General features: G+C 39.4%; 7 protein-coding genes across 11 annotated transcripts in view; 3 read left to right on the forward strand and 4 right to left on the reverse strand.

Moving 5' to 3' along the window:
* Positions 1 to 8,655: 8,655 nt before the first annotated feature.
* On the forward strand, positions 8,656 to 31,129 carry LOC108275795 (cadherin-like protein 26). The gene is made up of 16 exons (XM_053686240.1): positions 8,656 to 8,816; positions 10,493 to 10,606; positions 13,217 to 13,366; positions 14,246 to 14,387; positions 16,467 to 16,639; positions 18,319 to 18,450; positions 18,926 to 19,108; positions 21,536 to 21,840; positions 22,688 to 22,830; positions 23,416 to 23,646; positions 23,994 to 24,212; positions 24,803 to 24,921; positions 25,264 to 25,353; positions 25,502 to 25,549; positions 26,277 to 26,354; positions 27,012 to 31,129. Exons 1-16 carry the CDS (start codon positions 8,775 to 8,777, stop codon positions 27,240 to 27,242), a joined length of 2,400 nt encoding a protein of 799 aa, XP_053542215.1. The 5' UTR covers positions 8,656 to 8,774; the 3' UTR covers positions 27,243 to 31,129.
* Positions 31,130 to 33,744: 2,615 nt separating this feature from the next.
* LOC128635117 (cadherin-like protein 26) lies at positions 33,745 to 51,645 on the forward strand. Of its 3 annotated transcripts, XM_053686248.1 has the most exons (17): positions 33,753 to 33,981; positions 36,530 to 36,637; positions 37,473 to 37,619; positions 38,241 to 38,373; positions 38,916 to 39,064; positions 39,246 to 39,377; positions 40,332 to 40,514; positions 40,708 to 41,012; positions 42,199 to 42,347; positions 42,986 to 43,201; positions 43,936 to 44,139; positions 44,250 to 44,380; positions 45,421 to 45,474; positions 45,939 to 45,989; positions 46,298 to 46,351; positions 48,319 to 48,399; positions 49,002 to 51,645. In XM_053686248.1, exons 1-17 carry the CDS (start codon positions 33,937 to 33,939, stop codon positions 49,281 to 49,283), a joined length of 2,424 nt encoding a protein of 807 aa, XP_053542223.1. In that variant the 5' UTR covers positions 33,753 to 33,936; the 3' UTR covers positions 49,284 to 51,645. The 3 variants fall into 3 exon arrangements, with proteins under 3 accessions (XP_053542224.1, XP_053542223.1, XP_053542225.1); XM_053686250.1 differs by lacking the exons at positions 33,753 to 33,981; positions 36,530 to 36,637; positions 37,473 to 37,619 and adding an exon at positions 38,550 to 38,659 and having other exon boundaries at positions 38,355 to 38,373; XM_053686249.1 differs by lacking the exons at positions 45,939 to 45,989; positions 46,298 to 46,351; positions 48,319 to 48,399; positions 49,002 to 51,645 and adding an exon at positions 45,827 to 45,881 and having other exon boundaries at positions 33,745 to 33,981.
* Positions 51,646 to 54,034: 2,389 nt separating this feature from the next.
* Positions 54,035 to 63,629, reverse strand: mtg2 (mitochondrial ribosome-associated GTPase 2). Of its 2 annotated transcripts, XM_017486329.3 has the most exons (7): positions 63,553 to 63,629; positions 61,918 to 62,110; positions 60,665 to 60,812; positions 59,184 to 59,299; positions 58,412 to 58,630; positions 56,380 to 56,518; positions 54,035 to 55,135 (listed from the first exon to the last, which is right to left on the reverse strand). In XM_017486329.3, exons 2-7 carry the CDS (start codon positions 62,107 to 62,109, stop codon positions 54,759 to 54,761), a joined length of 1,191 nt encoding a protein of 396 aa, XP_017341818.1. In that variant the 5' UTR covers position 62,110; positions 63,553 to 63,629; the 3' UTR covers positions 54,035 to 54,758. The 2 variants fall into 2 exon arrangements, with proteins under 2 accessions (XP_017341818.1, XP_017341819.1); XM_017486330.3 differs by lacking the exon at positions 58,412 to 58,630.
* A 1,308-nt stretch (positions 63,630 to 64,937) lies between these two features.
* Positions 64,938 to 80,602, reverse strand: LOC108275586 (SS18L1 subunit of BAF chromatin remodeling complex). Of its 2 annotated transcripts, XM_017486493.3 has the most exons (12): positions 80,179 to 80,602; positions 78,344 to 78,420; positions 77,871 to 77,955; positions 77,506 to 77,638; positions 76,519 to 76,683; positions 74,629 to 74,700; positions 74,175 to 74,333; positions 71,934 to 72,029; positions 70,820 to 70,912; positions 70,617 to 70,736; positions 68,905 to 69,032; positions 64,938 to 68,225 (listed from the first exon to the last, which is right to left on the reverse strand). In XM_017486493.3, the coding sequence occupies exons 1-12, from the start codon at positions 80,245 to 80,247 to the stop codon at positions 68,199 to 68,201; spliced, it is 1,224 nt and encodes a 407-aa protein (XP_017341982.1). In that variant the 5' UTR covers positions 80,248 to 80,602; the 3' UTR covers positions 64,938 to 68,198. The 2 variants fall into 2 exon arrangements, with proteins under 2 accessions (XP_017341982.1, XP_017341983.1); XM_017486494.3 differs by lacking the exon at positions 74,629 to 74,700.
* A 1,676-nt stretch (positions 80,603 to 82,278) lies between these two features.
* Positions 82,279 to 86,950, forward strand: LOC108276447 (proteasome 20S subunit alpha 7). Its single transcript, XM_017488123.3, has 7 exons — positions 82,279 to 82,479; positions 83,820 to 83,946; positions 84,185 to 84,309; positions 84,390 to 84,512; positions 85,852 to 85,971; positions 86,405 to 86,467; positions 86,551 to 86,950. Exons 1-7 carry the CDS (start codon positions 82,384 to 82,386, stop codon positions 86,650 to 86,652), a joined length of 756 nt encoding a protein of 251 aa, XP_017343612.1. The 5' UTR covers positions 82,279 to 82,383; the 3' UTR covers positions 86,653 to 86,950.
* lsm14b (LSM family member 14B) lies at positions 86,716 to 93,404 on the reverse strand. The gene is made up of 9 exons (XM_017488122.3): positions 93,165 to 93,404; positions 91,774 to 91,937; positions 91,558 to 91,693; positions 90,425 to 90,604; positions 88,769 to 88,843; positions 88,350 to 88,517; positions 88,115 to 88,259; positions 87,473 to 87,644; positions 86,716 to 87,243 (listed from the first exon to the last, which is right to left on the reverse strand). The coding sequence occupies exons 1-8, from the start codon at positions 93,349 to 93,351 to the stop codon at positions 87,479 to 87,481; spliced, it is 1,221 nt and encodes a 406-aa protein (XP_017343611.1). The 5' UTR covers positions 93,352 to 93,404; the 3' UTR covers positions 86,716 to 87,243; positions 87,473 to 87,478.
* Positions 93,405 to 107,862: 14,458 nt separating this feature from the next.
* Positions 107,863 to 144,179, reverse strand: part of LOC108276271 (cadherin-4) — a 367,096-nt gene continuing 330,779 nt past the window's right edge. The window contains exons 8-17 of the mRNA XM_053686058.1: positions 141,844 to 142,016; positions 140,895 to 141,032; positions 135,854 to 136,039; positions 133,960 to 134,213; positions 127,953 to 128,095; positions 122,443 to 122,676; positions 121,506 to 121,739; positions 118,369 to 118,508; positions 117,758 to 117,922; positions 107,863 to 116,378 (exon numbers count right to left, since the gene is read on the reverse strand). Of these exons, the coding sequence (XP_053542033.1) occupies positions 116,175 to 116,378; positions 117,758 to 117,922; positions 118,369 to 118,508; positions 121,506 to 121,739; positions 122,443 to 122,676; positions 127,953 to 128,095; positions 133,960 to 134,213; positions 135,854 to 136,039; positions 140,895 to 141,032; positions 141,844 to 142,016 (1,871 nt within the window). The 3' untranslated portion in view covers positions 107,863 to 116,174. The remainder of the gene's footprint in view (positions 116,379 to 117,757; positions 117,923 to 118,368; positions 118,509 to 121,505; positions 121,740 to 122,442; positions 122,677 to 127,952; positions 128,096 to 133,959; positions 134,214 to 135,853; positions 136,040 to 140,894; positions 141,033 to 141,843; positions 142,017 to 144,179) is intronic.

The raw sequence follows: 144,179 nt of genomic DNA on the forward strand, positions 1-144,179 counted from the left end.
TGGTAGCTTGGCAGTACTGGGGCTTGAAATCCTGACCTTCTGATCAGTAACCCAGAGTCTTTAACGACTGAGCCAACTGGAGTTGGATTGGATTCTGTCACACTTGTAAACTGTTTAGGATATACGTGTCTACAAAATAAATAAATGCTTTGGATATTAAATCAAGTCTTTGACTGTTGACATATACTGTGTGTTCTGTTGCACTAAATGTCACTTTCTACACCAGGGGTCAGGAACCGATGGCTCGTGAGCCACACGTGGCTCTTTGACAACAATTATGTGGTTCGCCTGGTGTCTCACCCTTTACCATGTGATCATTAAAAAGGCAATAAAGGGGAATACAATATGACAAATAACATAACACCGGTGTTTTCATTCGGCCCACTGTACGTATTACTCAGCAGTACCACACTGTCTAGAATTCATGCTAGACCCGAAGCCCACATTCACATTCCTCATTCACCACTGTACAGCGTGTGTGGACTTGAACCTCACAGCGCTGGAATGCTCTTAAAACAAATGCCAATCTGCTATAACGCAAGTAATTCAGGAAATGCACTGGGTGATGACTTTTAGTGTGAACCAATGATTGACTCCAAATCTCAAAATCTATCTCCTAGTAGGAGAAACCTACAGATAGGTTGAAAAAAAGAAAGGCTCATGGAGTGCAAAAGCAAGAGAAATAAGGTTGTTTCTGCTTTAGGAGGAAATGGCAACAGCAAGAACAAACACGGAGGTGTCACGGTTTTCAGCAGTTACACTGGTGCCAAAGTGTATGTTGACATTTAAAAAAATTGAGGAAATACATGCAGGTTGGTGGGTGTGTTACTATGAACCGTACAAACTGGAGAGAAGGTTAGCGGTGACTAAAATACCTATTGGTACATACTGGAGCAAAAGCTATAATGTTGATATTGTTTAAATTATTTAAATTCAACTCGAATTATCTAATTATTTAAACATTAAGCACTTAAACAAATACTTTCAATCATATTCATCTGCTATGAGACTTTTATTCTTGATCCTATAGAACGTAAACCAGTTATACTGCTTTTAAAAGTTCTAAATCATTTTTGTAAACAACATTTAGCTATATAGGTTACATTTTGGTTCACCATACACGAGCTAACAGTCGGTACGTTAACATGGACAGCGATAATCCGATATGAACCCGATTAAGACGATACTCTGATTAAGAAACTAGCATGTAAACCGCGATTATTGGGGACCTTAATCCGATTAAAGTCATACTCGAAGTAAACACAGACGGAATTAAGACGTGTGGAGTATTTCCTGTTTTAGTCGCGTTATCGACGTGCGTTACAGACGTGTACACACCTTAATCACACCGTTAACGTCGTGTGGGAGTTTTCACCGCATTGTGAGGCAGGACACGTACACACGGCAGCGCTCGACTGTTTTATGACAAACAAGAGAGCACGGCTGCGTCCCAAACCGCGTACTTACCTGCTGTATAGTAGGAGGTACATGTATATCTCTATATACTATACAGTAGGTAAGTACGCGGTTTGGGACGCAGTCCACGGCTTCAAGCAGTCGTCTATTTGCACGTACAGCACGACAAATAATTAATTAGTAAGCTAGCTGTTATTTAGCCTACTTACTGTACAAGCTACACTTAAGCCAAATAATAGTTCTGATTCAACTCAATTCCAATCAAGCCTTGAGCCATGCCAAAAAAAAATCTGATGAGTAAATACCAAAAAAAAAATCATTCATTTAAATCATCAAATTATCAGTTGACAAATGTGTTTGTTCATTCACCAATAACTACTTCTGGATAAAGATATACTAATGTCAGCTCATTAGTTATTATTTATAATATCAATGGTATGTACAGTATTACGATAATGCCGTGATTACAAAATACAATAAAGTACATGCTTTTCAATACACTCGAAAAAGAAAAAGGCTTGGGATTCAGATTCAGCATACTTAATAAACTCAGTGTACGTTCACTACTTAGTCAGTGTGTCTACATTTTACATTTCTAATTGTACTGCTTGAATACCAATACGAACATATGCAGATAAGGATAAAAAGCAATACATGACACTACATACGACAGGAATGTAACCCTGTGTGATAAAATGATAAGCCGTGACCAGGTGTGTGTTTTTGTGTAGAACTATTTTTCCAACTAAACGAGTGGGTGTGTGTGTGTCTTAACCCGACCTTAATCCGCTGTTATTTGAATAAGTGTTACAGCCATAATAAATGTGAGGCAGGCTTGGAAAACAGTTCACATGGTGACATTTGATATTTTCTGCTATATAACTTTTGAAATCTGCAGGTTCTCTTGAACTACCTTTCTCTTTTGGGCATATCGCAATCGCAAGTATCTCAATCACAAGTCATTCAAGTGGGAAAAAGAAAACAAAAAACACCTCCCGTTGTGCCATTATCGGAAAATAATCTACAACATGCTGTGATGTGCCACTATTACCACCCCAAAGTTGATCATTCTGCAATAACAGCACGTCCCGACGCGTTTTATTCCTCTCATACAGCACCACAGCAACTTGACAACGATTATAGAGTGCAGTAAGAATGAAGTTATCCAGAAGTTAGCATCACCTTGGTTCCTTCTATAAAAAGTCAATAGGATTTTTTTTTTTTGATTGGCTTTTGGATTATTGTAGAAAATAAGCTCTGAGACCAACAAAAGTTTATTCTTCTTACACGTTTTGTTCATCGAAATAATCATCACACACCTTTCATGAATTTTGAAGCCTAAATACAATCGCCAGAAGTAAAAAAAAAAAAAAAAAAAGCTAAAGGTAGACTACAAACGGACTACGTCACGGTCACATGACTTCAACATCATCACCACTAAGCTTTTGAAGAAAAAAAAAAAAAAACCTGCAATTAGAAAATACTATAAATTGATAAATCTAAAAGTTGGAAAGTTTGAGTTGGAATAGAGTAGAAACACAACGAGGCTGTAGTAGATTCGTTTTTCTTCGTTGTTCGGCGTGATGACATTTAAGGTCCCCGACAACTTCTATAGTCCCATTTAGCCACTTGTTAGCATCTGCCTTTTTCAAGACACGTCAAAGCTTAAAAAATTAAGAGTAGGGTATTACTGATGTATTTTATGTCATATAATAAAATATGAAAAAATATCTCGAGCTTGTGTTAACCGCAGACTTTATTTCGGGGATTTAACCAAAAACCCATACAAAAAAACCCATTAACTTCTGAACCGGAAGTGCTAAAATGCCGACTCATCACCAGGTTTTAGGACTCTTTTTTACTGCACTCTATATGGTTATATATAAACACAGAGACACTATATTTACATTTACATTTATTCATTTATCGGACGCTTTCATCCGAAGCGACTTACAAATGAGGAAATACAAGCAAAGCGATATATCAAGCAGAGAAGTAGTGCTACTGTACAAGATCTATTCATTGAGTTCCAGAAGAAGAAAAGTGCGCAGAGTAGAGGTGTAAGTGCAATTTTTTTTATTTATTATTATTTTATTTTTTTATGGGTTGGTTAGGTGTTCACGGAAGACGTGGGTCTTCAGCTGTTTTTTGAAGATGGTGAGAGATTCTGCGGTCCGGATTGAGGTTGGAAGTTCATTCCACCACTGAGGAACAGTTAGTGTGAAGGTTCTGGAAAGGGACCTTGAGCCACGCTGAGTAGGAACTACTAAGCATTGGTCGTTGATTGATCGCAGATTGCGAGAGGGAACGTAAACCTTCAGGAGAGAGTTGAGGTAGGAGGGTGCTATTCCAGACAAGGTCTTGTAGGTGAGCATCAAGGCCTTGAATTTGATACAGGCGGCTACAGGTAGCCAGTGGAGGGAGATGAAGAGGGGTGTGACATGGGTTCTCTTGGGCTGGTTGAAGACGAGGTGTGCTACAGCATTCTGAATCATCTGAAGGGGTTTGATGGGGTTGGCTTGGAGGACCGAGAGTAGTGCGTTGCAGTAGTCCAGCTTTGAGATAACGAAAGCCTGGACTAGTATCTGTGTAGCCTGTTCGGTGAGGTAGGGTCTGATTTTCTTGATGTTGTACAGGATGAACCGACAGGACCGTGCAGTTGTTGAGATGTGGTCTGTAAAGGTCAAGCTGTCATCAAGAATCACCCCAAGGTTCCTGGCCGTCTTGGTTGGCTTAAGTGTGGTTGTGCTGAGCTGTACAGTAAGGTTGTGGTTGATTATATAACACCAAATACACTATCTAAAATGCGAAGGATACACAGTGCAGGTGCCAAGGTATCCATGCCATCACAAAGGAAGGAAAACACTGTCCAGAATGAACCCACAGAAAGCTGCAGGTCCCAACAAAATACCTGGTTTGCAGATGTCCTAACATACATCTTCAACATCTCCCTGACCCAAGCAGTTGTCTCTGTTTTGCTCTAAGATGACCGTCATCCCTGTGCCAAAGAAATCATTGATGTCCTGCCTGAATAACTACTGACCTGCCACACTCACTTCTATCATCATGAAGTGCTTCAAGCGGCTAGTCATGAAAGACATTATGAGCAGTCTTCCCACCATGCTGGACCCATTCCAGTATGGCTACCTTCTTAAGAACTCAACAGAGGACACTATATATGCTACCATCCCCCTGTCACTGAACCACCTGAACAAAAAGGACAATTAAGTGAGTGTGCTGTTCATTGCATTCAACACACAGCAACTAAGAGAAAAGTTGAGCCTGCTGGGCTTGACCACCACCTTCTGCAACAGGATCCTGGTCTTCCTGACTGGGAGACCTAAACAGCTTTGACTCTTCGAAGCCTGGACACCACAAGACCTTTGAAGGTGTGCTGTGCTATCTGGCACCAAGACATTAGCAACAGATCCTTTAAGTGCTGTAAGTTGTGGCGCCTCCATGGATCGGACTTTTGTCCCGCACATCCCACATTGAGATCAGGGGGATTGGTAGGCCACGTCAACACCTTGAACACTTTGTCATGTTCCTCAAAGCTTGTCATTAATGCTTTCTCTTGTCCTAGAGTCAAAACTCCTGACGACTTCATCCACCGCTACAACGTGGTGTTGGAAAAGATTAAAAAGGAATGCATGAGCAAAGCCGAAGCTTATACAAGCCTTGGGGTAGATCTCAATCTTATTGTGTCTCAGGCTCCGATTACTGAACTTGCAACGACTAACCCAGATCTGTTCATTACACTGAGGTCCACTTTTTAAAGAACGGATAGCCTGAAAAGGTTTGCTGAAATTTGCAGGGTTTTTGTTGTTGTTGTTGTTGTTGTTGTTGTTTTTAACAGGAGCTTACAGCTTCAGCTGTCCTAAAGAAAAAAGATGATGGATCCTTACTGGATATTTACAAGACCTAAACAAGTAGTTTGTATATGTACTGCCATGTGTTTGTGCCATTTATTTGTTTAGTTTTGAGTCCACATCAGGAGCTGTTTACATTAAAAGGTAGTTCCGTACCGTAAAAGACACCAAGCTGTTTGTGAAAGCTTTTTTTTTTTTTTTCATCTTTTAGCTTTTTTAAAAGATGCTTTAACAGCTTTATGGTTTTGAAAAGAGTTTTCAGGTACACAGGCACATAAAGTTCATGGTAAATGTACTGACTTCCTTCTCAGCTCTTCCCAGGCATTGCTGTGGAATTTAACTGACTTATACTGTTTAAGAATGAAGCAGTAAAGTTAAGATCAAAGTCCGTTTGTGTCCACAGTACATTGTGTGTACAGGCTTTCACGTCCATATCCGTGTCATTTCACAATTATGCCATCATTAATAACACATTGTTCATTAATGTTTCACCACTTTAGTTGAGGGGCCACACACATGATGAAGTCATGACAAGCTAATGCTTAGTTAATGATGACTGCTGTATTTGGATGTCAACAGAATTGGTGTACCATGCGCTGTGATTGGCTAATTCTGGGGTCTGTCCATTTACCTGCAGGCTGCTATGAAGAAGACATGAACATGCTTGATGACTCAGATCATAAATAATGAAAAACATTAGTTCTCACATTAATTGATATACTCTTCTAGCCTGTATGCATGCATGCATGAGGTAATGTGGATTTTTGTATGTTCCTTTAATAATTCAAGTAGTCTTACATGCATGAATTAATGCTTTTTTTTTTTCTTATGCATGAATTCATGATGATTTACATACTCTGACCGTAGCTTTATCCACAATGGAAAGTAAAGACCAATTACACCATGATCATGCGTAATAAATCATAATTCATGATGATGCACTCATTTTAGTTAATGTTTTAATTAAGGTGCTGTTCATCCATGACGTCATGAATGAAAGACTTGGAACTCGTGTTAGTTCCTGATGATTCATGAGATATTAATGCATGCAGGTAATGCGTAATTCATGCATGAATTTATGATCATTCATGTGCCCTTACTGTAAAGTGTTACCATAATAATAATAATAATAATAATAATAATAATAATAATAATAATATTCTACCTGACTAACAGTCAAAATGTTGGATGTACCTATTCTTTCATTTTGCACATTTTAAAATAACAGCAATAAGTTTAAATCCATATAAAACCTGTGGTGTGAACTGAAGAGGAGAGTTGACCAGCGTTTGAAGGATCGGGAGATGTTCTATATGGAGGAACGGTCTCAGATCCCTTGCCATGTATTCTCCAACCTCATCAGGCATTATAGGAAAAGACTCAGATCTTTCACCGTAGCAAAGGCAGGTAGCAGTGTATTGACAAAAAGGGTGCCGATAATTTCTGCTCACCTATATTTAACAAATATATATTTTTTGGATAAACCTGTGTTGTTTTTGATAGAGCATTTTTGTGATTTTTATTATGTTTTTTTTTTTTTTTTAACAATAAAGACAATTTTTCACAGCCTTCTTTGCTCATATTTACCAAGAGTGCCAATATTATACAGTGGAGGGCACTGTATGTTTACCTTCAACCGAAGGTGAGTAAAAAATATCAGCTCTTACCCAGTGTGTTCTTTATGAGCAGTGACTATTGGTCTAATGAGGGATTCCGATGCAATAAAAACATAAATGTTCCTTACTTACAGCTGTACAGAAGTATTTTTCCAAACTGAAACAAAACCTGCCCTTTTCCAATGCGACCTTACTCGATTCAACATGTATGCTTTTCATGGCCCACTAAGGAAGAATGAACAGAGATAAATATCATGTTCCACATTTCCCTTTATTGTGCAGTAGGTGAGGGGTCCTTTTTTGTTGTTGTTGCATCTAGGTTATTTAAACAATGAAATCTCACAATTATTGGTTGGATTAAGTAATAAGCCCCCCGGGTCAGTGTGCAGGTCATCTGGGATATGTCTCTATCAGTTTTACAAATCTGGAGCCTGATATTATTGCCCATTCTTTTGTGGAAAAGCTGCTCATCCTCTGTCAGATTGGGTTGAGTTCATTGGTGAACAGTAATATTCAAATCTTGCCACAGATCGGATTGAAATACTGTACAGAATTCACTTTCTGTTATATATGGGTAATAAGAATTGTGAATTTATTTGAAATTGCTTACAAAGGTCATGAACTTTTATATAGTAGGTAAGTAGGCGGTTTCGGTTTGGGACTCAGCTCGTGGCTTCAAGCAGTCGTCTATTTGCATGTACAGCACGATAAATAATTAACTGCACTCGAAGTGTTCGTAAAACTTAAAAATAAAAACACCCAAAACTGTATACGGTCCCATAACGAAGACCAACTGTATGTCGATACGTGAAATTCTGGAGGGACGTCGGACGGCGTGGCGCGGGGAAGTAATGACGTGTGACGTTAATCCATCTACGTTCTATAACATGTAAAAGGAACATGAAAGGAGTATTCTAAAAGCGACTCATGTAAACACCTTAATCAGAATATTGTCTTATTCAGAATAAGGTCAATAATTAGATTACTGCTGTCCATGTAAACGTAGTCAATGTAACCACTGCAACTCTACCACTGAGGTCTCACTAGTACACGTTAACTAGCCAATAATAATTATCATTATCATTATTATTAATGTCCAACGTTGCATCAAGTTATGGCACGGAAGAGGCAGCTTTGGCTTTGGAAACACAAATATTGAGAGGAATGCTTATTTATCTGGACAGCACTTGTTACACCACTGTACGAGGAGGACGTTTGCCTTCCGACGGCAGAAAATCAAGAGAATTTGAATTTGAATCTGATCGTATACCGATGAATGTCTCAAATAATAAACAAGCTGTTGAGGTAAATAATTCGTTCATGTTTCTCTGAGTTTTTTCGCGTATTACTTTTCTCAAATTATGGAAGCGTGCTACTGTAACAACAATAAAAAATAAATAAAAATCAGCCATATCCCATATGTGCAAAACATGCACTGGTGGTAAAGGAATAAACAACAACAATGACAACAACAACAAACAAAATCAACAACAAAAAAAAAAAAGTCCAGAGTGAAAGTTGTTTGAGTAAAAAACTGATTGTAAAGCTGATAGTAAACGGGATAACATGACAGGTTTGAAGACTTTTCAACTGACTGCTGAAAAAATGGTTAATGATATATAATGACACTGAAACTGAAACCCAATGCCATGGGTCAGTTGTTATGGTGTTATCAAAGATAACGTCTGCTGGATTTCAAGAGAAATTCATCTGAATTCTCCTCCCACTATAACCGGCAGGGAACTGATAAGACACAAACACACACACACACACACACACACACACACACACAAATACAAGAAGAGAAAACTTTAATCCACATTCTACTTATTTAGCTACGCTCAGATTAGAGAAGGAATACGATGAAGACAGCATGAGGACGATAATAACAACGATGATCATTTTCTTCATGACGGTAAGTTGGTTTTTTTTTTTCTTTTCTTTAAAGGCCTGTATTATTTATTTATTTATTTATTTATTTATTTATTTATTTATTTACTGTTATGTTTAACTGATTAAATTACCTTTACATGCATCCTAAATATTGTTTATATTTTGTAGCTTGACATGAATGCAGTAGAGGCAAAAACGTTCTACATAACTAACCGTCAAAACAGCGGACACATACTGTACTGTTTAATTATTCTGTTTCATTTTATTTCATGCATTTATTTATTTATATGCATTTTTGAATAGCAGTGATTAAATTCATGTTTTAGTAGGCTATAATCAATTCGGAATGACGCAGGAACCACTAAAAAAAATATAATGCACAACTAAAAACTGTTGCCTCAGGCGCTCAATGAAAACGATCGATTTCAGGGACATGAATAAAACATATTATCCGACATACTTACTTTACTCAGAACTACATTCAAAGCATTTAGGTCTTTAGATCAGCATATTTTTTTTTAAAACAGGGTGTGGAGAAAGTTGATCAGGTATGCTACAAAACTATTTATCTAAAGTTGAATGTCATTTCAAAATGAAAGCTGAAACTGGATCCAAATAAAATGTGATTGGTCTATATTTCCTGTCATCTCCAAATAGACTTGGGTGCTTTTATCACCTAATGTACACTGACAATCCAAAGAAGTGTTACAACACTTTACACTACTGTTCAGTTACTCATAGGTAACTGTTCAGGGACTAAGTAGGAACAAATTAGTAGTACTATATTAACAACCACAACAGTGCTACTAACTACTAATGAGTACTTGGTAATTAGTAAGCAATAATAAAGCAATGATTTGGTAGTTCATTATGAAATAAGCAGCAATTACTGATGCTTGTATATCTCTTGACTGCTGCTCTAAATTTGTTTATTGTTTTCCATTGTAATTGTAAAAAACAAAAAAAACAAAAAAAAAAACCTTTTAGTAATAGATATTTAATTATCGCTTTATATACGTGTGTAAAATGTAAATAAATTTAAATAAAAACAGAAACATAGAACATAGAAAACATATAAAATGTTTAAACTGAGTAAGCGTACCATTAAATGGAATAACATGATGATTCCCAGTCATGTTACTGACCTGTTGCCAAGTAACCTAATTAACTGCAAAATATTCCTCCAGCTGTTTCTTTTTAGTAACACTTCCTTTCCCAGCCTTTTTTTTGCCCTCGTCCCAACTTTTTTGAGACGTGTTGTCGCCATCAAATTCAAAATGACCTTATTTTTTTCCTATAATGGTACATTTACTCAGTTTAAACATTTGATATGTTTTCTATGCTCCGTTGTGAATAATATATGGGTTTATGAGATTTGCAAATCACTGCGTTCTGTTTTTATTGACATTCATGCGTGTGTGTGTATATATATATATATATATAATCTTAAGCAGACTTTGTTATGTGATTACTGATATTGACCTTTGGGTTTTATCCCAATGCAAGCACAATTTGCAAGATAAAGCCAAAATGTTGATATTATCATCATCACAAGCCAATTCTTTCCACTTTGCTTTTCTTATTTGATGTTAAATGTAGGCTTTCAAAGTGCAGGCGCATTTCTTTTTCCCCACAACACTTTTATTTAAAATGTTAACTAAATACAACCATTATCTCGGCTTTCTTTTTCTCACTCAGTGTGTTGTCATGGTGTCCGCCCAGAGCAAATTCAGGCAGAAGAGAGCGTGGATCATTGACTCATTCACTATAGAGGAAGAAAGTCTCGGCCCTTTCCCATACATACTTGGCACGGTGAGTATTGCACTATTTTGTCATAGTAAACTGTTTAAATTTGTATAAAACCTGTACAAGCTGAGAAGAAACCGTGAAAAAGAAATCACTATAGAATCAGTATATACAGTAGTACTGTACTATGTATGAAGCAAATACTAAACAAAAACGGAGATATATAATTAATGTAAATTCTTTCTGTCACTGTAATCTTTACAATTGAAAACTAATGCTATTGTGCTGATCTTATCAACACCCTGTCCCTCCACAAATATATATATATATATATATATATATATATATATATATATATATATATATATATATATATATATATATATATATATATATATATATAGCACTTTCTAGATGATGTGCATCTTATTTAAAACCATTCAACAAACCTGAGCAGAGCAGAGTGTTTGTGTGCCATGATTCTCCTCGTATACCAACATGGCAAGCAGAACACACGTCAACATACCTGTCCTGTTGTCTCGTGTTTTTATGAACCGTTTTCTCATGGCCGTTAGATCACTATGGATAAAGTAAGCTTAGATCAAGATGAATGAGATCTCAAGAGCAAACAAGTCTCAGCAATATGAGCTCTTCTTCATGCAAAAACATTTAGCTCCACATTTAGTGCTACGGTGGAGCGTGTAGCAGGTTTCCATGTTGTGTTCTTATATTCGATGATATGACTTACTGACAAACATCTACAGTATAAAGGAAACATATGAGTGTGATTAGTAAACCCGAGAGTTCGCTCTGTGAGGCTGAGACGCGGTGTGGTTATTGGCGGGAGGTTTCGGTAGCTCTCGAACTACACTTACTCTATTAATTATTGAACATTGAACAGTTTATCGTGATCCCGATTCTCCTGAAGTGACCCTAGTGTTAATCAGAAGTTAAGCTAAACAACTCCATTGCAGAAATCATAGTCTCAAACACAATGCCTGAAAGACCCAGGAACCCTAAATCAGCCAGTCATACTCTCACCAATGAGAAGGTTGGTGTCGGTGTGATCATAACTGTTGCTAAGCTATTGTTTATGGGTTTCTATGTAGCCATCTCAGATTTCAGTCAGCGTCAGTGCGGGACACACGGAAATAAATCAAATTGTCATTCAACTGCGTTGAGTGTTTTGTTGAGTGCGACACAGGGCACATAAATTGAGTGTTCATATTCAATTGTTTCAAAAAGTTCGATTCAAGCATTTTTCAAGCACTTCAAGGACCTGTGTAGCTATGTATAGCTTCTAAGTTAGTGTGAAAATTTGTTGATTTACCTGTTACATGCTAGTTTTGTTTTTTTTTTTCTTTTGGCAGATTAGGAAAGCAATCTAAATGTACAGGCTTCCCACACTTTTTTGTCCATTTTTAAGCAAGAGTAAAGGGGAACTAACGGTAGGAACTAAACTTGTGATCGCATGCACTATAGGACTGGTCCAAGGAATCCTTCGAGCGAATGCTTCATCATAACAAATTTGCATGGAATTAAGAAAAGCTCAATTCAAATACAAATCCTTGCTTCATAATGAAGGATAAGAGTGCAAGTCATCATGACTAACCCTAGTCATAACTCTAGCCCTAACCCGGTGGTATGAAAACACAGTTCTGTGACGTCAGTTCACCAAAAAACAAACAAACAAAAAAAAGTGTGGCAAGGACATCATGACCTCATGCCAAATGACAATAAAACACCTATCTGAATTCTCACTCATGATCACTAATCAGCGATCAAATTTTATTTGAAAACATAATTGTCATTGCTGATTTTTTTTATGGGGACTACTATCGTGCCAATTTGAGATACTGAGATAAATCGAAGACAGTAAAACGGCAATAAAACATCAGTAGAAGTCACTTCATTATCAAGTCCATAATCAGCACCAACATCCTAGATGCACATCTAATTACAGAGAATGCCAGTCATTCTCCGCTAATACACAACAACATAATACTGCAAAGCATTTGCAATCAAAGTAACCAAGTAAATGGAAAATGGTCTGCACTTATATAGCGCTTTTATCCAAAGCGCTTTACACTGTGTCTCATTCATCCATTTACACACACACTTACACACCAATGGTAGCAGAGCTGACATGCAAGGCGCTAACTTGCCATTGGGAGCAACTTGGGGTTCAGTGTCTTGCTCAAAGACACCTCGGCATGTGGAGTCACATGGGCCCGGAATCGAACCGCTAACCCTATGATTAGTGGACGACCTGCTCTACCACCTGAGTCACAGCCTACTACTCAAAAAAACTACTATTATTAATAGCAACAATAATAATAATCCATCCATCTTCAGGGTCACGGAGAACCTGGAGCCTATCCCAGGGAGCATGGGGCGCAAGGAGGGGTACACCTTGGACAGAGTGCAAATCCATCACAGGGCACAATCAAATACACACTCACACACCCATTCATACACTACAGACACTTTCGAAGTACCCAGAGGAAACCCCCACAGTACGGGGAGAACATGCAAACTCCACACGCACAGGGCCATGGTGGGAATCGAACCCCTGACCCTGGAGGTGTGAGGCGAACGTGCTAACCACTAAGCCACCGTGCGCCCCAATAATAATAATAATAATATCCTTTCTTTTTGTATGTGCTTTTGTTTTAGATAAACGTGGAGCGAGACTATTTGGTAAGGTACTTTCTCAAAGGGAGGGGTATTGATGAGGACCCTAAGGACGTTCTGAGTATCAACTTCAGAACTGGTGAAGTACTCGTGCATAAGAAGGTCGACTACGAGACCAACCGAAATCTCACGGTACATTTTACCTACCGTAGCTGTTCCATTTATCATTAAACATATTCAAAATGTATACCACAGCACTGCTGAATTCTCGATTCTAACTGGTCAGAAGATGTTCATAAATATTCTATAATGGCAGCTTTTCTGAGCTAACGCAAATCACTTGTTTATATTAACGCACTCATTCTAATACAATATCGTCACCATAGTAACCACTAATTGTATAGTAGACACTCTTCTAAACCAGATGTAAATAGTGTGTTATTGTTGATAGGATGCCGCTTACTGTAACATTTATGTAAGAAGTCGCCAGTAACAGGTTTGTAACAATAAAGTTCAGCAATAAAATAAAGCTGAAGAGCTGCACGATAAGCTGTATTTATGTTTTTTGTCTTATTAACTTCCAGACACAGGAAAGCTGCTATAATGCAAGTGAGAACTGGAATTAAGCTTATTTGAAGTCGGCACACAAAATTAAATGCAACTTAAAACAGCTACAAATTATGATATGTTGCTCTGTAATAAATGAACATTGCGAGTGTTTGCAGATCGCTGTGGTACAACAAAACAATCTGGGACATGCCGTTATAGGAAAAGAATCACCTTTGGAGTGGTAACAGAGTGATAGCAGCTTTATCACACCACCACACTGTTGATTATTTTCCTACAATAGCACACCCTAAGAATAAGATTCATTTCTGATACCTGTTTAAAAAAAAGTTAAATAAAAATAGACATGTATGATAAGAAATCAAACATAAGACAGTAGCTCACTCTGAACCTTTATGTCACTTTTTTTTTTAAACAGATTTTTTAAAAACAAATTCCATATCTATGTAGATCATTTAGCAGTTACTCCAGTGATCCAACACTATATTCATGTCTCTGTTGCAGTTCAAATTCGAAGCAAGGGATGAAGATTACATTCTGGACACGAACCTCAGAGTGGTGATTAATATCCTGGATATTAATGATAACGCTCCTCTTTTTACTCTTCCTTACTATGAAACAACACTCGAGGAGTCGCACCTTCAAGGTGACTTAACACTATACGATGCATTCATATAATTCGTTTAGCTACTATGTTACAAAATAAATACGATTATTAATATCAACACAATCGAACATTTTAAAATACATAATGTTAGGACTTTAAACGACATAAAAATTCGTTTATTATGTGCTGTTCAGGTTTACTCAGTTTAAATCTAATACGTTGGTATATACCGGTGTGGACTATTTTTAATCTCAACAATCACAAAATATTTTTACTTGCTTCTTTTTAGAAGTTTAAGTGTTTTGGTGAAAACAATAACAACAACAACAACAACAACAATAATAATAATAATAATAATAATAATAATAATAATAATAATTTATAATTGTCTACACTATATACTGTCATTCGCTTGGCTCAGGATTTGATCGCTGCTTTCTAAGTATGAAACATTATTACAGTGCCGTGAAAAAGTATTGATTTCTTCTGTTTTTGTGTATATATCATGCATAGTTTTAGATCTTCAAATGAAATACAACATAAAACAAAGGCCACCTAAATAAATACACAATAGAGTTTCTAATACCAACTGGACCTGTGTAAAAATGTATTTTTCTTATTTACTTATTCCCCAAATCTATGAAACTGCATTGACAATGGTGTTCAGCCGGACTAGACACACCCAGGCCTGATTACTGCAAACCCTGTTCAATCACGTCAACACTTACACAGAACTTTTTCAACAGCATGAAGTTGGTTAAAAGGTCTTACTCAGTAACACACTATGCTAAAGATGAAAGAAAATCCAGAAATGATGAGGAAGAAGGTGATTGAAATACATCAGTCTGGGAAGGGTTATAAAGCTATTTCAAAGGCTCTGGGACTCCAAAGAACCACAATGAGAGCCGTTATCTCCAAATGGAAAAACTCGGCACTGTCCTGAACCTTCCCAGAAGTGGCCGACCTTCCAAAACTCCTCCAAGAGCACAGCGGCGACTCATCCAGGAAGTCACAAAAGAGCCAAGGACAACATCAAAGGACGTACAGGCCTCTCTTGCATCAATACAGGTCACTGCTCCACTATCAGGAGGACACTGAGCAAAAATGGCATCCATGAAAGGGTGGTGAGGCGAAAACCACTGCTAACCCAGAAGATCAGTAAGGCTTGTCTAAATTTTGCCGGAGCACACCTTGATGATCCTCAGACCTTTTGGGAGAATGTTCTGTGGACTGATGAGTCAACAGTGGAACAGTTTGGAAGACAGGAGTCCCGTTACATCTGGCGTAAACCAAACACCGAATTCCACAAAAAGAACATCATACCTACAGTCAAGCATGGTGGAGGGAGTGTGATAGTGTGGGGATGCTTTACTGCTTCACGGCCTGGGCAACATGCAATAATTGAAGGACACATGAATTCTGCTCTCTACTAGAAAATCCTAAAGGAGAATGTCCGCTCTTCACTCCATAAGTTGAAACTCAAGTGCAACTGGATAATGCAGCAAGACATTGATAGAAAGTGTAGGAGTAAATCCATCTCTGAATGGCTCAAAAAAAGCTAGATGAAAGTTTTGAGAGTTGGCTGGTAGGAGGAATTGGCAGGTGACCAATATGGTGAGAAAATGGGGGGAAATCAATCAGTAAGTCAGTAAGAATCAATACAATTGCGATGCCATTTCTTATAAAACATGTTGCCACTTTTCATCACAAGGCTGTGCATCATACTGCACTGTATTTTAAGTAAGATTTAATGCAGAAACTGTGCACATCAGTATTCTGACCTCAGATGTAACTATAGATTTAAGGACATATTTCACAGCTGACCAAGAGTGATACATACAGGGCGGAGTTTACCAAAAACAGAGGTATTTCTCAGTTACAGGTAAAATAGGACAAGGATCATGCATCATGAAACCATTGCTGCAATTGATTCTTAAAGAAATGTAAATGAAGCTAATGTGGTTTTATATGTATGAAGTTTGTAAGAAAAGTTAGGAAAATCAACCCCCTAACCTTAACCATAACTAGCCTGGAATTTTCATGCAATCTGACTAGTGTGAATTAGAGAATGACACCATGTTCATTTGTTTGTTATTAACACTGAAAATTTCTCAACAGGTGAACTGGTTACCACAGTCTCCGCTTCAGATAACGACGACCCAACCACACTCAACGGCATTTTCGAATTCGCACTCGTCTCGGTCACCCCCAAAACAGATAATGTCGAATTCTACATCACTCAAAGCAACACCACGGGAAATATTTACTTCAAAGGCTGCTTGGACTATGAGGTAAAAACAACTCAGTGCTCTGTTATATGTAGTGTTTTATTGCTAAGCTACAGTGGATATAAGATGTCTACACATACCTGTTTTTTTTTGTGGGAAAAAAAAAAACACAACAAAAATGGCACCAAGATAAATCATGTCGGATCTTTTTTTCCATTATATAATGTGATGTAGCAACCAATAAAATCTAAGTAAAAAAAACAAAAGGAAATATTTTAAAGGGGAAAAAACCCCACAATAACCTGGGTGCATAATTGTGCACACCCTTTTATAATGGAGTATGGGACTGTGCTCAAAATTAACCAATCCCATTCAAACTCATGTTCAAAACTAATCGTCATACTGATACACCTGCCATACATAAAGTGATTCTAATTCAACTCAAATAAACATCAGTTGTTCTGTAGGATTTCCTTGACATCACATTGGTTTCATCCAACAGCTGAAGTCATGGTCCAGAAAGAACTTTGTCGAAATTGTCAAAAGGTATCATAAAGAGACAGGTACATAAGGATTTCCAAAAGAGTCAATGCACCATCGAACACCATGAAGGCCATCATCAACGAGTTGAGAAAATGGGGCAACACTCTGACAGTGTCGTCTGGGCTGTCACGTGTCTTGGTTGAGGAGTCGGATGGTTACAAAATAAACATCCAAGCCCGCTTAATTCACCCCAAACCATGTAGCAAAATGTCTTATGGTCTGATGAGAGCTAGGTAGAACTGTTTTCGGCATTATTCTATGAGATATGTTTGGCGCAAAACACGACAGCTTATCACCCAAAGAATGCCATACCATACAGTATGGTGGTGGTAGTGTCATGCTGTGGGGCTGCTTCTCTTCAGCTGGGACTGGGGCTCTAGTCAAGATAGAGGGAATCATGGATAGCTCCAAATATCTGTTTATTTTGGCACATAACCTGCAGGCTTCTTTTCGACAACTGATGACAACATAAATTTCACTTTCCAGCATGATAACCACCCAAAGCACAAATTCAAATCGAAGAAGATCAATGTTTTAGAATGGCCCAGTCAGTGTCCAGATCTAAATCCTATCAAAAACCTGTGGAATAACTTGATCCCCTCAGAATTTGATAGATGTGGGGCATTTTTGCAAGAAAGAGTGCAATAAACTTGCTCAATCAAATTGCGCTGATCAAAAAGTTAGTAGACTCTTACCCAAAATGTCTGAGTGCTGTATTACAAGCAAAAGGTGATTCAACAAGTACTGCATACGTGTGCGCACTTTTGCAACCGGTAATTTATGGTTTGTAAAACATTTATTTGTGTCTTTTTGGTTGCTATATCAATTTAAAGGTGGTGTTTTTTTGCTGATGTTGACATCACAAAAAAAAAAACCAACAATTTTAACAGAGGTGTGTAGACTTTTTAATTCCCTTTTTTTTTTCACATAGCAGTGCTTTTGTCAAAATTGAATGCTGGGCTTTTATTTAATCTGAAGTATTCCCAAATGTATACATCTCTCTCTCTTTCAGTTACAACACATAAATACTCAAACTAGGAAGTGTAGCTCGATTGTAAAGTGCATACATTTTCAATGGCTATATCGGTTTTATCATTTATTCAAAACGGATCTAGTCTTGTTAATTGATGTGGCAGTATTGTTGACCGTTGGGCCAATTTTCCAAATCTGTATTAAAGTTAAAAATTGTATATTTCCAGAAAGCACAGAAATATACTCTCCTGATCAAAGCCACAGACAGTGGAGAAAAAGTGCAGCTGTCCAGCACGAGCACAGTGGTCCTGAACATCATCGACAAAAACAATCACCTCCCTGAAATCACAGGTCACACAGTGAGTACTGTTTAAACTATTAGAGAAATTCTATATTAAGCAAAATAACATATCAATCTGCTCATGACGTGTATAATGATTTTTTTTTTTTTAATGAATTACCAGGTAGAAATTCAGAAAGGTGTCAAATTTGTGCATCAAGTTAAATGCTACATCTTTAAAAACGATTGTATTAAATCGGAGCAAACGCTAGCCTATATGTGTTAGCTACATTCGCTACATCAGCCTGGTGCTTGCATTAAATTTCTATGGATACAAAAATCTACATTAAATGAATAAATGTAAATGTATTATGTTTTTCATGCGAATCAACTGAGTAGTTTTTTTTTTTTTTTTTTTTTAGTTCTTAGATCTTGAGATTCCGGACAGTTATATGATAACAAGCCATACAATAATGTATCATTAGAATTATAAATGTTACGTTAAATGTCCAGTGTTTATTGACAGCATATTATTATATCTTTGCGCCCTTCAGGGTCCTGGAAAGATAGAAGAACGAGAGAGCGGAGTGGAAGTTCTGCGCTTGCAGGTCAGCGACAAAGACAGTCGAGGTTCACCAGCATGGAAAGCTAAATTCACTCTTCATGGAGATCCGGAGAACTATTTTAAAATCCACACAGACCCCAAAACCAATGAAGGAATCCTGACTGTTATAAAGGTACTTGTGTGGTTTTTTGAAGAAATATGCAAGTTGTAAAACTGTCAACCTAAGATCTTTTTTTTAAAATGTTTTCTGTTATACTGTGTAGGGGTGTTACGGTGTGAAATTTTCATGGTATAACATTTTCTAAAAAAAATAATAATAATTATGACGTTGTCATGGTATTAAGTGACTTTTTTGAAACAAAAACCACTGATAAAAAGTGAAGTGAAGGAAAACGTTATTTGACATCTTTGTACGAAATCGTTTGGCACACTGTAGCATGAACTGGAAAGAGTCCAGAGAGAAGGAGTTACAAAATCTACCTTACATTTTTGGCATGTCGCAGCTGGACACAAAAGGGATGAGAACCACTGAATTACGGAACTCGATCAGATTCAATGAGAATTGATAAAAATGCTAGATAACCATCTCCTCATACACAATGACTAACCTTGGAACCATGACACTGCGACAACAATAACTGTTTAAGTTGTTTAAATCTTTATTAAATTACTAAAATGTAAAATTGCACTTCTATTAGGCTTGAGAAGACTAACAACAGATTCGAGGCTCGCCAGTCGATTCGAACAATAGCAATATCTATCGAGTTTAACAGTTGACACGTCTGTCGGAAAACGTGCCACCTGCAGCTTCAAGATCGAATCCCGTAATATTTTCATGCTCTGTGTCCTATACAAATATCCTGCTGTCTAACTTCAGAGCAGAGCAACAAAACATCTTTGTCGAAAGGCACCTGGGCTTCCCAAAAAGATAAAGCCGTGCATGTCTTCACTCGAAAAAACATTAATGGGGGTATCAATTAAAAAAGTAAAAACAATGAGTTGTGTATCAGGGCTACTTCACTGTACAAGAATTCAGTAAGTATCTCTGCTGCTGTTCAACAAAGAGCACATAGTCTATATTATTTTATTTAAATTCGATTTAAGTTTAGTCACAGCTTATAGCTGGTTAGTGCAAGCATTGAGATTCTTAATAGGTTTTTTTGTTTTTTTTGTTTTTTAAACTGAATAAATGCTAATGCTACCACCTATCAGCTACAGCCAGCTTTCAGTATCTCACAAAAGTGAGTACACCCCTCACATTGTAGTAAATATTTGATGATATGTTTTCATGTGACGACACTGAAGAAATGACACTGTGCTACAGTGTAAAGTAGTGAGTGTACAGCTTGTGTAACAGTGTAAATTTGCCGTCCCCTCAAAATAACTCAACACACAGACGTTAATGTCTAAACCGCTGCCAACAAAAGTGAGTACACCCCTAAGTGAAAATGTCCAAATTGGGCCCAATTAGCCATTTTCCCTCCCCGGTGACATGTGACTTGTTAGTGCTACAAGGTCTCAGGTGTGAATGGGAGCAGGTGTGTTAAATTTGGTGTCATCGCTCTCACACTCCCTCATACTGGTCACTGGAAGTTCAACATGGCACCTCATGGTAAAGAACTCTCTGAGGATCTGAAACAAAGAATTGTTGCTCTACATAAAGATGTGAGGGGTGTACTCACTTTTGTGAGATACTGTATATCTATCGTTTGTTTTTTCAGGGGTGGGGTTTTTTAAAAATTTATGAAACGCTTACATCAAAGTAAGTGGTATGATATTGGATGTTTTATGCAACTACGAGTTGACTGCGATACTGTGTTACTGTACTTCTTTTTCTCCATCTTGTTAAACGTGATTCGTTTTCTTTCCTCCTAACGTCACATTTACGAGCTGATATGAGTGACAGAGGGTGCTCCTAACACTCATGAGTGTTATGAATGTAAACACTTTAGTATGAACGAATTAAAATCACGCATTTGGCTGGCATATGGACTTCACAAATAAGAATCTGTATTGGAATCCGGCTAAGAAGTAGATACCGTAAGTACACCTGATGAAAGATAAGATGGCAGGTGGAGACATTTGGGCCAATTCTTTATGATCATAGCTACTTTTTATCGGAACATGGAATCGAATGATCGGTTAATCTGTATAAAAAATGATTATGGAGCCCCATACCGACCAAACGAATGATCTTAACGCCCTCAAACTAAAGTGTTAATCACAGGAATGACATTTAGAGAGTACTATGTGTACCTTCTTCAGCATTCTCACTGTGCTAATAACTTCCAGCCGAAAATATGGATAAAGAAGTACAATAACACTGTATCTCAGTCAGTCAACTCACAACGACAATCGATGGCTGTTGTTTTCCCTTCCATGTAAAGACAAAGTTGCATCAACATTACATACATAACTTACAATAACATCATACATGCTTTGATATAAGCTTTTCATGAATCCTCCAGCATCGGTAGTCTATTCATTTGTACAAGCTTATGAATGTGTTATAAATGAACTATGTAGGCATGCTTTAAATGAAGTGTTACCCAAACGTTTTTTTTTCTTTTTTTCTTGTTTTACTACTGTAAATACACAGGCAATGGATCACGAGGAGCAAACGACAAGAAAAATGTTGGTTAGTGTGGAAAATGAGCTGCCTTACTTCCTCTGTAAGGTGAAAACTCGTACACCGTTGCACCTATGGGACGTAGAGTCGAACACGAGTGTGCCTGTCCTCGTTAAGCCTTTTCCAGTCACTATCACTGTTGACGACGTCAACGACCCTCCAGAATTTGTACCACCTGTTAAAATAAGATTGATCACGGAGAATGCAAAAATCGGAACGCTCCTGGAAACTTTCACAGTCATAGACCCGGATAAGACACATGGAAACTCATTTCAGTAAGTGAAGCTTACCCTTTATTCGAAAAGAAATATATTATGTTTAACTGTGCTTAACCGTTAGAATTTGATCGTTATGATTACAGAGATTGAGAGAAGTGCATCGCTGGTGAGTGTGTGAGGTAATTTCTGGGTCTGCTTATGTACGAACTGTCGGAAAAAAATGACATCTAAGGATCTCATTTGATTTTCTGCCCCGGTAAACGTGCATCGACGAGCATAAGAAATACACGGCACAGTGCAAAAGCGTTCACAGTGCTGTACGGTAGAACGCGAAATAAATGTTATTTTGCACCAATATGTAAACATGTGGGGAAAATAATCACTCGTTAATTACACAAAAATCTTTAAGTTGATAAATCAATTTCTTTAAGCCAAATACTCTTAAATATAACGCACAGTTTAACTCAAACTTATGTTTAAGTGTATTTGGCTTAAAGAAATTGATTTATCAACTTAAAAAAAAAAATTAGGTAATTAGTTTCTTCAGATTTTTTGAGTTAAATGAACTGATCCGGTTTTACAGTGTACACTTGTTAAACGCTCCTTAAGCAATGTGATCTTTGCAGACCTTTGACACCAAGGCAATGTTAGGCAAGGCATGCCCATCACTTTGGTTAAACATATCTATATTTGCTCAAAGCACAATACAATTTTCTTCAAAGCCAGTGGCTGTTTTCCAGAATGTAATGACTGTGACATCTGACAGGTTTTCTCCGAACATTACACATAGACTATACAGTATGTGTATATTTACCTTTGACCAAGAACTGGAATTGGATCATGATGAAAGTCTCTCTCTCTCTCTCTCTCTCTCTCTCTCTCTCTCTCTCTCTCTCCCATCTAGCTTTGTTAAAGTTGTAGATGAAGAGAACTGGGTAACTGTTGATTCATTAACTGGTCAGGTTTCTGTGGCCAAAGTTATGGACAGAGAATCACCATCAGTGAACCACAGTAGATATGGTGTCATCGTGCATGCTGTGAATAAAGGTAAGACACAGTGCGTGTGATGCTTTATAACAGGCGTCTTCAATCCTATCTGCAAAGCTCTGTTGTGGCTGCCAGCCTTCATTCCAGCCAAACAGGAGGCGCATTTGATAAGTGACTGGAACCCAAGAGGTCTGATTACACAAGTGGAAGCAGGTGTAACTCCTGACTGGTCGGAATGAAATCCGGCAGCCGCACCGCTCCCTTGTGGACAAAACTGAAAACTGCTGCTTTATAATAACTTTTCATTCATTTATTTATTTTAATCTTCAGTTATGTCACGTATTAAGCCATGTAAGTCAGGATGACTTTGACTTTTTTTATTTATTTTTAATACAAATGGATGAGTTTAGGTTTAGGTTACATTCCATTAGTTTGTTAGTTGTTTCAGTAATTAGTTCCATTAATTAGTTCCATTTTTATTATTAATTTCAGACCACCAATTAAAAAACACCTCTCCTTGCTTCCGTCTGATTAAGCATATCGACTTTCTCACAGTTCTCTGCAAGAACGTTCAAATGAGGCACTTATTATTATTATTATTACATTTTTCAAAAAGCTTTCATTCTTCTCTCCCCTGACCTACAGCTCAGCCTCCACAGACCAGCACTGGGACTCTGATCATCCAGTTTATAGACGAGAACGATAACGTACCAAAGTTAGCGGTGGATACAGTGAGTATGTGTTTATCAGATGAGAAAACCATGACTACAATCTCTGCTGTAGATCCAGACCTTCCACCATACAGTGCACCATTTCAATACGAGCTAATGGAAGACGACGGAATGGAAGGAAAATGGAAGCTTGAGCCAATCAATGGTACAGTTCCTGAAAAGCAATCATCACTGAATGTTTCATTTACCATTTGTCACCTAAAAAGCAGATGAAAATGAATATATCTAACAGTATGGTCACATGGTTGGAGATTTAAGAATCCCCATGATTAGATGCTTCATAATTATATACTTATATACTGTGGACACATGAGCGTTGGTCTATAAGAGTTGGCACAAGAGCACGCTTGGAAGAAATTCATGCAGAAAGACAGTGAATTGATATAATGCCATTTTTTGTTTGTGACTATGAGAGGAGCAAACACTTATTAAAATAATAATAATAATAATAATAATAATAATAATAATAATAATAATCTGATCTCACTGCAGAGACGACTGTGAACCTGGTCAAAGAGAACACAGTCTATGCAGGCCATTACAGGATTAGGATCAAGATATCAGACAATCAACGCTACGGTTCGGTCCAAAACCTGTCCGTCACTGTGTGTGACTGCACCGGCAATTTCAACTGCAGCGTTCGCAGTTTCAGAGTCCAGCCGAGTCTTAGAGCTATTGGAGTAATCATCTTCACTTTCCTGCTTCTGTTAGGTAAGACTGAGATGCAGGACCTATACAGTATACTGATGGATACAACTTCAATATAAAATACGCTGCAAAATTCAAGCTTTATGAGGTTGTTTTGGTGGATAAAGGTAAAAGATTACCGTTCAGTCTTTGATTTCATAGTGAAAGGAGCAGGAGAGAGAGGGGGGTTGTTATCATATTTATTTATTTATTTATTTATTTATTTAATTAATTCTCAGGGTTCCATGAGCCTCGTTACTAGTGTTTCTGTTCGACTGTACCGTTGAATGCGTTCATATATGTTTCTACTTATTAATTTCTGTAGTTATTTTCTAATTTGTCTGTACCTAAGATTAGGCAATACGAATATTAATATTTGTCTTGCCAATAAAGCAACCTTTTGACTTGACTTTGACTTTGAGAGCGAGAGAGAGAGAGAGAGAGAGAGAGAGAAAGACCCGAGAGCCTATACTGTATATAATCACTGTGTATAAAGTTGGTGTAGCTTCCACTTATAATTTACAAATTGACAAATTACAAAAAACACGTTGTAACACTGTAAAAATATGACTCTAACGAGTAAAACAACTTAAGAATGTATTTTTGTTTGACAGCGATGCTTATGATGGCTCTTATGTTCTGCAAAACGCCAGTGAAAACCATGATCCTGCATGATGATGCTCCTGGGAATCTCATTCAGTCCAACATTGAGATGCCAGGCACAGACTGCAAGGTAATCAAATATACCTCATATATATATATATATATATATATATATATATATATATATATATATATATATATATATATATATAAAGGATTAAGAGCTCATCAAAGCTCATCAAAATCCTATTTTGATAGGATTACTTTTTTTTTCAGTGTTCTCAGATGTCGCTGTGTTCCATTTAACCAGTTAACTATGATCAATTTTGTGTAACAAAGGTCATGATTCATAATGAGCGGTGTTTGTGTGGCATGTTTTGTTTCTCTATATGACATTACCAATACAAGCTACAAGGGTTAAACAACTTTCAACTACACGTGTTGATCAAGTTTCTTATTCTTTTTCATAAAGCTCCCATTTGAAATATACCAGTTACTCATGAGCCAGAGAAGTGTGATGATGTCCAATGGCTTTTCCAAACAGAATTCTATGCTTCATAATGTATGTAGTTTCATTCACCATTACAAAATACAGTTTATATATATATATATATATATATATATATATATATATATATATATATATATATATATATATATAATGGCTGTCCTGTCTAATGTGACGAGGCTCCTGTATTTTTTACTTTCAGGGTTCTACAAGATACTCATATCGTCAGATCCAAAATGATAACATGACGGTAATACACTAAAGCATGGGTTCCCAAACTTTTCCAGGGCAAGGCCCCCCAAATGGCTTTAACATTTGACCGAGGCCCCCCTTTTGCAAGATGTCTTTAAAACACATTAAAAATACATACATCTGAATATATCCCCTTTTTTTATTATTAATAATTACATCTTACATCTTCACATTACATTAGAAATTGATTGTGTGTGTGTGTGTGTGTGTGTGTGTGTGTGTGTGTGTGTGTGTGAGAGAGAGAGAGAGAGAGAGAGAGAGAGAGAGAGAGAGAAAACTTACCAGTGGGAGGGATGGGCTTGGTGGCTCCGACCAAATTGTTGAGCTCCCCCGGGCGCCCCCTGGCGGCCCCCGCTTTGAAAACCACTGCACTAAAGCATTGACGTCTTTTATTTAATTATTATATTATAGTTTCTAACATTACAATTACATGACAACATGGCATTTTTGATCAAATAAAACGTCAGTGTGATTTTGCATGAGCCAAAATGATCATGCCAATAAACTCCTTTTCGAAATTAGTTCAAATGAGCAATTTCAGATATTTTAGAAATGTGTTTCTTGTTCAGAAAGGTTTTGTCCTCAGGGCAATCTTTTAAGTTATCTGGTTTAAACCTCATATTTGGTATATTACTTTATTAAATCATTTAGATGTTATGACTTATTCTGATGCTGATGCCTGGAAACATCTATGTTGATTTTCTTTTGTCTTTTCTTTCAAATAGACATCAGTGGGCAAAAACGGCCGTGCTTACTACACAGATGACTTTTATAAACAGGTCCTGTCAAATCAACTTGATAAGGTAATGCTGTGCTATTTTAAATTTTTTATCACCTTTTATGAGACCTTCTGACCCAGTGTCACAGATTTTATAGGCTAGAATGAATTTCATATGAAAGACGCAAAACAAATCATAAACCTACCATGAAATCTAGTAAATAGCCAATGAGCAACAGTAATTATAGTCCGGTGAATTAAAGAGCGATATGTACATAGAGAATACAGGAATGCTAAACACACAGCCTCTTGCTCTATAATAGAGCCACTTGGCAAATTTTGCTCTTTAACTTATGTTAAATAATTATGTGAGTGTAAACAGACTCATAATTTGAAGACATTTCTCAGTGATAAAGCTGAAGCATTCTTTCAGTGCGTTGTACGGTTGCCTTCACGCTTGACATGGACTTTTTTTTTTTTCACACATGCACTTGAACACCAGTAATGATGTTTATACCTTACAATATAATTGTAAGTAATTGTGCTTTAACCAACCTGATCTTATAGATGCAAACAGAAATCATGTTGAGACATACCGATGAATTCATGATTAGGAATCCTTCTTTCAGTAAGATTAAATAAAAGACTGACGGATAAATCCTACTCGATTTTACGTTGCACAAGTCGATGAGTTTTATATCAAGCGATATATAGTGCTGAAGTTTTAATTTGCTCACTACAGAGCCTCCTCCTGCTCCAGGCTCAAGAACAGGAGATCAGCGATTACGAGCCACACCGCTATGCGTATGAAGAAGAACTAGATGAAAATCTCGATCCGGACCTCGATCCCCTCACCATTCCTGAGACCGATTTACAGCAGGACATCCTCACAAACCTAGATTCGCGCTTTAGCAACCTGGCAGCTGTGTGCAGGCCTGATTTAATGTCATCTTCCCAGAAAATATTAGGCTAATGTGTGTCTACAGTATGTGTGAATTTTCTGGATTTGGAATCAGGGAACAAATCGACCTTACGCGAGAACTTCCGAGCAGATCCATGGAATAGAACATTGTGAAGTCTTGTTTTTAAGGTGCAGTCAGACCAACTGCAAATAAAATTCGCTTGGCGATTGTAGAGGGGGGGAAAAAAGAGCAGAAACATACACGCAGATAAAAATTTTGATCCGCTATGAATTTTTTAACCGTAGGAACCGGAGTCAATCCAAAAAAATAAAAATTATAATAATACATTTGTCAAAAACCTTTGTCAACGTCAACCAGATCCTTACATTTGCCCATTTTTCCTGTTTCCAACACGTCAACTTCCAGAACTGACTGTTCACTTGCTGCCTAATACAGGGGTTCCCAAACTTTTCCAGGGCAAGGCCCCCCAAATGGCATTAACATTTGACCGAGGCCCACCTTTTGCAAGATGTCTTTAAAACACATTAAAAATACAGACTTCTGAATATATCCAGCTTTTTTTAAAATTATTATTAATAATTACATCTTAACATTACATTACATTAGGAATTGATTGTGTGTGTGCAAGATGTTAACTTGCCATTGGGAGCAACTTGGGGGTCAGTGTCTTGCCCAAGGAAGCTTCAGCATGTGGAGTCACGTGGGCCGGGAATCGAACCGCCAACCCTACGATTAGTGGACAACCCGCTCTACCACCTGAGACAAGAAGTGAAAAGAAAAGAAATGCTCTTCTCGCATTTCAAAAGTCCATGCACGCATACTGGCTTCGGTTGAATTTTTCCTTTACCACGTCACTGTGTTCGAATGACTTTTTCCGATTTCAAATGAATGTACTGTCATGTGATTACAGTTATCGATGTCAGTGCAATTCCGTTACGTGCATCACAAATGTATCGTTAAGAAAACTTTAACGTTTTTGAGTGAAAATGCATTTTTAAAAGGAATCACATTTTGCGCGGCTGCAAAATACGTTGAGGCGGCGCTGAAATGTCTGCTAAAAGAACTACGAGTTTCACTTTGTAGTGTATTTTTGGAAATTTTGATAGGTTTGGAAAGTACCGTGAACGTAAAGTCATTAGCAATCTGATTACGTTACTGATTACTGCATGTGTAAAGTAATCGGATCACTAATTATGTGCAATCGACTTCGTTAGCATTTTTAACCCCTAAGGTTTAGTACCTGCTAACTACGTTGCAACATGTTTCGACTCTTATTATGAAGTGTGGAACCAGCTATGTTGTTTAACAGATCAATGCATTGATGCTGCAAAATCTTCTGCAGAAGACTGAACTCTTTATTGCTCGTTATGCTCCTTTTTATACATTGTGGAAATGTAAAATAGTTGTAGAAATACTTTAAATGAAAGAGTTCATTTGGATTGGCTGGGAAAATTAATGACAGTCAACACAGTACATACACAGGCTTGCAAAAATGAGATGTCAGATTGGTATACTGTAGACTTTTGATATATTTTGGTTGTTAGTAATTTATTGTATGTTAAGTATTTACTGTGTTATGTGAGTCTAATGTTCTGAACTGGTCATGTCATGGTTATCCAAGATGAATTTCCCAGAAATGGGACAATAAAGTATATTCTATTCTAAATGCCTGCTGTGCAACAAGCAATGATTTTTTTTGTCCTATTAAAACAGCGAGTACACAAACAGCTAACAGACACTAATTGATGCACCAGCTTTGATAGCAGTGTATTAGCACTGTGTTGGGGGCTTCATATCAGATTTTCACACAGGTTACACTGACTACGTTTACATAGACAACAATAATCTAATTATTGACCTTATTCTGAATAAGACGATATTCTGATTAAGGTGTTTACATGAGTCGCTTTTAGAATATTCCTTTCATGTTCCTGTTTTACATGTTATAGAACACAGATGGATTAACGGCACACGTCATTACGTCCCCGCGCCGCGCCGTCCGACGTTCCCTCCAGAATTTCACGTATCGACATGCAGTTGGTCTTCGTTATGGGACCGTATACAGTTTTGGGTGTTTTTATTTTTAATTTTACGAAAGCTTCAAGTGCGGTTAATTGTTTATCATGCTGTACGTGCGAATAGATGACTGCTTGAAGCCGTAGGCTGCGTCCCAAACCGCCTACTTACCTACTACATAGTAGCTGAGATGCATGTATATCTCCTACTATATACATTTATTTCGCCTACTATATAGCAGGTAAGTACGCGGTTTGGGACGCAGCCGTGCTCTCTTATTTACCGTAAAACGGTCGAGCGCTGCCGTGTGTGTACGTGTCCTGTCTCACAATGCGGTGAAAACTCCCAGACGACGTTAACAGTGTGATTAAGGTGTGTACACGTCTGTAACGCACGTCCATAACGCGACTAAAACAGGAAATACTCCACACGTCTTAATTCCATTTGTGTTTACGTCGAGTATGACTTTAATCGGATTAAGGTCCTCAATAATCTCTGTTCACATGCTAGTTTCTTAATCAGAGTATCGTCTTAATCGGGTTCATATCGAATTATCCTTGTCCATGTAAACGTACTGACTGTCTACCGAATAATGGGTTTGAGTTTAGTGAACAAACAGTAAAGTAAAAGTATTTTTAATGTAAATATGATCGCTTCACACAGAAAAAGCAATCCCAGAGAAACCCCAGGAATTATTACATTAATCCCAACTTCCCATGTACAGGAAATATATCATGACATTTTCATAACACTGTCTGTATTTATGTGTTGTCATTATAAGAACAAAGAGAGAAAGACAAAGTGGTTGCAAGGAAGGATGGCACATTGAGGTAACCTTCTGAGGTAACCATGACTACGATTTCCCTCAAACAGTGTTAAACAAAGGAAGAAGAAGAAAAAAAAAGACCTAAAAAAGATTTTGTCAAAAAGCTTAAAGGACAGAACAGACTGGCTTTTCTAGGTAGATGTCTATCTCACATTCTTGAGAAAGCAGACACTCCTGTACAAGAAATGTGAGACATGCTGAATACTTGTTTAAATTTCCGGTTATGTGAGCAATGACAAGACAAACACCTGGCATAAATCTGATCAAACACCATATTTGCTCGACCCAGATGACCAAATATCCAGAGACTGTATTACCCCAAAATTCCGGACACAGATTTGAATGTACTATTTGACTTAAATAAATAAACCAAAAGCACACTGTCCACTATCACAATGTTTACTGCGATGAAATCATTGCAGTAAAGAAATTCTTTATTGCTGGCAAATCACCAAATGATGCAATATTTGAGTATGATCAAGAAAAACTACCTCACAGTTCCAGACAGTTACAGTTTGTGATTACAGAAAATGAAATGGAGCGATTTCATTTCATCAATTACCATGCAACTGAATATATGTAATTTGTTGTAGTTAATACTACTTACATTATGCATATATATGTGTGTGTGTGTGATAAAGGTCAACATGATCTGTGGTTAACATGGAATTGGAGTTTTCTAAGAGTTGAGCCTAAAAGGAGATTTGTCTCATTGGGCTCAGGTCCTGATCTGGATTTTTATATTTAGCTTTCTGTCATGTTACACTCTTCTTTAGTGTGAAAAGCCCTCTCTTATAATGTCTGAAATAGGCCTGGACTGATGATAACCCTAACCCTGTATCTCAGGTCGTAGAGTGGGTTGTCCACCAATCGTAGGGTTGGTGGTTTGATTCCTGGCCCATGTGACCCCACATGGGCAAGACACTGAACCCTGAGTTGCTCCCGATGGCAAGTTAGCACTTTACCTAGCAGCTCTGCTACCATGGGTGAATGAGACACAGTGTATAGCGCTTTGGATAAAAGCGTTATATAAGTGCATTAACCATTTATATACTCTGCCTTTCTTTGAATAAATGAGAGATCTTGCCTTGAGAACTTTGTGTGTCTGTGTCATTTGGTAAACTCTCCCAAGCGCTTGGTGTGAGAAGTGTGTCGCGAGGCGAGGGCGCCGTCATTCATTTCGCTTTCTCTCTTCTTAAGAATCGTAACCCAGAGATCCTCTCGTTTCGAAATCCTAACAACTGACAAAAAGCCACTGAAAGGCCTGTGAGTCCTCAGGGTTTTAACTGTGCGCTAGGATTGAAGCTGTTTTGGATCAAAGTATCTGCTCAATATGAAAACCCAGGAGGTTTTTACATACAGGTTCTGTTACGCTAATCCGAACAGATTGCAAGAGAAACACTGCCGATCACACAGAGTAATCGCACACTGTCCAGCCAATAACATGACAAAGCAAACATCGCTAGCAAGTCAAGGCTAGCAGCTGTTGCTGTTTGGGTTTCAGTGTATGCTGACTCATTTAAATGTAAAAGACCAAGTATGTGAGTGGTGAAATGCAACCAGCATGGATAGTACAGACTTCAGTTGGCGTTCAAGCATGTTTTGGCATGTACGTGCCAATTTTTTTTTTTTTTTATCACTGAACTCTACTTAAGTTATAGGCTATACTATCTTACAAGTTTAGTAATGTTTTGTATCATACAATGGACAGCGAACACTTATTAAATGTGCAGTTATTCCTGTTTATTAGTAGCTTTTAGATTTGAAAAATGCACAATTGTGTAACTTCATTGTAATTTGTTCATTTAGTTTTTAAAACAAGTAAACACAAATGACCCATTAATTGGGCTGTTAATGACTAAATACTAATAACAATAACAACAATGCCACCAGTCCATGTCAGCCATTTTCCTTTATGGTGCTGACTTTTGTTGCATTCTCAATTTTAATTGGCTGTTGACAAGATCTGATCAGATAGAAACCATTCACCAATGTACAGTTTAAACTTCATTTATTTATTTATTTATTTATTTATTTATTTATTTCTGTTGTTAGACAGTGGAACGAATATGAAACAGTCCATTAAGACTACATGTTAACAAGCAGTCACTTCCAAGCCATTTCCAAATTTTGGAATAAAAGCATCTGCTAAATGAATGAATGTAAATGTAAATGTAAAGAGAGGTGTGTCCGGGGTGGGAAAGCAAGACCTCGTGCTCTCGGTGCGGTACTGCTGACCCTCTTCAACGGAAGGTAGCTAAGGTTTGCCCAAAAAGTTTGCTAGCTTTGTCTCTAGGTGCTTTTTTTTCTCTGTCAAAGTGAATGAGTGAATAGCAGGAGGAGGGGGAGGGGGAAGAGGTGCAGTAGGGGTGTCATATTCTGAGTGAAAGGATTGTATTCCTATTCTATCAAAAATCAACACTTTAAAGTTATTTAGTGATTTCTTATTTATGGACTTATATATATATATATATATATATATATATATATATATATATATATATATATATATATATATATATATATATATATATTCAATTCAAGCACTTTTGAAGCAGCACTAGATTAAAAAACTTTCAATTTTGGCTATTTTCAAGGTTTTCCTGTACTTAAAATTCAAAAAGCCAAATTCAAGTTCTTCAAGCACAGTTCTCAAGCTCCGATGAGATAGAGATTGTAAGAGAGAATATTTTTGTAAGGTTCTAAGAACACGCCCTACTTGTCTTGTAGAATATTTGCACTGGCACGCCCTGCTTTCCTTGGAAACCTTTCCCTTTTTTATTAACCACTCAATGTCTACAGTATGTAGACAGAAATGCACAGAAGTGATGAGCCGGAGGGGGTTTGGGGGGGGGTACTTTTAATTTTGTTTTTCTTTGTTAGTATAAAAAGAAAAAAAAACAGTGAATATTTACTGCTGTGTATTGCTCAATTTGTTTTTTTGTTTTTTGTTTTTTCTTCTCAATGGAATATTTGCTAAAGGGAGGGGAGGAGAGAAAAAAAAAGGTGATGTTCAGCAGACATGTTTGGTAGACTTGTTCAGCAGAAATGTCCAGCAGAAATGTTTAGTTCAGCAGAAATGTCCAGCAGAAATGTTCAATAAAAATGAAACTGGGGTCCGGGGTTCGATTCCCACCGGGGCCAAGTGTGTGTGGAGTTTCCTCCCCCAGTCCAAAGACATGCATGGTAGGCTGATTGGCATGTCTAAAGTGTCTATAGTGTATGAATGGGTGAGTGTGTGTGTGAGTGTTCTAGCACAAAATTAAATGTTACAGAAAACGGTTTGTATGTCAGTAAGGAAAGTGGCATATTAAGTGGTAAATTCCTGTAAATGTGTGCAAGAGTTTTTCGGTTAAATGTTTTGAACCTGTCCATGATATAGGAAAGGTCTGTGCATGCAACAACGTGCAAATTTGATAATATCTGCAAGAACATCCAAACTGAGTTGATATCACTGTCAGGGTGCTTGCATTTATATTAAATATTCTACTAATGTGCAAATATTTATTTTGAGAGCAAGAGTGAGAGAGAGTTCGTTCAAGGTAAAAGGTAGTTATTTCAATGGAAAATTTTAATTATTTAGTGTGTATTTATTTAATAGTCAGTGTTGCCAAATTCTCAACCCTATTTATTTCTCAACAGTGGCTGACATAATCTAGGGTGGGGTATTTTTGACTTGTCAAAAACTGGTTCAAGGGGAATAACGCAATAGGTGCTTGAAAAGAAAAGAAAACAAAAAAAACAAAAACAAAACTACCACTACCGAATGAAGAAATTACGATTGTTCTGCAATATTTCAAATGAATTTTGTCAAAGTTCTCCTCCCACTAAAACTTTAAAAGGTTAGAAACTGGTGAGACTCATACACACAACAGAGCGAGTACACCAACGCAACAGACAGCATGAGGACAATAATGGCTATAACGATTATTCTCTTTGTAATGACAGTAAGTAACAGGCGCATTCTATAAATATTTGTTAAATAATAATAATAATAATAATAATAATAATTATTATTATTATTATAATAATAATAAAGAATACACTATATTATGGGTATGTTTTAAAAACAAGCTATTATTATTATTATTAAAAGATAATAATAATGATAATAATAATAATACATAATTTAAACATTTGTGAATTTTTACAAAATGCTTTAAAAATGCGATTCAGATTAAAATACAAAAGAACATACTAAATGCATTGATTCGGTGATGTACTGTTTTTTGTGTACACATTCAAATGAACACAATACCTGTACTACATTGGAGATTGTTTAAGTTAACTAAGTTGTGCCATTCATTTTTCTCTCCGATAAAGAAAATGTGACCACATTTAATGAACCATTTAACCAGGTAGCCATCGATTCGATTTTTAGCTGGCTTTACAGTAAGTGGGTCGGGTTCATAAATCTCAGTTTTCAATTTTATCGATTTTATTTGTCTAGCACTTTTAACAACGGACATTGTCCCAACGCAGCTTTACAGAAACATATAAACACAGGATACAGATTTTAAGTGTGTGCATTTATCCCTAGTCTTGTCATATATTTGTCATCGGAGTAATATATAGGATGCCGTATTTTTTTTACACTACTGTAACATTTTTTTAAAATTATTATTTTGTAAACAACACTACTTTCCTGAGCATACAAATTCTTCCTCTTTGCTCACGTTCCCGACACTGAAAAGCGCCTTGCTTAAAAATGATTGTTAATCTTTCATACGTATTTAGACGGTTTTAAAATGATGTTTGTTTGTTTTTGTGTATAAATTAAGGGTTGTGTAGACTCTTTGTCAAACTAGTGAAGTTTGACGTAGATGTTAGAACGTAGAACGTATTGGTCTAATCACTGACTATGTTTACATGGACAGCAATAATATAATTATTGACCTTAATCTGAGTAAGGTAATAATGGGATTACGGTGTGTACATGAGTCGCTTTTAGAATACTCTTGTCATGTTCCCGGTTTTACATGTTTTAGAACATAATTAGATTAACAGCCCGCGTCATTACGTCCCTGCGCCACGCCGTCCGACGTCCCTCCAGAATTTCACGTATCAACATACAGTTCGTCCTCGTTATGGGACCGTATACACTTTTGCGTGTTTTTATTTAAATTTTTTACGAACGCTTCAAGTGCGGTTAATTATTAGTCATGCTATACGTGCAAATAGACGACTGCTTGAAGCCGTGGGCTGCGTCTCAAATCGCATACTTATCTACTGTATAGTAGCCGAGATGCATGTATTTTCCCCCACTACCGGCCCATAGTAGGCAAGTATGCAGTTTGGGACACAGCCGAACTCTCTTGTTCGCCGTAAAGCATAAAACTGCCGTGTGTGATCGTCACACAGGAAGCGAGTTCAAAAAACGCATGCAGGTGGTTTAAAAAGCATCTACATTTAATATGTAAACGCCATATAAATGAAATAAGCCAACTCAATTCTGGGAAAAGTTCATTAAATGACACATTATTTTGTCTATTTATTATTGGGTGTCACGAATCGTGACGGAGCAGAGATAGGACGGATGCGAGTGCTGGATGAACAGTTGTTTATTAGAAAGAGAGACAGGCAGACAAATCCAAAACGTGATCCAAAACGTAACCCACAAACATGCAAGAGGTCAGGCGACTGGCAAACAGGCATACACGGGGCAAGGCAGGAATCTAGGGCGATAAACAAAACAAGAAACGAACTATGACGAGGGACCGGAAGCGGATAATCCAGCGCGAACTAACTCTAAACATGGACCGTGACTATGACCCATATGACTATGACCCATATGACTATAACCCATATGACTATGACCCATATGACTATGACCCTAAAGTATTACTCTTCCGCGTTGTGTGCTGGGAGGCGCGCGCGGTATTACTCTTCCGCGTTGTGTGCTGGGAGGCGCGCGCGGTATTACTCTTCCGCGTTGTGTGCTGGGAGGCGCGCGCGGTATTACTCTTCCGCGTTGTGTGCTGGGAGGCGCGCGGTATATATGCGGACATGATCAGCGTCTAAACTGCCAGCAACTGAGAGCAATTCAGACCCACGTGAAATCCCAGCCAATGACAGAACAGGGAGGAGTCAGAAACATAAACAAAACACACGTGTCCAGATGTCATTATAGTCAACAACGGAAAAGCAGGTGCTCGCGCATTCGCGCTTAGAGCACGCTGCTTCAAGGGGGAATCGTGACATTGGGCGTGCACAGCATCCATCATACAAGTCCCTGTGAACTGGCTGTTGATGTAGAAGCGATAACTTATAACGAGCATGTTAATATAAATATATTATTTGCAGCTGCACTATTATCAGAGCGGATGTTATAGGAAATGAATCAACACCTTCCAACCAATCGGATTCAGCAGCACTGCGGAATCATAGAAAATACAAACTCAGTGAAACATTAAATGATCATGATAATTTTTCACACGCAATGGAACATATAATTCTGTGTGATGTATTAACTGGCGTGTAATATTTCTGCCGCAGGTTGGGGCTCAGGAGATTGGCTCTTCGGTAAGCAAGATACGCCAAAAACGAAACTGGGTAGTGGACATTTTTACTATGAAAAGAGGCTTCAACGGAACCGTTGGATATGTATGTACTGTATACCTTGGATATGTATTTTTTATATATATATATATAAAACAATATTAACACTTAAATAACAATAATAACACTTAAAGTGCACCTATTATGATATTGAAACGTGCCTAATTTTGTTTTAAAGCTCTCATACGATAGATTTACACGCATCCGAGGTGAAGAAACATGTGAACGTGCTCATAATTTAAACTGCAGCGTAGCTTTTTCCCCCCAGTGTCACAAACGGCTCGATAAATGATCCGTTCTAAAGGATTCGTTCTAAACAACTCCTTTCAGAGAGCATACTCTGCTCTGATTGGTCAGATGTCCCAGTCTGTTGTGATTGGTCGATTGTTGTCAGTGAGCAGCTGATGAAGACCAGAGGAGGGTTTTTTTTTTGTTATAAACCTAAGTAGGTTAGTACAGGAAGTAAAGTCTGGAATCACTAACGAGTCGTTTCAGCTGTTCAGAATCGGTTCATTCTTCTGGGAGTCGATAACTCCGTTTGTCGTGCGCTTCAATTTGTGAAACTTTGCAGACGTTTTTGCATTCACAAACAGCTACGTACATAACCCACTACATGAAAGGTCATATTTGAAACAACCATAATAGGTGCACTTTAAATCTGTTAGGCTTCATCAGTTGAACTGAATAGTACGGATGGCATACGCAGTCGTTCGTTCTAGAACCATCTAACACGTGATAAAGTGGTTCGCACGTTAGTGTCACACCAGTCTCATGACAGGTAAAGCTATTCAGTGCAACTGTTGCAGAACCTGAGATGAATGAAGATACACATTTAAGATTATCACACAACTGCAATCGCAATGATCTTGGTGTTTCACAGGTGTCCATTTTTGGAGATATCGAAGACTGCGATATCTATGGCCCTGGTGTGAATGAAAACCCAAAGGGCATTTTCCTGATTAACAAGAAAACCAAGGAAATGACTGCAAATGGGAGTGTGTACTATGAGAGCAGAAAAAATTTCACGGTACCCATTTTATTTACTCGCACTGCAATCAAAAATACCATGTTTTCTAAGCTACTCTGTAAAGATTTTTGGCCAAATTGTATGTCGTGACCCTAACCCTACGTAACTACAGTTCAGACAAACAAGAAGAAGAGAAAACTTCCCAAATTTCAAGTTTCTTGTGTTTAAAACACATTCCTTATCAAATTCCTTCTGTAATATAAATGAGTTGTTATTGTAATAGGGAGCAATCAGATTCGCCATGTGATTGTTGATTAATTTACAGGAATAAATCGTGCTTTTCTGTGGCCCTGTTCGTATCATATGAATTATTATTATTATTATTTTTATTATTATTTTCATTGTATCATCTACTATTTTGCAAATAAATTAAATTATTCCAAAAAAATAATTCATAATAATTAAAAAAAAAAAAAAAACCTCAGTCAATCTGGTCTCCTTGTGGATTCTAATCAAAATCCCAACCCTTCTGCTATATATATATATATATATATATATATATATATATATATATATATATATATATATATATATATATATATATAAAATATGGCTGAAAGTATGTTTTAAATGAATTCATACATGCATATATAAATCGTAGTATCTTCTGTCTGCTTGCAGCTTATATTTGAATGTGCTCACCTGCAACACGTGTACGAAAGACTTGCAGTGGACGTTCTGATAGAGGAGTGCCATGAGCCATATTTCAGTAAAAATACTTACATTATCAGCGCAGAAGAATCGATGCTGCAAGGTAAATCAGAACAGACAAAATCTGCACAACTGACCGTAAAGTGATCACTTGACTCATTTTGTGAAATATCACAAGCATTATTTAAAACGCTTTGTGTCTTCTTCTTCTTCTTTTTTTTTTTTTTTTTGCAATTTCCCCCTTTTCTGCTTCAACCTGGTATTACTCTTCTCCTAAAGAGCCAAACGTTATTCTCGGCAAGCCATTTTTCATCGAAAAGTAAAAAAAAATCATTCTTAGAGCACTCGTCGGTCACTTTGTCAGCTACACTCGCCATACAGGATTCTCAGTAAGAGCACATTTACTGACTGTAGGTCATTCTCTTGCTGATGGTTCCTTTCTAAATATAGATAAATAGACCTGCTTATAGGAAAACTTCCTAAATGTATATACAATATGGGTATACATTGAACATTGTATGCATATTACATATATATATATATATATATATATATATATATATATATATATATATATAGTATGTACTGTATATGCATAAAGTGTATATACAGTTTATATGTTCTCTTCTGCTTGTGTTTCTGCAGGTACAAATTTATTATCAATGGTTGTACCCAATAGCGTACAAAATGAAACTTTAACCTTCACTGTTAAAGTGAACCCAACCCCCCATTATGCTATGTTTGTTGTAAGTGAAAAGCTGGAAATGTCTTTCAGAGGATGTCTGGACTATGAGGTATGAAACATTGGTGTTCTCCACATCTCTTTACTTGGCTTCATGTGTTGACGGTGCTATGTGCGGTATTTTTGTTTGTATTTTGGCTTCATTGACAATGTTAATAATGAATGTCTGGATGCACCAATCAACAGCAATGGGTTTGAGAGAATTCATACTGTATTCACACACTTTCGTTTAGGAACATAGGAAACACACTGTAGTGGTTGAAGCAAAGGATAATAGACTTTTAACCCCACATTCCAGCACAGCTACAGTGATAATCAACGTTATTGACAAAAATGACCATAAACCTGTAATTACAGGCAAAACGGTGAGTGTAATTTTCAATGTTATTATCAATAATATTATTTTATATTTAATGAACCTATATGTATGTGTTTAAACTAAGCATGAAGTCACTTGCTGTTTCCAGTTGGTACATGATCTTGATTCAACTGTGGCTTACCCATATATATATATATATATATATATATATATATATATATATAAAAAAAAACCTGTCGTCAATTAATCCTATATATAGAGTTTGCATATAGTCCACAAGACACAATAATGGCTGAATTTATAAAAACTACCCCGTTCAAAAGTTTACACACCCTTGATTCATAATACCGTGTGTAGTTCCCTGGAGGATCGACGGCTGTTTTTATGTTCTGTGAGAGTTCTTCACGAGTCGCTTGTTTGTCCTGAGAAGTTAAACTGCCCACTGTTCTTCAGAAAAATCCTCCAGGTCCTGCACTTTCTGTACTTTTCCAGCATCTTCTGCAGATTTGACCCCTTTCCAACAGCGACTATATGATGCTGAGATCCATCTTTTCACACTGAGGACGACTGAGGGACTCGTACACGACTATTACATAAGGTGCAAACGTTCACCGAAGCTCAAGAAGGCAACACGATGCATTAAGAACCAAGGGGATGTAAAGTTTTGAACAAGATGATCAGTGTAAATCGTTATTATTTTGTTTAAAGAAAGTTACATGTCTCCCAGACACACGAACAAAATACTAAGAGTTTACAGACTTAGCAGATGCTGCAAGGGGTATGCAAACTTTTCATATATATATATATATATATATATATATATATATATATATATATATATATAGGGATAATTGACGATGAGTCATTTGGTCAGTTGGTTTTTTTATTAACTGAAGGTTTAAAACTATACAGTGGTGTCACTGAAATCACACTTCAATCATGTCCCTGTGTTTTGTATTGTTTTGGGTTTTTTTTTTTTCCTCCTGTAAATAAATAACAGGGCAGTGGACATATAAAAGAAAGACAGATCGGAGCTGAAGTTTACAGAATACAAGTGTTGGATAAAGACAGTCCAGGCTCTCCAGGCTGGAAGGCCAATTTCACACTTCATGGTGAAAAAGCAGAGAACTTTAAGATTGAAGCAAACCTTAAAACCAATGAGGGCGTCTTATCAGTCGTAAAGGTAAAAACATTTTACTTAATATCTTCTTTGAGACAACGAAATGAATGAATTCACAGCACCCGGCTGTGAAACACAAAAATTGAAAGTCTTGTGGTTGTACAAGATCTTCCTTGTTTTGAAGACTCGTGTAAGTCTTCAGTCATTCTCAGATCTTCCACTAGCATCCTGTGCTCTCTCGCAATCTTTTATTTAGCCACTAGACTATGAAGAGACCCAGGTGCTGAACCTGACGGTTCAAGTGGAGAATGAAGAGCCATTCTTTTCCTGTTCAGTTCGGAAGATGTACTACGATGGAAAAATGTGTGACATCGACTATTCGAGTGACGGCTCCAGCTCTACGGTGCTTTCCTTCCCGATCATTGTGGAAGATGTTAACGACCCGCCGGAGTTCACGGATACCGTTAAACACGTCACCGTCATGGAAAACACACCATCTGGATACAGTCTGTGGACATTCACTGTAACGGATCAGGACCGGAATCCACCAAACACACACAAGTAAGATATACAAATTTTACAATACTACAATTTTTCCCTTGAATTTTCGCCTGAATTGAAACGTTGGTCAGTAAAAGGCATTCCTACTGTAATCGGACTTCACTGCTGGTTTTCAAAGGTTTCTCAGGTAGCTATTATCAAACTTCTTCACAGTGTGATCTTTTTGTGAAGATTCAGGCACTGCATTAAGAGTGTGAATACTTGTGTAAATGTAAAATTTCACCTTTTTCTAAAATTCATATACAAATCTGGAGTTGTTATTGTTTTTTTTTTTTTTACAAATTAATGAGAAAAAAAATTATTTACACCATTTTAGAATTGTAACAACAAAGAAGAAAAATTAAGGAAGTCTGAATCCTTTCTAATTGAACTATATTTTGAACAGTCACCTATACTTACTGTATCATGTGGTGGATCTGTGTCAACTCGCTGTAGTTAACGTACCGTGTCATGTGGTGGATATGTGTACACTTGCTGTAATTAACGTACCGTGTCATGTGGTGGATCTGTGTGAACTCGCTGTAGTTAACGTACCGTGTCATGTGGAGGATCTGTGTGAACTCGCTGTAGTTAACGTACCGTGTCATGTGGTGGATCTGTGTCAACTTGCTGTAGTTAACTTACTGTATCATGTGGTGGATATGTGTCCACTTGCTGTAATTAACGTACCGTGTCATGTGGTGGATCTGTGTGAACTCGCTGTAGTTAACGTACCGTGTCATGTGGTGGATCTGTGTGAACTCGCTGTAGTTAACGCACCGTCTCATGTGGTGGATCTCTGTCAACTTGCTGTAGTTAATTTACCGTACCATGTGGCCGTTGTGTTAAATTACCACAGAATCTGCTAGGGTGACATGGTGTGTAAACATGGTGTGTATCAACTACAAAACTCCTTAATTATGTCTTATATTATGAAGCAAACAAATACAAGTACAAATCTAGTAGCCAGTCTATGCACCTTCCTACACATGGCTGTGTTTTTGTTCATTCTTCAGAGCATTAAAATCGGCTGCAATTTTGTCATTTACGTCTTATGGAAGTGTATTTACGGCAGATCAGCAGGAAATGAACGTGTTTCACTTTCTATCATGTCACATTATTTAGATTCGTTTTGTTTATACAAATCATGTCTCATGTATACTTCACTATGCTACATGTATCTCTGTCTCCCTCTTTCTTTCCTCAGGTTCATTAAAGGAAAAGATATAGATAACTGGGTAACAATTGAACCAATGACAGGAAAGGTTTCCACAGCCAAAGTTTTGGACAGGGAATCACCGTTTGTACAGCCGTTTAACAGCACTTACACGGTCATCCTCCATGTTGTGGATGATGGTAAGTTATTTAACAGTGCTAATGTTTATGGTAAAGTCACACACACACACACACAGATATATATATATCTCCAGTAGTAAATGAGTATGTAGGAAGTGATCACTTACCTCGAAGAAACGTGTGTACTTCAACACATTAAACACGCATTATACAATATAATACATTCAACGTGATTCCACATTCAATTCATAACAATTCTAGCAAGTGAGCGTGGTTTTCTTGAATGTGTATAAATGGAATTCTAATGATAAATAAAAATGACAGTAAAGGACATGTAATTAAGGCTACAAGTGCTAACCTTGCCCGTATCCTACAGTATGCAGAGAAAAGACTAAAAGGTTGAGGGTGGAGCACCTGCGCCCTAAAATATTTATTTGATTTGTTTTTAAGACCGTTAGAGCTATATAGTACAACTTTAAAAGTGAACTATATTTACTACTATTTTTTTTTAAAGTTTTTAATAAAACATTCAGCTTAGTTCAATTGCTCTTTCTATGTCTCTACCTGACCATCTACTTACCCGACTAACAGCTCCAGCTACAAAGTAACCACTCACTTCTGCTACTAATATGAACGTTTCCGCCTTCACTTTACACACCAGATTGCATCGATGTGTCTTTTATTTACCTGACCTACAGGTATACCTCCGAAGACAGGTACAGGAACGCTGATCATCCATGTGTTAGATCAGAACGATAACGCTCCACTCTTGAAGTACAATGAGGTGACTATTTGTTCACCGAAATCCACGACCAACATCACCGCTGTAGATCCGGACCTTCCACCATTCAGCATGCCCTTCACCTACAAGCTCCAAGATGACCAGGGAAAATGGAAGCTTGAACCATCCAAAGGTACATCAAAAGAATTAGACAGATGTACCTAATTGCAGACCTGCCATAAACACTAACATACTACACCGTATATTTTCAATATAGTCCAGCGTTTCTTTTTAATTACCTAGACTTTGACGGCCCGCCGCGATCTAATTATGTTCACAAAATCCTGTGGGAAACAGCTCGCTTGATTAATGTCCATCATAAGCCCTATAAGGACAGGATAATATTTACATAGGGTCCTGGGGTCCGGTCGTATTTTACAGGTGCTCCTCTGTGATTTTATTTCCATCTGGATCAGACATGCCGGTGTTTATTTCTATCCTCCTCTGAGATGGATTAGTACAGGCCTACTGATTTTCACCAAATGGTACAAAAACAGCTTTAATTTTACTTTGTATATGCCTTGGCTCGGCGTTTTAGGTTAATATTTACTGAAACTTCATGGGGTTAAATCAACTCTTTGAATCGAATCTTTAAGTCGGTTCTTTAACGTGAACGACGGGAGTCGACTCGTCGAGCCGAAGAGCCGTTCTAACGGATATCGGCATTTATTTTCAAAGTGTAGTGAAGTAAAACGGAAACACAAACATTTATTCTCGAGTATAATAAACACGAAAATGAATCAGTTAAAATGAATAAATATCTCCACAACGCTCCAGAGTTGGTTCTAGAAATTTCTAGACGCAGTCATTAGTGTGGCGAGGAGGCTACGGTTGTACTTTCATGTCATTCTCTTTCTCTCTGTACAGGAGAAACTGTAAATCTGGTCAAAGACAGCAGCGTGTACTCGGGCAGCTACAAGCTCATTCTGAATATAACCGACTGTGGAGGGTTTTCCTCAATACAAAAACTGTCAGTCACTGTACGTAACTGCTCAGGTGATGGCAGACACCTGAGACGGACTGGAGCCCCCGGCATCTTCATCATCTTTATATGCCTTCTCTTGATACTATGTAAGCAAATCTTTTCCAGGTTTTGTTGTTGTTGTTGTTGTTGTTGTTAACCGCTAAATTTTAAAACCTCGTATTTAATTTCGCTTTATATGTGTGATTCAAAACAAAAGGTGTCCTACTCATGGCGTTCAAGTGTTCATGGTGTTCCGACCAAGCAGAGAAAATACCATTTCCTGAGATTGGAGATTCGAAAACTCTTTTGCGTTGTTATAATGAAGAAGGACCAGGAAATGATGTTCAGGTACCATGCCATGTTTTTATTTATTTATTTATTTTTTTTTTTTTTTTTAAGTGATCAAAACAATTTACGGGCACATTTCGTTTCACGTATAAATCAGGACCAAGTTTTCATTCCACGACTTATCAAAAAAGTAACACTCTGACTTACCGTATTATACGTATTATTCAAAATACAGCGCTTCAAATGATACAAATGAAGAATGAAATAACCATGAAGTCAGTGAACTGGTATACTTATAGCAGAGAGTGTTAAATTGTTGTGGCTGCTATTATTTCTACTGATTGAAACCCCTTTAATGGGGAATGAAACCTCATTTGAGATCATTTATAGCAGAATGTGCATATAATAAAAAGACAGGAAGGAAGGAAGAATGAAAGAAAGGGAAAAACAAAAAAAAATGAAAGAGATAAACAAACTAACAAACAAAAATGTATAGTAGATATGTAAACAAAGAAAGAAGGATAGAAATAAGTAAGTAAATACATAAATTAATAAAATGTTCCACTGTGTTTTTTTTGTTTGTTTGTTTGTTTTGTTTGTTTTTGGCTATGCACATTCTGAAATCCAGTTTAATTTTTGGGTAGGAATTTTTCTTCATTTCCTGTCATCCAAAATATGGAAAGTTGATCATTAAAGGTTTTTTTTGTTTGTTTGGGTTTTTTTTTTAGATATGCGACACATTTAGCAAAGAGTTGTCATACACTATGAAACCGGATCAGTTCGTTTAACTCAAAAAAATTTGAGGAAACTGATCACCTCAAAAATTTGAAGTTGATAAATCAATTTCTTTAAGCCGAATACACTTTAAAAAAAAAAAATAACAAAAATTTAGCTCAAACTTGTTATATTTAAGTGTATTTGGCTTAAAGAAATTGATTTATCAACTTAAAAATTTTGAGGTAATTGCGGTAGTTTCCTCAAATTTTTTGAGTTAAATGAACTTGTCCGGTTTTACACTGTAACAGAATAGTGAAAGTTTAAATGGATGCATCTGGTGATACTTTGCAAGAAGATGAACCGGTTGATGTTTGTTTCCGCAGATACAAAAAATCTTTGTTCACCCTCCAGATGATGACTTGGATGTTCCTGCAAAGGTATGCTGCCTCGTTTTAGTACATTGGAAACCATAAAGTTTATCATAAAAGATCCAAGGAAACCTTAGTTGTGTGTGAGAGAGAAATAATTGTTGAACACTTCATCTTCACCTACCAATGATTGATCACAAGCCATTTTATTTTGTTCTGATTGGTCAGAAGGAGTTCAAATTTTATATTGTTAACATTTTCTGACAGAAGTTCCTGCTACGAGACAAAGGACAGGTTTTTACTAGTGCGTTCTTTCATATATGCTATCATTTCTATAGTAACACCTTACACAGGGACTTGAATATCACATGCACCACCTGCACATATTTTTAAAAACGTGTCATTGTCGATATGTTGATAGGGAAGAAACGATGGGAAGTTATGAACGGAGGCAAGCTAGGGGAAAAAAAAAAGAAGAGAATTTAAGGAGATTAAAATAAAAACTCACATGGATTGAATGGTGTCTGTTTCAGCAAAAAGACATCATTATTATTATTGAGAAGAACGGGAAAATTTATCGAAAGGTATGTTGCCTCATATTTTGCTAGCATACAAGCTGCTTTCACAACTTAGAAATGCAATTGGTTAGACATTTTGGATTAAATAATGCTGTGTGTTTGGGGGGGGGGGGGGGGGGGTTGGGGGGGGGTTGGTAGGAAATGAAGCTAGAAACTTAAAATTGTGGAGATATGGGAAAAGGGGAATCTGCTACCTAGGAAGCAAGGAAGCTACACAGCTTTTGTGTTTTAGAGCAGGACCTTAAATGTTGTAACTAACGGCTTTCAAACACCTTGCTGTGAGATGAACTGACTGATGTTATTGTATGCCACAGCAACGATGGAGGAAACGGAAACATTTTCAGAAAAGCGGGGAAATAACTGAAAAGGTACACTACCTTGTTTTCTTAATTTAGAGAGAGAGAGAGAGAGAGAGAGAGAGACAGAGACAGACAGAGAGAGAGAAATAAACAGAGAGAGATAGAGAGAGACCAAGAGACAGACACAGAGAGAGAGAGAGAGACAGAGAGAGAGACAGACAGAGAGAAAGAGACAGACAGAGAGAGAGAGACAGACAGAGGGAGAGAGTCAGAGACAGAGAGAGAGAGAGAGAGAGAGAGAGATAGACAGGGAGAGAGAAAGAGACAAACAGAGAGAGAGAGACAGAGACAGTCAGACAGCAGACAGAGAGAGACAGAGAGAGAAACAAACAGAGAGAGAGAGAGACAGAGAGAGAGAGAGAGAGACACAGAGAGAGAGAGAGAGAGAGAGAGAGAGAGAGAGAGAAACAAACAGAGAACAGAGAGAGACAGGGGAGACAGAGAGAGAGAGAGACTAACAGAAAAAGAGATAGACAGACAGAGAGAGACAGACAGAGGGAGACAGACAGAGAGAGAGACAGAGTCAGAGACAGAGAGAGGGAGAGACAGAGAGACAGAGAGAGAGACAGAAAGAGACAGAAAGAGACAGAGAGATAGAGAGAGAGAGACAGAGAGAGAGAGAGAGAGAGAGAGACAGACAGAGAGAGAGACAGAGAGAGTCAGAGACAGAGAGAGACAGAAAAAGAGAGAGAGAGAGAGAGAGAGAGAAATCACTATCAAGCATTTCATCTTAATGTTATCAGTGTTCATAGCCGGAGCATTTCACAACCAGGTTCATTAATAGCACAATACCAACTAGGAAAGCCTGAAACGTAACCACAAACCTAGGGCTCTAGTAAAAAAATCTATCCATGAAACAGGAGAAATAGAAAGCTACAGTAGGAAAATACTGAAGCAAATAATGTAAAGGAAGAAAGGGAACAAGAAAAGGAGGACAACAAAGGAATCAAGCACAGCTGGGAAAGAAGGCAGACTAGGAAACAAGGGGAACAACTGAATTTAGGAAAACCGGGGAAGTTGAGAAACATGGAACGCTGGGGTAGACAGAAAGCAAGCGAAGCAAAGGAACGATACTAGTTAGTCCAAGGGAATCTCAGAAACACGAGACTACACAAATGCAGTTGAGACACCTAGGTAGGATGTAACAGGAAACCCCAACCCCAACAAAACAAAAGGGAAAAACACTAGAACATTTAGAACATTCTCCATGAATCAAGTTCCTAAAAAGTATTCATGCAAAAATGCACTTACCGCCCACTTTATTAGGAACACCTGTACACTTGCACAGTCATGCAGTTATCTAATCAGCCAATCATGTGGTGGCAGCACAATGCAAACAATCAAGCAGATACAGGCCAAGAGCTATCCTGGACACATTCACCAAAACTGGACAGTTTAAGAACAAGGAAAAAAATCCAATTTGTTTTTCGCACCATTTTACTGTTTGTTAAATTCCCAGAAGATCAGCAGTTTATGAAATACTCAAACCAGCACATCTGGTACAAACATCCACGCTGCAATCAAGGTCACACAGATCCCGATTTTTCTTCATTCTGATGTTTGATGTGAACATTAACTAAAGCTGATTAGATAACGGCGTGTGAATGTGCAGGTGTGTTCTTAATGACATGGACACCGAGTGCATATCGATCGTTTTCATATCACAGAGTGGTTGAATTCTCGAATCTGATTGGTCAGAAGGTGTAGATATATGACACTAGTTCCAGCTAGGTTTGGCATTCGTTTTTTTTATACATCACTGTTCCTATAGTAACAGGCCATACGTAGGGTAAAAAAAAAAAGAAAGTAGAGAATTCATCATTTGTGCTCATTTTTCTCGAGTATGTCAAGAATCAGACACAGACACAAATCTACACTAATTTCTATGCAATCTTGATGAATAAGGTCCAATGTGTATTCAGAGATATCCAGATTTTCCTCTAATTTCATTTCCCTTTCCTGTGTTGTTTACGTAGGAGGATTTGAACAGGAAATACACAATTAGTGATGACTCGCTGGCTCAGATTGGGATAATGATGAACTTTATGATTGAGAAGGTAATTACAGTATGCATCACCTTACACATCAATAGTGTCCAATTACAAAATCGTGATGTCAGATTTAAGGCTTAATTAACGGTGTATTGGGGATTCCGGACGTCAGAAATTTGTCATGACCTTGAACACGTATCGGCCGGGACACGGTTCACTCGAATCACTAAATGCTATTTAGCCAAACTTCTAAAAACTGTCCGCAATAGCAAAATCATGTGTAAACAGTGCCAAAATAATAAAGGCTAAGCTATTAAACTTTAGGAAGCTAAGAACCCATGCTGATTGAAAAAAAAAATAAAATAAAATAAAAAAATAAATAAATTTTTCTAAGACTGTATAAAATAATCACATTCGAATGTTTCCTTTTGAAGGGAACTTGGACGTTGCGTTTAGCATAACGCTGCGGGAGGCGCTCCCATAGTGTTGTGCTAAACGCAACGTCGAAGTTCCCTTCTCAGGCAACAGGGTTACATACGTAACCCAGACGTTTCTAAACCGATTCCTGTCGCATGAAAGGTTTAGGTGTAGTTGCGATAACTAAGAATATCGGTGTTAATAAAATCACTGATGACTTTATTAACTGTGAGTTGTTGGTTTGGTTTCAGAAACTGTCCAGTCTTCATGACCAGGGGATGGAGCTGTGCGATTACAAGCCACACCCATATAATAATGAGGGTGAGCCTGGGGACCCGGCCGAGCTGGACAGCATTTCTTTGGCAGACAGTCAATTCAGTTTAGGAGAGCTCGAAAACCTGGACTCCAAATTTCACCAACTGGCAGAACTGTGCAGGCCAGACCTCATCCAGCAGAGCTACATGAGCCAAGCGTCATTCTCATCTCACCATTATCAGCATCATCACCATCACCATAGTCATCATCATCTATAAACCAGGGAGGGAGAAATTTGCATCGCTTTCGGTGCCATTTTTATTATAGCCTCTGTTATACATTTGACATATTTATACAGTCAGCGCTGTAGCGTGTTATTGGCATCCTTCGTGAAAAATGGGTGCAAATTTCTTTAACCGTCCATGTGGTTATTCAGCTACATCGCAACTGAAAATATGACAAAAATCCAACCTCTATGTTTAGTAGAGTAGATTTAATCATTTAAATGTAGTTGATAATGATTATTATTATTAACTAAAACTAGGGCTCTAGTAAAAAAAATCTATCCATGAAACAGGAGAAATAGAAATTATTATTAATTATTTATTATTATTATTATTATTATTATTATTATTATTAGCGGTCAAAGACCCCTATTGTTTTCATTAGTTTTATTATTATTATTATGTTTCTTCTTCTTCTTTCCGCTTCTTCTTCCGCTCTTTAGTCTATGGCAGCCCACAGAACTGCTTGTGGTAAAGTTATGAAATTTGGCAGACAGATAGAGGACAGTCTGAACTGCTAATAGAGCAAATTTGGATTCTCCATCTCAATCCCCCTAGCGCCACCAACTGTCCAAACTTACACTCGCAGTTATGTTAATAATTTTTGAAACGTGAGTCCTAGAAACAAAAGTATATTTTCCTCTGATTCCTTGGCTCGAGTCGATTCGAGTGAAGTCACGAATGAAGCCGTCTTCCATCATGAAAATTGTTCCGCCATTTCGAAATTTCTGAAACACGTAGCCTTTCGAACTCGTCCGAGGCCGTTTGTCCGATTTGCACAAAAATTGGCCTGCATCCAAGAGCATGCCAAAATGGACATGAGGGTAGATCTCCGTAACGCTTTTGCGTATTCATACCAAACTCGTTAATTTGTCATAGGAATCATGACTCGAGGGTGCCCGCTCAGTTTCGGAACAGTGCCACTTAGTGGTCATGAGATATGAAAAAACACATTTTTGCTTATAAACTCTGAAGAGTTTGTCATAAAATCATCAAATTGGTCTCAATGGCGTCATCTAGAGGCACTCAAGACAAAAAGTTATTCACAGGATTTTGATTTGATCGTACTGTTTTCGAATGGTGGTTCAACGAATTTGAAGAACGCACAAAATTTAATATGAAACTGTATCTCCGAAACGTTTTGAGGGATTGTGATGAAACTTGGAACATATCAAACATTCAGCCCTGAGGTTACATGCAGTTTTGGCACACTGCCCCCTAATGGTCAAGAGATAGCAAAGAACGGCTTATTTTTGGCTTATAACTTTTGAACTCTTTCCTGCATGATAACCATCGTGCCCAGTTGAGCAGTTTCAGAACAGCACCACATACTGGACAAAAATTCTAAGTAGCAGCTATTTTTAGTTATTTTTTTAAATAAATGTTGTTGTGTTTTTTTTTGTTTGTTTTTGTTTTTTTGGCTTGACCCCAATATTGCTGCTTGCTATATTTATTGTTTTTATTATTATTATTATCATCATTATTTCTAAAATGTATAGATTTTTCTTCACATTACCTTCCAAAACATGTAACTATGTTACATACAGTATACAGAATAGCACGCAGGGAAAACACAGTACACTAATTATAAAGAAAACCACAACGCAACACAAATACACAAATGTCCTTATCTGCTGTTCATCAGAATCACCTACCAGTGCACATTTATTCTTTTAAAGAATCTAGAAACATGAAAAAGTTTTATTTCCCAAATAACAATGGGATTTCTTTCTGCATGTTCGTTTCCTGGAGCTAACAGAACAAACCTGACTGTTATCCGTTATGTTTGATTTGGTTGGAAAGTTTCTGCTATTTAACACCATTGTAACTAAATTGCACTAAAGATAACAATATCCTCCTGTGACATCAGCACAGCACACAACCACTACCGTCTCACAGAAATAATAAAAATACCAAGTACCAACCAACAAGTTAACACTAGAATCACTAAACACGTCACAGATATTTCAATATAAACATATTTTTTATTTTTTACGTTTTTATATGTTTCAGGCTGGAACTTTCCTTTAATTTTCAGTTATTTTGTCTGAAGAAATGTCGAGGTACACATTTAATGCAGATTTGCAGTGCTATAGCGGTGCAGAAATGTACGTCCCAGCCTGATCGACGTTTGTAAGATCTGATTATGTGTATTTACTTTTGTTCTTTTTTTTTTTTTTTTTAAATTGCTATTTGTAACTGCTGTAACGGTCGTGCCAGTAAAGCACACGGGATTAACTTGAACTGAGTTGAAATGATCCTGGAAGCTCAATTTGTCATACATCTGCAGCCAGAAACATAACAAACTGTATCGATTTGTCTCGACAAATAAAATTAGTCTTGAAATAAAATTGTGCGCTTGGTTGTCGCTGTAAGTTTTTGATGATGATGACAATAATAATAATCCATCTTCTATACCGCTTATCCTACTGGGTCACGGGGAACCTGGAGTCTATCCAAGGGAGCATGGGGAACAAAGGCGGTGTACACCCCGGACGGGGTACCAATCCATCAATCACATACACATCCACACACCCATTCATACACTATGGACACTTTGGACATGCCAGTCAGTATACCGTGCATTCTTTGGACTGGGGGAGGAAACCGGAGTACCCGGAGGAAACCCCCGCAGCACGGGGAGAACATCCAAACTGAATCAAACGGAATCAAACCGCCAACCCTGGAGCCACCGTACACTCATAACAGCGTATCCTTGTGTGTTTTACTCCTGTTGTAACTCAGCGACTTTCGTACATTTGCTCCATTCATCGTTATGTTGCGAAATGTCCCTGAAACAAGTTAGCTGCTCTTATGGTTTATATTATAGCAGCAATAAAACAGCCTGTTAAACAGGCATTCCCTCATTACGTCTTTAAACCAAGAGAGAAATTGCAGCTTGTTACCGGGTAAAAAAAAAACAAAAACTTAAAAGCATAAAACTCCTCAAACAACGTTACAGCTTTAACTCGGACGCTTATAAAGCGCTGACACTGGAGACTCCTTCCATAAAAGTTAAATAAACGTTACAGAAAACGACCAAATCAACAATATGTTTTTCTTCTGGTTAAATCACAACATGTTCCAAAAGTGGCGACATGACAAGATACAAAGATGTTTGCTCGTCCGTGAACTTGGCTTAAGACAGTGGTTTTCTCCCTTAGTCATTCCTCTCATTTCTGGGCGGTCTTGCCCCTCATTTCTGGGCGGTCTTTCCCATCATTTCTGGGCGGTCTTTCCCATCATTTCTGGGAGGTCTTTCCCATCATTTCTGGGAGGTCTTGCCCCTCATTTCTGGGCGGTCTTTCCCATCATTTCTGGGAGGTCTTGCCCCTCATTTCTGGGCGGTCTTTCCCATCATTTCTGGGAGGAAACCATAATATGCATTGTATTTTTCTCCTCCAAGACACGTACAATTGTCTCATGCACATCATACAGTAATTACCTGAGTGGTAGCTCAGTGGTTAAGACGTTGGGCTACCGATCAGAAGGTCGAGCTCAAACCCCATCACCACCAAGCTACCACTGCTGGGCCCTTGAGCAAGGCCCTTAACCCTCAACTGCTCAGATGTATAAATGACATAAATGTAAGTCGCTCTGGATAAGAGCGTCTGCTAAATGCCATAAATGGAAAGAGGAATAACTGATGAAGCTGGTGGTAGCTACGGTATGGTCAATGACAAAAAATTGAACCATCATTACACATGCTGTAAACCAGGCGTGTTCGACTTTATCCGCAAAGGGCTGGCGGTGGTGCAGGTCTTCATTCCAACCAAGCAGGAGCCACACCTGATTCCAGCTGTTTAATCAGTAGAGCTTGGCTTTCAACAGACTCAGGCATGACTTCTGCTTGCTTGGAATGAAAACATGCACCCACGCTGGCCCTTTGCAGATACGACTCGACACCCCTGCTGTAAACAAACTAATTAACCTTTACGCCGCATTTCTATTAAAGGTGACATTCAAGGAAGAATGTTTCCAATTCTTTTCTTATCAGGGTCCAAATTCGTGTCCGTGGTAAACACACTTACACCGCAGATAACGTAGATAGAGAAGCGGAGTTTTATTTCTGAAGGACACGCGCCCCAAAAAACAGCTAAAATCGTGTTGTTCGAATGATTTTACACCAGACTGCTTTGTGAACGAGGGTCAATACAAAGCGGGATTTGCCGAGAAGTTGATTCGCAAGCATGGATCAGTTCCAACTGTCCGTGATCCGGCTTCGTACCCGGAAGACGCACGTATCGCACTTTATATTCCGTGGATGGTTGCAAATCGCCCTTCCGAATGAGCTCGTTAGCAAATGTCGCCGTAGTACGCGAAGCACGAGCTGTAAAGGCACGGTGCTCTTCCGGAAAGGGGCGGGGACCAGCAGCAGCTCATTTGCATATTTAAAGAGACACACACGAAAACGATGTATTTTGACTTCTACATAACAAAGGGCATTTACAGCATGTTATAATAAATGATCTATGGGGTAATTCGAGCTGGAACTTCACCGACACATTCTGGGGTACACCTGAGACTTATATGACTGTACGTCTTGGAAAAAGGGACATAATAGGTCTGCTTTAAAGGTCATGTTTTTGCCAAGACTGACAAGGTGTCATACGCTGATAATGCCTGGTCACAACACAGCGCAGAAACAACCTATTGTAATAAACATTTAGCAACATATTTATTTAGAAACGCATTTAATAAATAGATCACAAAAACAAATAAATAAATAAACAAAAACAAATAAATTCATTTTACATTCCTGCTCACTAGGTTTATTTTCTCCAAATGCTTTGGATGTTTTCAGTGTCAAAGAGAACAGTTATTATTATTATTATTATTATTATTATTATTGTCTTTTACATTTCTCTTTACCATTTGCTCTTACAAGTCAGTAGTTTCTCTGCTGAATCAACACCGAAGAATTCAAGACCACTAAATACTGTCTTCATATTAAAAATGTGAAGTTAGTTCCTCGTTTGGCGTTTCAGTTTTCCAGGAATGGCCGGTTTTTCTCTCCATGCCGACCCTCGCGGAGCTAGAATGCTAGGTTTGATTGTGAATTTCTCTGGATGAATCGGTGAATCAAAACTGATATTTGGGTGAACACATCTTTCAGAAGAAACGTTTCATAAATGGTGGTTTTTGCTAGCCAGAGCATTTGTTTTGTCTTGACATGGGACAAGGCTGTTTCTTTGCTGTAGTTCAGAAGTTGTTCCTCATCCTGTCCATCATAGCGCCCGAATCTACAGTCGATCAGCCATAACTTATGGCGTCTGACATTTGCTTCTTGAGCTTTCTTCTAGTGAAGCTACGACGCAAATATAGCCAACGACTAAGAGACGCTTTAAATAAACATAAACCGCACGCATAAATCATCACACGCACACTTTCATCTCTTTAGAACATGAAACATGATCTCTGATCTGATCCAGATCTACAAAAAGTGACGTATTCGACAACTCCTCATGTCTACCAGCTGAACATTGCCTGTCCTGCATGGTCGTCATAGAGCTCCCTCAGGTGGATGATCAGCTCCTCGGTGTTATTTCCGGTGAGAGCGGAGAGAGGAATGATGCGCTGGTCCACTCGTCTCCTCAGCTCCTCCAGTTTCTCCTTTGTGCCGCTCAGGTCCATTTTGTTGGCCACGATGGCATGAGGACGCTGAGAGAGACCCGCTTCGTACTGATCTAGTTCAAAGCGCAGACAATGCAGCTCATCCCATGGCTCCGGGGACGACATGTCCAACACGAAGAGCAGGAAGCGACAGCGCTCGATGTGACGCAGGAAAGACAAACCCAGGCCACGGTTCAGGTGAGCGCCGCGGATTATGCCAGGGATATCAGCCACTGAACCAAAACAGAGAGAGAGAGGGAGGGAGAGAGAGCGAGAGAGAGAGGGAGAGAGAGCAAGAAAGAGAGAGTGAGCAAGAGAGGGAGAGAGAGTGAGCAAGAGTGAGCGCAAGAGAGAGAGAGAAAGCAAGAGAGAGCAAGAAAGAGAGAGAGCAAGAGAGAGAGTGCAAGAGAGAGAGAGAGAGAGCAAGAGAGAGAGAGAGCAAGAGAGAGAGAGCAAGAGAGAGAGAGCAAGAGAGAGTGAGCAAGAGAGAGTGAGCAAGAGAGAGAGAGAGAGAGCAAGAGAGAGAGAGCAAGAGAGAGTGAGCAAGAGAGCACAAGAGAGAGAGAAAGAGAGAAAGCAAGAGAGAGAGTGAGCAAGAGAGAGAGAGAGAGAGAAAGAAAGCAAGAGAGAGAGTGAGCAAGAGAGGGAGTGAGCAAGAGAGAGAGAGAGAGAGAGAGAGAGAGAGAGAGAGAGAGAAAGCAAGAGAGAGAGCAAGCAATAGAGATCGAGAGAGAGAGAAAGCAAGAGCGAGCGAGAAGGAGAGCGAGCGAGAAAAAACATATGTAGACGCATACATTAAAGCTATCAAAATAGCTCTTTCATATTATTTTATTATACAGTATTATAATGCTAATGTATATAATCGAATCTAACATAGAAAAAACATAAAACATAATTTAACATACTACAGTATTAAATATAATGTCCTATAATATTACGTATAATACTGTAATAAAATATTAATTATATTTTTTTACTATCGTATTTTTAAATGACTGAATATGAAAACAACAACTCTCCAAAATCGATATTTTCACGTATATAATGTTTCATATTATTCTTGACTTATTTAAAAGTCCAGCAGAGACAGGTGGAAACCGGAATGTCGAACACTATACACTACACTATAATATAACGGGGTCACAGTGCACTATACACCCTTCACAACAGCATTTGAGCTTCAACCGGTTTGCTTCTTGCAAATTATGAGCAATAGAGATCACCCACTCGCGTAAAAAAGCTGTTTTAAAAGGCTTAACTTAACTTAAGATTAAACACACTTGAGTGTGGATTTTACGTTAAAGTGCTTTAAAAGCTGAGCTCTTGCTCGTGCGATATTGCTTAGTTAAAGAAAAATCCCGTTCGCATTACAATACAGACTTTAAAAAAAATAAAAAATAAATAAATCATAATATAAATCACAATTAGTTGTTAGATTAATAAATGCGAATTACTGTGATGTTGACGAGCGGAATACCTGCCAGTTGCTCGTGGTCTCTGTACTTAACGACGCCCACGTGTGGATTCAGCGTGGTGAAGGGATAAGCTGCTACGGCAGGACGGGCGTTAGAGATCGCTCTCAGCAACGACGACTTCCCTGCGTTAGGAAACCCCACCTGGGAGCGGGAGCAGGAGCAGGCGCACACACACACACACACACACACACACACACACACACACACACACACACACACACACACACACACAATCAGGTACATTCGTCCTATTCCAGGTTTCATCATTACTGAAGGTTTTCTAGCACCTGGTCACAAGTACATTCTGAATCACAGACCTATGTTAATATAATTAAAATGACCAAAACATGACATCACAAATTACAATATAATTTATATACAATATATACAAATTACAATAGTGGTACATAACCAACTTCCTAACATTGTATTCGACAGTAAAACGTATGAAATCGCATACGATCGGTATCACACTACAAATCACACGACGTACGGTTCCGCTTCCAAACTTTAGGCCACGCCTCCTATACAGTCTTTGGTGACAAATCGTGCGCTGAGCAAGAAAGGGTTTTCAGCTTCACCAATGAAACTACGCCTGTTTTTAGTAGCGATGGGCGAAAAGAAAGCCTCATTAAGACTCTGAAATGCGTTCGAAGGTTATTATTTCCAAACCCAAAACACTTCGACACCCGTCTCACTGGTGACATCTTCTGGCCATACGTATTAAAACACTACATCCTGACGGTCGTACTTATAACCGTATAATCAATGTAAAAACCATGTCATGTGATGTGATGGCACTCGTCATGACAATAAATGAGATAATTATATCTCCAAATATTGAGGTAGCTGAATAAGGGGGCTGTATATCTAAGGAGTCCGAATTTTATCCTCTATTAAATCTCTTGGTCAAATTTATGCTCGTTTTGTGTAGTAGACTATAAATGATAAAGTCTGTGGAGAGACTGGTCTAAACATTTCAGCGATCGTGAATGTGATTATGTGACGGGAAGATCGGTTACAAATACAGGAAGAAGATTCAATCGTTCGTTTTCGATACGTTGTATCTAAGAAGAGGATTTTACGCGCCGTGCTGAGACGAGTGCGACTTCTCTTCCTGCTCGCCAGACCAGAAATAAATAAGTGAATGAATTCACGGGATGCGTCCGAACCGCTTTTAAACATCCTCGGAGTTTGTGGACAAGACTGTCGTTTTGACATCAAAAAGTGTCCCAGCGCTAGTTTTTTTTTTTTAGCTTTGTAATGTCTTCTTGTTCGTTTTATAAACAGAAACCGCATAAACAAATCTGCAAAGCGGACGCTAGGCGTTTCTCTCTAGTACAAAACTAAAAGAAGCAAAGCATGTATTAGCTCATGTACTACATTTGGGTACATGTAAAGGGATCATTTTTGGCTAAATTATCGCTTTAAGTCCTTTTCAGGTGTATGTTTTGACCTCTAAGTGACACTCGGTACGTTTACATGGACAGCGATAATCCGATATGAACCCGATTAAGACGATACTCTGATTGAGAAACTAGCATGTAAACAGAGATTATCGAGGACCTTAATCCGATTAAAGTCATACTCGAAGTAAACACAGACGGAATTAAGACGTGTGGAGTATTCCTGTTTTAGTCGCGTTATCGACGTGCGTTACAGACACGTACACACTATTAACGTCGTGTGAGAGTTTTCACCGCATTGTGAGACAGGACACGTACACACACGGCAGCGCTCGACCGTTTTACGGTGAACAAGAGCACGACTGCGTCCCAAACCGCGTGTTTACCTGCTATATAGCAGGCGAAATACATGTATTTCGGTTACTATATAGTATGTAAGTACGTGGTTTGGGACGCGGCCCACGGCTTCAAGCAGTGTTGCTTTACATGTAAACGTACTGACTGAAAGCGTAAATCCACAGCGGCGTTCCTGTTTTATCATCCGTTTGTCTCAAAAGACTACTGCTCCGTTAAGATTGACGAATCTGTTACACGACATCTGTCGGTACTACATCTGTACCCCCCTCACCAATCCAGCATGTGCCATCGTCCGCAGTTCCAGGTGGAGCACTCGTTCTTCTCCTTGTTCTCCGGCCGTGGTCGCCACCGGTGCTCTGTTTTCGTTGGAAAGAAAGAAGCGATTGCCTTTTCCTCCTGCTCCGCCGTGTACAGCAACGTATTCCTGCCCGTGATGAGCAAGATCGGCTACTGTTCTGCCCTGCTCCTTCACCACAGTGCCTATGGGCACCTACATACACAATTTTTTAAAAAAAAATTTTTTTTTACATACACAACTATTCATAAATTCGACGAGTAATACCGATAAGTGCCAATGTCAAAGCGAGACGTGTCTGTTATCATAAATTTTTTTTTTTAAACCGCCACCACGATCGCACCCACGATTCGAGAAGTATTGTAAGCAATATATAAAACTTTCTTTTTTTTTTTCCTGACTATTACGGCCACTCCCAAAAGTAAGGGAAGGAGGGAATGAACGAATAAAAATGATACGTAGTTTGCGGGTTTGAAATTCCACTCGTCAGCTGCGGCGTTGCTGTTACCATGGTTACCGTGTGGGAGATGCGAGAGGTTTTAAACTTGCCTTGTATATCTTATATAGCTGCGACTATATAATTCATACAGGAAGCGAAGAACGATTAGTCACCTGCTGTAAACACGGCCTTTCAATGTTGCAGATGACTCGCTTCCTGGCATCGAAATGGTCAGATTTTAACAGGTTTAACCATGATATATTCCACCATGAAGTTCAGTATTAGTGTGTACTTAAAAATCAGACTTACCAGTATGTATTTTGGGCCAGCATTGCGTCCATAGCAGTTCTTACTCCTCCCAGATTCGCCGTTTTCTCCTCGATATGAAGCCGATATGAGAGACAACGACTTTATCTGCTTGTTCACTGCAGAGGAAAAATAAAACAAAAAACAGTAATGACATTTTTTTTAAAAACTATACTAAAATAGAAAGCTACTCTACCAAATAAGGAAACGCACCACAATAAAGCTGCAGTTTTGTATAATTACTGGGCCGCCGTATTAATTTTTGCTATAATTACGCATTAGCGCACGAACACGAGTGCGGTTATACGGAACATCGGCACGGCTGTGGACGTGAGATTTTTTTTTTTAATGCTTTTATACAAAAGTTCTATAAACAAGAAATTAATATCGGGTACTAACTGGACTTTTCGGACACGACGTGGCCAAACGTTTTGTTTGTTTCTGTTCTGGAAATAGATCCCCAAGTAGCCACGCTACTTCGGGTCGGCTAGCCGGCTCATGTTGATTTGTAAATTACCGTTAAAGGTGTTTCTAGTGAAATTGGCTTCTCTTCTTCCTTTTCATCTTCATCCGACGAGCGTCCATGTTTCATAATTCGAAAGCTACGGCGGGGGAAATACGTATCGAACGCGTCAACATTTCTTTTTTCAGTGAATATATTTCCAGTGAGGTTATTCACATGAATTTTTCACCAGACGTCAGTATTAACCCAAGAAATCTGGAAATATAAAGTATTCACAACATTAAAGTCCATAAATGAAGTTATGTGTAATAAAGTGGAATGACACGGGGAAAAAAAGTACTGAACACGCTAAGAAAAAGCAGTTCTCCAAAGCAAGGTAAGCCAAGGAACCAGCTGAAATCCGTAAGTAATTATACCCCCTAACTGTGCAAATTAATATCAACTGGGTTACACATAACTTTATTTATGGTCTTTACTGTTGTGAATTCTTTATACGTGTGGATTTCTTGAGTTAATACTGATGTCTGGCGAAAATTTCATGTCAATAACTTCGCTGGAAATATATTTACTGGAATAAACGTTGACGCGTTCGATACTAAATTCCCCCCACTGTATATACTCGTGAAATGTACCGTCTGCCCTGTCCGCCGATGATGTCACGAACTCTTCTGTAGTAAACGTTTCGAACTAGGACGTGGAATTTCATGTGGCGAACAAGACAACAAGCGGGTCACTCAGACAAGCGGAGTGATATACGTCGCAGTGCAGTTAAAGGAAATAGAGTGAGTTTTGAAACACCGTTCGACCAATCAAATTAGTGGGCTGGGACTTTGTTGTACAATGGGAAATAAGAAATAGGAATATTAGGATATTTCATATATTTTACAACTGTGTTAAATATAATAAATACTACTTTATCTGAAATTTTTGCGTAAAAATTTGTCTTCTTTTCTAAACTGCATCAGGCAAGCAACCGTGACTGATATTCGTAATTAAATAATGTAGTCTTCAATAGCGCTACCTTTTATGATGATGTCGCCTCCGTTACCCCCGTCTCCCCCGTCCGGGCCGCCCCACTCTTTGCGAGGTTCGCTGTGGAAGCTGCAGGCTCCGTCTCCTCCTGACCCGGCCTGGAACTTCACCCTGCGCTGGTCCACGAAATAACGTGTCTGAACAGGAGGAGGAAAATAAGACAAAAAAAAAAAAAAGAGAGCAGGGAAAATATGATTTTATTTTATCATCACTTAGAAGCACATCCGCTTTTCAGGAGCTGAGGTTCACGGCTCAGGAAGCGAATATGACCTTGTTTGTATTAGGAGGTGAAACATCACTGATTTGTCTCTGTGGGCTGAAAACGTCCAGCTTTCTGGAAAAACCCGAAAAATATTTAGGTGAAACTCTAAGGCTGCTTAAAGATTTGGCTTTTTTGTTTCTCAACTGTTTTATATATACACATACATATACACACATATATTTATTCACACACACACACACACATATATATATAAATCCTATGGAAGGCTTTAAAAAGTGCTGCCATTAGCACTTTTTTAATTTATTTATTTTTGTCACAGCAGAGTTTCCGACTTTGAAATCGAATAGCTCAACCCTTCAGAAAAGACCCGGGTGACAAAGTGTCACAAACCTGACCTTTTTTGGACCAATCAGGTCGCACGATGGAGGGAAATGAGGAAAAACGAACATGCAGAACAGACCGATGGCGACTGGAAAGTTGTCTATGAAATAAGATGTCTATTTTTGGGACGCAATGTGACATCACACTTTTTATTTATTTATTTATTTTTTACTTCATCTGCATTACTGACGATGATAAACCGAATCTAGACAGCTTCATCATCCTTGTTGTTTATAATCATTTTAACACGCCTTCTATTCGTTGTCTGTGGTTAAAATGAAACGCTTGACTCCTTTTATCCAGGGAACCAATAGGTGTAAAAGTACATATACGTCATTTTGCGTCGATTATAGCACGACAGCATAAGTTCTACACGTTTTCTCAGCCTCGGCGTCATGTTTTGTGCGGATTTTGCTCAGCATACTGTGTTCAGATCAACATTTCTGCTCAGTATATTCCGATTGGTTCCAGGCTTTTCAGACCCCCTGTACTGATGCCAGAAAATAGTGAGAGTCTCAGATACTTTAACACTATGCCATGATTCGGATGCCATGAAGACTGAAAACCTCAGAACTCTTTTTTTTTAATTTATATTTTTTATTCCTACCAACCATAGGACAAACACATGCTCTACATACCAGCTTCTTCTCAGAAAGCTCTTTCTTCTTGGACTGTCCCGGAGTTTTTCCACACAGCTGGCAGCTCAGCGACAGGTTTCTGAAGATTACGGTGCGGCTTCCACACAAGCGCAGGTGTTTCCCCTGAGCAACCGGATTCCCAGAGCGCACCGCCAGAGCCTCGCTCAGAATCCTCCAGATCACCCGCTTCATCCTGGGGGATATCCACATTTAACGTTATCGATAGAAAATGGTATCGTGCAAAGAGTCCGATACCCATATGACTGGGCAGGGGGTGGGAATCCAACAACCTATATTCCTGTCGTCATGACCGTCTTCACCAAACTATCCTTGGGTCACATTTTTACATACTATTATACGCAGCATTCTGATGCTTCTAATAATTCACTGCTTTCAGGAAAACTCTCAGCAAAAAAAACAAAAAACAACTCTTCTTGTAGGTACAAACACCAAGAGAGAACGAATAATGGAGAAATGAGGGAGATTTAGGGTGTAATTGTTATCTCGACGCTGCATATCGACAGTATTAATCAATCAGCAAGAATAAAGCATTTTGTGCTGTGCGGTTCTAAGAAGAACAATAAGCGGGTGGTGTAATGAAGTGTAGTTACTGTTACAACCCCAAAGCTGATTTTTTTATTTTTACTAAAAGCCCATTTTTCCTGCTTCCAACACAAACTTTTAGAACTGACTGACTGACATTATATGTATGTATATATATATCCATCCCACTCCTTGACAGGAGCCAGTTTAACAAGAGGTTGTAATGTTATGACTGATCTATGCATCTATCTATCTATCTATCCATCTATCTGTCTGTCTATCAGTCCATCTATCTATCTATCCGTCTATCTATCTATCTGTCCGTCTATCTATCAATCTGTCTGTCCGTCTATCTACCGATCTATCTCTCTATCTATCTGTCTGTCCATCTATCTGGCTGTCCGTCTATCTATCTGTCCGTCTATCTACCGATCTATCTCTCTATCTATCTGTCTGTCTGTCCATCTATCTATCTGTCCGTCTATCTATCTGTCTGTCTGTCTATCTATCTGTTTGTCTGTTTGTCTGTCCATCTATCTATCTGGCTGCCCATCCATCCATCCATCCATCTATCCGACTATCTATCTATCTATCCGTCTGTCCGTCTATCTATCTGGACAGACACCCTGTATGGAAAGGATGGAAATTAGCTGTCAGTTTATTAATGCAGTTTATTTTATATTTATTTACTTTGATCCTAAGGTATTATCCAAAACTCTATCCCTTAGCTACCATACTTCTCCTATACACTTTATGGGCGGGAATAAGTTGTGCTAATGAAAACATACGGGGAAATATGAATACAGGATCAAAGCAGAAACCACTCACGAGCGTGCTTAGAATATGAAATAATAAAGCAGCAACCTAAACGTGTTGCCATAGTAACAAAACCTGTAGAAAAAGGAGCTAGCCCGCACCGCTAGCCGAATGCATTAGCCGTTATGCTAATAGTTTTACCAAATATCTGGCTATTTATAAAACTTTAAATATCTGTTTCAGCTTTGTTAAATAGAGAATCCACACTCAATTCTTTCTTCAATATAATTCCATCTCTTTTTTCGAATTATTTAGGGTGAAAAGCAGAGCAGTCACCTTGATTGCTAGCCAGCATGGTCAATACTGAGGCGACACCGGCTGATGGGCGGAGCTAAAACTACGGCAGCCGCAAGGGTTCCAACAACGTAAAGTGATTTTTCATCTTGAGTTTTTTTTTTCATGCATCCCGCATTTGTATTTATTGTTATCGAGATATTTATTGATGTATCTTAACTCTAATATATATTTTTAAAAAAAAAAACCCGTATAGAAATGATATGTGCATATTTGTATATAATTTCAACTATTTTCTTTAAATTATTTAAAAAAAAAAAAAAAGATTTTCTTTATTTACTTTGTCCACTTCAACTTCCACTCAAACAATTAGATATTTAGAACAAAACTATATCTAAATGTATCAGCATTATTATTTATTATAAGTTCTTATTAGTGTTATTATTTTTTTTTTAATCACCATATAAAAAGTATTTGGACACCTCACCTTAACACCCGTATGAGGGTTTTCTCAAACTGTTGCCACAAAGTTGGAAAAACAATCGTATAGAGCCATGTCTCCCTGCAGTTCTTGCCTTTGTTCCCGCTGAATCTAAGCAAGGTTGGGCCTGGTCAGAATCTGGATGGGAGACTGGGAAAAACGAGGCCGGCAGGGGGCGCTCACCCTGTGGTCTGTGGGGGGCCTATTGCCCCAGTATAGTGATGGATACACCCTGCTGTATAAACAGAGGTTTTGGTCATTAAACATCCCAGGACACTTCTTGTAAAGAGTAGGGGTATAACTGGGGTGTCCTGGTGAAATTCCCCCAATGGCCCTTATCTACTACAGATCTGGCTACATCACTGTCCTCTCCACAAATGTGGTGGGTGTACTATGGCTGCAGTCACATCATCCAGGTGGATGCTACACACTAGTGATGGTTGAGGAGACCCCGCCCCCCTCCCCAATAATGTGTAAAGCGCTTTGAGTGTCTAGAACAGCATTATGTAACTGTAACTAACTACAGTTAGTTACACTTACATATATATGTGTGTAGCATTAAGATTTCCCTTCACTGGAACTAAAAGACCCAAACCTGCATGACAACGCCCCTGTGCACAAAGCGAGCTCCATGAAGACATGGTTTGCCAAGGTTAGAGTGGAAGAATGCACGTGTCCTGCACAGAGCCCTGACCTCAACCCCGCTGAACACCTTTGGGATGAACTGGAACACCAACTTCATGCCAGGCCTTCTTGGCATGAGAAGGCATCACCAGGCATCACCAGGCATCAGTGACCAACCTCTTGTGGCTGAACGGACAAATCGCCACAGCCACAGTCCAAACTCTAGTTCAAAACCTTCCCAGAAGAGTGGAGGATTTTACAGCAGGAAAGGGGGGACCAAAACAATATTATCTGGAACAGTATGTTCAGCGATCAGGTTTATTTTGTTTTTCTACCAAACCGTAACGAAAGGAAACCATACGTATATTACAAGTAATGGAGAAGAAGTTAGTTGTTAAAATGTATTTCATCAAATGTTATATTCATATCTCTGAAACAAAACTTTTCAAACGTGGAAATAAATTCATATGTAACCTGCAATTATCCCTGCATTAGTAATATAATGACATTCTGACTCCATATGCAATATTAATATGAAACTGTTGTTACAGGAAATGTAAATCAAACGGCTATATAACTAAATAAATGCCTACAAATATTATTTTGGACCAGTGGAAAAACTAATAAAAATCATAATTCCATGGAAACAAATCATTCCATGTCCAACAGTAAGGAAATTAACACAACTAAAGAAGCAAAGAACTAAAAAATAGATATTAAATCTTTAAAACAAACACTAGTCTCCCTTATATAACAAAGACTCGGTCCGTCTGCAAAGCTGGACGAAAATAAATCTAATCCCCACTCTGAACCTATATATAAAATAAGCATTACATTCATAAAATGAAATTACATTGAAAAAGAATGTTTAATTCAAAATATATATAAAATATAAAACATACAGGTTGTAAGCTTTGGCTATAATTGGTCACAGATTTAATCTTCTGTGTTCTTGGAATCCTGTAAAAATAACAACAACAACAACAACAACAACTGTATTTGTAAAAAAAATAAAAAAATAAAAAATAAATAAATAAAAATACAGTTAAAATGTCAAAATATACGGATAAAAACAAATTTAAAAAACTGCAACAAATGAGTAAAATACAGCTATTAAGACTTATCATATGAGGTCGTGCTAAACCAGACAATGAATATCTAGTTTTGATAAATATGTTCATTCTACTTCTGGAAAAGAAAAAAAAAAAAAAAAAAAAAAAAAAGTAAAAATAATATGAAGATTTTTTCATAAACAGACAAAATTACTTATCTGGTTGCAGGTGGCTATGTGCTGATAAGTAAAAAAAAAAAAATAAAACACTTGGGGACATGTTATAGGAGCATAATCAACAACGGTGGTTGAGTTCCAGTTACCACCACAACGTTGATTCTTTTCCAAAAGATGCATGTTCCAAAGCGTTTTATTTCTCCTAAAGCACAGCAATTCGCCAGTGCTAACGATTTTTATTTATTAAAGGATGACATGTCATAATGTTATCCATTTCTAGTAACATTTATGTTGTGGAACGTCCACGAAACCCGAAGTTATGCTATAGCAGCTATAAACAGTAGTTTCCTCTGCACTGAAGACTTTTCCCATGTCCGAAAACTAAAAAGATACATCTTTCCCTCTGACCGTAATACAAAGTGCTGACACTGGAGACTCCTTCCAAAAATACTTGACAGAAAACTTTACCATATCATCTGTTTATGTGGCACGTCCACTATACAAGTCCCTGGGCATGTTGTTACTATAGAAACGTTAACGCGTTAGAATGATTACTGTGATTATAATTTTTTTTTATATATATATATATAGGCACACGCCTAGTTATGGGCTATTATGTTGAGTGAATACTTTGTATAAAATATGAACCATTCACAAAAGAACAGGAAATGAGCAATAATGTACATATAAAGCACATATATGAGCGAGTAATCGAGTGATAAATCAATTTAACCATGATATCATTTTTCCATATTTTCACACTTCTTCACAGTTTATGTACAGATGGAGCAGAGACAATAAAATTCAAACTTAGTGTGCGTAATATAGCAAATATATCAGAACAAATCAGGTACAAACATTACAGAATTTCACACCGGGTATATAGATAACCTGAATTATAATTTTTTTTTTTTTTTTTTTTTCAAATGCCAACAAATAAACTGTTGTGTAATCGTGTTGCTCTTGTGAGGGATGGAAAGTTAATGTATGTTGGTGAATTGTTGGTGTTTAATGAATAATGTTGGTGTTTTTACAGTGTTGGATATTGGTGTTTGATTTGAAATATTGGTGAATAGTGTTGTTTAATGGTGTTATATGGTGAATGCCTCTGTTTAATGGTGTTTAGGGTGGTGACTTGGTGTTTAATGAAGAGTGTTGATGTTTAATGAAGATTGTTGGTGTTTAATGAAGAGTGTTGGTGTTTAATGAAGAGTGTTGATGTTTAATGAAGATTGTTGGTGTTTAATGAAGAGTGTTGGTGTTTAATGAAGAGTGTTGGTGTTTAATGAAGAGTGTTGGTGTTTGATAAATATTGTTGACTTGTCGGTGTTTAATGAAGAATGTTGACTTGTCGGTGTTTAATGAAGAATGTTGGTGTTTAATGAAGAATGTTGGTGTTTAATGAGGTTGGATGGTAAATGTTGGTGTGATTAATATTGGTGAATTGTTGGTGTTTAATGAATATTGGGGAATTGTTGGTGTATAATGAAGAATGTTGGTATTTAATGAATACTGGTGAATTGTAGGTGTTTAATGAAGAATGTTGGTGTTTAATGGTGTTAAATGGCAAATGTTGGTGTTTGATAAATATTGGTGACTTCTCGGTGTTTAATGAAGAACGTTGGTGTTTAATGAAGAACGTTGGTGTTTGATGAATATTGTCGAATTGGTGCTGTTTAATGGTATTGGATGGTGAATGGCGGTGCTTGTTGGAGAACACCGGTGTTAAGTGGAGGCTGGTGTGTGATTGTTGCAATTGGTCGGAGAATGTTGGGTTCGGTGCACATTCTTAAACTGCTTCTTTTGAAAATTGTAAAAACAGCTATAAAAATAGAAAGAATTAAATAGAGAAAAATTGGGGGGGGGGGGGGGGGGGACCCCTTACTGAGGTGTTGGTAACAGTACACGAAACTAGCAAACTCCTGCACCTTTAACACGTGACACGTAACTCCATCTGATGGACACTAGGAATGTTAACACACACTTATTTTTACACACTTTATATAAACAGATGCTGAACATATTCAGTAGAATTTGTACCGTTAGTCTGTTTTGTTTTGTCTCATATATACCTTATCTCTGTACAGAGACATAAGCTCTAAATCCCTCTGAGAAATAAAGAGGAGGTAGGTGAAAGAAAGTAGCCAGGATATTAAATTGTTAAATAGACAGACAGTGAGAGTGGTTTCCGATCTCAGTCTGCATAAGAAGATGGAAGCTGAATTATTATTATTTTTTTTTTTGGACAAGCCTAGTTTCTCATTGGTCATCACGACACAATGGTCAGCTTAACACAGTATATGCGATCCTGTTCATTTGATTGGTTTGCCGAATGGTCGACTTGTAGAAGTATCATTACTGCTGGTAGTTTCCATACTGACCCTGTAAAGAAAAAAATAAAATAAAACATTCATTGTTTATAATTCAAAAATGCGCACTGATGAATGTTTTATAGACGTATGTTTAGAGTTAAGACAACATAAACGTTTCCTTAAGTACTGTTCGACTCGGGATAAGTCTCGGGATAAATTTCTAGACATATGGCTGTTAAGAAATGTTGCCAGAGGATGTCTGTAGTAATTATGATCGATTTACATGGGATGCTAGTCTCCCAGTTTTCTGGCATTCTATCACATTCTAGCACATTTTAGTCTCTGATTTTCCTTTCTCACGCTATCCTTATATCTTCAGTTTTTTGGTCTACATAGTGTTGTAGTTTTTCCAGTCTTCAAATCGCCAAATTCTATACTTCCAAGTCTTTTAGTCTCCTTAGTTTACTAGTTTCATTATTACCCCAGGCTCCAAGTTTCTCCATGGCTCCCGGTCTCATAGTTTCTTTGTTTCAGTGTTCCCCTGTTTCAATTAATGTTGTCTGGTGCCTACCACAGCTAGTCCGTTTGTATTATAATGATTGATTTTCCTACATTAACCCCGTCTGCAGGTACTCTGACCCAACATATGGATTTTCAAAGATTTTTGGTCTCAGTAATTGTAAATAATCTGACTCTCAAGTGTTACAGACTCGATTTGTGTGCGAGTATGTACTGTGTGCGTGTTCTACCTGTTCGTACGTGTACGACCTCTGCGTTTGAGAGCCAGGGGTAGATTGTGTGGATCGATATGAGGAATACTGCTGACTCTGACCCTGCTGATACTGAGAGTACTGAGATGGAGCTCCCTGTCCTGGACCTGAAAAAAAGAAGGGAGATGTATGAGTGTGCATGAGTGTAAATGTGGGTATCACAGTTTTTATGAATGCTCTTGCATTAACAGAACCCTGTGTTGTTGTTTTTTTCCTCTGGGGCCACCTGACTTCTGGGCAGCCTGAACACACCATTCTTCACCAAACAACAACGTACTTCACCAAACACCAAAACATACAAGCATTTTCCATGAAACACTAACATTCGCCAGAAAATACCAACATAATTCATTAAACCCAAACATCAGCGTTCTAAAACAACTACCCACGTTCTCCAAACATAATTTTCTATCAAACACCAATGTACCTCACCAGACACCAACATTCTCCAAACATCACCATTATTCTCCAAACACCAACATTCTCACCAAACACCAACATTCTCCACCAAACCCAAACATCCTCCAAACACCAACACACTTCACCAAACACCAAAACACATGATGTCACTATCAAATGCCACCATTCTCTATCAAATGCATAAAGCCCAACATTCCCAACACCTGCATTCTCCACCAAGCAATGACTTACCAAAACACATGAATAATCACCAACAAACACCACCGTTCTCAGTCCCACCTGACATCCTCGAACAAAATATTTTTCAGCAAACACCGACGTTCTCCACTAAAAACCAACGCTCTCCAACACTGTCCATAAAACACCAACATCGTCCACCAACACTCTTCATACTCCACCAAACATCACGAATTTCCACCACTCACCAACATACATACTTTCCAACATGTACGGTACACAACACTAACACATTTCACCCAACATCATCACTGTCAACCAAAAACCAACACAACTGACCAAACATCCAAAACATATGAACATTTTCCAGCAAACACCACCAATGTTCCTCAAACACCCCAATCATGGCATTACTAATGTGATCATCAACAATCAAAGATTTGGCTCTCGTGCTTATTAAGATTCTATGACTTCCAGATACTGGGTGGTAAAACATAAGTATAAGGTACGTCGTAATGAACTTTGCATAGAAACGTTCTTCTTCTATAGGATCTATCATTACAAATTGTTTCGACAATTTATGCTGCTGAGGTAAGTAGCAAAAATCTCAAATAGTGACACCAATTTGAATCAGTTCATACTCATTATTCAAAGCACATGATTTACAACTTTATTTACAAACGGTTTGGGAAATCCTTGTAGGAAACTGCAGTCTGTCCGAACATCATTTTCTGTGACAGCATGTCTTTTATTCTGACAGGACTATGAGTGTTTAACCCTCCTATTATGTTATGGGTCAATTTGACCCCATTTCCACATTTGAGACTGGTCAATTTCTCTTTTTCTCTTTGAAATTTTTTGACTTTTCTCAGTTAGGGTCATGAACTTGTATGCAACTATTTCTTCTTATAGCTTGTCTTGGACAAGCCATAATAAAAGGTTTACTGTTTTAAGCTGCAACTTTACAGCTTTTACTGTACTTTTTTTTTTTTTTTAACTTTGCTAAATTGTTTTGACCCATAACATAATGGATGCAACTTATTTTCTCTAATATAATAGTTGTGTTAAGGTTGCGTGCGTGTTTGTGTTCTTACCGTAACCCTGTCCTTGGCTGCTGTATCCTGGCTGTGATTGGTACTGTTGTTGGTTGAATGGCTGCTGCTGACCTGAGCTCTGCTGATATTGTGACTGCTGTTGGCTATACTGAGGGTTTCCTACAACACCACCAAAATAGATTATATTCGCGGCATTCACGTAAAGCGTCTCGATATGTTCCACGTTATGTTTTTCTACCCACCGCCTTCATAATAGTGTTGTGATGACTCTTCAAACGATCTCTCGTAACTCTGCTCGCCATAAGAAGACTGCTGATACGAGTATTCACTGTGACCTATAGGGTGCAAAATATATTGTTGAAATGATCATTTGCTTGTACATAAGTAACACTAGCTTGTTCTGATTTCAAGTGACAGACATCCCTGGGTCAACAGGCAGCAAGAATAGAGCCTAAGTGTAATATGAGCCAATCGCAAATTTCACCGTACATCAATGAAATAGTTCAGCTTCTGGTTTCAATTATGTCGTAGTAGCCTAACAATTGATAGCTTGTAGGGAAACTTTTTATTTATATAATAAAGTTCGGCTAACGTGACCTAGCTTGCTACCAAATTCACACAAGCCAGACTTCTAGCTAAGGTGCAAATAGCCAATGAGTTTGGAACTAGCAAAAGTACAGCTAGAGTAGTAATCTGGCTAATATCACTGTGATTATGGGTAGTCTGGGTAATCTGGGTAGATTAGCTAAATGATTTTCTGCGAAAAGATGATGTCTGCGTTTGGCCGATTAAATTGAGAGCTGCAGGCAAATACAGTAATGTACCACCTATCGTTATAGGGGGTTGGAGATGTACCGTGTTATTAATTTTGTATACATCGTTCCAGCATTCATTCAATTCCCAATAATGAAAGACAAAGAACCTACACTTCTTGTCCAGTCAGATGCACATACAGTACGTACTGCACACATCTCTATACCTAATTCCATACACAAATAAATACAAAAAAAAAAAAGGTACCAGATCTGAAATTTCGGCACACCAAAGGCGCTCACGGTTAAATAAAAAAAAAAAAAAATCTGTTCTGAGACTTGGCTTAAAAATCGATAATATAAAAAGACAAAATTCATCTAAAACCAGAAAAACACATCTGACCTTGGAATTAATGAACTGCCAATGTGTGTGAACACGTAAAAAAATAAAAAAATAAAACAAAATACACCAAAAAAAAAAAAAAAAAAACAGGGAAGAGAAAAAGTAAGTGAGGCAGAAGTAGAAGGTGTGGAAGATGTTTTAGGGAGGTGGATAAGCATGTAATTTGCTTGTATGAATGTGTGTGAGGGTCCGTGTGATTACCATCAGGGTAATACTGCTGGTTTATAGGCTCGCTGGAGCTCGGAGTGTGTCCGTACTGCTCTCCGTAGAACTCCTCCTGACCCATGTACTGCGATCCTGAAACACAGGGCGACACCACGGTTGGTTAATCAGATCTGATCTGATCGAGTGGCCCAAGTCCTCCAATGCAGAAGAAGCGGACGGGCGAATAAGTGGCTTCAAGGGCATAAAAGTGGATCTACGACGAATATACTAAGGTGGGCTCGTACCGAGGGAGTCTGTGTCGTTTAGGATGCCTTCCATATCTTCATTAAAAGATTAGATAGAATTGAATTATTGGCTAGATTTGTGAGAATGAATAGACTATTGCCTATAATGCACTTATAGTAGGAAAGGCTCAGGATGTAGTAATCTCATTATGAGGGAACAATTTATGTAAAGATGGATGGATCAGCTTATATGCAGCATGAAGTGTTGCTCCTAATTTGGAACAGAGTTAGGAAAAAAAAAACAACAAAAAAAAAAACGTAGGGTCTAAATTAGAGAAGAAAAATGGCATAAAGAAATGGGATTAGCGAAGTATGTACGTGCAAGAAAAGAGATGCAAATGAAATTCCAGCAATGCTGAAAATGAAAAAAAAAAAAGAAAAAAAAAAAAAGATAGTTTTAGTTCTGGTGTGCAGAAACTCCAGATATTACTATGTCCTTTCAAATCTTCAGAAGAATGTTACTAAGAAAAAGAAAAAAAAAAAACCCAAGTGCAATAAATCCAACCGAACGATAAAGCACACCAAAGAAACGACGACGGCTCCACCGTTCTCATCCAAATCTCGCAGAAGATTTCACACTGCCTTTCTGATTTCCTAGACGAGAGACCCATCATCTGAAACTAAATTACAAAGCAGAACTGACTTTTGGACCCCACTGTACCTACTGGATAAGCACTCCTTTGTGCTCACATGACATCGACCAACTGACGCTTGGGATTTCTTCACCAGAAGAATACAAAATTTCTTCACTACGGAAACATCTTAAATTCGCATACAAGCTCTAGTCATATCCAGACTGCAACCTTTATCCTTTATATGCAATATCAGAACATCCTGGCAAGATCTAATCAGGCACGTAAGGCTCCTCACTGCTGCGACGAGCCTCCACCAGCTCGATCCATCGACCCGACGGGCCTCGTTTATTATCTTCGAATAAAGCTGTGCCTTCATGTTTAATAGATCAAACCGAACTCGGACAGATTTCTAAAATTTCAATAACGTCGATTTTCTACATACTCGCACGCATATGTTTATAAAAACGCCAATCACCCATAAATTACCAAGCACCTTCATGGCTTGGTTTACATTTAGTGGAAGCCCAAAAATCTACATAAAAGGCAAGGTTCAAATAAAGCTGAACGTGACAAGATGATGCCTAATAGACGGACGAGCTCAGCCGCTGTAGCGCTTCGGAAGACTTGGGCGCTCGCTGTCCGAGCCTACTTTTATAGCGTGCCATTACTTTCTTCCTAACTGAATCTTATTTGTCTTAATGAATAGATTTCTCTCGGATTGCTAATACGAACACGATATTTTCACAATATTTTTCATTAAATTCACGTGATATCGAAGTGATTTAAACTTGACGGCATCATTCAGATATAATACTAACTCACAACAATTATATGATTTGATTTGAAGCTGATTGATCAAGGTTTAGTGAATTAGTGAGTCTCCTTATACATAAATTAATACAAACTCGGGAGCTCTTGGACTAATTGATACTTATTTTATTTATTTATTTATTTTTTTCAATTGAACTGGATTTTCAAGAAAATATTATTTCCAAATAAACCAGTTTGTATCCGGCTTGATAATCCAATGAGATCCAATGTCTACATTTGTTTTCCAGGTAGGTCTTGAGACCTTTTAAGACAATATCCAGAAACACGGTTCTATGTGTTTCTTTGTATTAGAATTTATTACTAACTCTAACTCTACCCCTACCCCTACCCCCTCACAAACATATGATGGAGTCTTCTATCATATGTTTGTCCACCAGAATCAGTCTTTCAGGTTATAAATCCTTACACTTGTATATCGCACCTTACGTTCAGGATAAGAGTATTAACCAAATGGATAAATATAAACGTGAAGGGCTTTCTCACGCGTCAACCATCACATTGCATTTAAGCGATCAGAACTGGAACTAAACACTTCCATCTAACCGAACCGATTCCACCGGGACGTACAGGAATTACATCAGACTTACCCTGCTGAGCAGGACGATAGCTTCCGACAGGCCTTTGTGGGACCATACTGTTGCCTTGATTACTTTGTCCCATCATGCCTATGGTCTGCTGCCCCTGATAGTGCTGACCTCCAGAAGAGGAGTAATGGGGTCCTGAACCTTGCTGATGCATCATAGAGACTGAGGAAAATCACACGTTACTGTAACACTGATTATATCTAAATAAATAAAAAATAAAAACATCATGGAGGTCGAAGAGAAGCATCGGAAACAGCCAGAGAAAACTGCAAAACTAGTAGGGAAGAACTTGTAAAGGGAAACTCGTAGGGAGAAATTAACTGTGAAATAAATAGCAGAAGCCAAGCTAGGGTAAGTGCTTGCATGGAGAGACAATGTTGATTAAGCTCATTTGACAGGGGACAAAAGTTAGGGGGCGGGGGCGGGGGATTATTAAAGGAGGAGGGTAAATAATCACCATGATGAACTGAATGTGTTTGTCTTTGGCTGTCTTCTGCTTTCTTATTCAAGCACAGGAACTTTGGAACCCCTAATAATAATAATAATAATAATAATAATAATAATAATAATAATAATAATATAGTATTTTGGACACCCTGGAACATTAAACATCAAGCAAAACAACAACAAAAAAACAAAACAAGATAGAAATGTAATAAAACTCTTCAAACACCAATTGAACCAGTTGAGCCCCAGACCCACCTAAGACCTTCGTAATAGGTGCAGCCTAATGTTCTAAAGCAAACTCTTCGGGCGGTGACTGCCAGCCTGCTACGCCACACAGATGCAACTAAACACAACGGCACAAGCATCGAGTATCTGAACTGTTCAACACCGCATGCACTAAATGTCCCAATTATAGAGCTAGCAAGGTCGCAGAGTTAGCTATGTTTGGTAGGTTAGCATTTATACACTGGTTTATTTTTGCCCCCCCCTTTTTTTTTTTTTTTTTTTTTAAAGCTTGCTAGTTGCTATTTAGCTTTCATTTGCTAACTTACTTTCACTATCTAAATTAGCTTTTTCTTGCTAGATTAGCTAGACTTTCTGTTTAACACGCTTGTGATGGCCAACACGTCCCGCTAATCAGTGAGAGCAGAGCTTATACAAGATTTAGGCGGGATTTACTGCCTGTGTGTCTTTGACATTCTCCCATTAATATATTAATAAAGATATTGAAATGTCAATGGTTATTCACAATTTGTACTACCCACAAAACCAACATCTTTTAAGACGTCGGATTAAGATGGGGTTAGAGCCTACGATTAAGCGTAGTTAGGCCTAGTTTATACTTGATGTGGGATTTTGCGTGCACATGCAGGAACACCGGCAATGTGAGTGGCGCAGGTCACGCGCACGTCTGCGGATCTTTCGTACATCGGGGGGGGGTAATAAAAGCGACGTCCGCTATTCGGCACGTCGCAGCCGAAACGTCCCTGTTCGCAAGGTTTCCGAGTGGAACTGTAAAATGTGAGGGTTTTCATGCGAACTGATGCTTGATGAGCTCCGTCTCTCTTTGAAACATCCTGCTGTCGTCGTGATTGTCGTCATGAGCTCTGACCTTACGTTCAAAAGTATTTACGAATCTAGAAGATTCAGAAGACTTTCTTTTCGGTAGGTTACACGTGAGTTTTTAAAAATTCAGTAATAGGAAAATCTGTTTGTGTTAGTACTGAATATCTGTCTAGAATAGTAACATAACTAGCGAAAAAAAAGTTTGTTTAATCGGTTGTGCTATACTGCCCCCTACTACTTACACTGGTATTGCACCAAGCGAACACTTTCCAGTTTCTAAGGGCGTGCACAAGCTTCCAATGACCGTATATGTCCAGCAGCCACCTTGCGTACACGTACATACGAGCAAGTATGATCCAGGCTTTACTGTTACGACCCCAAGTCGATTATTTTCCAATAACAGCACATTCCTCCCACCTTATTTAATTCATTTATATATCCTATACACATTAAATGTCGTGAAAGATCCCTGAACCAACTAAGTTCCTTTTATCACTTATTTTCACAGCCGCTATAAACAGTCATTCCCTCACCAGCCTCTGGTTCAATCTCTCTCTTGGAGTTAATATGAAAAGAAAACGCAACTCGTCATGTTCCCGAGACACCGGGAAGCATAAAATCCTCTGTCCTAGAGACGTTCCTATGTCAGAAAGCTTAAAGGTACAGCTTTACCTCTGACCGTGAGAAAGCTCTGACACTAAGGACTACGGTTTCTCGGTGTTAATCCTGACGTATACACTTAACTAATTCTAAAAATCTCCGTTCGCCCCTCTCCCGTACAATCGGATTGTCTGGTTGAGTTGTGATTGACAGGGCGAGCGCTCTCTGGGCTCACCTTGGCTGGACTGTATGTTGAGGTTGGTGCGGGAGGATGGGTACAGTGCTGTGCCCAGTGACGATGAGGATGAGGGCACTGAGTGAGTGAAGCTCGACCCGGAGCTCATGGACGAGGTGGAAGGGCCGGACTGCTGCTGCTGCTGCATGGGGGTGTGACTCGGGCCTGATAACACACACTCGCAGTCAAATGTGCAACCAGGATCAATGGCACGAGATACACACACACACACACACACACACACACACACACACACACACACATTCAGTTCATCAGCAGAAAAGGATAGGAAACAAAGTAATAAAGGAAGACAAGGATTGAGTAGAGGGATTATATAGTCGCAGGGAATCAAAGTGACTGAAGTGGATGATGAAGTCTGAAGCTTGAAGAGCTTCCTTAAATCGTTTTCGTTTAATTTAATTTAAGCGTGTCGCGCTTTTCATTTCATACTCTATCACCGGGAAGGACGGAAGGAATGGAAGAAATACAGAAAGTCAGAAGGATCAAAGAGAAAGAAAGATCAGAGATACGAAGGGAAGGAAAGAAGTAGGAAGGAGAGAAGAACTATGGAAAAAAACAGAAATCTGTCCTAAATGAGAAACAAAAGTGTATTTACCCCCCTCCCTCCCCAATTACACATATTGTCTACGTATCTTTATTGTTTATTTATTACACTATTAAATTATCCATTATACTATCCTAAATAATATGCCATCAAATGTTGGGGATGATTTGAAGGTCATCTGACCCTCGGTCAGTTTTACTGCTAAACCCTTTTTGTTCTGTTTGGTCAAAAACTGGCATTTTAAACATAGTACGATACCGTCTGCATACATCTAAATACATCTAAAATAAAATAAAAATCATACTTTTTGGTGTAGGGAAAAGCAGGCGGAGCACAAACACAAAAGCACTGTCAATGAGACAGTCATGCAGGGAGACAGGAAGTGCGGCAAGACAGCCGTGTGCAGGTGTGGACAGACTCACCGTTACTCATCTGACTCTGCATTAGTGAGGAAGGAGCCATGCTGTCATTAAGATTACTCTGAGAGTGTAGAGACCCTGCTGCACTGCTCCCTCCCATCCCGCCTCCACCCATACTCATCCCGGGGTTCGGAGGCTGGTCGAGAGAGAGAGAGAGAGAGAGAGAGAGAGAGAGATTTAAATTCTAGGTTGTCTTAGTTACGCACAGCTAATATGCCATTTTGAGTAAATATATGAAAGGAAGGAAGAAATACAGGAAGAAAAAAAATGGATTTAAGAGAAACAGAGACATAAAGAGAAGAAGGAAGGAAGGAGAGTCTGGAAGAAAAGCGAGACATGGAAGGAATGTAGGAAGAAAGGAAGATTACCGCGGGTAAGAGGGACTGCATGTTTTGGTTGGAGTCTGCGATCGTGGCCAAGTAAACCAGGTTTCTGTGTAAAATCTGCTGATACCTAAACACAATTATAATGGAATAATAATAATAATAATAATAATAATAATAATAATAATAATAATAATATGAGTAACATCATTCAAGAGGCTTTAAATCAACTTAACCTAAGTTTAGCCCCGCCCACATTGTATAGAAAAGTAAACAGTTCGGATAAAGTTAACGTGGACGATGTGAGTCGGACGCCGTACTGTTGATTTAGGAAACATTAGAAAGAAGTCATGTATTTTAGATGAATGGGAATTTAATAGAGAGCAGTACAGAGATTCGGGTTGTATTCATGTCCATAAGGTTAGATTGTGACTTCAAATCAAATCCTGTGACAGCCAGAGAGTCAGCCTCAACTGCGCTGCGCATCAGGTTTTGAATAAATAACGCAAATTACTTACTGTGTGCACTCCGCAGTCTTTCCTTTGCTCTGATAGTCCATAATGCACTGAATCAGATAGTGATTTTCATCCAGCATCTTGCGGGAAAGAGAAAAACACACAGAAGACGTGATAAAAACCCAGTTTCGTGTTGTTCCAGGAAAATAATCAACAATATCGTTGTGTGATGAAGGTACCACCCTGAAGTGAATTATTTTCCTATAACACCACATCCAGAAGCGTTTGATTCCTCTTACACCACAGCAATTTTGAACAATTACAGTATGTAATTAGACATTTTATTATTTAATAAGACAAACACCCCCTGTAACATGTGCAGCGTAATCTCCTCTGTCCTTAAAGTGCACCTATTATGGTTTCTCAAATATGACCTTTCACGTAGCGTGTTATATACGTAGCTGTTTGTGAATGTAAAAAAACTCTGCAAAGTTTCGAAAATCAAAGCGCATGACAAACGTCGTTATCGACTCCCAAAAGAATGAACCGATTCTGAACAGCTGAATCGACTCGTTAGGGATTCCAGACTTTACTTCCTGTACGAACCTACGTAAGTTTATAACAAAAAACCCCGCCTCTGGTCTTCATCGGCTGCTCGCTGACAGCGGTAGACCAATCACGACAGACTGGGACGTCTGACCAATCAGAGCAGAGTATGCTCTCTGAAAGGAGTCGTTTAGAACGAATCCTTTAGAACGAATCATTTAACGAGTCGTTTGTGACACTGGTGGAAAAAGGTAACGCTGCAGTTTAAATTATGAGCACGTTAAAGTGTTTTTTGACCTCGGATGCATGTAAATCTATCGTATGAGACCTCGTAAACAACATTAGGCACGTTTCAAAACCATAATAGGTGCGCTTTAATGACTGTTACAAAGTGCTGATACTGGAGACTCCTTCCATAAATGTTAAATAAACCTCTCCTTAAGGAAAACGGTACCATATCAACAATGAGGCTATGTTTCTATTGTTAAATAAATGTGTTTAATTGTGTTACTCCAGAATATAAAATAATGTTACTAGAGCATTCGGTAAACCAGTCCAGTGTAAAACTGAAGACTCCAAACATGTCCTACTACATTGTGACTGCAGCATTATGTACGTTTCACTTTTACTTGAATGTTTACTTCAAGGAAGAAGAAGACAACAACAAAAAAAGCGCTATAAAAGTGCATCATTTTGGAATTGTGTCACCTCTTCGATTGGAAATAATGTGAGGGAACAGGTAACGCGGTTGAAGACAAACAGCCTGTCGTCCATTAAAGTGACACTGAAGTGACAACAGCACATCCATCACCTTCCAGTGCAAACAAAGGTGTGGAGAGAAGGCTAACACTTTGTTTGTGTGTGTGTATGTGTGTTTTCACCAACTCCAAGGCTTTATCCATTCATATATGGGAATTACTATTATATAATTAGAAAACAATGAATTTTATATATATATATATATATATATATATATATATATATATATATATATATATATATATATATATAACCAGTGAAAAGGCATACTCCTCATCCCACTACATATAGCTATAATATATCATGAAGATCTAAACAAATGTATTGTTATTTCTACATTGTTATATAAAAGCAAAATTAGATTATACAAAAAGCAATCGTGAAAGATACCTGAATTAGGTTTGAGAATTATGTTTAGGTTTATAAGCATAAGGTGTAAACACAAATATGTGCTTTTGTTTAGGATCAGTGTGGAGCGGTTGCCATTCACTTCTCCACTTTCACACCAATAAACAGAAAGCATCCTTTAAAAACAACAACAACAACAACAACAACAAAAAGGATTTTCATCGTCCTAAAAACATCACATTTACCTTCTGTATCGTCTGTTGGGTCACTTCACCTTTCCCTCTCGGCCGTGTTGATGAAAATGTGACTGACATTGTTTTTAATCGCAAGGGGGGTAAAAAAAAATCTGAATATGAGAATGATATTATTCAAATATTTATTCTCTGGCTTTCAAAGCGCCTGTCACATAGACAGGTCACTAGTAATTATGATTAAGAAAATAGGGGTGTCTTTACTCGAATATGTCTCCTTATCACACACAAAACGACGTCTAATGGAAATACACAAAAAAAACTGAAAATATAGAATTGTAAATAAAAACAGGCAGGGCGGTAATGACGGTGTCGGAGATGGAGATGCTGAAACCGCCCCGCGGTCTACATGAAGGAAACACCTGCTCTTGGTACGCTCCACCCAGCTCTCAGCCGACCGCGTCTCTCCTTACGCTTCAACTACAGCTCATTCACCAACGTCACTACGCACAGTTCTGTACGTAACACGCCTTGTGCGCTGCAGCATCACGTAAACAATGGCAGCTCGTGTTTTCTCCGATAGAGCTCAGGCGTAGCCACGCCCACGGCGAACCTGCTCCGCTGTGATTGGACAGTGATGGTCCGCGCGCTCTTGAAGGCTCTGACGCTACTAATAATAATAAAAAATACTACTACTACTACCACTACTTCTACTACTTCTAATAATAATACCACGTTATTACAAGTAAGAAATAATGATGACAGTAAATTAGGTTAAAAAGTTTAAATAATGATAATCATACTCGTAATACCAATTTATTACAAGTAGAAAAATAATGATGACTGTATTTATTATTAAAATATTACAATAAAATCTAGGAAAATTAGGTTAAAAAGTTCAAATACTACTACTACTACTACTACTACTACTAATAATAATAATAATAATAATAATAATCATCATCATCATCATCATATTTATGAGCTCTTTTCATGGAACCTAAGGACAGTGTACAGTTACAAGAAAAAAAAGTCATAGTAGTAAGTTAAACATATTTAAAATTTGAATTTAGGATATAACAATAATAAAGGTAAACAGAGGGGAATGAGAATAAAAGGGGGGAAACCCTCACATAAAACTATGCTGTAACTTAGCAGATTAAACAATAATAAGGGGCACATTAAGATTGGGAAGAAACACTGGGTGTGAGCAAATGCAAAGCAGAAGAGATGAGATTTAGTTGACTTTTAAAATGTTGAAGGGGGATGCAGGAACAGAGATGGAGAGAGAGGGAGAGAAATCAACTTAATAAAAAATAAATAATAATAATAATAATAACAACAATAATAATAATTATTATAATTATAATAATTACAATAATTATAATAATTATAATAATAATAGTGGTTAGCACGTTCGCCTCACATCTCCAGGGTCGGGGGTTCGATTCCCGCCGCTGCCCTGTGTGTGCGGAGGTTGCATGTTCTCCCCGTGCTGTGAAGGTTTCCTCCGGGTACTCCAGTTTTTTCCCCCAGTCCAAAGACATGCATGGTAGGCTGAGTGGCATGTCCAAAGTGCCCATAGTGTGTGAATGTGTGTGATTGCGCCCTGAGATGGATTGGCACCCCGTCCAGGGTGTACCCCGCCTTGTGCCCGATTCTCCCTGAGATAGGCTCCAGGTTCCCTACAAGCCTGTAGGATAAGCGCTATAGAAAATGGATGGATGGATGGATGGAATAATAATAATAATTAACACTTACTATTATTATAATATCTTATTATTATTATCACCATCATCATCATTATTGTTGTTGTTAGAATGCTGTTGTTTATTAGTTGTTTAATATATTATTTAACAAAACCATTAAAACAAAATCAGTGCTTGACGCATGAACGTGATTTCTTGTTTCTTATATCCAAATGTAGCGAAATTGTCGGTTTTGACGGAAGTTTTATCTGAAGTCAAAAGTTGGACACCTTCAAGATGACGACACAGTTGAATGTCTGTCCTGGGCCAATAAGGAAGCTACATTCGCAGCCATTGACCAATCCCAGTGCAGCATGACGAATACAAAAATAAATAAATAAATAAACTATAAGTGCAATTACGCCTCAGAGTCGCACGGAGGCGCTGTCAAATCTGTCCCACCTTTCAATAAGCTTACTTTCACTTTTACTTTTAACAGCAGAAGCGCAAAGCATCGACGAACTGGTGTAAATAAATCAAGACGAGATTTAAGCCTGTGTATAAAGAAAGAATGAGCTACGACAGGGCCATCACTGTGTTTTCTCCGGACGGACACCTGTTTCAGGTGGAATATGCTCAGGAGGCGGTGAAGAAGGGTTCAACTGCAGTGAGTACAGCACACAATGAGACAAAACCACGGACAAAGGAGAGAAATGAACCTCGAATTACAGACCTAGTGGCAAAATCAACAGTACTATAATAATACGAGGCTCTCTATAGTGTCTATAAGGTCTTCATCAGGGCATTGGAACTTACAGTCAGTAGGCTACACTGTACAGAAAGCTTGATATCAGATATTTTTGTCAAGTCATCTTTCAGTGTGTTGTCCAGATCAAGATCAGACTAGAACAGACTGCACTGACATGACATGTGCCTCTACCTGGTCTGACATATCAAGACTAAAACGAACACGAAAACTACCTAATCAAGACGTCATTCATTAATACACCTTTGAAAAAACAGAAACTATTCCAAATAAAGGGAGGAGAAATGATTCTTTAGCGTGATGGTTCCCCTAAAGCTTTGGGTTCTAATGTGAAGTCTGTGATATATAGACAAAAGTTCTATCTATCTAAGTTTATTTATTATAGTTAAAGCCTAATTAACCAACCACATGCACTGAATGAGTTTAGATGATGTGTAGGCATAAATATTAATTTAAAAAATATATTTATTTCATGATACATATAATGAAAATACATATAATAGTGTCCAGGAACTGTTAGGAGAATATATAAAGTGAAACAGTCCATATATATATATATATATATATATAAAAATACACACACACATGTTTGTGTGCGTGTATATATATATAAAAATAAATGCGCTTTTAATATGGCACAAAGAGTAAGGCAACTGATATTCATTTATTGTCCATTAAATTAATTAATGCTATCATGAAGTATATAATGTATTATTACCATCTTCATTCATTTAGGTCAACGTTGTGGTATAACTAACTACATATTGTGTTTAGGTTGAATTAGACTAATTCGTGAGATTAAATTTGTGAAAACACTATGTTTAGGCTCTATATTTAGGCTATTACAGAACCTATAGAGCCTAAACATGATATGTAGGCTATTACAGAACCTAAACACAATTTTTAGGCTCTATAGTTAGGCTATTACAGAACCTATAGAGCCTAAACATGATATGTAGGCTATGACAGAACCTATAGAGCCTAAACACAATTTTTAGGCTATGACAGAACCTAAACACAATTTTTAGGCTATGACAGAACCTAAACACTATTGTTAGGCTACTACAGAACATATGGAGCCTAAACACTATATTTAGGCTCTATATTTAATTACAGAACTTTGACACCATACAAAAAAGAGACTTTTTATTCTTTTTATTTATTTATTTTTTTTTGGAATTTCATTGTCCCCTGCCTCCTGCGTCTATGCGTGTGTGCTTATAAAGACTTTGAACTTGCAGGTGGGGGTGAGAGGCAAAAACATCGTCGTGCTCGGGGTCGAGAAGAAATCAGCGGCCATGCTTCAGGATGAGAGGACCGTGAGAAAAATCTGTGCGCTGGATGACAATGTCTTCATGGCATTTGCTGGTAAGCAAACTGAAAAGAAAAAAGAAAAAAAAAAAAAAAGCCACAAACTCAAAGTTCACGCAAAAATGCTTGTGGTTAATTAGCACTGAAAATAAGCTAAATCTAACCTTTAAAATAAATGGGTATTATTTACATTCTTAAAAACATTATATAAAAAAAAAAAAAAAAAAAAAAAATTATATAAAAAAAAAAAAAAATTCATACCCTACATATTTTTCCTGGTTCCTCTGAACTACAGGCCTGACCGCAGACGCCAGGATTGTGATTAACAGAGCTCGAGTGGAGTGTCAAAGCCACAGACTGACCGTAGAGGATCCCGCCACCGTGGAGTACATCACCCGCTACATCTCCAACATGAAACAGGTAACACTTCGGCCATTACCTAGAAATCACTCAAAACTAGTACATCCATTTCACTTCATCTACGTGCGTATTTTGTGCAGCGTTACACGCAGAGTAACGGACGAAGGCCCTTTGGCATTTCCTCCCTCATCATGGGCTTTGATTTCGATGGTACGCCCAATCTGTATCAGACCGACCCTTCTGGAACCTACCATGCTTGGAAGGTAAGGATGTTGACCCCCCCCCCCCTCCTCTATAATATCTATAATGTACATTTTAAGGAAAGTGAAGAATGTAATTATTTAAAAAAAAAAAAAAAATTACATCACAAACTACAACTGTGCCTATTTTTAAAGTAGGTGCAAGTCAGAAAGTTTTATTTATTTGTACATTTTGACCTGAGAAGCTACTGAAGTCTCAGTATGCTTAAAATACTGTTTAAACTGGACTTAACACGTTGCCCTCACTGAATAACTTGCACTCAAGGAATAAAGCACTCGGCCGAGTGCGGTTATAGGAAAATAATCAACGACCGGATGCTGTAATGAAGTGGATTTACTGTTAACACACCAAAGTTGCTTATTTTCCAATAGCAGCACATCTGGACATGTTTTCTCCTCTAACCCCACAGCAACCTGCCAACAATTAATCTTCTTAATGACGTTCTTTATCCATTTAAATGTTGTTTTCCATACATTCCACAAGTTAGTTCTCAACACTTGTTACAGCAGTTATAAAACCACCGTTCTATCAGCAGACTGAATTTTCAGAGAGTAGCATCACCAATGGAACTCGAACCGTTTTTACTAAACAGGAATTATAAGCAGTTTCCCAGTCCATGGCAAATGACATCAAATGCACGTAATGTGACGCTGCAAGCTTTAGCAGAACACCGAGTCAGAGAATTTCTTAATTTCGCCATTTACGTCAATGTTAACATTTATGCCCAACATGACCTTTTTCGATTGGGCTACACCAGAACAGCAGAGACCGTTGAGGACAGGACGTGTAAGCGATTTTGGACTGTTTTCTCTAAAAGTTAAAGGGGGGGGGATAAAAATAAATAAATGCACACAGCTCATCATGTTACAGAGAAACTGAAACGTATAAACTCCTGTCCTGAACACGTCGGAAAAAAAATTTCACATAACAGCTTTACCTCCGACCCTTAAAATGCACTGGAGACTCCCTCCAAGAACACTAAAACTTTACATCAACGATTACAGGAAATGAGCATCCATGCTACTAGTCCCTGTGAATTATCCGTTACTATAGTAACCATAACATTAAAACGAGTGCATTAACACTAACGCGATTTGCAGCTGCAGTACCGTCAGAGCTGTGACTAAAAGGAAACTCCTGACCGATCCGAACCGAGAATTCAGCAACACCACTATAAATGGTGTTTAATTTGTTCCACCTCAAGTACAGCAGTAATTTTGAGGCTGGCCCGTTAATCACACCTCAACTGTACGAACTGCCTCTAAACATGACTAAGATCTAAAACTTTTTGTAAAGAGTATTTTTGACCTTCACCGCAACATGCCGCATGATCACGCGCAGGCGAACGCCATCGGGAGATCGGCGAAATCTGTCCGCGAATTCCTGGAGAAGAACTACAAAGAGGAGGACATGGACACCGACGAATTAGTCCTAAAACTGGCAGTCAGGGCTCTTCTCGAGGTACCGTTGAACTACTGAGTATCAAATTACACTTGCAGTATTGCGCGGGTTACGGACCAAGAAGGCATCTCAACTGTACTGAGTATCATTTTAATTGGGTTTATTTAAATATCATTAACCCAATTACCATTTGTGAATTAATATTAATTTACATCATGTGGGAATAAACACATTTGCCAATTCTGCTGGGTGGGAAGGAGGGGGAAGTTTTCACATCAATATACAAGTAGAAATAAGTATACATTATGGTAGTTTTTATAGTATCTTATGATTCTATTCACCAGGGTAGCAGGTTATTGAACATAAACATGGCAGATGCATGTTTTAGATTAAAGAGGGAAAAAAAAAATAATTTTTGAATAAGTAATGGAATATTGTGGTATTGGTGAACCATGCTCAAGTTTTAATTATTTTAAACATCTGCCATTTTCAGGTGGTGCAATCCGGCGGAAAAAACATCGAACTGGCCACAATGAAGCGTGGCGAAGCCATGAAGGTTCGTTACAGGCAGCTACGAATGCAACAAATCCTCCAATCGCACAAGATCATTTTTCCTAACTTGGCATTTTTGTGCGCTAGATTTTGGACCCTGAAGAGGTGGAGAAGATCGTATCGGCACTGGAGAAAGAAAAGGAGGAAGCGGAGAAGAAAAAGAAAGCCGCAACCAGCACAACATCCTGAACAAGCTGGGATCCCATCAGCAATACAAGTTTTAGGCAACAATGAATTAAATGCACTAAATGGTTGAGGTTCATCAGCCATTTTCCATTTTATTAACAATGGTTCTCTTTTTTTTTGGTACAAAGTCCCCATTTAATCCACATGCAAAAACAAAAAAATAAAATAAAAAAGGAAACAAAAGCCTCTTAAATCAATGTCTGGGGAACAAATGCCAAAGGCTGACACCGATAATCAAAAATCTACATTCAAATATTATTTCCATCATAAAGCATAAATAAAAGTGCTTTTCTTAGTCAAACGTTGACCATCAAGTTAATGTGCATTTCAGTTTGTGCAATCAGTTTGTTTTCTTTTAAATATAAACACATTCACTAGTGATAAAGCAGTAATGGCAAGAAGAAAACAAAATATGCCTTTGGACAAGCAAATAATAAAAAAAAAAAAATCTGTTCATTTAATAACAGTTAGAGTTAAAGTGCAGGACCCCAACTGAAATTATGAGGTATTAAAGAAAATAAAAAAAAAAAAAAAAAGGGAGGAGAAATTTTGTATTTACAAAAGAACTTGGTGGCTACGTGAAGAAATCTAGATCTGCAAGAGGGGAAACAAAACAAGTTACAGAACAAAGTAAGGAATACACCAAAAAAGTAATCGAAGATTGGGGTAACTACATCACTGAAATTTGATTTTCCTTTAACACACTGGGGTGTTTCTAATAAACACCTTTATTTAAATAAAAAGGTTTTTAGGATCAGCATGAAATTCAAGAATTTAAGAAACTACTCCTTTAAATCAATTGGGTGCATTTTCTCAAGCTTACCCGTGATCACACTCTACCGCTCCCAACAGCTGGTTGAGCAGAGGCACGCTGATTCATCCCTCTTCCTCTCCTCCCTCTGAACCCACCACGAAACCCACGGCCTCTTAAGAAACGACCAGGAACTCCGAACGTCTCCACGTTCAGCTTGCGCTCCTCCGCCCATGTCGTACGTCTGAAACGAGGGTTCGCGCCGGAATTATTTGAAACTCGTGAGAACTGCCCACCACAATGTGACTTCAGGACATCACCCTATCTACCCCCCCATCTTCCAGAACATTCACATCATTAGTTATTGTTTTTTTTATAATGCCATGCCAGCATCAGTAGCTATTAATAACATGTGCATTCCAGTAACTCTTACAGCATATTTCCTGCAGAGACATTTTGGAAGACTTCCAAATACCCATTTTGAGTAAAAGCGATCATAGTTGACTCGCTGATCACGAGGTCACGTCTCCAGGCGAAATGGGATCAAACAGTTCTCAAACAAAATCAAGCTGGACTAATCCATTTCTCAGGTGTGCTCGAAGAACAAGCCAGCCGGTTTGCAATGATAACGATTATTAAACCCGGCATACAAAGAACCGTGACCTGAATACTGTCGGAATTAATATGCAGTCCCGAAGCAATAGTTTGAAATACCTTGACTTGAGTTCAGAAGAGACATTGTCAAAGAAGCTTTTAGCCTTGTTGTAGAAGCACTTTGGGCCGAGCGGCTCCTCGTCCCCGGCTCCCTCGCTGTTCTGAGTCTCCACTCCAGAGTCTGATTTCTCCTTCTCCTCTTTATCTGCAGGAACGTACACGAGAAAAAGAGTCGACAACAGCAGAGTAACCAAGCCGAAAACATCTAGTAAAAACAGCCGCCCGCGTCGTTAACCTTTGACTTCGCCTTTTGAGTCGCCTTGAACCTCCTTGAGGAGCTCGTCCTTGTTGAACTGCGCGTTAGCCGTTTCAAAATCAAAGTCCGAATCAAACTGAAGGGTAGTGGGCTTGCTGTTCGCGACGATAATCTGACCTCGGTTGCGATTCCGGGCTCGGCGATTGCCTGCAGGGAAACAGTCAAACAGCAGGGAATACCCAGCAGTCAAAACCAAACAAATCCATTAAAAAAAAATAAAAATCCCCCCCAAAAACATACACCTTGTTCTTGTCAAACAATAAAGCTTAAAAACAGTTTAATGTTTCAAAAAGTATTACCAGAAAGCAATTTTGTTGGTTTTGACACAATCCATATTCCCTTTATAATAAACCCCAAAGTTCATAGCCTTTTCAAGCTTTTGATAATTTGGAAAATACCTTGTCTCCTTCTCTGCGGTGGTCTGTTCTCATCATTAGCTTGATTCTGTGCTTGTACGTCTCCTTGCTGAGAAACTACCCCAAAAATAAACAAACAAAACCCCCAGTCACACAAATTCCAGATATGTTGGCGGAACCAACATAAACCTGTACATAGACATGTATTAATACATGTGTATAGGCAAAGAGTGCGAGATTGAACAGCTAGTAATACAATGCTTTACTTGTACTAGAATCAAAACCGTCAACCAATGCCAAGCTGCCACTGTAGGACCCTTGAGCAAGGCCCTTCACCCCCAACTGCTCAGATAAATGTAATGTCACTCTGGATAAGGGTGTCCATCAAATGTAAAACGTTCACTCATCTGAGGAGCTTCTTTCATTAAAAAGTGACAATATCTTCGAGGACTAAAAACCTTCATTACGTGCTTGATCATACTTAATGTTTTTTAGCACCTGATAACTGGAAATTGACCGCCATCTTCCAACAGGGAAATTCTGGACAAGTTTGGTTTAATCAATCATCGACAAGTCTCCTCACAGCCTTATTCGCCGATATCCTCCACAGGTGGTCTACAGGTATTGTCAATATAAACTTAAAATCGAATGGAATTTAAGACTAGATTTGCAGTGACACATCAAATAGAAACTGACGCCTGCAGGTATTCAGGAGAATGACTAACGTGCACGCTAGACAGCTCTAAGGCTTCAATTAAGCCTTGACGGTACAGACAGATGCATGTTATAATTACTAACAAAATGCTAGAAATAATTGATTCACGCTGTGCCTACACCGACACACATGCCCAATATCCCGTCCGGCGTAAATTGAAAACACATGGCAAACAGGGAAAAACGTGCGTCGTGGCTTCTGGAGTAAAGTGAGCTCAAAGAGAGTCAGTGGTTACCACAGAAGCTGTTTGGAAGATGCAGTGCAGCCATGTTCACACCAAACTGGGAATGCACACACATCTGATGCAAGATGGACTTATGAGATGTTAAGTGTCTGAAATTTTTAATTGCCAGCCATGAAAACCAACCACAGGTTAAGGATGCGGTAACCAGAGATGAGGATAAAAACCACTGGCAGATTAAATCTACCCTCGGATAAATGAAGACCGTACTCTGAAGACCTGCTACAACCAGAGACTGATGAGGTCACTACAAAACACCAGAGATGATTTTCAGATTGAGATGTTACATGCTTGTCACACACCCAAAATCTATGGAGATGCAAACTTTTGCACTGGACCATCGAGCTAAGCGAACACCACACGTTCCCTAAAACAAACAGTACGATCTGGGGTATAACCGAGGTTCTAACTGGAAGCAGATCTCTTCCATGGAGAGTAGTGGTTTGCCGGTTAAAGCTCTGGGTTACTGATCGGAAGGTCGGGGGTTCAAGGCACAGCACTGCCAAGCTGCCACTGTTGGGCCCTTGAGCAAGGTTCTTAACCCTCTCTGCTCCAGGGGGCGCTGTATCATGGCTGACCCTGCACTCTGACCCCAACTTCCTAACATGCTGGGATATACAGAAAAAAAATTCACTATGCTGTAACATGACCAAGAGACTCATCATTATCTCCAAGTCAAGTTCCAGATTCTGAAGTTCTTCCGGACTGGAAGTTAGTGCCGATTTTTCAACTGCGCTCTTACTCCCAGAAGTGGCGCTCCTCTGCGTTTGAGGACTTCCTCGGCCTTGCTGTACCCGGACGCTCTCGCGGCCCGGCTGCTGTGATACCGGGCCTTTTTTCAGAGCTGGTTTTTCAGCAGGCACCGTCTGGACAGCCTGCTCGACCATGGGACCCCTTCTCAGAGGTCCATGCAGTCCGGCTCCTGGGGAAACACGTCAAAGAATGACAACTTGATCATACATGCGACAGGTTTCCAACCCTCGTCCTCGAGAACTCCCCGTCCTGGACATTTTGGTATTTTGCAGGGAAAACACCCAAATGTGTTGGACATGGGGTTCTCCAGGATATTGTCAACATGGTGCATGATCCCAAACTCTGGTACCATCATTAATGTCTGAAGACTACCTTAATTGTGCACTAGATCCACAAGCATTATAACAAATGTATATATGCAACATGTTCAACAAAATAACAGTGCTGTTAAATTCTTGATTCTGATTGGTCAGCTAGAGCAGAGTCGTCTTCTGTAACAGCAGCTCTGACAATAGAACATCTGCACAGGTTTGTATCACATGCTCATCTCAAGACGATATTAGTTACCGTCTTGAATGGCAGATGCACCACATGAATGGTGAGTTTTTGTTCATCTAATTGTTATGGTGAAGGAGTCTCCAGTGTCAGAGCTTTGTAACCATCAGAGGAAAACTAATCAAGTCTTTTTAGGACAGGAGTTTACACTTTGCAGTTTCTAAATAACATGGCACTACATTTTTAGCAACATTAACTTCAAGAAGGGGGGGGAGAATTTATAGCTGCTAAAACTAATAGGAACAAACTTGTTTCGTGCACATTCAACAGGCGAAAGAAACTACAAATGGATAAAAAAATGCAACTATAAAAGCATAAAAATACACGACACTTCATTCTTTAAATAAATTGCTAGCTTTGGTGAATTGCTGTGCTACAAGAGACTTAAATAAAGGAAAATAATCAGTGTTGTCTTGGTCATCGATTTCTCTTCTGGTGTTTGCCTGCATACCCTGTAGTATTGATCGCACAGTACCCATTTTGTGGAAAAACAGGAACGCCGGCGTACATTATAAAGAAATGCACACGACCGCTCCGACATGAATAAAGTTCTGATCATTTCCTCACCCAGGCTGAGTGCAGCAGCGTACTGCTGATTGAGCAGAGAGCTAGCAGCGAGTGGGTTATAAGGTGGCATCATGCTCCTGTAGGGACTGTAACCTCCCTGATGGCCATACGTTAAAGACGAACTGCCTACAGACGACTGAAAGACAAGGAAGAGAAGGCTAATCAAGGAAAGGCTCACGCAAGCTATAAAGGAAGGAAGTTGTGAATGAGTCGTACCTGAACAATCGCAGGATCCTGAGGAAGACCGTGGTGTAGTTTCGGTGGCTCACAAACAGTAATGTCTTTGATGTCACTTCCTCTGAAGATGATGTAATCAAATACCTCATCCCGTGGCGGTACGGGTCGGTCCGTAGGGCGTCCCTCCGTGCCAAAGGACCTCACTGATCAATCCAGAACACAATGCTCTTTAGACGCATTAGTTCAAGACAAAACAGCAACGATGTTTTACAAAGTCTAAAGAACGCGCTTAAAATGTTATATCCGAGGCCCAAAATAGGGCTGTACAGGATCTAAAGTTACAGTATAGCGATGGCAAGATAATATTGATGAAGCCTTGACTTTTTAGGACAAACCAAAATAACCGTCATTGGATCAGTTAATGCTATTCAGGCCAAGACTCCCACAGGATCAGTTCTTTTATTTATTCTTAAAAAAAAAAGAAAGAAAAAGGAAGGTCAATTAAGTTGCATGAAAATCCCTTTCCATTTAATCAAGAAAAGTAATTTTAGCCAATTAGCAAGAAAGTCTGCCTGTATAATCCCCGCCCCCCCCCTCCCCTTTTAAATGCAAGCACCATACAAGGTTAATGAAGCATTTTGGGACTGAAACAATCAGGAGTTCTGGACCAAATTGAAACCCCAGTTGAAGTGTCCAGTCGTCGTCGTCATCATCATCCAGTTGCACACCATTTTACTTAACGTTTTATTCTTTAAAAAAAAAATTAAAACAAAAAGTAAAAAAAAAAGAAAAATGTGAAGTTTAGCAAACATTACAAGACAAAAATAAATACAAATAACTGACCAGTCCAAACTTTCACTAGGGTGTACTGCTAAAATCCACAGTGAATGTGCATGGCACAGTTATATACAGGACCAAGTTAAGCCACTGGGAAACTGGTGAATTTATACAATCCCCAAAAAATAAATAAACAAATAAATAAATAAATAAATCCACAGATGTGGAATTTAGTTCAGGAGAAACTAAGAATAAATAAGACTAGAGTACATTTGGGGCTTTATTAAAGCAATGTTTCCTAATTTTAGTCCTGCAAGCACACCTGATGCAGATAATTAACCAACTAATAATTAGTCACGTGAGCTGAGAGACTAGTTTACACGTTGCCATGGTCAGTAATCATATTGTTAACTAAAGTGAAAGCTAAAACAATTTCTATACGATTCATTTTCTGCTGCAAAGACTCACAGGCCTTGGCCATATTAAAATAAATAAATAAAAGTGTATATACAATATATGATAATATAATATCAAAGCAATTCATCAGATAAAGCTAGGATTAAGGTACACGAGAGACACGCACGCGCAGGTGTCTTCTTTAATTAAAGTTAACACACTGTTTTTTTTTTTAACCCACATGGAAGGAGTCCTACCTTTAGCCAGAGCCACAGTGGAGTTGTCTGTGTCGATAGTGTATAAAATTCCCTCATAGCGGATCTGAGCCTTGGAGATGAGGCTGATTTTACTGCCGATGTACGGCGTGCCCGTGCTCATGTTCAGCACCTGGGAAACGTTCAAAGAGACAAACCGTTTGTAAACACGCCAAGTACTATTAAGCATACACCCTCACCACGTTCTATATCCACAAAAAGCATGGAGAGGCTAGCCGAACCGTGCAGCCATATTTATAAGGCACGGACCTGGCGGTGAAGCCACGCCCCCTCGTTCGCACCTGCACACCTGTGCCGCATTGTCATCACCAAATATATATACATACATACATATATATATATACATACATATATATACATATATAGATATAGATATAGATATATAGATAGATAGATAGATAGATAGATAGATATAACCTGTGCATTTACTGAATAATTTACATTTTTATCACATATTAAATCATATATGTTTCGCATTTAAAGCTCTCTCTCTCTTTCTCTCTCTCTCTCTCTCTCTCTCTCTCTCTCTCTCTCTCTTTTTCTCTCTCTCTCTCTATATAAAAAATTCTTTTTATTTTGATGTTTGCTACTTGAAGCTTCAGTAGAGCGCCCTCTACTGGCAGAAAGGATGTTATGCAGTCCGAGTACAGTTCTGCTATATGGGGAGGCTGCAGACATGGAGCAGGCAGATATACGACCCAGGCGGTCTGGGATTCCCAGACATACATTATTATTAATACCACTATTTTCTTTTTCTATGTAATGTGCTCTTTAGGTAAAAGATCACTAGATGATGGAAACAGACTACAGGTTCCTAATGTCCTGGAGAACCCCATGTCTAACACATTCAATTGTTTTCCCTGCTAAATACCAAAATGTGCAGGACAGGGAGTTCTCCTGGACGGGGGTTGGAAACCTGTCGCATGTACGATCAAATGATTTAGTAGTACTCTAAGATCAGGGTTGAGAACCTGTGACATATAGGACGTGCTTGTTTCCCTGGAGGCAAGCCTGGCTGTGAGGTCCTGAGAAATCCAAAAACAAAAAGAAAGAAAAAAAAGCGTTGTGATACAACCATAAATGATGGATTGTTAAAGTGGGGAAATATAAAACAAACAAAATATGTTGAGTAACAAGCAAAACCGATCCTTTCAAAACATCTTCATTCGAAGAGAGATTTAAAAAAATAATAATAATAATTAGAGCCATTTAAATGTCTTGTGCAGAATGTGCAAACCGTTTAAATTAGGCGAATTACATTCATTATTAAATGTTAAAGAGTTCTCTCAAAACAAACAAACAAACCCACCAGAACATTAAATTGACCCACTCATAACTGATAGTCAAAGCGATGAAAATGATCCAGTATGAAGTGTGCTGAAGCTCCTGACCATTTTTATTTTAAACTTGTAGGCTCTAAAACACTGAATAATGGAGAGAGTCAAAGCCCCCAACACCACAGTGGGATTTTAACATGTTAAAGGTTTCTCTGAGCTTGCTCAATCCTCTCTCCTTCTCTGTGCATTTTCACAAACCAGTCCCAGAACAAGTAACTTTTTATCAACCACTGCAACAGATTTTTCACGAGATATCCATCCATCCATCCATCCATTCTATACCACTTATCCTTTTCAGCATCACGGGGAAACCTGGAGTCTATCCCAGGGAGCATCAGGCACAAGGCGGGGTACACCCTGGACGGGGTGTCAATCCATCACAGGGCACAATCACATACACACTCACACACCCATTCATACACTACGGACACTTTAGACACGCCAATCAGCCTACCATGCATGTCTTTGGACTGGGGGAGGAAACCGGAGTTCCCGGAGGAAACCCCCGCAGCACGGGGAGAACATGCAAACTCCGCACACACAGGACCTGGGCGGGAATCAAACCCCCGACCCTGCCCGTAAGTTAAAATCCCAGCACTGCCAATATTCCACTGTTGGGCCTTTGAGCAAGGCCCTTTGAGCAAGGCCCTTAATCTTCAAATGCTCAGTTGTATAAATGAGATAAATGTAAGTCGCTCTGGATAAAGGTTTCTACCAAATGCCATCAGTGTAAATGGGCTGAGCAGAGAGAGTGAAAATCTTTGGGCAATATCCATCTTTAAATATTTTTTTCTTGGGAACTTGTCACATCACAGAATCATGGAACAAAAAAAGGGGGAAGTGGAGAATTTCCAATTCAATTCAATTCAATTTGATTTGTAGAGCGCTTTTAACAACGGGCATTGTCCCAAAGCAGCTTTACAGAAACATATACATTCAGGATATAGATTTTAAATGTATGAATTTATCCCTATTGAGTGAGCCGGAGGCGACGGTGGCGAGGAAAAACTCCCTGAGGCGACATGAGGAAGAAACCTTGAGCGCTGAAGAGCTTTATTAGACTTAAACATTACCTTTTAATTGTAAAATGCTTAGTGATTCCCTAGGGATAATCTCCAGGCTCCCCCGCGACCCTGTGTAGGATAAGCGGTATGGAAAATGGATGGATAGATGGATGGATGGATGGATGGAATTCCTTAGAGAATTATTTTTAAATGATTCTGTAGACCTTTAGATGTGCACTTGGAATTACATCCCCTCTCAATTAATACATGTATTTAAAGATTATTATCATTTAAAAGAAAAGGTTTAGCTGACAATTTTAACGCTATATATTAAAATACACTTCTTTTCTTTCTTTCTTTCTTTCTTTCTTTCTTTCTTTCTTTCTTTCTTTCTTTCTTTCTTTCTTTTTAAATGTTGAAATATCCAGAGTGCTGTACAAACATTCACCATAAGAGGTCACTGCTTCCTCATAAATATCCTTCACTGAGGACGCTCCCTTGGCAGTCAGCATGCACAGGCAGCGTTTGGGCTCCTGAAATAAAGTCTCATTCAGAAGGAGTGTTGCATGTGTCCTCCTCAGAGAGGGCTAATTAATAGTTGGCTAATTAACACGACTCATATTCTCAATCCACATTGAGGTATCAGTATATCAGTGTGTTAGAACGGGAAAATGTAAACGTGCATCTGCATCGGCAGACATTTGTCTGCTGAAGTTTCTCCAGTTTTACACTGGAGCGATGAGGATAATGTAGCTGGTGACGAATTAGTCTGTGAGTACGTTGCGTAAGAAAAGCCAACACGTGTATAGATGCAGAATTGGGAAGCGCTGCGTCGCAAGAATGTTCACGCTGTTGTGTTTCCTGCGAACTGAAAAACAAGCCGTTTTCACAGGAGATGTTTATTTTTAAAAAATATTTTTTACAACATCGCTACGTGGCATTTCAACACTATATTTAACAGAGAGTGCGAAGCTGGCCGACGTGAGCACGTGGAGCAGTATCGGTGAGCATGCTCGTTAAAAACGTGCACAAGGCACTGTCATTTGCATGCACAGAAAGGTATTAGCAAGCGCGACGCAGTGAAGCGAGCATGGAAAGAAACTCTTGGACACTGCAGGAATGTTATATTTGCTCCGTGCTCGTAAATACTTTTAGGTGCATGCAATTCACAGCACCTCACTCTCGGTTTTTAAATAACCTGATCGCTGACACTGGTCCGTGCGCTCAGGTCGACCTCCCTGCCGCTTCCTATTAAGCATACTGCCATAGACGGTGTTAAATGCTGCCGGATATCATGTCCCAAGCGGTTCACTTGCGGTCTCGTGGTCCTCGTTTTGCACTTTAAGGCTTTAAGATGTCCCGCTTATCACTCTCCATTTGACTATCAGACTATCTTTGTGTCACGGTGGATCCGGAGTTTATCTCGGGAACAACAGGCAATAGTCCATCACAATCCCGTCCATCAGTGGGAACCAGAGGAACCCCACGCGAAGACATGGAGAACATGTGAAATGCCACGCAGACAGTACCCTGAGCTCAGGACAGAACTCCTGACCTTGGAACCATGACGTTCCCACCGTGAGGTTCCCACAGCCTTACCCATTGCACCACTATGCCACCCTTACCAATATATTGGTAATTGTGGGCAGTGGTGGCGCAACGGTTAAGGCTCTGGATTACTGATCTGAAGGTCGGTTCAAGCCCCAGCACTGACAAACTGCCACTGTTGGGCCCTTGAGCAAGGCCCTTAACCCTCCCTGCTCCAGCGGCGCCGTATAATGGCTGACCCTTCACTCTCACCCTTACTAACAAGCTGGGAACAATGCACCGGGAAGAATTTCACAGTTCTGTTATGTACACGTGACAAATAAAGACTTCTTCTCCTTCTATATTGCTGCACGAATAATCACAATCACATTAATCACTACAAATGTGTTTTAATGAAACATTATGGCAGTTAAAAATGAGCAGTGACATTCCAGAGGTTTTTTAAGTGTATTTACAGCCAAAACATAACGTTCACAACGACATATTGTCAGACGGTGTGCTGGACTTAGTACCGCTCCTTGCTCAAAACAATCTCACAGAAGAAAAACGGGTTCGATCCAAGTTCAGGATCGCCAAACTCCGCCCCCACGTGTGTAACCTTCACGTCACTTGTCAACTGAGTTTACGTCTCCGAGGCCTGAAAATCAATTCGTGCAGGATTTCAGTATTAAATCCGCAACTACGCATGCCTACCTCAATCGTTTTGTTATCCAGCATACGTTTATAAAATCTTCACGTGAAAAGGACCTACATTTTTCATAGCCCAGGGTTTAATCCAACCCTGATTGTGGTCTATGTTCAAGCAGCTTAGATAAACATAACTGTCAGAATATAGTAATAAATTGACCTTAAAAGTAGGTTATTAACTGCTTCATTCAGCACAGCCTCCATTACGGCTGAAATATTTATAAGGAGACATGCATAATTGCTGAGTACTGTCATATTTTTTTTTTTTGTATTTATTTATTTAATATTTTTTTATTTTTATTTTTTTATATCCTGAGACAGAGTTCAAAGGGAAGGTTTGATCATTTGATTTCTTGCAAGAACCAAGGCCTGGCGTCTAAATATGTCAGAATAGTTTAACGTCACTTTAACTAAACCAAGGATGAGGCAGGAGTGAATTATATTTAATGAAAAGTCCGTTTTTACAGGTATCATGTTGAAAAATTCAATCGGCCTGAATATGAATACGATACCCGTGATTATCATCTCTGTCTACGTGTTTAAACTGGACTGACATCTTCAATATCACTGTACTTATAGTAAAAACAACGTGGGTGGGGGCGGCTTGTGGGGGGGCGGAGGGGGGTGGGGGGTGGAGCGGAGGGGCGGGGGGATGTTTGCATTATGATCCGAATTAACGATGGTTGAAAATGAAGATTCCTTGAGGGCCACATCGCAGCAGACGCTAACACAGAGCTTGACCTAAAAAAAAAGCAGTGATAATTGGCTGCCGAGTTCAAGCAGGAGTGCTACGTTTGGGAAAGCGCTCAACTCTGAACCACTTGGCATGGAGTGTGACCTTTCTGATGTACGACGGAATTAGGCAGAGAGGAGTGATGAGTACACGGAGGAGCTGGAGGCACGTCTCGTCTTTACGCTGCTGAAACGCTACGTTCGGAGTGATGGAGTTGCATCTGTGCTAATCGCCCGAAGCTAACGCTGCTAACATTAACAGTTCATGGCAGAGGAGATTAAAAAAGCTACAGAGTACTTTGTGTGCTATGTTGTCTAAACTTTTTTTTGTGCTTGAAGAGTACATTTTAATTAAAAATTCTTGGTTATAATTGAGCCTCTGTATCACTTTGCGAAGAATTATGTTCAGTTATATGTTCAATTATTTTACCCTAAATTAGGATGAGATTACTGTAACGCACTGGGTGACAAAGAGGAATGAACACACAAGAGGCTGGCTGTTAACTGGCAAAGCCATATCTTTATTTTCTCTTTATTAACACGGGTACAGCAACCCACAGATTGTCTTCACCTTTCACTTTTAACGTCTGTTGAGCAAAAAAAAAAAATCAGCCATATAGACACAGTTTACAACGCACATTTTTAAACCATTTGAATATGTATTACTTGCTCATCCTGCTACTACTACTGCTGCTGTAGTGTGTGAACTTCCCTCTGGGATTAGTAAAGAGGGAATCTATCTATCTATCTTGAGCACACATAACAATACTGACTTTCCATGCTGATGTACTGTACACAAACAGTATGACAATTAATGTTAGGGAATATTCCCAAACAAATCCTGTCTAAGACTAGAGAATATTCCCAAATAAAGCCTAGCTAAGACTAGAGAATATTCCCAAACAAATCCTGTCTAAGACTAGAGAATATTCCCAAACAAAGCCTAGCTAAGACTAGAGAATATTCCCAAACAAATCCTGTCTAAGACTAGAGAATATTCCCAAACAAAGCCTAGCTAAGACTAGAGAATATTCCCAAACAAAGCCTAGGTAAGACTAGAGAATATTCCCAAACAAAGCCTAGGTAAGACTAGAGAATGTTCCCAAACTAAACCTAGCTAAGACTAGAGAATATTCCCAAACAAAACCTAGCTAAGACTTGAAAATATTCCCAAACCAAACCTAGCTAAGACTCGAGAATATTCCCAAATGAAACCTAGCTAAGACTTGAAAATATTCCCAAACCAAACCTAGCTAAGACTCGAGAATATTCCCAAACGAAACCTATGTAAGACTAGAGAATATTCCCAAACCAAACCTATCTAAGACTCGAAAATATTCCCAAACAAAACCTAGCTAAGACTCGAGAATATTCCCAAACCAAACCTATGTAAGACTAGAGAATATTCCCAAACCAAACCTATGTAAGACTAGAGAATATTCCCAAACCAAACCTAGCTAAGACTAGAGAATATTCCCAAACCAAATCAACTAAGACTAGAGAATATTCCCAAACCAAACCTATGTAAGACTCGAGAATATTCCCAAACCAAACCTATCCAAGACTAGAGAATATTCACAAACCAAACCTAGCTAAGACTAGAGAATATTCCCAAACCAAACCTAGCTAAGACTAGAGAATATTTCCAAACCAAACCTATCCAAGACTAGAGAATATTCCCAAACCAAACCTAGCTAAGACTCGAGAATATTCCCAAACCAAACCTAGCTAAGACTAGAGAATATTCCCAAACCAAACCTAGCTAAGACTAGAGAATATTCCCAAACCAAACCTAGCTAAGACTTGAAAATATTCCCAAACCAAACCTATGTAAGACTCGAGAATATTCCCAAACCAAACCTAGCTAAGACTCGAGAATATTCCCAAACCAAACCTAGCTAAGACTAGAGAATATTCCCAAACCAAACCTAGCTAAGACTCGAGAATATTCCCAAACCAAACCTAGCCAAGACTAGAAAGGCGACTGTTTCAAAATAAATAATACCAGTGGCTCTACTAGCAACAAATCTAATTTAACACTAAAATCCAACATAGCCCTCTCATGTTTATTCACAGATTATTTGCTGACAATCATCACACCTCCCGAGTATAACATGGAGATTGAAGGGATAAAAATCAGGTTAAACCATGTCTGCAGTAACACCAATATCTCCTTCATAAATGCAGAGCTCAAATGTAAATCGCTGCATCTCAGGATGTTGAAACACCGAAACATCCTCATCCTATCTCTCCCAGTAATTGAACAAATTAGCCGTGAACAGCTGTTACCTGTTAAAATGACCCGCTTCTGTTTTACTGCCTCGGACGAGAGGTCCGATAACATCTGCACACACAGCTGTTAGACGTCCCGGGCAGCTCATTCCCTTCTCCGTGTTCAATATATCACGACAAACATAATTACCCAGACATGTCTTTTTATTAGCGACTCAGCACGCTCTGAAGTCCTGGCACTTCATAGTTCTGAGTTTGCCTTTGGTGAAGTTGTAAAAGCAGAAGGTTACCTTCAACGGTGAAGACCAAACACCGCTGCGCCGATTACGCAACCAACGTCCGTGTTGGCCATGCACCATGATAACGAAGCAGTGAAACGTCAGTGTTCACGACACACGCCTTTTCTAACGTGTACGATCGTTACTTGGAATACTCGGCGCATATTGCACTCTTCTCACTTTCTTTCTGCTTTCCAACTGTCAATGTTTTCACTCTGAACTCTGAGAGGGGAGAAACAGAAGCTTTTGAAGAACCATGATATGCAGTGTGACTAGATTTTTAAATCTGCCAGGCTCGAGCCTTAGAGTCGTTTCACACTGCCATAATCAAACTGCTCTTCATAAACAACAACAACAACAACAACAACAACAAAAAAAGCAAACAGCAATGCAAAAATACTAAAATAATAATAAAAGATCTAGTACGGAATAAAACACATATCGTTACAGAAAAAGAAGTGCCAGCACAACCTGAAGTGTCATGTTTCCCTTTTACCACAGCAATTTGTCAAGTAATAAAAACGTTCCTGATTAAAGAACGGCACGTACTTTTTTTTTTTTATCCATTTATAGCTACTTTTGTGAAACATCCACGAAACAAGTTAGTTCTTATTGTAGCGGCTATAAACCGTCTCGTGAAGTTAACACGACAAATAAACACTACTTACCGTGTTAGTGAGAAACTGCGAATCTTGAAGTTACAGCTCTGACTGGTACAGAGCGCCGACACTGGAGACTCCTTCCATCAACGTAAACGCCACTGGAGTAGCTGTGAACGAGCTGTTGCTATAGAAACGGTTTCTCAGTTACGTGATAAACTATTTTTTTTTATTATTAACCTCAAGAAAGAAAAAAGAGAGGCTGGGGACAAAAATTTATGTTAACTGAATGCTGCTACCGTATAACATAAGTGATGTCAACTAACTAACTAACTAACTAACTAACTAACTAATTTGTTTCACTGATGTTCTACAGTGTTAAACGTAACTATAAACGGATAAAAGTAAGCCGGCTTGTAATGCCATACGTTAAAATCTCCACTCGTTGGCAAACTGCTCTGGAATACAAGGAATTAAGCAGTTTGGGAGTTTAACCGTGTTATAGGAAAATACTGTAGAACATATTGTTTTATAGCATATTTATTTAATGCATATTGATGTATAAAATTCAAAAGGTTTAACCATGCAGACGTTAGTTATGTTAGTTAAGGAATTATATAAACGCATTTCCATTCAACCTGAAGCTTCAGTGCAGCTAGAGTTAGCTCGCAGGCTAAATTATCGCTAACCGATCTTTGCTGAGCGATCCACAACGTCGTTCGTGTACTTTTCGACTTTTCAATAATTAAGTCGAATACAGGCCCGGCTAGGAGTTATTTTTCTGACGATTTTTATCACAAGGTTCTCGGCAAGCCTTCCGGCTAGAGTTATTATATTTACAAATTTTAAGAATATAACATTTTTTCCTCCACCCACTTTAATAAACCGTATGGTACAGTGATACGAAGATAAATTTTTATATATTACGTCATCGTCCGATTAAATTAGAGATCGTTTCGCCGTTTATTAAAACATTAGCCGAAGTATTTACTGTAAAAAAAAAAAAAAGAAAAAGAAAAAAAAATGTAAAAAAAAAAAAAAAAGAAAAAGAAAAAGCACTTTGTTTTGTTTTTGTCAGTTGTAATATTTAGTAATAAATAAATAAATAAATAAATAAACTACGGTACTTTAATAGCTCAGCGAAGAGGAGCTTCGGGGCTAGCATGGCTCCTGCAGTTACTGTGTAATAACGTTAGCGTTAGTGAGTTTGGGCAGAACTGTCCAGATGAAATTGTGCTGACTGCATCACAGATTAGATCACTCAGCTCCTAAACTCAACTAGAGGGAGAAAAATAGCGAAGGCCAAAGGAGGAAATTCGAATTAAGGCGGGCGAAGACGGAATGCATCCTAAGTCCGTCTGCCGTTTGGATCCATCGCACGCACAGATTTTTCTTCTTCTTATTCTTCTTCTTGTTTAGTGAATAATCTGAAATTAATCTGAATTTCCTGCCGAATCGTTGTCCCCCCCCCTCCCCCCTCCCGTCAGGCCTACACGATAATAAGTGAACAGATAATGAATTATATAATGTAGTCGCTAGCAGTACGAATCATGTTAGATCATCAGTCTCGTGACAGTTGTGATTATACGCGCTCGTTCTAACACGTTACGTCTAACGCGGATGATGATGATGATGATGATGATCCACTTAATCTATTCCTAATAAGAAACGTGTGACTGCTCATTACACTGTTTTATTACAAATGATTTTTGTGTAAGCAGACATTTATTGAACATGTATGGAAGGAGTCTCCAGTGTGAGAGGTAAAGCCGTGACTTTAAATTTCATGCCATGGTCTGAAGGCTCGGACGTTCCGGTTTCTCAGAAACATGACAAGCTGCATTTCTTATTAACGCAAAGAGACATAGAAAGTACAACATCATTCTACCGGATAATACATAAAGGTCGTTCGTGTTGGACGTTTGCTGTGGTACAAGAGGAATAAAGCACTTTACGTGTGTAAATGTTCTTCATTCGAAAATAAATAAATAAATAAATAAATAAATTTGAATGCATAATTAATTAATGAGTATTTCCAGAACAGGACCTCATCACTGTTACATATTATAACAGGATATATAACGGAGATACCAAGCCCTGAATGTTAATACGGCAAAGTTAGAGGCCATTTCTTCTCTTCCTCTTATAAATATCGTTATCATATTACCACACAGATGAGATTTTATACGCTTATTGAATCACACAGAGACTTTTCTGTTGTCCTTCATTATCCACTTAAACTGATGGTGAAGGCAAATATTGATTCACGGTGTGCGTGATGTGTCAGAGGTCTCTCTCTCTCTCTCTCTCTCTCTCTCTCTGTCTTTCTCTGTGTGTGTGTGTGTGTGTGTCTGGTTCTCTCTCTGTCTCTCTCTCTCTCTCTCTCTCTCTCTCTCTGTCTCTCTCTCTGTCTCTCTCTCTGTCTCTCTCTCTGTCTCTCAGGTTCACACAGGGGCCAAGCACTTGTTTTTTTTTGCATAACATCTCACTGTGGCAATAGAATCAATAGCGGTGTGGCTCTCGCTTTTGCTTATTGCAGGGCGATGCACAAAACACCCACTGACTCATCACACACACACACAAACACACACACACACACACACACACACACACACACACACACACACACACGTTAGTGTAAACATATTTCACAGATCTGGACTAAATTTATGGAAGCGCCTCCATCTATGTCTCTAGTTGCTTGTGTGAGGAGTGTGTAAGGGATTGTTTCCTTTAATATGGCATCTCTCTCAGAAGACTGAAGGTCCCTTCCAGTTCAGTGTTACTCAGTAGCTGCTTGGATTTTCAAATCTATTTTTGTATCATCCATCCATTCATCCATCCATCCATTCATCAATCCATCCATCCATCCATCCATTCATCCATCCATCCATCAATCCATCCATTCATCCATTAATCCATTCATCCATTCATCAATCCATCCATCCATCCATCCATTCATCAATCCATCCATCCATCCATCCATCCATTCATCCATCCATCCATTCATCCATCCATTCATCAATCAATCCATCCATCCATTCATCAATCCATCCATCCATCCATCCATCCATCCATTCATCAATCCATCCATTCATCCATCAATCCATTCATCAATCCATCCATCCATCCATCCATTCATCCATCCATCCATCCACCCATCCATTCATCCATCCATCCATTCATCAATCCATCCATCCATCCATCAATCCATTCATCCATTCATCAATCCATCCATCCATCCATTCATCCATCCATTCATCCATCCATCCATTCATCCATTCATCAATCCATCCATCCATCCATTCATCCATCCATCCATCCATCCATCCATCCATTCATCAATCCATCCATTCTTCCATCCATCCATTCATCCATCCAGTCATCAATCCATCCATCCATCCATCCATTTTCTGTACCGCTTATCCTACACTGAGCCCGGAGTGTATCCCGGGGAACTTGAGGCATAGGGCACTCTGGATGGGGGGCCAACCCATCGCAGGGCACAATCACACTACGGACAATTCAGAAATGCCAGTCAGCCTACAGTGCATGTCTTTGGACTGGGGGAGGAAACCAGAGTACCTGGAGGAAACCCCCGCAGCACGGGGAGAACACGCAAACTCTGCGCATACAGGCAGGTGGAGGCGGGATTCGAACCCCCAAACCCCAGAGGGGCGAGGCAAATCTGATTATCATGAAAAAATATTGCCATATTGTCCACCGTCAGTACAACTGTGTATGTGTGAGTATGTGAAAGCGTGTGTGTGTGTGTGTGTGTGTGTGTGTGTGTGTGTGTACTTAGTCCTCGTTGTGTCTCGGCTCCATGCTGAGCTGAAACTGATGGATTTCCTCTTCATTGCTGTGTAGTAATGAGGCCATGGCCTTTTGCCCTCCTTCCACTCTTCCTCTCCTCTTTACACTCTCTTTTCTCTCTCTATTTTTTTATGTCTCTATCCTTCATTCTGTCTCTCCTTCCGCTTTTCTTCCCTCTCTGTTTCTCCTTCTTGTTTCTCTGGCCTCTTTCTTTCTCATTTCTTTTTCCTCTACCTCCCCTCGTTCCCTTTTCCATCTACCTCCTTCCTCTCACTCTCTCTCTCTCTCTCTCTCTCTCTCTCTCTCTCTCTCTCTCTTTCTTTTAATGTCTCTCCCTGTCCTGGCGTTTTTGCACAATTATTTTCTTCTCCATCTCTTTTCTCGCTTTTGATTCTTTCTTTTCTACCCTTCGTTTGTTTCTCCCCCTCTCTTTCCAGCTCTGACGGATGGAGTCATGAGGCTGATGGAGGTGATCAGCGGGACGTCTGTAATGACACACACTCTGTGATCCACCCTGAGGCTTTTCCCCTTACGTACTCTTCCGTCTATCTTTTCTCCTGTTGTGTGTGCGTGTGAAAGAACGATAGGAGAGTGGGAGAGAGAGAGCGAGAGAGAGAGAGAGAGATTTGAAATACGTGATTTTGCACTTTACGTGAATGAGACATTTTCTCCACCTTGAGTTTGTCTTCATAAATGACTGTAATATTACCAAGCCTTTTATTTATTTATTTATTTATTTATTTATTTATTTATTTATTTATTTATTTATTTATTTATTTTAAACACTTTTTTTTCTCACTACCATGAATTATTCAGTAACTGCATCTCTGGGGGAAAAAAACAAACAAACAACAACAACGAGTTAATTCTATAGCTTCTTTAAGTATTTTAAGAGTTCTTCGGTTGAGTTCTAGATTGAATTTATATTTTCTATATATATTCTATTTTAATAACGGCTTATATTGAGACAAATGTCCAAATGTTAACAAGCTGTTTTCATTTAAAACACTGAACAGTTATTTCACAGTGTTGATGTATTTATTATTATTATTATTATTATTATTATTATTATTATTATTATTATTATTATAAAATAGTATAAAAAAAAATTTCTTCCCAATTTGATCACCTGCCAATTCCAACTTACCATCTTCTCCCCCATCATACGATTGCTACCAACCGGGGAGGCTGAAGGTTAATACGTACTTCCTCCGAGACACGTGAAGCGAGCCGACTGTGTCATTTCAAACTGCTGCTCATGCTGCATCACAGGGCAGTGTAACACACTCAGAGGAAAGTGCTATCTACCCGCGCCTGCATACGTGAGCTCACAGGCATCAACGATTGGCTAGTATCACTGAGATTGACGGGGGACAGAGAGTATGCCCCACCCACCCAGGAGGGATGCACGGCGATCTTTTGCAAATACGGGCTGCGTCCGATTATCCCTACTATCCTACTATAGCGTAGGTGAAAAGCAGTAGGCTAAAGCTTACCACATACACTGATCAGTACATACTGAATCAACGAGCAGTATGTACTGAATCGAATGCAGTCGGTACTGTCACAGTACGCGATTTCGGACGCAGCCCACGGTTTCCTTGGCATCACCGGGATTTGCAAAACTCCCAATCTCCACTCGGGAACCGGCATCATTCTGCCTGGTCGGATATGCCGTACCCTACAAGCGAGTGTTTCCACGTAGAACCCTTTTAAAAACAAGGAAGAACGCTTGTAATAAAATGCAAAATAGCTGCGCAAACGCAAAAAAAAAAAAAAAAAGAGCGGATTTTAAATAGGAGATAGAGTTACAAAAATACACCGCTTAGATCGGAACATTGTGCCCTCTTGCTGTTTTGGATCCTGTTCAGTTTTCAAGCGCGGGTTCAGTCATTCTTCAGTCATCGAGTTTTTAATCAAACAGACATAACAAAAGCCGTGCACGAAGCGTTTAGGGTCATGCACTTGGCCTCATCCTTTCATGATGTTACCATAATAACATTTCCCAGTCAAAACACTCGAATTGTGATTAAATCGTGTGACATTATACTCAGAGTGATATTCAGTTAGGAAAACAGACATAGATTTCTGACAGTTCCTTACAATCAGCTGAACTCCACATGACACCGTTCAGATGAAGTGAAGAGGCGTGTAGGACTCGGTAAAAGGAGGGGAGCTTTATTTAGTGTAACACAGGGCCGTTGGCGTTTATATACACGATTATTCTGCAAGGCTGCGTACATACGGAACTGATCGCAGTGGCACTAAAAACACAGGTTTGAAACAAGAATCAGCATTTTTTTTTTCCCTTTTTTTTTTTTTCTTCATTTGCTTTTCTCCCTTTTTTGGTACAAAAATGGTACAAACATCGATACAAAATATTTGTGCTGTCGACAGTTTACAAAAAAAGTCATTTCCAACTCCATAACTGTGCAACGACTGTGGTCTTTGTTTTTTTTTTTTTTTTTTTTTTTTTTTTTTTTTTTTTTTTTTTTTAGTTAGTTATTTCATATATATATATTTATATATATACTTTGTCTCCTTCAGTATTGTGAGTATAATACACTCCAGAACACTGTCTGGACCAAAAAAAGAAACCAACAAAAAGAAGAAGAAGAAGAAAAAAAAAGAAACAAAAAGAAAGAAAAAAAAAAAACAAAAAAAAGAAAAGAAAAGAAAAGAACGACCACGTTCATGCGGGTCGCTTCGTTTCTTCAGTATATTTGATACGTAATCGTCTCGTCCATTAGAAAAAGACACATGCAAAAGAAAAAAATCCAATGTTGCCTAATTTGTTCAGCTTCAAGCAGTTAATACACATATATACACGCAGACAAGGAGGAAAACCTCTCCCGTCTGATGATCTTCCACTGTTTTTAGTTTAAAACACGTCTAAATACACGCCTCCCTAAAAAGCACATGGGAACCTCTGAAACCTGATTGAAACAAAATCCAGACAGAACGAGTGTACGAACAAAAAAAAACAAACAAACAAAAAAAGAGACACAATTTCAGTTCCGAATAATACATTAACAAACGTAGTAACAAAGTAAAGAGACCTGAAATCATCGTTTCACTTCCTGTAGCGTCCAAAAGTCTTAACGCACGAGCAAAAACTGTTTAAGGTGATATTTCTCATATACACTCTTATCGTGTGTGTTTTTTCTCTGGTTATATTGTTTTGGGGGATACGCGGCGTATTAGAACCGTCATTAATCTTTCCGCCCGTCTGCTGTATATACTGCATTCTTTCTTCCTATCGGAAACGTTGCGTTTATTTATTCAGCGCCATGCTTTCATCTTCACATTCGCGGTAATTAAATCCGTCTCGATGCTCAGTTTGTTTGCGTTATTGGCTTCGTTGTGCCGGGGTACGAGACCTGCGCTGCTGTTATTCGGCGTGTAGGAAAAATGGCATGTATTTTTAATGCACGTTCTCCATATTAAAAAGCAATAAGCGTCACGCACAAAGCAAACACTCGTTTTCATTTGTAAGGATGGCGTCCTGCTTCAGATAAACAAAGATAGATTGTATTCGGAGAATAAGGAGAAAACTGAGCATGCTCAAGTCTGTTTCTGTAAGCTTTACTGCTGGTGCAAGTTTTCAGCCCTAGACCTAAAACTTCAACCTTTGCCCGACCCTCAACCCTTTAACCCTAACACTAACCCCAGATATTTAACCCTAGCCCCAACGACAAACTCTTACCCCTAGCCCTAAGTCGAAAGCTTTAAGTCAACCCTTCAACTCTAGCCCTCATTCTAAACCTTTACTCCTAGCCCTACCCTCAACACTGTAACCCTACGACTAACCCAATCCTTTAACCCCAGCTCTAACCCCAAACCTTCAACCCTAGCCCTAGCCCTAAACCCAAATCTTTAACCCTAGCCATAACCGCATACATCTAACACTATCCCCAAACCTTCAACCCTAGCCCTAACCCTAAACCCAAATCTTTAACCCTAGCCATAACCTCAAACATCAAACCCTAGCCCAAACCGCAAATCTTTAACCTTAGCCCTAACACCCACCCTATCCCCAAACCTTCAACCCTAGCCCTAACCCTAAACCCAAATCTTTAACCCTAGCCATAACCTCAAACATCAAACCCTAGCCCAAACCGCAAATCTTTAACCTTAGCCCTAACACCCACCCTATCCCCAAACACTCAACCCTAGCCCTAACCCTAAACCCAAATCTTTAACCCTAGCCATAACCTCAAACATCAAACCCTAGCCCAAACCCCAAATCTTTAACCTTAGCCCTAACACCCACCCTATCCCCAAACACTCAACCCTAGCCCTAACCCTAAACCCAAATCTTTAACCCTAGACATAACCTCAAACATCTAACACTATCCCCAAACCTTCAACCCTAGCCCTAACCCTAAACCCAAATCTTTAACCCTAGCCATAACCTCAAACATCAAACCCTAGCCCAAACCTTTAACCTTAGCCCTAACCCCAACCCTATCCCCAAACCTTCAACCCTAGCCATAACCACAACCGTTTAACCCTAGCTCTAACCCCAAAACTTTAACCCTAGCCCTAACCCTAATCATTTAATACTAGCTCTAACCCCAAAGATTTAACGTTAGAACTAACCTTATCTTTAACCCTAGCTTTAACCCCAAACCTTTAACATGAACCATAACCCCAAATTGCAGCATGAGCCACACCTGATTTCACTTTTTCAATCAGTTCACCGTCAATCACCCATCAATCCTGCCTCCAGTTTGGCTCTAATGAAATCCTGCAGCCCCACCGGCCCTTTGCAGTTACGACCGAAGACCCCTGGTTTAAATATTCAAACAAACAGTTGTTCATAAATGAACTTTTATTTACAAAGCGTTGCAAAATAGAACCTTTTGAGAACCTGTTCTAACCCGATGCGAAACCCAAACCTAAATCCTATCGCCAACCGCGGCTTTAAGCACCTGGGATCAAAGTCCGTTAAAATATGCATAATAGAGTAGAATCTTGTACAGGCCAGAACATTAACATTTAAATATGCTGTACATGGGCCGGTATGTTTTCACTGCAGTTAATTCACATTGTGTTGTGTGTGTAGCATAGTGACAGGCAGTGGTGCTTAAGACAAGTCTCCTTTAGCAAAGATTTCTTCAAATATCCTCCTCAAATCCTCTAAGGAACGAATCGTTACGTGAGGAAGGGATACCCTAGCTCCGCCCTGACCACGCCAACTGAGTACTCTTATTATTCCCATTATAGTCCTGTTATACACCTGCTAGTTGTCAAATCGTAAGGCATGACGGCCAACTCTGTGGTGTTGTGCAGTGTATGCACACGAGATATTATAGATTTAAAAATTTTATACGAAGATCACACACACGGATGAACGCTGCATCCGCCTCGGTGCTAAATTACAGTACGCACACTCGGATAGTAAGATCAGCTGAGGAAAAAAAAAAAAAAAGTATTTTACCGTTGATAAGTGATGAAATAAACCGTAGTGCACTTGGACTTTTGGTCTCGTGTATATCTGAGATGCATTTAAGTAGATAATAAGACATTTGAACGAGACTAACTCTCCTGACGAACACGAAACGGTTTCGGTTTGAATTTATAGCGACTGCGATGATCGTTTTTTTTTTCCGGCGTGTTTTTAAAAACGGATTTGAAATGATTTTTACTCGTCGACACCACACTTACATGGCTTTCGACTTGGTGTTTTGAAGATATCGACAAAAGCTCGGACGATTAACTAAAAGGTCGGGAAATAAAAGACGGTACTCTTTACAGTACGGTCCATTATAACGAGAGCTTAAAAAAAAAAAAAAAATTAAAAAAAAAAAAAGCTTATATACAACATTTACATATGTAAAACCAAAGCAGAGCTTCTGTAGCGTAGCTGTGGATTGTTTCTGTGAATAAAAGGATTAATGAAATCTGACTAGGCCTCTTAAACCTGCATTACACACACACACACACACACACACACACACACCACGGATCACAGACTTTCTAAAGAAAATGTACGTTTCTCAAAGAAAGTGATCGCGCTCGACTTTAACGTTTTAAAATACACAGTGTCTAATGGTAGATCGTTTCGTACTGTATTTTGCTTTTATCTGTCATGTTTTTGGAAGTAAATCCTACTTCGTCAGCAACGTCTGGATTTTAGCGTGGGGGGGAATTCACTAGAAGGGGCGGGGCTACCGGAGAGCACTGCAGGTATTGTATTGGAAAATGGCTTACGCTACAGTGTAAAATTAGTTTCTTCCTGTGAAGGCTGTTCTGGTGTCTTGATGATATGAGATACCACACAACGATCTGTTCTTTCTAAATCTTAAGTGTTCGATATGAGATACTGTCAAAGGTACTAGTCGAGTACACATTGTATAGTGTAAGAATATAAGTGCATAGTGAGTGCATAAGTTGCGGTCGGAGACGCTTCCCTCCCATCTACATCGCCAGCTCCACCTCCACCTAAACTCCACCCTGACCACACCCTCTGATTACCGATACCATGTATTCCTCCCGAGCCTCGTTGTCGTCCCGTTAGGCTGCGTTCACACTTGGCAGTGCTGCCACTGATGTTTGTTTTATTTTTTTTATTTAAGCGCAGGGTGACATCAAGTACTTTGGCAAGAGGGTCGTCAAGCCAGAAAAACCAACACGGAGGACAGAGTGCCAGCGAAAAAAACGAGTCTTGTTAGTGAGCGAATGTGAGAAGATTTTTCTTTTGAATGGCATGCTGAATGAAAAATATTTTCCGATGTAACTACAGATGTGATAATAAGTCATTCATTTCTGCCTCCAAAGCTACGGCAAAGACACACAACCTCCTCGTTAATAGAGTTTTTATTTCGCAAACATTACTGATAATAATAAATTTAATCTAGAGAGCAAGCTACGACGGTTAGTTAGCCGATACTAGCTAGGGTTTGTAAGAGCGTTACTACGGTGAGCTGATTTTTTTTCATATCCGGCCAGCACTTTTACTGTTAAAAAAAAAAAAAAAAACAACAACCCAAGAGTGAATGCAGCCTCGGTCTGTTTACGCTTTTCTGTAAGTCGTCCACTTCCTCGTTTACTTCCTGTTTGTCGCGTTTCCGTGCTACCGCTCCACCTTGATCCCATACTCTGATTAATATCAGCTCGTATATCTTCGTATTCTTGATAGCACTCTTTCCCATTACTGTATACTTAAATTCTCATTTCATTGTTGATTTCTCTAGTCCTTCCAGTTCCTAACGCTAATGACCTACTAATTCTTACTTCCCTTAATTTTTTTAAGCCTGTTTGGATTGTGCATAATGACTGTCCAAGATAAGTGAATTTTACGGTATAATGTGACCCAGAACTTTCTTTAAGGTTGCCCTCGGGATGCTGCTTATAAAAGCTATGAGTAAGTTAGTATGAACCAAAGACCTCAATGGGCTTCAGGACATTTTATGAGCCATTCATTTTGATACTGGATTGTGTTTTTCACGCCACCCGTTGTGACTAATCATTAAAGTCCAAAGACATTTCCTTAAATATAAATGAGATTTGCTAGTCCATATCAAGCCTCTTACCTTTTACCCTTACTTTACATTTCATTTTAACAAGCTTGCAATAAAATTATGAGGAACTTTTGTGGAACAATAACTTTCTGGTCTCGATTCTTCCTTTTGTGCCCCTAATGGGAGCTTCAGCATAATTTGAACACCAGCATAGTGTGAAACATCAAAACATCAAACCGCATTTATTATCTATACAGAATATTTTATTGTGAATACTTCCTCAGTACGTTCAAAAGATGAAGATTCTTCATAAATGAGTGGATGTTTTCTTCAAGTGCCCAAATGATTTGGTTATAAATGTGTCAAATATCTATGAATAAACTACTCAACAGTGCATTGATACAAAGTGGGTGAGTCTTGTACTGATGTGATGAATGAACACTCACAATCGCTATTTAACCCTCATCAAGTGGCAATCCAGGAACCTTTGGCCCATGGCTTACAGTGAGCTAGTTTGATCTTCTGGTGACATGCATGCAATTTGGCCTCGTTAATGTCTTAATATATGCTTTTGAAGAAGAGTAATAACTTTATGGAGCTTAAATAAGCACGTTGCACCTATGGAGAGCTTGTTGCTGTGAAGACTCAGATTTTATATAAATACTTTCTAGCGCTTTTGAGAATATCTCCGTCCGTACGAAAATGGAAAAACGACACAGATCAGCCATAACATTAAAACCACTGACACGTGACGTGAATAACATTGGTTTATATCTCGATGGCAACTGTCAAGGGGTGGGATATATTATGCAGCAGGAGGACAGTCAGTTCATGAAGTTGACGTGTTGGATGCAGGAAAATGGCCAAGCATATGGATCTGACTGAGTTTGACATGAGAAAAATTGTGATGGTTAGACGTCTGGGTCAGAGAATCTCTAAAACAGCAGGTCTTGTGGGGCGTTCCCGGTATGCAGTGGTTATTACCTACCAAAAGTGGTTCAAGGAAGGACAACTGGTGAACCGGCGACAGGGTCGTGGGCGCCCAAGGCTCACTGATGCGTGTAGGGAGCGAAGGCTAGCCCGTCTGGTCCGATCCCACAGAACAGCTACAGCACAAACTGCTGAAAATGCTAATGCTGGCTCTGATAGAAAGGTGTCAGAACACACAGTGCATCATAGCTTGCTGCGTATAGGGCTGTGTAGGCGCAGATCAGTCAGAGTGTGCATGCTGACCTCTGTCCACTGCCAAAAGCACCGACATTGGACATGTGAGCATCAGAACTGGACCATGGAGCAATGGAAGAAGGTGGCCTGGTCTGATGGATCTTGTTTTCATGTTTTCAAGTGTGCATGTGCATCACTTACCTTGGGAAAGAGATGGCACCAGGATGCACTACAGTATGAGAAGAAGGCGAGCTGGTGGAGGAAGTGTGATGCTCCGGGCTGAGAAACCTTGGGTCCTGGCATTCATGTGGATGTTACTTTGAGACGTACCACCTACCTAAACACTGTCGAGGACCGAGTACACTCCTTCATAGCAACAGTATTCCCTAATGTCTTTCAGCAGGATAATGCGTCCTGAAACACTGCAAAAAATGTTCAGGAAAGGTCTGAAGGACATGACAAAGAGTTGAAGGTGTTGACCCGCCTCCAAATTCCCTAGATCTCAATCCGATCGAGCGTCTGTGGGACGTTCTGGACAAACAAGTCCGATCCATGGAGGCCCCACCTCGCAACTTACAGCACTTAAAGGATCTGCTGCTAAAGTCTTGGTGCCAGATACAACAACACATCTTCAGAGGTCTTGTGGAGTCCATGCCTTGACGGGTCAGAGCTGTTTTGGTGGCACAGTGTGGACCTAGACAATATTAAGCAGGTGGATTTACTGTTATGGCTGATTGGTGTATCTGAGAGCTTTGTTTTCAGTGATCCAAAATGCTGTTTTCGTGAGATCAGGAAGCCAAAACACTGAGAAAAGAATATACCTGTGGACAATGCCTCAATGCAGAGCAAACATGGAAATGAAACCCTAACCCTAGCACTTCAAGGCATTACATTTTCATATCACAATAACGACAATAACGGTTTACAGCTTAATGCCATAATAACATGTTTACGTTTCGCTATTATCGCCAGGCAGCATTTTAGAGAGACACTTCTGTGCACTCAAACTTTCTGAGATTTGCTGTCACATATGATTCTGTGTTTTAACCTGACCAAAAAGAAGCGACCTTAGAAGAATCTTAAAAGAACCTTACAAGCTGTCCATATGCTGCTTTCTTCTCAGGAGCATAGATACTGCCCAAAAATGTTGCCCACCCAGACAACAGTGATATTTTAAAATCATGCTAAAAATGTCACGGTTTGTCATATAAACAATTATCGGTACTACCAAATTTGTACCTGATCATGAATAAACCTCATGGTTCGATAGTTATAATGTTTCTGCCGAGCTCTCTGTAACGGTCTCCTCGATAGCATGTGAAACTCTACAGTCGAATTCATTTTTGTCAAAAAGTAAATATCTGACGTACTGTGTACTATTCAGTCACGCAAACGTCCTGTCATGTAACTTCCTGTAAGCTTCCTGTCATGGAGCTACAAGCCAAAAGCCTCAATGTTCTTGCAGGAGAATTATGAGGAACTTGAATATGGCCGATCAGCTGTAGAAGTGTGTGTTGATGTCAGGTGTAGGTCTGGACAGAAGACCAATCCTGAGAAAAATCCAAGAACTACGCACCACTAAAGGCACTTCTTAAACAACGATAACGACAACGACGACAACGACGACAGTGCTCCTCTTCTCGAAAGAATTCAAGTTCAGAGAAAGAAAAAGAATGGCTTGTTCAGACCATTTTTAAGAGTAGAATGCCTACCTTGTCTTTTTTTTTTTTTTTTTCTTTTTTTTTTTTTTACTCTTTTCTCTTTTTATGCGCTGTCTCAATGCTAGCAGGAAGCTTTCGCCTGCAGATAGTTGCGTCAACTAAATCGCAGGATTCTTCAAAGAAATAATGAGCACAAAGCGTGAATACAGCTCGACTACTAAAAAAAAAAAAAAACAAATTTAAAAAAAAAAAACAAGAAACTTATTTAAAAAAAAACAAAAAACATAATTAAAGGAAAAAGCAGGTCCACTATATCGCTGTCTCTCTCTGTAGTACAAGTCTCTCTGGAGCTGGCCAAGTGATTGGTAGGTGGGTATGTTTTTCAGAGAGAGAGAGAGGCCCATGATTGGTCGTCGCCACAGGTCAGGTGACGTGGGAGGAGCCTTTGATGGACTGCACCTTTCCGTTTTAATCATCTCCGCCCCCATACATGTCGGCGAGTTTTTTGAAACGCGGACCCCAGTCGTTGAGGTAGTCATAGTCTTGTTCTCCACTGCTGGAGGTGTTGAGTGAGCTGACCGACCCGGCCGTGGATCCACTGCCCTCGTAATCAAACACCAGCAGCGAATCGTACGGTGGGGCTGTCGGGTCATTATCCGCCGCTCTCAGACCCTGCAGTGAACGAGAGAAAAATTTCAAATATCAGCAGCATTTTCCTCCAAGTAGAATATTAGCATTTCTACTCAGCCGTCATTAGGATACATTAAAGTGATTAGATTGATTGATTTCAAATAGTTAGACCTTTGGTTTGAGACACAGAAACAGTTGTTGGCCAATAAAATGGCTGCGAAATCAAATCCAGCTGCATAAATGCATTTGGCCAAATCTTTCTCACAGGCATAGAGATAAAAAAGTGAGGTTCTGGAAGCAAAAATGTAATTTGTGGTAGCTGTAGTGAATGTGATTATTAGCAATGATGTATAAACCCTCCAAGACTGAGATTGGTAAATGATGGTATAAGCTCCTGTAGAAGCCATAAATCAGTCTGAAATCAGTTTTGTTTTGTTTTTTTTATACCCAAGTATCGGGGAGGTACTGTATCACCCACAATATTAAAGCAGAATGTCTCTATTACCATGGAAATCAAGCTCAGTTCTTGAAGTCTCCAAGGCAATGCAACTTGCTAAGCCCCTAAAGTTATGTTTTAGAACTTAGTCATGAATTAGCCAGGCTAAGACATTGGAGCATAAAGAACAACAAACTATATTAATACAGCGCTGAGTTAGTAAAAGTATGCATGTACAAACCGGTGTCTAAGATGCATGTCTTTTGGTTGCTTTAATAATTAAAGGTGCAAAAAAAAACAAAAAAAAACCCCATTATTATTAAGCACATGAAGAGTACGACTTGTCAATATAATTCATGGCAATTGTATGTGCAAAATAATACCACCGAAGGGCAGGTACAAAGACAGGTGCGCCCAAGGGCCAGGTAACAACAAACTGACAGCATTTACCTTAGCCTTAGTATCATATAATCTGTTTATTACTATTAAAAATTGCCATATGTTTGGTTTAAAGATTTAAACTTTTTTTTTTTTTTTTTTTCTAGAAGGTTTATGGAGATTAAAATGGGAAAGAAGCTTCCAGAATCAATGCTGTTAAAAAGGTAAGTGGTCAAAACTCGGCTCTATCATATATCTGATTTATAAGTCGCTAACGTGGCTTGGCAAAGAACTATGTGCTCTCTGGGTTGGTCAAACATCCTATTAAGAGAAAAGCTATGTGACTACAAACTAGAATTGTCCAAAACTGTTTTTCAAAGTCATAAAATAAACTACAAGATTTGAGAAAAGGAATTAAGAATATAATACTGAACTGAAAAATGGCACCCACCATGACTAGCATAATGTCTAGCAACAAAACCATCTGGAATCTTACATGATGCTCTCTAGTTCCCCAGCATGGTTGCTGTATTAGCATGTTTTATCCTGCTGTGGGAATATTTGGATGATTATTGAACTAATCAGTTCCCGATTTTAGTCGGTGTACCTCATTGATGAAATCTCCAATGTCCCCAGGGTGGGGCACCATGGGCCGTAGCGGGTACTGAGACTCGGGTACCACAGGCCTCTCGTCCACCCGTCGGACACCTGGGGGTTTACCCATGATGTGCTCCAGGGAGTCGGGCTGCTGCAGCTGACTCAGGTCATAGTCCTGCAGATTAGCACACAGATATGCTAAAGACAAACCCATACAACACTAACAAGATTATGCCACAGTTATAATCAAGACATGCATCACAGCTAATATAGTCACATTAGCCAATAACCGTAATTAAGACACAAGGTGCATGTAGCAACAACATCTGCAGCTAATATCCGGCTGCACTAGCTCCTTCCCTCAGGCCAGGTGGAGTGGTAGTAATGGCTTTATTTGGCTATATACCTTATGCTCAGCAAGTGAGGATTTTAGCACTTAATGAGCTCGAAATAAACTAGCAGTTTTCTAGCAATGTTGAGAATTAAACGCTTAGATACCCAATCTGGTCCACGTAATGTTATAAATAAGAAAAGCCTGTGTATTTGGTCCACGCAGCCGTTTCAACCACGAATGAATCCCTATTGAATTAAGTGTATTTCTAGAATCAGAGCTCCAGTCACCTGGTCCTCCTCTCCTCCTCCTTCCTCATCATATTTGAGGATGTTGTCTCTGACATCATCCTCAGGGTCAATCAGCAGCTGTTTGGTTTGCCTCTCCTTCTCTTTCCTCTTCATCCATACCACAAAGAGCAAAACCATGCCTGCAGTACAGAAATCACAACATGGCCAGAGCAAAAAATTAACAGACGTCGTAGACATACCGCATACTAAATAGACACTGCCGAAAAGCAGCTTTACAGAGATCGGAATGCAGATTTAGACCCCTGATGAAAAATCCAGAGGCTACAGTCGCGACGAGGAACTCTCTTGAGACGACACGAGGAAGAAACCTTGAGAGGAACCGGACTCAAAAGCAACCCATCGTCTTCTGGGTCACACCGGATTGTAGGATTCTAAATCATTACAGTATGTGTGTGTAGAAGATTAAGAGTCGCTAAGTGTATTGAAATGATATTCTGTAGGATCAGACTGCAAATAAGAGTCCAGGGTTAAGCACAGGGCAGTCTTTATGATTGCAGGAGCAGTTCTGAGAAAGTTTTTCTAAGTTGGTATGGGAAGCTTTGAGAACATTCTCTACTCAAGTGACCTGCATTTCCAAGCGGCTGATGTCTCAGATGGAACAACAACAGCAACAAAAAAAAAAAAAACCTTCAATGTGCCCCACTAAAAGTCAGAATAAAGGAAACCAATCGAGGCTAATCTGACTGAAACAAGTCAAAACAAGTGAATGAAACGATTCAAACAAGCCGTGTAATCTATAACTGAATTCAATTTCTTTCACAAGCTAATGGTGTTCAGTGGTGCATGCTGGTGTTTGATGGTGTTAAACGATAAATGCCGGCGTTGAATGGCTTTTAAATGAATGCTGATGCAGTAATGGTGAACGTTGGTGTTTGCAGGTGAGTGGTAGTGTGTATTGGAGAATATTGGCCATTGATGGAAGGTAGTGTTTTAAACACGGTGGCTTAGTGGTTAGCACGTTCCCCTCACACCTCCGGGATTCGAGTCCCGCTGGGGCCGTGTGTGCGGAGTTTGCGTGTTCTCCCCGTGCTGCGGGGGTTTCCTCCGGGTACTCCGGTTTCCTACCGCAGTCCAACGACATGCATGGTAGGCTGATTGGCGTGTCTAAAGTGTCCGTAGTATATGAATGAGTGTGTATGTGATTGTGCCCTGCGATGGACTGGCACCCTGAATGTTGGTGGCTTGTGGAAAATGTTGGTGTTTGAAGGTGATTGGAGAATATCGGCCACCATTATCGATGGAAACAGTGTTTGGTAGAGTTTTATAGAGGATACTGGTGTTCAAAGGATGATGGTGTTTTATGGAGGATATTAGTGTTTGATGGTGTTTAAAAGTTTGTATTTGATGGCGAAAGTGTGTCTTTTAGTGTCTGATGGTAACTGTTGGTGTTTGATAGTGTTTGCATATGTTTGCGAATAATGGTATTTGATGGAGAATGCTGTTGGGTAATGGTGAATATTGGTGGTTGATGTAGAATCGTTTCGTTTTGACTGGGAATGCTGGTGAGCGATGGAAATAGTTGGTGTTTGTTAGCGAATATTGGTGTTTGACGGATAATAGTGGTTGATGGGGAAATGTCGGTGTTGGATAGTTAGTGTTGATGTTTACTGGAGAATGCTGGACATTGATGGAAAGACTGATGGTGAACGCTGGCGTTTGTGAAATTCCATAAAGAATAACTTTGTGTGTTGGTGAAAGCCTGGAGTGTACTGGTGTTTAGCTGGTGCTTAGAGCATCTGTGTCTCCGAGGCTTACGTTTACTATGATCCCAATGCATATTATCACAGCTCCAGTATCTTGAAAATATTCCAAAATATTCTGTGCAACTCCCAGCTTCAGTGCTATATATAATTCACACAAAAATGTCCACTCCCATACAGAAATACCTTCCCCTTGGAGTTGAACGTGATGTTCCAGCCAGTGCTAGGTAAATGTTTTATAAACATGTCCAGATGAGCAGCTCTCCGATGTATGGGGAAGAGGAACTCTCACCTCTTCACAATCTGCCAAAGTTTTCCTCATTGCATGCCTCAGGTCAAAGAAAGTCTGGCCTTGTGTTTGTTTGGAGTAGAAGAGTTTTAACCCCAGGGTTAAAAAAAAAAAAAAAAACGTGCAGAAGAAATATAAGTTCAGTGTTGGAGTAGATGTGCTATTAAAAACAATAATGGATAAAAAAATAATGGTTTCTCCAGGTTGTATTTCATACCTAGGATATGCTGATCTTATATTTAGCCTCTGGCATTTTGGTTATAGGGAATATTTTCTGAAGAAAGAGGATGTGCACTGTACTTTTCTTGGTCAAAGATATCAAATTCAAATATCCTCTAAAAGAGAGGTTTTGCAACCTGTAACAGTGGGTCTGTGTCACGAATAATGGATTTCATATTTGTATTTGTTGTACTGTGAAATAATATATTGTTAGTTGCTCTTGAGGAGCGTTTGATACAAATTACAAACTATCCCAAACACTTAAAGCAAAGCTTAGGGCAGATGTCATCTCTAAGATTTATTCTACTATAATGAGGCATTGATTTGGAGCAGCAAGCGTTGCACTTGGTTTGTTATTTACGACCAGGAGTTCAGGACTGCATCCGGTGGAGTCCGAATATCCGACACCGAAGAATGATTGAAAATGTTCAATTTTAACTCGTCCAGTCATTGACCTTCGTGAAACTCCAACACTGCTACAGTAGGTTTGTCCCACAATGCAGGACATTCAAGATAGATGAGATGCTTGTACTGTGTGAGTCAGTTTCATGAATCATATAACAAAGATGAGCCATCAGTGGTTCCTGAGAGGTCTGGAGTTGAGCAGAGTTTGGTAATTTTTCTGCTCATTGGCTCACGAGTAGGTATGTGATCGGGGAACTCATTTGCGCTGGATTCTGTAGCTATACATAACCAGAAACTAACAACACTTAGCATTTATAAAGGCAACGGTAAAATCATCTAGATGTGAAACACTGGACTGGCTACAACAATCTCTGTGCAAATGACAGATATTTAAATATATGGAAATTTCCCACCATTTAGTAGAACTAATGAAGATCCCAGGATGCCTTGGTATACGAGTACCGTACAGTCCAAAATGACCTAAATTTGAAAATCTTACTCACTAAGAAGAATGATGATGCAGATAAGGATGGAGATGATGGCGCCAGTGCCCAGGCCCGCCGCTGCTACGGCACCGTGTGCAGTGCAGTCACCATGTTCGTCACACGGACACACCTTCACCTTAATGACTGAGCGATTGGAGAGTGGCGGGTTTCCTGAGTCCGACACAGAAATGGGAACCTCATACACACCCGACTCCAGGAACTGGATCCTTAGGCTCAGACGGGCATAGTTTCCTGTGGACAGGATGAAATTCGGTTTATGGTATGGTGAGTACAAATGAGGATCTTAGGAGTTAAGGGTTCATCTGTAGAGGTTGGGTTATGGGTTAGAGTTATGAGTAGGAAATGAGGGATTAGTTAATTTGCAGTTCGGGTTGGCATTAAGGGTTGGAGATGTAATTTTGGGGTTGAGGATATAGGTTGCAGTTAAGGGAAGTAGTTAGGGGATTAGAGTTGTGTTTAAGGATTGGGATTAGAGGTTGAGAATCAGGGTATGTGGTTATAGATCTTGGAGTTCAGGTTAAACTGTGGAGCTTTGGTTATGGGTTAAGGTTACGAGTTTAGATTAGGGGATTAGGATTCATAGTTTGGATTAGTTATTAAGGGTTCTTGATTGTGTTCAAGTCTTGTGAGAGTGGTTAGTTGTTTAGGAACTTAGGAGTTCAACGTTTGGTGCTAGGGTTTAGGGGTTGGGTTTGATTAGGATTGGGGGTTAGACAAATGCTTTGGGGTTTGGATTTCGTATTTGGATTTGGCATAAGGTTAAGGGTTTGGTTTTAGAGATTGGGGTTTAAGAAGTAGTTGTTTTGAGATTAGGGTGACTTTTGTAGACTACTATACCGAATAAAACAGATTACCATGAAAGACCTGAGTGATATGAGGTGGCAAGCTACTTTTTTTGCCAGTACATTTTCCAGAATGTTTGCGCATCCCTCACCGTTGATCCGGGAGACGGTCCAGTTGCGGCGGATGATGGAGGGATGAAGAGGCAGCTCGAAGACGAAGGGACCGACATTGGGATCGGTATCTGCGTCCACAGCCGTGATGTTGACAGAGTTCATGTGAGATCTTTCACAGATCTGAGCATCGTGAGGAACGAGTGATGGAGCGTTATCGTTCACATCTATGAGAAATATCTGCAGCGTTCCTGTGCTACTGGCAGGAGGAGAGCCTGAGAAATGAACAAAAAAAAAGGGAAAGAGTAAGTAATAAAGCGCTCATAATTATGAGAGTATGAAAATTTTGGACAAGGGAGCTATAAATTACACGGGGTAGGGGAAAAAAAAAACCTCATTGCCAGTGAAATAAGCTCATGTTCCTTTCATTAGACTTACATGTAGAGATCAGGGTTAGACTAGTTCATCACAAGGCGAGTGAAATGACTGAGTACACACACAGTAATTTAATTACTAGAGCTGAGAAACTGAAATATGAGAATAAAGAAGCTGTAAACGCTCATTAGCTTCTTGTTTTACTTAATGAACACGTTTTAAATAGATAAAACACTGCTCGGGCCTTTCTATCAGATACTAAAAACATCCGTAACTCATCTTAAATTTAACACATACCCCTACCTAAGCTCAAACCTAACATTAAAACGATTACCCTAAGCACTAAACACAAATAGTAAATGCCCCCAAATTAGTTTTCTATTATCTTTGGCTTCTGAGCTTTGGCCGTTATTGCCGTCCTTGATGCGGCTGTAAGAAGAAGGAGAAAATCTAGTGTCTAAGCATACAGCATATTTTTTTTACAGTCATTGAGAAACCTCCAAAAAAACAAATGAGGCATTAAGAAGTGTTGGAATTGCACATTTTGTTCATGCACCAACATTTGAAGACTCCCATACGCATATTGATGGCTTCACATTTCCACATTTTGTGCCTCTTTTGCTCTGTGTTGGAACCTATGATCGGTTCCCTCGATGGTCAATTTAAACTAGAGGTAGGATACGGAGCCTCGTCCATCATTTCATGAAGTGTTTAAAAATTTAGGTATTTCAGCCAGGAATTTTCTCATGGGTGGAGAGCGAGCGAAAAACACTGACACTGATACTGCCAATATGGGAGAAAGTAAAATCCCTGGATGGCTGGGGTAATCAAATCCTTTACCGGTGCTATTCAGCCATTTACGTTCTATTTACATTGACAGTGTAGTTGTTTCTCTCTCTCTCTCTCTCTCTCTCTCTCTCTCTCTCTCTCTCTCTCTCTCTCCGATTAGAATCTGAGAAATAAAGGCACCAAACTATACTTTTCCCGTTTTCACCTGTAGTCTGTGTAATCTTTTACCGGGGAAGGTGGACGTGTTGAATCTTTAATTCGCATTTTAAATCAAAGCTTTAAAGATATATCAGTGATATATAAAGGTAAAGTAAGGTTTGGCACCTTTTATTTCCCGTGAGAAATTTCCCACCCCAAAACACCTACTGTTCTTTTCTTTCTAGACCTGAAGTAAAATCAGGAACTCCATGGAACCATGGTTAACAAGCGAGTGAGACCTCTGGTGGTTGGGATATAACCCCCCCCCATGCCCCCCCGGGAAAACTAACACCGCCCATACAGGCCCATTGTGCAGTTATTTATTTCCCAGAAACTCATGAAAAGTTGGAATCTAAGGTATAAACACTTAGGAACAGGAGGGCAAGCTGAGAAGACAGAAGGATGTAAAAAAAAAAAAAAAAAAAAAAGACGAGAAATATACAGACAGCGGAAAAAATAAGAGAAATATAGAGACAGCGGGAAAGAAAAGCGTCTGTGTGTGGGTGTAGCAGTTGTTTCTGTGTCAGAGTGTCCACTGAGGCTGCTATTATCGGCTGCCAGTGTGGAATTAACCAAACCCTTTCAGACATCTGTCTCCATTAGTGGACACACACACACACACACACACACACACACACACACACACATAGCTGATAATGCTAAAAATTGGCCTTCTGGGGTAGTGCGTAGACTGTCTCCAAAATTGGACAGACAAAATTGAAGAGACAAAACCGGAGCGTGGGCAAGTATGGAAGTGGAGACACACTTACAGTAAACACACACTTAACACACACCCTTATAGTCTTAGGAAGCTTTTTGCAGCTACGCAGCTTTTGCACCTTCTCTGTTTGCTAAAGTCTTGCTGTGACCGTCTGAACGAACCCTAGTGTGACTCGATGGTACTGAGAATGAGATTTGACCCGAGTGCAGGAAATGAACTAAACACGCTGTATACATACAGTAGTACAAGGACAGACCAGGATTGCTGCGCATATAAAAAAAGAAAAAAAAAAGAAAACTAGATACAGTTCAAATACTCGTTATTTACACAATTATTTATTTAACACTGTCTCTGTATTCTTTGCGGTTGGGTGTTTGTGTCATTTTTGTAGCCGCCCAAGCGTAAAGGTTCTGTTCACATTGTCAATCCCTGCATTTCTGACCAATGAAACAGGGTACATTTTCAGCCCCTGACCTTCTCACGTGTCCCTGTGTTTTGGTTTAAAATCAAACCATCAAGAAAAGGAACCAAAATGATCATGTTCGGTTCGATTCAGACTTGGTAAGCATAGCGATAAATGAACTCAAAAAAAAAAAAAAAAAAAAAAAAAAAATGATTGCAGTGCTGCAACTATTACATTTATATAATTAAATAATTACTAGGAAGGAGAGAGAGAGAGAGAGAGAGAGAAAGAGATAAACAAGCTAGTGTCCTCACACAGCTTTTTCATACGTCAAGGTTTCCAATCAATATTTATTGTCTGAATCTCACAATAGCTGGGACTAAAAAAAGTCCTGACTTTTACACCCCTGAATTTGACACTTTTGCCATCTCTGCATTGGTTCAGAGTTTCAGGATTTTCTTCCTGCAGTATTCGAGAGAGGAGGAATGTGTCATTTCAGTCCCCACTGCTGTGTGCGAGCTTGAGGCTGAATTTTACATTTCTGATGGAGATGAAACGAATGGTTTGGTTACACACTAACATCACCCCCTCTCTCTCTCTCTCTCTCTCTCTCTCTCTCTCTCTCTCTCTCTCTCTCTCTCTGTATATTACAGTTACACCAATACATTTTTGACCAATAAAATCAGTTAAAATGAAAATTTTAGAATGATATCCTCCCAGGTGGAAATCACGCTGCATTCTTTTGAGTATTGTCTGTTTTTTACTTTAATTAACAGAAAGCAGTTTGCAGAGTTCCCACCACAACACCACTGTAACCGATCAGACCATTGAATCCCGCACAAATGCCACTGAAACCAATTCGCTTGTACTTCCATCCCCCAGCGCCATTGTAACCAGATTGCAGTTCCCACCACAATGGTGCTGTAACCAATCAGACATCAGTTTTCACCCCCAGTGTCACGGCAAAAAAGTGGACTGTAATTGACACTCTCCAGCGTCCAGGTATCCAATCAGGCTGCAGTTGTTAATCCTCAATGTCACTGTAAAAAATCTGACTGTAGTTCCTGCTCCCAATGCTACTGTAACCAGTCTGACTGTAGTTCCTTTCCCAATGCCACTGTAACCAGTCTGACTGTAGTTCCTCCCCCCAATGCTACTGTAACCAATCTGACTGTAGTTCCTCCCCTCAATGACATTATAATTAATCCAATTACAGTTCCTGCCCCCAAAGCCACTGTACCCAATCTGACTGTAGTTCCTGCCCCCAATGCCATTGGTAACCAATCAGACCTGTTTCCTCCCCCAATGCCCTTAGAACCAATCAGACCGTAGTCTCTGCCCCATGCATGTGTAACCAATTTGTAACCAATCAGACATTAGTTTCCTTCCCCAATACCACTGCAACTAATCCGACTGTAGTTTCCACGCAAACAGTACTGTGACCAATCAGCTTGCATGTTCACCCCCAAATGCCACTTCAGACCACTATCAGACCACAGTTCCTGCCCCAATGCTACTTCAGCTAGAGTCCTGGAAGAGTTTTGTTTACAATGCTTTTATTGTAGTACTATGATCAATCAATGCATGAAAAATTCTTACATATGTAGTCATCTCCATTACTAATATGTATACTCATAGTGGTTCTTATCATTAGTGAAACCCTGTTTATTTAAAAATATTTTTAAAAAAATATACCACCGAATATAATCAGTTGTTAGACTGTTTACTGTTTACATTAATATTGGCACCCTTGGTAAATATGAGCAAAGAAGGCTTTGAAAATTTGTCTTTATTGTTTAACCTTTTGATATTTTTGTTCCAAAAAAAAAAAGGCAAAAAATACTCTGCTCTGCACTCATGAATATCAAACTACTGATCAAACAACCAATCAAACGCAACACAGGTTTTTTTTTTTTTTCAGAAAACCTTGTTAAATATTTACCCTTGTTTACATATTTACCAAGGGTGCCAATATTAGTGGAGGACACTGTAGCTACTTAGGATCCGTGAGAGAGGCTTCAGTAAAAGTGGAGTAGCAGAAATAAAAAGATGGAGAATAGTCTGAAGATAAAAAAAAAAATAGAGAAAGGAAGGATAGGAGGTAAAGCATCTACTGGTTGAAGCAATGCCTTTAATCCCTGTTTCCACTCCTCTGCTGAAAAAAAAAATAAAGAAGAAGAAGAATAAAAAGGAGAAGAAGAGCCAGGGAACGTCACAGGAGCTAGCCATGTCAGTCATGGATGAAAAGCAGTTCTGAGTTCGAGTAAACACTGAGCTGGACGAGCCCGATAACACACAGGGGAAATGAGCTTGTGTGTGTGTGTGTGTGTGTGTGTGTGTGTGTGTGTGTGTGTGTGCGCGTTCGCGTGCATGTGTGTTAGCTGTGATTGGGGTTTTGCTTGGCTAAGCGTGGGTTTGTTTGGGAAAGAAAAACAACCACGGACATACTTATTATGCAGAGAGAAAGAGAGAGAGAGAGAGAGAGAGAGAGAGAGAGAGAGAGAGAGAGAGAGAGAGAGAGAGAGAAAATATCACTACCCTGCCTCCATCCTGTGCAAATGGAGAGAAAGAAAAAGAGTGAAAGGAGCGCATCATTAATAAACACAGTTTTTCAAGACTCCGAGAAACGTTTGTGCGGGTATAAAACCTAATCTTAATGGACTGAGAGTTAAATGAAGACGGATGGACAGAGAAAGATGGACAGATTTTAAGACAGGCAGATGGAGAGACGGACAGGCAGACAGACAGACATAAGGGTGGGAAGGCAGGCAGACAAACATAAAGATGAAACGTCAGACAGACCTCGTGACAGACAGACAGATGGCGAGACGGACAGGCAGACAGACAGACATAAGGGTGGGAAGGCAGGCAGACAAACATAAAGATGAAAAGTCGGACAGACAGACAGACCTAGTGACAGACAGACAGACATAGGGGTGTACAGACTGGCAGATTGACAGCCAGACAGACAAAGAGATAGACAGACATGGAGATGGCTAAACAAGCAAACAAGCAGACATGGGGCAGACAGACATAGGGACACACAGACGACTCAAAACACTCGCCATTATCAGCGGCAAGGAACGTAGCCTCGTAGATGTTCTTCTTGACATAGACGGATTCTCGGTCCAGCACAGCCGTCGTGGCGATCTGACCGTTTGTCGTGTTGATGGACAGCCAGTTAGCCGGATCCGACAGCTTAAGATACCTGCACAAAGCAAATACAATAATAAACAACAATAATCAGCCAATAACACAGTTTTGAGCATTAAAGCTGCGGTGCGTAACTTTCTCGTTAAATCTGAAAGAAGTAGCATTACTGAGCCGTTCCCTAAACCGCCATGTTCCACAAAATCACATCACACCACGATCGCCCATAATCGCCCGACGTTAGGACCGCTAAATTCCGTCGTCCAACAGGATTAATGATGAAACTTTTACAGTAGTCTAATCAGTGTATGCTTTACACGACTTTTTAGCTTTTTAATTAACGTCCCGGACCAGCACTTAAAGCAGATGCTATAAAACCCTGCACATTGTGTTAGCATCAGTAACAACCCTTCAGTGCTTTGGCAATTTCCACCCGGTGAGATTTTTGCATATTATGACGATCAGATTAATGGCCGCCCAACAACGCATCTTAATCTCCATCACTCCTTTGAAGCGCCACTTCTGTTAATTAATTTGCAGCTGTGCACAAGATTTGTGGCGATCGCTATTTTGAAAAAGAAAAGAAAAAAAAAAAAAAAAAAAAAAAAAAAAAAAAAAAGCAAAATAAATAAATAAATAAACCCTGACTATTTAAAAAGGGACCGAGTTCGGGAATGTGTTGGCTCTTGGGTCATGTTTAGAAGGCACTCGGTGACAGAATCGGTGACGAGCTGTTAGTGAATGACATTATTTCAGCTGCGATGTCACTTTTGGGACATGAAACTAGCCAAAGGTATAAGTGTGTGTGTGTGTGTGTGTGTGTGTGTGTGTGTGCGGAAAGGACAGCGGTGTGAACATTAAGAACCTTGGACAGCAGTGCTGAAAAGCTAATTAGCGTGCAGTTTGAGGAGAAAGTCACACCGGTGTTAGAAAGGACGTATGTTTGGAGTTAATTGTCAGGATGAACAGTGTGTGGACAGGATCTACTTTGTCCTGCACTGAGCTGTGATGAAGATTTCAGATATTTAATTGAAAAAGTAGACATGGGAGGCTGAAACAAAAGCCTTGGGGTGGCTAGCTGACAGCTCATTATCTCTGGCATTTATATATATATATATATATATATATATATATATATATATATATATATATATATATATATATATATATATATATTCCTAAATGTAGGCACCTGAACAATGGAGTAAGTGGAGCAACCGCACCCTCACTTTGTATATGAATAAGAAATGATAAAATATCAGTTTGAGAAGGATGGGTTTTGAATCTATATGTCACATGAGCAAGACACAACAATGGGAAGTGGATTTTACTCTAGGATCTCTGACTAAATTCACGCTTAGTTTTCATGCATAGTTCGTTAAATGAAGTCAAACTACGCAAACCGAACAAAACGTACAAATAAAAAGTAACATCATGAACATAATAAATAATAATAATTTAAAAAAACCACTCAATGTCATCATATTCTATGATCTAGTTTAAATGATATGCAACCCCAATTCCCCAAAAAAGTTTGGGATGCTGCGTAAAACTAATTAATCAATTAACTGAAATTTAAACAAAACGCAATGATTTGTAAATCTCACAAACCCGTATGTTATTCACCATAGAACATAGAAAACATATCAGATGTTTAAACTGAGGAAAATGTACCGTTTTAAGGGGGAAAAAAATAAGGACATTTTGAATTTGATGGCTGCAACACGTCTCAAAAAAGTTGGGACGGGTGCAACAAAAGGCTGGAAAAGTAAGTGTTAGTAAAAAAAAAAAAAAAAAAAAAACAATAGTCGGAGGAATATTTCGCAAGTCTCTCAGAAGTAAAGATGGGATGGAATCTGGATGGAAGCAGATGATGCTCTAAAAGCTGTATATAGCTTTCAGCATTGATGGTGCCTTTCCAGATGTGCAAGCTGCCCATTCCATAGGCACTAATTCACCCCATACCATCAGAGATGCAGGTTTTTGAACCGAGCGCTGATGAAAAGCCGGACGGTCCCTCTCCTCTTTAGTCCTCTTTAGTTTAGAGGACGCGGCGTCCATGGTTTCCAAAAAGAATTTCACATTTCTATTCGTCTGACCACAGAACAGTTTTCCACGTCGCCTCGGTCCATTTTAAATGAGCTTTGGCCCGGACAAGACGGTGGCGTTTCTGGATCATGTTCACATACGGCTTCTTCTGTGCATGATGGAGCTTTAACCAGCGTTTGTGGATGTCACGGAGAACCGTGTTCACAGACGATGAGTTCTGGAGGTGTTTCTGAGCCCATGCAGTGATCTCCATCACAGAATCAGGCCTGTTTTTAATGCAGTGCCGCCTGAGGACCCGAAGATCACGGGCATGCAGTACTGATTTTCACCCCCGTCCCTTACGCAGAGAGATTTCTCCAGATTCTCAGAATCTTTTGATGATATTATGTACTGTAGACGACGAGATATTTACAATAAAGTCTCCGCAACTTTACATTGAGGAACATTATTCTGGAATTCCATCCGATCGCCGATCACCGACTCGACTAGGCCTCCTGACCTCCTACGACATCGCACGCCCTATCTCTCACTAACTCCGACAAGCAAGTACACATCATTCCCACGTTTAATAAGCTGGTGCAGTACTAAGGAATCCATAGCCTATAATCCGTTTATGGGTCCCTCATAGTGCATTGATGATTCCCTCAGGTCAGAGTCTTTTTTGAAGCCATAATTTGCCCAAACACTTGCACTCTGCTTCGCCTCTGTTGTAAGTCTATCCCTCTCTATCATGCCCATGTGTGTGTACGTGTGTGTATGTGTATTAGAATAGTCTTTGTTTAGTAGTTTGATTAGTTTATGTGTCGTACAATAGTGTAATAAAGTCTCGTCTATATTAAAGTGAAGTCGCCTGTGAGTCTTTTGCTCATGTTCAGAGTCCCTAAACTTGCCGAATTCATTACCCTGCTCAGAAATATTGCGTCATCACTAGAAGGTTTTACTATCAAAGGCCACGGGCGTAATAACTTTCAGAATCAGTGCATAGCCTCATTAAAAGTTTCGGTGGACGAATTAAACTGGTTAGCTGCTGTTACACGAGGCTGGCGATATTCCCTTAAAACAAAAATAAGCTTCCTAGGACGCTAAGGCTTTCCTACATGCACTGGTGGAGAATAGAGGTAACTAAACGTTCCTTAATCACAGTGGTGGAGAATTCGACAAATTAATCTAAACAGCTCATTTTCTCATGTTCTACTGGGAATAACAGATGGGGTTAGGAGATTTGCAAGTCCTCGCATTCTGTTTTTATTTACATTTGTTTGCATTGTACACAGCGTCCCAACATTTTCGGAATCGGGGTTGTATGATTCGGCACGCGTAATCCGAAGTCACTAGTCATTCGCCACGCACATAATATCACATGGTCCTAGATCATACAATATGACGACGCTGGGGTTTTTTTGTTGTTGACGTTCATTACTTTATTTGAAGAACTACACACGTGAAGTAGCAACGAAATTAAACTTAAACTTAAAGTTAAACTAGTAATAAGGATTCTCAATGTAATTATGGGCGGCAATGAGAATTGTAATCGAAATGGAAGAAGGGACGGGAATAGTAAATAATGCGAACATTCCCTTGGACCTCACAAACCACCCCAACTTTACTCCACCAGTTTCACCCAAAATCAGGCGGCCATGTTCCTATATATCCTCCTACACATAACAGTAAGGATAATATCCTCCACAACCGGCTCTGTGGATAATAGATCTGTCTTTGCCTTGGCCTGCCATATGACTCTTGGATAAACATTCACCCGAGTCTGGTTCTGTTATAAATATGTACGCCTTGTGGACAAATTTTATTGGATGGATGTCCATCGTCAGCTGTCGTGCGTAAAAAGTTTCTGAAAAATGTTCCAATCTCAGCACACCATTACTACAAGTATATTTGTCCGCAACATATTGTTTCCAACAAACAAACTTTATGTACTACTCTGCAATTTGTACAAAGTTGACTACTATGTATATATATATATATATATATATATATATATATTAAGTTCCTGCTCCAATAAAGAACCTCATTTGGCCCTGAAAAATGCCTGAAGTTCCCAAGTAATCACTTCCTGAACACCATTTTTCCTCCTGTGTCAGCTTCTTCACTAACAAGCAGCTCGATCACAGTGTGTTTGCCAACATGGATGCTACTTATGTCATTGTTTTGTCATTTCTCATCCAATATAACACCTTTTCGGCTGTTGACCAGATGACCGGAGACATACAGTACACGAGTGGACTTGTTTTCCTAGCTCCTTGGTCTTCATGATGCTGTTTGTTTAGTTCTCTAATTATACTGAGATCATGAAACACTTTCATTGCACACAGGTCAAGGTTTGTGGACAGCTGACCATCACGTCACACTCATACGTGCCTGTTGAACATCCCATCCTAGATTCGCTGTTATAATAAGCTCAACTCTTCTGGGAAGGCTTTCTACTAGATTGTGGAGCGTGGCTGTGGGGATTTGTGTTCGCTGAACTAGAAGAGCATTAGTGAGGTCAGGCTCTGATGTTGGGATGTTGAGGAGATCTGTGTTCCAGTTCATCCCAAAGGTGTTCACTGGGGTTGAGGTCAGGGTTCTGTGCAGGACACTCGAGTTCTTCATGGCGAACCATCGTCTTCATGGAACGAGGAGCAATTGCCATGCTGGAACAGATTTGGGGTCTCTTAGTTCCAGTGAAGGAAAATTGTAATGCTACAGCGTACAAAGAAATACAGTTGTGTGTTTCCAGCTTTGTGGCAACAGTGTGGGGAATAACCACATTATGGGTGCGATGGTCTGGCATCCTCATATACCTTGGCCACATGGGGGAGGGGGGAGGGGCGGGGAGTACTTATGCAATCACAACTTCATTGTTCCTCGTACAACCAATTAATGGAGACATACAATCTCGATTAAGTCCATTAAATGAATCTGGAACGTACTAACGTTCGAAGAGTTTGGTTCATTCTCTTTAGAAGGATATCACAGAGGAATTTCCCCCCCAAAATGTTCATAATTGCTGCTTTTATATCAGATAGATGTTGGGGAGAAAAGAAAAGAAAAGAAAAAGAAAAAAAAAACCCCCAAACATTTCCGAAATAAAAAATAAAGACACGATTTCAACGAACTGTTTAACACTGAAGTATTAAACATCTTATTACTAGCAGCGAGAAGACGGTTCTTCTCTTTTTATCCTTCATCGACTGTTTTGTCTCTCTTTTTTTTTTTTTTTTTTTTTTTTTTTGCTTTCAACCTCACAGTGAAAAAAAAAAAAAGAATCCCAATTTCCTTTCTGTCTTTATATTTCGTGTCAGTGTGAGGACTTTTTAAACATATGTTTGTGTGGAGAACGAATTGCGGGTTCCCGTGAAGTTATGTTCCAGATGGCTGAGAAAAAAACGGAGAAAACTATTATTTTAGAAGATATGCAAATAAGAAAGTCAGAGAGAGAGAGAGAGAGAGAAAGAGAGAGAGAGAGAGAGAGAAACGGGCCAGCTGGTGATTGCAGCATCTTCGTAAATTATGATGTACACCCAATTTACTCTCATTAGTAAGCAAATTAACTGGTAAATTTGTTTAGACCACATCTCCCTCAGAGAGAGGAGGAAAAGCCAGAAGCGAAATGAGCCCGAGCCGAGAAGAGGGCAGGGAGTGGACAGTGTACCGAAGTGTGCGGAGGGAAAAAGGGACACAGCCTTGTCTTTCAGACCGAGCACTCATCTGCCCCACTTACACGTCTCATAAACATTATACCGTAGCTTTACCCCCTCGATATGAACTGTAATTCTGATTCTTGGATTCGTGAAATAAAGTACACACTGTCCCGTCTATCACTACGTTCCGTGCACCGCTGCAGAGCTAGTGTTTGTAAACACTTTTTCGTCTTACCGAATGCTCTGCTGCATGAACGTGTCCGGGTCTCGGGCAGTGAGCGTGGTGATGATGGTGCCAGCGGGCACGCCCTCCTCAAACCGCACCATTTTGGGGTTCTCCGGGAAAACAGGCGCCTCGTTGACGTCCCTCACAGAGACGGTGACCCCGGCTGTGTACTGGAGAGACGACTGGATCCCGTCGGCCAGAGGAGCCTGATTAGCGACTACTACCGTCAACATGAACGCTCGATTCATCTCAAAGTCCACCGGCTAGAGAGAGAGAGAGAACAAGAGAGAGAGAGAGAGAGAGAGAGAGAGAGAGAGAGAGAGAGAGAGTGAAAGAGAGAGAGAGAGAGGGAGAGAGAGAGAGAGAGAGAGAGAGAGTGAAAGAGAGAGAGAGAGAGGGAGAGAGAGAGAGAGAGAGAGAGAGTGAAAGAGAGAGAGAGAGCGAGAGAGAGAGAGAGAGAGCGAGAGAGAGAGAGAGAGTGAAAGAGAGAGAGAGAGGGAGAGAGAGAGAGAGCGAGAGCGAGTGAAAGAGAGAGAGAGAGAGGGAGAGAGCGCGAGAGCGAGTGAAAGAGAGAGAGGGAGAGAGAGCAAGAGAGAGAGAGCGAGAGAGATATGAAGAGAGAGAGCGAGGGAGAGAAAGAGAGAGAGCAAGAGAGATACAAACAGAGAGAGAGAAAGAGAGAGAGCAAGAGAGGTAGAAAGACAGAGAGAGCAAGAGAGAAAGAGAGAGAGAGAGAGAGAGAGAGAGAGATAGCGAGAGAGAGAGAGAGAGAGCGAGTGAGAGAAAGAGAGTGAAAGAGATATAAAGAGAGAGAGCGAGGGAGAGAAAGAGAGAGAGCGAGAGAGCAAGAGAGATACAGAGAGAGAGAGAATGAGAGAAAGACAGAGAGAGCAAGAGAGATAGAAAGACAGAGAGAGCGAGAGAGCAAGAGAGATAGAAAGAGAGAAAGAGAGCAAGAGAGATAGAAAGAGAGAGAGAGAGAGAGTAAGAGAGATACAAAGAGAGAGAGAAAGAGAGAGCGCAAGAGAGATAGAAAGAGAGAAAGAGAGCGAGCGAGAGAGAGATAGCAAGAGAGAGAGAGCGAGCGAGAGAAAGAGAGAGAGAGAGCAAGAGAGATATAAAGAGAGAGAGCGAGGGAGAGAAAGAGAGAGAGCGAGAGAGTAAGAGAGATACAAAGAGAGAGAGAAAGAGAGAGCGCAAGAGAGATAGAAAGAGAGAAAGAGAGCGAGCGAGAGAGAGCGAGCGAGAGAAAGAGAGAGAGAGAGCAAGAGAGATATAAAGAGAGAGAGCGAGGGAGAGAAAGAGAGAGAGCGAGAGAGTAAGAGAGATACAAAGAGAGAGAGAAAGAGAGAGAGCAAGAGAGATAAAAAGAGAGAAAGAGAGAGAGAGCAAGATAGCGAGAGAGAGAGAGCGAGCGAGAGAAAGAGAGTGAAAGAGAGAGAGAGACAGAGAGAAAATGAGAGAGAGATCATACACTCCGGCATCACTGTCCTACCTGTGTGAAAGCCTGAAGTCGCACATGTAGTGACATTTATGATTTAAAAAAAACATGTGGCAAAACTTCTCACACACAGTGCTGTCAAATTGTAACAACCTAAAACACACACACACACACACACACACACACACTAACGAGCCCGATGCATCTCTGGGCAGACGCGATACTCACTGCGCACTAATGAGGACAGCAAGGCCAATTTAAACCTTTCACTGTTGTTTGTCTCACACTTTTGTTGTAAAAGGTGTTGGAGCTCTTGGGCTATGTTTCATTTTTATCATCACACTAAACAGCGGAGTGCTGATAAAGAGAGAGCTGGAGTGTGGACCATGCGGAATGTGTGTTTGTTTCTGTGTGTGTGTGTGTGCGTGTGTGTACATATATATATATAATATATATATATACCTTCACTACAGTGAGCATGCCATCGTTGTTCTCCGGATTTGTCCGGATGGTGAAGTGGCGTCCGTTGTCGCCGCTGACGACGCGGTACACGGCGTTCCAGTTGGGCGACCGAGGCTCGTCCTTATCGACCACGGAGAGGTTCGCTACCACTACGTTCACGCTGTTCTCCATCACCTCACCCGAGAACTGCAGAGGGAACGTGTGAGAGCGAGAGCGAGAGCGAATCAAGAATTAAGATTTCGATGGAATTGATTTGAGAGAGAGTGAGAGAGACACACAGAAAGAACTAGAGCGGTATGGAGAGAGAGACACGCAAACACAGAAAGACACAAAGCGCGCGACGGAGAGCGCGAGAGCGAGAGAGATTATCCAGATTAAATCCTTTATATCTTTTAATAAAACACTTCTAGTGTTTAGAACTTGAAAACAGCCTACAGAATTTACAGAATGTGATTCAAATGCAAATAGAGGATTCATATGAGTGTGTTCTGCTTATAAATAAATAAAAAAATTCAGATGTACAGAAACACACACTCTCTCTCACACACACACACACACACACACACACACACACACACACAGTCCCATAAGGCTAAATCTCCGTCACACACCCAAGCCTGGACCTACGGGTTTTAGGCACCAGGATCCCATTAGGAAGTGGCACAGCGACACACACACACACACACACACACACACACACACACACACTGCTTAAAGCCCAAAGTGTACAAAGTGTCTGATATAACTGGATTCAGGGAACTTTCTGGAACGGATGTGCTATAGTCAGCTCCAAAAGTCTCACACACACACACACACACACACTTTACGAGTAATGATGAAGTAAACACCGCGAAGCTACCACTGTTTTCAGTTCAGCTCCATTCTTTCGTCCACGCCAGCATCTCTGTATGAAAAGCCCTTTGTGTGATTATATGGACATACAGTTTGAACAGTGCTGAACTGATGGTCATAAGCTTCTTAGCTACAGTACAACGGCCGAGTCGGTTTTGTGAAGAAAAACAACAACAACAACGACGACGACGACGAAGCAAACTTGTTCTAGCTGATCGACCACATCGTATTGAAAGGGAACATGTTTCTCTATCAAAGAACTTTAAAACTGCGCTCAGTAACTCACTTCCGTCGCCGTCTCGCCCTCATTTCCAGCGGTTGCGAATGTAAAATTATTATCCATTATACCGCCGCGCGGTTCTCAAACCTGATTGGTCGGAAGGTGATGTATTGTTTATTACAGAAGCTCTGATAACAGTGCAGCTGTAATTCACAGGTATATATTAATGCGCTCGTTCTAATACATTAACACTAACAGCTCATTCACAGGGACGCACATACACTACTTGGCAAAAGTATGTGGACGCCTGACCATCACACCTCTACGTGGGCCTTCGCCAAAGTGGGAAGAACTAGCACTGTAGCGGTACGATTTCCCTTGACTAGGACCAAACATGTTCCAGCATAGCGGGTCAAAGTTGGCGTGGAAGAACTGAGCTCAAGTGACCAGCACGGAACCCTTACCTTAATCTCACCGAATACTTTTCGGGATTAACGGGAATGCCGACTATATCCCAGACCGCCTCACCAAACATCAATGCCTGACGTCAGAAATGATCTTGTGTCTGAATGAGCACAAATCCCCACAGCCACACTCCAAAATCTGGTAGAAAGCCTTCCCAGAAGAGTGGAGATTATTATCACAGCAAAAGGGGGAATCAATCTGGAATGGGATGTTCATCAAGCACATACGGTGTCACTGGTCAGATGTCCACATACTTTTAGCCAGGTACTGTATGGAGGATGCTCTACACACTGTAATTATAATACTATAAACCATGTGTACTTGTCGATATGGTGAGGTTTTCTGCAATTTATTTCAAATATACGGAAGGAGTCTCCAGTGTCAGCACTTTGGAATAATCCGAGCTGCAAATGTAAACTTTTCCACCATGGGAAAGTCTTCAGGACAGGTGTTTGCAATTTGGAGTTATTTACTAATATGTCAACCTGCTTTGTCTTATTGACCAAGACATGAAATTGTCAGCAAATTGCTGTGGTATAAGAGGAACAGAACCCTTCTCAATGTACTGCTATAGGAAAATAACGAACCTCACGGTGGTGACAGTAAAACTCCGCTTCATCCCATCACCCATCGCTGATTATTTTCCACTGGGTTCCTTATGTTGCTTGCATAGTACGGTCATAGTACGGGCTCCTCGAGACTTCTTAAGATAGTTAAGGGCCATTAGTTTCTAAAACATGTCTTCGCAAAACCCTGTCTGGAAGGAAACACTGTTGTAGGACCTTTCAACATAGAACCTTTAAGGGTTCCTCCCGTTAAAGCTGAAGAACCCGCTGAAGAACCTGTTAAAGCTGAAGAACCCGCTGAAGAACCCGGTTAAGCTGAAGAACCTGCTGAAGAACCCGTCAAAGATGAAGAACCCGCTGAAGAACCCATTAAAGATGAAGAACCCGCTGAAGAACCCGTTAAAGATGAAGAACCCGCTGAAGAACCCATTAAAGATGAAGAACCCGCTGAAGAACCCGTTAAAGATGAAGAACCCGCTGAAGAACCCATTAAAGATGAAGAACCCACTGAAGAACCCATTAAAGATGAAGAACCCGCTGAAGAACCCATTAAAGATGAAGAACCCGCTGAAGAACCCATTAAAGATGAAGAACCCGCTGAAGAACCCGTTAAAGATGAAGAACCCGCTGAAGAACCCGTTAAAGATGAAGAACCCGCTGAAGAACCCATTAAAGATGAAGAACCCGCTGAAGAACCCGTTAAAGATGAAGAACCCGCTGAAGAACCCATTAAAGATGAAGAACCCACTGAAGAACCCGTGAGGTTTCTGGATTTGGCCTTTTTTTTTGAAGAATAAATGTATATATATATATATATATATATATATATTTTAAAAAAAAAAACACACATTTTAGAGTCCCCCCCCCTCCCAATGAAACCCATGTGGCTTAAGAAGAAGACGTTTGGTTTGTCTCGGTGCATGTCTTGATTTCTGCTGAAGTGTTTGTGTGTGTATTGCCATTTGCCTTTGGCTGTGTGCACTAATTACGGCTGATGGCTCACGGTGACACGGTGTGACAGCTCCGAGTCCAAAAAAGAGAAACGCAGCGCACTTTAGTGCAGAGTTTCTCTGTTCGAAAAGTTCAATAAAGTTGAACAAAGCTGACAAAGTGCTTTCAGCTACACGACACAAATAACGGAACAAAACAGCAGAAGATAGCAAAAAGTATAACTCGAAAACTCGATGTCATAAAGCACATATAATCAGGTCCAAAAGTCCGAGTCCACTATGAGCGCTGCGTATTTCATCATTTATCAAAAACTAATACAATTCTGTCCAAGAAAACTTCTGAAAAAAAGAAGAGTCCATTATTCTTTTACGGAGGAGTAGATCTGCCAGGACGATACGAATAACGGCATGATGCAATGAAATAATGAAATGAAATGAGAAAACAATAATAAGGTAAATACACATGCACTGCTATTCACGGTGCCGCTCGTGTGACAAGAAATAGAAATGTTTCGTAAAACTTTCTGGCTAAATGATGCTTGTGTTAGTTGATGCATGTCAGTAATGGCACACTACATCTTTATATATTTTTTTGAATTTTTTAAAATACATCCATCCATCTGCTATACCGCTTTATCCTTTTCAGGGTCACAGGGGAACCTGGAGTCTATCCCAGGGAGCATGGGGCACAAGGCGGGGTACACCCTGGACAGGGTGCCAATCCATCGCAGGGCACAATCACATACACACACACACTACAGACACTTTAGACACACCAATCAGCCTACCATGCATGTCTTTGGACTGGGGGAGGAGTCCGGAGTACCCGGACAGTACAGGGAGAACTCGCACAGTACAGGGAGAACCCCCACACACAGGGCCACGGTGGGAATCGAACCCCCGATCCTGGAGGTGTGAGGCGAACGTGCTAACCGCTAAGCCACCCTGCACCTTTTTTACAGACGTTTTGGATGCGAAAAGAAAAGTAAATATACCACTAGAGAAGCCTAGTGTCTGTTTCAGTTCATAAACGCACACAACACAGTTCCGTCATCACATATTGTTGCCATATGGCAACAATTACATTTTACTATTTAACAGAATACTCAAAATATATAAACTTGTTTAAATGAGAAAAAATAAGTGTTATTTTCGCCTATCAAAACAATTGGAGATAAATGAATTGTTGCCGTATGGCAACACCATGCAGTAAAGGGCTAAAGTGGTATTATACAGTATGTATTACATGAATAGGACAATAATGTACAATATTTGATTTTATTTTAACTATACTTTTATGAAAATCTTGATAAGTCACTAATGATAAAAAATTTCTTAAATATGAAGGTGTATAATTAATGAAAGTGCGTATTTTTTGTTGCCTTTTTTTTTTTTTTTAAAGTGAGGAATAGAGTAGAACGGTTATAGGAAATGTGTTTTATTCCTCATACATGGCAACAATTTGCAGGAGTACTTCCTGCCATCGACTTACGTCACAGCAGCTATAAATCTTTCTCCCACTTTCCAGGCACTCGTTTTTTTGCTTGCCATGTTACCAAGAAACTTCAAAAAGAATCTCACAAATGTAAAGTCACAACTTTACCTCAGATTTTTACAAAGCCCTTGCGACTGGAGACTCCTTCCATAAACGTTAAATAACCTCTCCTTACATGAAACGTCACCGGTCAACTATTATACAGTTATCTTGGTTAAATAGTAACATATTTGTAGCCATTTATTCCCGTGAATGGGCCGTAGCAATGATAAGAAATCAGAAAACGTGCATTAATAGAAACCCGTGATGTGCAGCGACCAATCAGAATTGAGAATTCGAGAGTGAAATGTTTTTATACATGACTGTGTATCATACGGTGTCAGAAACTGTATCAGTAACGATGTCGTTTGAGGTCAGGGGATGCATACGTTTGGGCCATACTGCATAAACAGGACAGACTTTCTCTCTTACACACACACACACACACACACACCGTGCTCTGTGTGAGTTCAGGCGGGTTGTCGTTGATGTCGGTGATGGCGATTAGCGCCGTAGCTGTGCTCGACAAACCGAAGTTCAGATTCCCCTCCATATCTGTTGCCTCGACGATCACTGTGTACTGAGGAACTCGCTGAGACACACACACCACACACACACACACACACACACACACAGGGAGAAAGAAGAGCAGTGAGTTAAACAGATAGATGAACAGCTCTGTGCTACAAATGCCTTTTTATTCTGACAGAGTGCAGTAAAAGGATTTTACAGCTTCTGCACACACACACACACACACACACACACGAATGCTGACACTGACGCTTTATATTCACCTCAGCATTTTCCAGGTGTGTGTGTGCGTGCATATCTGTGTCTCTATTTATTGCTCTGCACTAACACGACTCTACATCGCTCACTTTAATAAGAGAGAACGAGGGAGAGACAGACAGAGCGTGAGAAAGACAGAAGGCGCGAAAGAGGCCGAGATCTGGATTGTATCATGATCCGTTTGAACCCTTTACACTTCCTGCAGCTGCATTATGTGTAATCACGTTATTATGGGATCGTCAGCTTACTGTGTAGGTCCTTGTTCTGTTTTCCTTTTATACAAAAGTGCACTAGCACCTAGCTAGCAATCAGTTTTTTTTAAAAGTAATAATCGATCTATCCGCTTAGGAAATTTGAGCATTCTCTGTCGTACACGTAGACGTGAGGCCTCGGGACTGCTGGAATAATAGGGGAGGGGTTTAAGAGGAAAACATAAATAAAGCACACCACCCTCACTACTCATACACATCACCATTAACATTCATGACTTACCATTAATAACCATGCACTCTGTTACTATTCTGTTACACAGTATACAGACAACAGACAGATAGAACTGATAGATAGTGTGTGTGTGTGTGTGTGTGTGTGTGTGTGTGTGTGTGTGTGTTTACCTCTCTGTCGAGTCCAGCTGCGACAGTAACAATGTCTCCTGTCTCTCTGTTAATAGTGAACATGTTTGGGATCGGGATGTGCGGGGTCTGCTGGAGAATCCGGTAATGCACCATGCCATTAGAGGTGGTGATGTCATCAGCATCGTGCGCTGTTACTGTCATCACTGTCGTACCTGTGACACACACACACACACACACACACACACACACACACACACACACACACACACACACACACACACACACAGTTAACGACCCCAATTAGGCCAGTTATAAAGACACATAAACACACACCTTGATAAAGTAATAATAATAATAATAATAATAATAATAATAATAATAATATGCTTTATTTTACTTTAGTATATGTTAATACATGATAATACGCTTTATTAAACTACAGCGCTGTTGAATTCTGGAATCCGATTGGTCGGTTTTCTATAACAGCAGCTCTGACAATAGTGCAGCTGAAAATCCCAGGTTCATACTGAATAAATGCGCTCGTTCTAATACCTGATCATTTCTCCGAACGTACACGGGGACTCGTATGACAGGCACGCCACATAATCCACGACTAGTAATAAACTGAATAAAAACATGCTGTTGTTTAATAAATGTGCGATCACTGCGTTGGTGAAGGTTTCTGTAAGGATACGATTAGTAATAATGATACGTTTCATTTATATAGCGTCTTTCCGGAGCTCCAGGACGCTATATCAGTGATATATAGACGATGAACAATCATGGACAAACACACACAGTGTGAAAAATAATGAGCGACCAAACACAGAAAACAAACACACAGTAGAGTCAGTGAGAAAATGCATTATAACAGATTAGGACGGATAACACGGAGAAAACAGATACGCTTTTAATTGGGATTCGAACTCGGAGATGGACGTGATGCTAATGATAATCCCAGATTTTAGGTGCTATAACACTGAAAGACCTTCCACCCATGATCGAGAGATGAACACTAGGGACAGAGGACAGTCTGAGCCCAGAGGTCCTGAGAGAGCGGGTCAGGTTGTAGCGCATAAGCGGTGCACTGAGATGCCAAAGCGTGAAGTGATTTAAATGTGAGCAGGATTATTTTATATTTAATGCGAAATTAACCCGGGATCGGAGTAATGTGAGCTGAGCGTTCGGGATGTGTGAGGAGTCTAGACGCAGAGTTTTGAATATATTGAATATATAATCAGCAGGCAGACCGACGAGGGGAGCGTCGCGGTAGTCAAGCCGTGAGGAAACAAATGCATGAACCGGTGTTTCAGCGTCTTTGAGGCTAGAAAGGACGGAGGCGGGCAACGCGACGCAGGTGAAAGAAACCAATTTTAGTTTATATGAGCTTTAAAAATGAGGGAGGGATCAAAGATGATGCCTACATTTATTTTTTTACAATACTAGATGGTTTAATGAGAGTGCTATCGGTGGCACAGGTAAGGTCATAGAGGATATGTTTAGTAAGTCTTGAAGGTGTTCCGATAATAATGATCTCAGTTTTGTCCATGTTAAGTTTAAAAAAACTGGAGTTAAGGCAACCGTTTATTTCATTTACACATGCTGATAGTGGACCGGTCTGGAGAGCGGGAGCGGATCTACAAGCTGTATAGATTTGAATGTCATCGGCATAACTGAAACCGTGACGGCGAATAAGTTGACCCAAAGGCGGTATATATATATATATATATATATATATATATATATATATATATATATATATATATATATATATATATATATATATAATAAATCGTATCGGTCCAAGAACTGATCTCTGAGGGACACCTAATTTTAAAGATACAGTAGGCGACTTATAATCCTGCATAGAAATGTAGAACTGTCTATCCATGAGATAAGAAGTAAGCCAGGAAAGAGCAGAACCGGTGACACCGATATCCGAGAGACGGGAGAGAAGCAAGTCATGACAGACAGTATCAAAAGCGGAACTAAGATTGAGTAATAGAAGAATGGAAAGAGAACCGGAGTCGCTAGAAAGCAGTGGGTCGTTGACAACCCTTACGAGGGCAGTTTTGGTACTATGGAGAGGACGAAAGCCAGATCGAAAGGGGTCAGAGATTATTTTGAGCAAGGAAAGATTGGAGCTGGGAAGGCAACAGTACCTTCCAGTAGTTTAAGTAGTAGAGGGAGAGAAGCAGAAGCTAAAGATCTGTTTATGACGTGAGAAATAGGTGCAGAGAGGACAGAATGACAGCATTTGAGGAGAAACGTTGGAGCAGGATCAAGGTGGCACGATGAAGTACTGGATTTCAGTATTGAGTCAGTGACAGAAGAGGGGTTCGTAGGAGTACAACTAGACAATTGTTGACACGAGT

The sequence above is a fragment of the Ictalurus punctatus genome, chromosome 15 (assembly GCF_001660625.3).
Source record: "Ictalurus punctatus breed USDA103 chromosome 15, Coco_2.0, whole genome shotgun sequence".
In the NCBI taxonomy this organism is placed as follows: domain Eukaryota; kingdom Metazoa; phylum Chordata; class Actinopteri; order Siluriformes; family Ictaluridae; genus Ictalurus; species Ictalurus punctatus.

Bases quoted from the DNA above. Each gene is read 5' to 3' on its own strand.
- LOC108275795 (XM_053686240.1), top strand. From the start codon at position 8,775: ATGAGGACGATAATAACAACGATGATCATTTTCTTCATGACG. The intron at 23,647-23,993 runs GTACAGTTCCTG...ATCTCACTGCAG, and splicing joins GAAGCTTGAGCCAATCAATG to AGACGACTGTGAACCTGGTC. The intron at 24,213-24,802 runs GTAAGACTGAGA...TTTGTTTGACAG, and splicing joins CACTTTCCTGCTTCTGTTAG to CGATGCTTATGATGGCTCTT.
- LOC128635117 (XM_053686248.1), top strand. From the start codon at position 33,937: ATGAGGACAATAATGGCTATAACGATTATTCTCTTTGTAATGACA. The intron at 33,982-36,529 runs GTAAGTAACAGG...TTTCTGCCGCAG, and splicing joins TTATTCTCTTTGTAATGACA to GTTGGGGCTCAGGAGATTGG. The intron at 42,348-42,985 runs GTAAGTTATTTA...CCTGACCTACAG, and splicing joins CCTCCATGTTGTGGATGATG to GTATACCTCCGAAGACAGGT.
- mtg2 (XM_017486329.3), bottom strand. From the start codon at position 62,109: ATGAAGCGGGTGATCTGGAGGATTCTGAGCGAGGCTCTGGCGGTGCGC. The intron at 59,300-60,664 runs GTAGCGCTATTG...TTTCCTCTGCAG, and splicing joins AGGCGACATCATCATAAAAG to TGAACAAGCAGATAAAGTCG. The intron at 56,519-58,411 runs GTGAGGGGGGTA...TCCCGCTCCCAG, and splicing joins CGATGGCACATGCTGGATTG to GTGGGGTTTCCTAACGCAGG.
- LOC108275586 (XM_017486493.3), bottom strand. From the start codon at position 80,247: ATGTCAGTCACATTTTCATCAACACGGCCGAGAGGGAAAGGTGAAGTG. The intron at 72,030-74,174 runs GTAAGTCTGATG...CCTGTGTTTCAG, and splicing joins CTATCGTCCTGCTCAGCAGG to GATCGCAGTACATGGGTCAG. The intron at 70,913-71,933 runs GTAATCACACGG...TGCACCCTATAG, and splicing joins CCAGCAGTATTACCCTGATG to GTCACAGTGAATACTCGTAT.
- LOC108276447 (XM_017488123.3), top strand. From the start codon at position 82,384: ATGAGCTACGACAGGGCCATCACTGTGTTTTCTCCGGACGGACACCTG. The intron at 83,947-84,184 runs GTAAGCAAACTG...TCTGAACTACAG, and splicing joins TGTCTTCATGGCATTTGCTG to GCCTGACCGCAGACGCCAGG. The intron at 86,468-86,550 runs GTTCGTTACAGG...TTTGTGCGCTAG, and splicing joins AGCGTGGCGAAGCCATGAAG to ATTTTGGACCCTGAAGAGGT.
- lsm14b (XM_017488122.3), bottom strand. From the start codon at position 93,351: ATGCTTAATAGTACTTGGCGTGTTTACAAACGGTTTGTCTCTTTGAAC. The intron at 90,605-91,557 runs GTGAGGAAATGA...GTGTTTCCCCAG, and splicing joins CGCTGCTGCACTCAGCCTGG to GAGCCGGACTGCATGGACCT. The intron at 88,844-90,424 runs GTAAGAGCGCAG...TTTTTGGGGTAG, and splicing joins GAGGAGCGCCACTTCTGGGA to TTTCTCAGCAAGGAGACGTA.